The sequence below is a fragment of the Centropristis striata genome, chromosome 2 (genome assembly GCF_030273125.1).
Source record: "Centropristis striata isolate RG_2023a ecotype Rhode Island chromosome 2, C.striata_1.0, whole genome shotgun sequence".
Classification (NCBI taxonomy): Eukaryota; Metazoa; Chordata; class Actinopteri; order Perciformes; family Serranidae; genus Centropristis; species Centropristis striata.
The window spans coordinates 31,872,677-32,016,855 of record NC_081518.1 but is presented as its reverse complement, the minus strand read 5'-3'; the positions used below and the strand labels follow the sequence as shown (position 1 = coordinate 32,016,855).

Here is a 144,179-nt window from a genome sequence, read left to right as displayed (position 1 = left end):
GACACTGTTTCAGTAGCTGAATCAGTTAGCAAGAATACAGATCTTTACTCCCTAGAGGACATTAATCAGTTTCTACATGAAACGTTAAAAAATCTGTCAAGGTAGGTGATTATTTCAGAGACACAGATAAATTTATTAGGTCAGTAGATACACTAGAGGCTGGTAGGATTTGATCTGCTAGACGAAAAGAAACGCTTCCGACTTAAAAAGCACATCACAACATTGAGAAAAGCCACAAAAAGCAGAACTGTCCGAAGAACTAAAAGGTAAGCTAATATGACCATGCATCCCACGGTGTTCTCCTTTTTCGAGTGTTCTCTCCTTGTTTTTTCTTGTCTGCTTCTTCTTCCTGACTTTCCTATGAGGAGCCTTAAAATAGGAACTCTTAATATTAATGGAGGGAGAGACGGGCAAAAAAGGGCTTTAATAGCTGAAGTCTCCACACAAAAAAAAGTTGATGTCCTGTTTTTACAGGAGACACACAGTAGCCCCTCAGATGAGTTGGACTGGCTGTCATGGTGGGAGGGTCCTTGTGTTTTAAGCCATAGTACCAACGTGCAGGGGTGGCTGTGTTGTTTTGTAAAGCTGTTAATATTAAAGTTCTGTCCTTTACTAAAGTGGTGAAGGGACGGCTGCTGTTAGTGAAGGCAGAGATTGACGACTCTGTCTTTTACCTGGTAAACATTTATGCACCAAATTAGGGGAGGGGCAGAGTTGCCTTTTTCTCCCTTCTAAAAAATGAATTTTCCAAGTAATATTAGCTGGTGATTTTAACTGCACTGTTGACTTCACCAAGGACAGAATAGGAGAGGAACCACATTCACTCTAATCTGAAAGCCTAAAAAACATCATCACACATTTAGATCTGGTAGATACATGGAACATCCACAGTCCACACAGTATACATAGGTCAGGGTCAGCAATAATAGGGTAAGTGCAGGCGGACTGGATCATATTTACATTTCAAAAAGTCTCAGCTCCAGAGTAACACACAGCACCATCACTCCAGTTGGATTTACGGATCACCACCTCGTCCTTGGATTTAATAACTTCACCTGCAGAAAGAGTCAAATCATACTGGTCTTTTAACAATAAACTGTTGCAAGACAGTGTTTTCTGTCAAAGTTTTGGTCTCTTCTGGGACCACTGGAAAACCAATAAAGGAGATTTTGGCTCTCTGAAACTGTGGTGGGAAGTTGGCAAGACACAGATTTGTGTGTTTTGTCAGCAATACACCTCCCACTCCACTGCCAGGTTCAAGGCAGCAGTCCAGGAGCTGGAATCCAGCATTCATAACATCAAGGAGGGTTTACACAGGACTTCTTATCCTGCTACTGGTCAGCTACTGCAGGAGAAGAGACTGGAGCTGAGCTCTTTCCTGCAGGATAGAGTCAAGGGTGCTCTGGTAAGATCTCGCTTCCTGCATCTGAAGGATATGGATGCCCCGACTTCTTTTTTCTTCAACCTCGAAAGATCGGTGGCTCAGAGGAAGCATATGACCTGCCTTCAGCTTCCAGGAGGCAGAACAACAACCAGCCTGGGTGAGATGAGGAGCCACGATATGCAGTTTTACGCTGACCTCTTTGGAGCAGGGCAGTGCAACTTGGAGTGTCGTGGGGAGCTGCTCGAGGGGCTTCCTCAGCTCAGCCCGGGAGAGAAAGCCTCTCTCGACGGTGAGCTGACACTGGAGGAGCTCACTGTCGCGGTGAACCAGATGGCATCAGGGCGGGCATAGGGATGGGTACCTTTCACATTTGAATCGATACGGTACCGATACCCGGTACCTGGGAATCGGTACCGGTACTCAACGGTACCAATTTTCGGTACTTTTGCGTAACATATTTATTTCTCAAAATAATAACTTTAAAAAATATATCAAAACAATATAAAATCCAGGATGAGCAGTGCTTTATTGTTGAGTGAACGTGCATTTTGTAACATGAAGGTTGCAGTGTTATCAAAGAATGTAGAGGAGCGCTCTCAGGTGGCACGGAGGAGAAAAAAAAAGTTGCAAGTGCACGTGTGATTTGTTGTGATGACGTCGTAGCTGTGCGGCGCAGCACCAGTCAGACAGTATTGTGGGCATAGCATGATGGAATAAACAAAGTTGAGTCGGGCTGCTCTGTGCACATATCGAGGATGACGCAGGAGTCCGAGGGATTTAATTTCAGCGAGGCAGTTTGGAGTTAAGTGGCAGGTAATATTCCTGAGTTGAAGTGCGGAGTATTAGCGGAGGACCAGAGATGCAGCAGCTAGCTGCTAGCTGCTAATGACTGGTCTACAGATGATTGGAGAGAGCAAACGGAGTAAGGAAGGTCTAATCTGGAGGCAGACGAAGGCCAAGCCCGGGTAGAGACATTGGAGAGATAGTAGCTAGCGGCTAGAAGACCTAGAGCCGGCTGTTGGTCTCTGTTCCGCGGTGGAAGAGGGCAGCAGTTAGCGGCCGCGGTGAGCAGACAGGACCAGACGAGGAGGTAAATACATTTTAAAAAATAGTGCGATCGTCAGCACGCTTGTTAATCAAAGACGTCAAATGAAAACGGGTTGAAATCAATGATCAGTTTAAAGTTAACGCCGTTTAGGTACCGAAACATGGTACCGTTTGATTTTACATGAATCGGTACTCGGTAGTACCGACGGAATTCGGTCGGTACCTATAAAAGTACCGAATTCGGTACCCATCCCTAGGCGGGCACCTGGGATAGATGGTCTCTCTGCGGATTTCTTTCAACGGTTCTGGAAATACATTGGGCCTGACCTGCACGGTGTGTTTTTGGAGTGTTTCAGGTCAGGGTCTCCTGTCAGCGGGCAGTACTTTCCTTGCTGCCCAAGAAAGGAGACCTGGTCTTATTGAAAAACTGGAGGCCAGTAGCTCTACTATGTACAGATTATAAATTGTTATCCAGAGCTCTGTCTAACAGGCTCAAGGACTTTCAGGGAATTATTGTTAATTCCGACCAGAATTATTGCGTGCCGGACAAAACAATAATGGACAATGTTTTCCTCTTGCGTGATGTCATTGATGTGTGTAAATTGTACAATGTTGTGGTGTGGTTTCCCTGGATCAGGAGAAAGCTTTCGACAGGGTTGATCACTCATATTTGTTTGCTGCACTGAGGGCTTTTGGTTTTAGTGATGGTTTTGTGTCTTGGGTTGGTGTTTTGTACAGTGGGGCTCAGTGGATGATAAAGATGGGGGCGGGGCTGAGCCGACCTATCCCTGTGCAGCGAGGGATCAGACAGGGTTGTCCTATTTCAGGACAACTCTATAGTTTAACCATCAAGCCCTTGCTGTGCAGGTTGAGGGGTCGACTCAGTGGCCTCCCATTGCCGGAGTCTCCTGTTTTATATCCTGCTACAACTGTTTGTGCTTATGCAGATGATCTATATGGGAGAGACCGGGCAGTGCCCAGTCTGCCTGAAGGGCTTGAGTGGGGGAGGGAAGGACTCAAAGTGCTCGGAGTCTTTTTGGGCACTGAAAACTTTGAGCTCAAGAATTGGGAGGGAGTGAAGGAGAAAGTGTGTGCTCGGTTGTCTAAATGGAAATGGTTGCTGCCGCAGTTGTCATATAGGGGAAGAGTTCTGGTTTCAAATAACGTAGTCGCCTCGACTCTTTGGCACAAACTTATGGCCCTGACACCACCAACAGGCTTGGTGATCTAGAGAGCCATCCTGGATTTATTTTGATCCTGCAAACACTGGATTCGGGCGGCAGCCCTTTACCTGCCAGTGGCTGAAGGAGGACAGGGCCTGGTCAACATCCAGGCGAAGATCGCTGCTTTTAGACTAAGCACTGCACAGAGACTGCTCTATGACTGTGGCCCAAGCTGGTTCAACACCGCTCGACTGCTGCTGAGGAGAGCTGGCCGTCTTGGGTATTTTAAACAACTTTTCCTTATACAGCAGGACGAAGTGGATCTAACTGGTCTGACACCGTTTTACAGCTCTGTTCTCCAGGCATGGCAGATCTTCCATTTCAGTCGTGCTCCAAATGAGATCCCAGGCATGTGGCTGTTCGAGGAACCTCTGCTCTTCAACCGATTCATCGGGACCCAAACACTGCAGTCTGCTAGCCTGCGTACCAACTTCAGGCTGGCTGGCTGCACCAAACTGGGGCATCTGATGAAGATGACCGCAGCAACCTTGGACGCCCTGAGAGCCAGCAGCAGGATTACCTCATCCAGGCTGATCCATCGTGTGGTGGAGGAGGTCTGTGCTGCTCTGCCACAGTCAGTAAGAGGTTTTTTAAGGAACCAGTCTCTGTGTGAACAGTGGTTTGAGGACAGCAAATACAGTTTCCCCTCCCTGTCTATCACCCCAGCTATGGGGGAGTGGCAGGAGGGTGGAGGTCAGCTACTGTCCTTTAAAACGCTGCAGCTAGACACGTTTCAGGATGCAGGAAAGAAGGCGGTCTACCTAACGTGTGTAAAAAATCCTGAACCTGCGTTCTCTGGCAGGCATGAAAGAGTCGAGGTGGACTGTTTTTTTTGGTCCAGACATTTCTCCGAAAGGCAGCTGGCGGGTCCCTGTACAAGCTGCCTGTTGAAAAGCGGGCAGCAGACCTCCAGTGGAGGGTTGTGCATGGGTCAATAGCTACAAACAGATACAGAGCACACCTTGATCCAGAGCTGGGGGAGGGGTGTATTTTCTGTGCTCAGACTGAGACCCTGGAACATTTATTTGTAAATTGTTGTCGGCTTACAGGATTGTTTGAACTCTTGAAAAACTGGTTTCTGGGTCTTGGTGAGTGTTTTTCTTTTGACTTGTTTGTTTTTGGCCCAAAATACAGTGCCAAGAAAAAGACTGCACACTCTGATGAACTTCTTATCTGCCTCTGCTAAGTTAGCAATCTGGCTAACACGCAGGAACCGGACTCAGGGATCCAGCAGTGTGGACTTAGTGCTGGTTTTTGGGGGACTGGTTAAGGCCAGACTGAGGCTGCAGCACACCTATTACAAAATGATGAACAATGTGCAAGCCTTCAGTCACACGTGGGCTGTGAGGGAGGTTTTATGCTCTGTGGGGGGAGGTGGATAGCTCATTATTAACTTTTGATTTTTGGTCAGTGGAACACACATATGGTTTTGAATCCTAAGTTGTTGTTGTTTTTGTCTTGTTTTGTTTTGTCTTTTTGAGTGATGGCTTAACAGTGATCTGGTTTCTCCTCAAAATGATTTAATAAAGGGACTTTGAAAACCAAACCTCTCCTCTCCTCTCCTCTCTCAGCTTCCCTACCTGTCTCTTTTACTCTCTTTATTCTGGTGTTCTTCCTCTCCTCATACATTTCTCCCCTCAGTTGGGAAAGGATTTGGTCTCACAGACACTCAGCAAGACTATCACTACTCCACCCAGGAGACCACTCATCTCTCCCTTCAACTCCCCCGACCCCTCCCCACTTACCCCCCTCCCTCCCTCTATCCATCCATCTACCCATCTACCCATCCATCGATTGCCACTATTCCTGGACTCCTGTTATCCCACTCCTGGTCCAGCTCGGGTTTCCCTTCCCTTCCCACCACTCAGCTGTGTGTATGTGTGTGTGTGGGTGAGTGTGCACACGCTAACCTCTGTATTTCTCCCTGTCTTTTTGAGTGTCAAATTTGATAAATTATCAAATCTTGCCAGCCATGTTTATCACAAAGACATAAACACTCATTTTCTTTCACTGTAAATGTGAGAATAAGATAACGAACTCAATATGTGATCACTGTTTATATACTCAAATCACATGGTTGCACACACACTCTCACGCACGCACGCACACACACACACACACACACACACACACAGAGAGAGAGAGAGAGAGAGAGAGATGTACTTTCCACTAAATGTGACACAATTCCACACTCATTAGTAGCAACAGGGCTCTTGCTGCCTAGTCACCTCTAAATGGCCTAAGTGGCCCAAGTATTGATAATCTATAAGAAATGGTCAATTCTATGAGAAAAGCTGACTTAATCAATAGCCTGATTACTCCTGTAAGAGGTAAGCTCTCTGCTTATCCATTCATCTATTCATTCACTAACTTCATCGTTCATTTCATTTATATAGATTTTGTTTTTGATGGATAGTTTAGCGGAAGTATTTTTTGTTTTCTTTATGCCTTTTTTAGAGACATATTGGAGAGATGATAGAATGTGAGGAGAGAGAGGGATGGAGCACCCAGAATGAATAAAAAGGTCCTCGACTTGACTGGAACCAGGAGCATTGGGGTCAGCAGTCAGTCCCTTTTGTGCCCGGGGACACAAAATTACTTTTGACATTTTTGACAAGTTTAAAAGTTGAAAGCAACAGCAAAGGTTGATATTACCAATCATTAGTCATCAAAATATTCTAATGGGTCTATGGGTCCCATGTGCAAGCATCACAACACAAAGCATCATCCAAATGAAGTAAAAACAGCCATCATGAAGCTCAACCTCTTTACCATTGAGACCAAAATGATATAGAAAATATATATGTCGACATTTTTATATTGTTGTGATGAAATATATATTGTGATATTGCCAAGCCCTACTATTCCACCAATCATTAGTGTTGTTGTTATTGAAGATTTTAAATCAACAATCAGGCATTCCCATATATAGAAGCAATAAGTTGTTGATTTGCAGAGACAGAGACACAGCTATTCCTCTGTCCTGCTGTCTCTTTTTTTCTTTTTCTTTCTTAATATTGGGTATATTAATGAGGAGTTGCCTCCAATTGTCAGACATCATGTAAATAAATAGAGATGTATAAATCAGTACCCACACTACACAATGACCATCGGTTTAACAGGCAACTCTCAAGTCTCCTTTCTAGGGATGGGTACCGAATTCGGTACTATTATAGGTACCGACCGAATTCCGTCGGCACTACCGAGTACCGATTCATGTCAAATCAAACGGTACCATGTTTCGGTACCTAAACGGCGTTACCTTTAAACTGATCATTGATTTCAACCTGTTTTCATTTGACGTCTCTGATTAACAAGCATGCTGACGATCGCACTATTTTTTTTATTTTTATTTATCTCCTCGTCTGGTCCTGTCTGCTCACCGCGGCCACTCGCCACTAGCTGCTGCCCTCTTCCAACCCGGCGCAGAGACGAACAGCCCGGCTCTAGGCCTGTTAGCCGCTAGCTGCTATCTCTCCAATGTCTCTACCCGGGCTTGGCCTTCGTCTGCCTCCAGATTGGACCTTCCTTACTCCGTTTGCACTCTCCATTCTTCTGTAGACCAGTCATTAACAGCTAGCAGCTAGCTGCTGCATCTCTGGTCCTCCGCTAATACTCCGCTCTTCAACTCAGGAATATTACCTGCCACTTTACTCCAAACTGCCTCGCTGAAATTAAATCCCTCGGACTCCTGCGTCATCCTCGATATGTGCACAGAGCAGCCCGACTCAACTTTGTTTATTCCAACCATGCTATGCCCACAATACTGTCTGACTGGTGCTGCGCAGCACAGCTACGACGTCATCACAACAAATCACACGTGCACTTGCAACCTTTTTTTTTTTTCTCCTCCGTGCACCTGAGAGCGCTCCTCTGCATTCTTTGATAACACTGCAACCTTCATGTTACAAAATGCATGTTCACTCAACAATAAATTACTGCTCATCCTGGATTTTATATTCTTTTGATATATTTTTTAAAGTTATTATTTTGAGAAATAAATATGTTGAATTGAAAAAATTAGATTTTATTATTAAACAAATTAACATTTATTACCACATAAACAAACTCAAAAGTACCGAAAATTGGTACCGTTGAGTACCGGTACCGATTCCCAGGTACCGGGTCTCGGTTCCGTATCGGTTCAAATGTGAAAGGTACCCATCCCTACTCCTTTCCTTCCTCTCTAGGAGTGAATAGAAATCTGTCTGGCAGAGAAGAGGTGGATTGTGCCTCTGTGTGTGTGGACACTAACTGTCATTGCAGGGTTTGATGTCACTGGGTCTAATTGTCTTTCATGTGAACACAAAAGAGAGGTGTTTGGCAAGCACAAGGTAAAGAGAGAGAGGGAGAGAGGACGTAGAGAAAGAAGAGGGTTTAGAAGGGGGCATTTTTGAGGAGGAGGGGAAAGCAAAGAAGCATTTACAAAGAAAACAAATGGATAAATGAATAAAATGAAATTAGTTGTGATCTGTCATTTCAATGTCCCTTTCCTTATTATTAAATTAGCAAGCGACATATGCTGTGAACAGCTTTTTTCCTTATTCAACTCATTCTTTTCTCCTGCTTGTCCTTTCATGTCTGCAGTGGATTTGAGTAGTGTTTAGGCCTTTAAAAAATTAACATTACAGTATACATACTTATTGTATTGTCAGTCTGATGTTAACTCTCACAAAAAAAGTTGAGAAAAATCATATGTGCTAGACACATCAATTTTAACTCTGTATACACTGTGTGCCCTCCTCCCTGTATGTTCGTTTACTACCAGCCCGGCTCTTTACCACACACCGCAACCCACCTACAGCAAGGGGAATTTGTTTAAAATGCCTGATAATTGATGCAGAGCTGAGAACTAAGAGAGAGGCTGCAGCATGAAGCAGAAAGACACAGAAAAAAGCAATTCCCCTATTCCTCTCATTTCACCTATGTGTGCATCTGTGTGTGTGTGCATCTGTGTGTCTGCATTTGGGTTTTGTGTGCAAAGTAACTCTCTGTAGCTATTAAAGTAGGTGACAGCTGTACAGAACACATTATATATGATTTAGCTTCTTTGTTTTTAATGAAACTGAGAGAAATACTGAGAGCTACAAGCGTTCAACCCAGTGTCATGCTATAATGATTTAAAATGCAGTACACAACAATTCTGATAAATATTAATTGATGCAAGACTGTCCTCTCTATTGCAAATCAGAAAGAGTGAATTCTGAAGATCACTGAGATTCACCAAAGGCCCTTTACATCACAAATACATTTTAAACATATCATTAAGGTAATAGTTTAAGACTGCCTGGGTGGTTCAGAAGGAAGCATGGTGTGATTAATGTCAAGAGTTATAATTCATCCCACAATATGATGCATATAGGCCAAATACTACATCACTACAGCACAGACAAGTACAAACTAACAAAAAGGCCATTAATGTTCTGCATATTCTGTGTCATTGGACCAGGTCCTCTGTGTCTGTATTAGTGTCCATGTCTTTGCTCGAGCAGTAGATTGAATGCACTTCCACATACCTCTATGGAAATGAAGTGACACACACACACACACACACACACACACATATACACACAGGGTGGGACAATCAGGTCATTCCAAGGTAAAAGGACTTAGATATTGTGAAATATTCATACTTTAGAGAAACTGTGTGTGTGTGTGTGTGTGTGTGTGTGTGTGTGTGTGTGTGTGTGTCAAGCTCATGACTGCTACAAGCAGTTCTCTTTAATTGAGGTCCTGACGCCTCAAGCAAAATGCTTAGGAGAAAGATAAAAACCTGCACAGTAGTGGGTAAACACACACACACACACACACACACACACACACACACACACACACACACACACAAACACAGACCGACACAACAGTGTTGACCTTAAAAACTAAATAAATAAAAGTTGGTTATCAGGCAGTGAGTACTGATACAGTATGATGCAGGTTTGTTTGTTGAATTATTAATATTATTAATGGGTTAGTTATTTATTATATTTCACATTTAGCAGTGAAGGGATAACAGTGTCACTGTTTTCCGTGATAGAGTTGCAATGGACTGCCTTCTGACTTAAAATGCATAAAAATACTTTAATAAGTACAGTTTTCCTCCTCCTAAATGAAATGCCACTGTCTTGTCTTGCACAAAATTGATGTGATGTACTAATGGATAGTTAATCAGGTTGTTTACACTACATTCACTGCGGTAATAATTTACTCCATGCCAATGTTTAAGGCTTTAAATAAAGCTTACTTTCTATCATATAGTCTTTTGCTGCAAAACAGAGACATTTCCCCCAGTAATAATCATGCAATGAGTGCATGAGGGCTAAAGCATTTGTTCTCAAGCCAAACTGAATTTGGCATGGCGATATATGACACCTCCTTGACATTTCAGCTGTAATTGGACAGCTTACCTCACTGTATTATGACATGTGGCTTGATTAACTGAATCAACTACAGGCAACTGTAACTCAGGAGGGGTGAATGGTTTAGGAGCTGCCAGTGTACTTTCATTTGGCTGTCTACAAATCTCAACAGAGGTCATAGATTACATAAAAAACACTGAGTATATTATCAGCTATGATGTAAATTATCAGTACCTCATTGGTCTTAACATTTATTCTACCTGTTTGTTTGTGTGTGCATGTGCGTGTGTGTGTTTGTGTGTGTAGATAAGCCCACCTCACTAAGAGCACAAGCCTTGTGGTATTTTGTCTATCAGAACTTTAGATATTAAATGATTGACTAAAGATATTATAACACACATTTTTACCTCAAACACATGGCCCACACTTTATGTGTATGTGTGTGTGTGTGTGTGTGTGTGAGAGAGAGAGAGAGAGAGAGAGAGAGAGAGAACGAGAGAGAGAAAGAGAGAGATCTGTGGATAATGGCTGCTAAAAGCCTTTAAAGAAAACATCTATTCTTCTCTTCTAAATATTGGCCTTTGCTAAATTGTTTATTGAAGATAAAGTTTCTGCCTATTTAACACTTTGACTGGTTGCACAGAAAATAAGGCTGCATGAGGCTGAACTAAAGGTGTGCAGTGTCAGGTGGTGTGTGTGTGTGTGTGTCTTTGTGCATGATTGTTTGCCTGTTACTATAAATGTGTGTCTTTGCATTTTTTTTAATTCTTTTTTTAAGTTTTTTTAAGTTGTTTTTTTCCCCCTTTTTTGGCTTTATTCTATAGTAGTAGAGATACACCACTATAGAGTGAAAGGGGTGGGCAGAGGGGAAAACATGCAGGAAAGGCCCGCTGTGAGGCAAGGACTTGCCCTAATGGTATGCCCTCTACTGATGAGCCACTGCGAGGCCCGATAATGTGCATTTTTAAAGCCCTATGTGTGCATTTTGTGTATTTTTTTCATCGGTATATGTGGTGTTTGTGCTCCTTGTGTGTGTGTGTCTCATTAGTGAGTGCTATTATGAGCATAAAGGAGATATACTGTTGATAGTTTATCTGTAATTTACAGTGTTTGTGGTTTCCTGTGTTCCCTGCCCTTTAGCAGCTCTGATAACAGGTTCTCACTACAGCCAGGTGTCTGAACCTTATCAAGATCTGTGTCTCTCTCTCTCCCCTGTTCCCACTCTCTTTCTCTCTCTCTTGCTTGCTCTCTCTCTCTTTCAAAAGCTAATGGATTACACAAGTAAATCTGCAAAGGCATGCACATGCACACATTACCATGCATATTCACTGCATGATGCTAAATACCCCTGAAATGTATTCTTAGCACTTTGCAGAAGCAGTACCTTAACACCTGTATTAAATCCACCATGCTGACTAAATATTAAGACTTTTTTTCATACCAGGGTATGTGCAATATGACATATTCATGTAAAAAAAAAAATTAAAAAGTAAACACTGAGCTACCAGTTATTAAGGACCTAAAAAAATGATTCACTGATTTACAGACATCTTTTTCCATGATATATATATCTATTGTGTAAAGTCTCTTTCGGCCCCATGGCCCATCTAGAAATTTAGCATTCCTTTTGTTTTTCTCAGTTCTCAGTGAAAAAAAACAACTTTCTTGAGGCAAATCGTGAACATAGCTTCTTCCTCTCTTGGCTGGCTGACCTTAATTATTAGACAAAATGGGGCAGAAGCCTTTTATTTTTTACGTTATCCCCACCACTTATAGTAACCATCATTCTCCGCTCAGCTTCCTGTTCCACCAGTAGTGACTGACCTCTGGTGGTTTGTGCTGTGCACTACAGTACATAACCTCAATACATTAATTTGTTAACTCATCCTTAACCGCTTTTCCGCATTAGGAATGCGGCATTGGTTGAGAGGCGGAGTACACCCTGGACAGGTCTCCAGACTATCGCAGGGCTGACATGTAGAGACAGACAATCACGCTCTCATTCACACCTATGGGCAATTTAGAATCACTAATAAACCTAAGTGCATATTTTGGGAGGAAGCTGGAGTACCCAGTGAGAACCCATGCTGACACGGGGAGAACATGGTAACTCCACACAGAAAAGCCAGAGTCGAACCGGCGACCCTCTTGCTGTGAGGCAAGAGTGCTAACCACTACACCAACGTCTAGCCAACCTCAATACAGCATCTCCATATTCATTTAGAGGATTGTCTGTTCTGACAGCATCTGTATTTGGTGGTACTGTAAATCATCCTTTCAGGATTTCAAAATACCTTGGCATACCGCCCAAGCCTACTACCATACACAACATTCATCTTAAGAAAGGCCAAAAGGTACTGTTGCGTCTTTTGAGTCTTGAGATACTTCATCATTCGTTTATCCTCTTTCCTTTTTTCTTAATTTTGTTTCTGTGCATGTGACCTTTGTTCTTTATTTGCCACTCTTAGTCACCTGAAGTAAGTCATTTCTCCCTCTGTCCCTTTTTCTTCTCTTTTATTCTTACTTGGTCCAGCTTTATTGTGGACCAGTTTTCCCAGTCACTTCGTCATCTCTCCCTTACTTCTTCAACTTATATTTGGACATGCAGTAATGATTTGTGAGGCCAATTAAGAGGTATTGTAGTGCTCTAGTCTCAGCAACAAAACAAGAACTCCACGATGGAGAGAGAGAGGGAGGGAGAGAGGTCTCCCCCTCCCTCCCTGCTTTCCACCCACCTTCTAATCCCTTAAAAGCACTTACGAGATTGGCGCTGCCCGCCTGCCTCTGCCTGCCCGTCTACCCGTTGGTTGCCACAGCAGCTGATTGGAGGAATCGAGGCTCCTAATTGGATCATGAGGGTGTGATGCAGGCGACAGCAGCCACATTATGGGAAGCTGACTTTGTGCAGCGTAACCCTGCCAGGATGACCTCTTCCCTGTGTATGCAGGTGTTGAGTGTGTGTGTGTGTGTGTGTGTGTGTGTGTGTGTGTGCGCATGCAGACTGACCTTAATGTGACTAAGAGCCTCCGCTCATCAAGGGGGGCTGGCTGAGGCTGCAGGAGAGGATAGATTGATGAAGAGAGGATAGGAAAGTAGAAGAGAGGAAAAAGGGAAGAGAATTGAGTAAAAAAAAAAGGAGAAAAGAGAGGGAAAGCAGAAAAGAGAATGGGCTGAGAGTAGATGGAGATATTAGCACAGTATTAAGGGCACTGAGCTTTTTTACATTTTTTTCCTTCCTTTCTGACAGTAGGGGGTAAGGTAGGATTGATGACATGATGCAGTGAATTAATCCCCCTGAACTTTGTGCCTGTGCTCTTTGTGTGCGTGAGTGTGTGTGTTGGTGTCTTTCACTTTGGTGCAAAGTGACTGTGTTGTCCGTTACGGTGTAAATTGATAGCGTCACTGCTCTTTGCCGCATTACAGGGAGCGTGGAGCTGTACATTCAGTTTTCTAACTGCATTCTATATCACACCATCATGCACACCTGATCCCACAGACCTGAATGATACTCCAGCAAGGACTATTTCCAAGCATTTTAACTTGAAACCTTGCTGGTGACGCACACACATGCAGACTACTTCTTTTGTATGCTGTCTGTTCAGTTAATTTATTCTATTTTAAAGCACTATTTAAGTTGGTAATGTTATTATTACTTGACTGACTAGTTGTAGCAAGTTTTGGGTATCTTTCATCAAGTTTAATACTGAAGTTTAATACTTTGTAAAGGCAGTCATGCTTGAGCCATTTTTACGGTTCACTGTAAACTTTCGGGGGAAAAAATGTAACATTTCACAATAAAAGACTTGTTATCAGTGAGATAATCAACCATGTTAGGTCCCATAAAGAGTTCTTTAATATACACGTGGTGTGGACCTGCTCAGGAAAAGAGATGACGAAACAAAGAAGTTTCGGCAATAGCACAGTTTATGTCTAAACATTTTTATACAAAGTTAAATTACTAGAAGACTAACATCCACCAATTCTTTTATATGCAAATAAAAGGTATCACATCTTGTCATCACTTTATCACATTTCAATTCAGCCGTCTTTGACAACCGAGCCTCTTCCTTTTGATTTCCTTTGCTGCAAAGGCATACAGCCTGCAAACTATTTTTTCTAAGCCGCTTTAGATGACACCAATAGAGAAAAGGCTTAGTGAAGTTTCCTTTGTTCTCTAATGTGAAGGTTAATGATAATTAGTAAAAACCAAACTGAAATAGATTCCCCAACAGTTGACAAAATCCTGTTGCAGATATGTTGTGTCTATGCTGGTGTGTAGCAACAGTGCCTATCTCTAATCTGTCAGTATGGGAGCTTTGACTCCAATAAGAAGCTCATTTTAGGGCAACAGGGGATGTCCCTGTGAATTTCTGTGTGTGAGGGCATGTATAGAAGTGGGTGTTCAAGTGAGTGAGGATTTGTGAGTGTATCTGACCATGTTGGGAGTATTTCTATGCGTGTGCAGTCATTTGTGTTTGTGAGCAAGTGAGTTTGTTTCTGTGATTTGGTGAGTGTATGTGTGTCTGTGGGGTGTGTCAGTGGAGTGCGGCAGTACAGCAGGGGCGTCTGATCCCTCCACCTTTTAAGAACATCAGAGGGTGTGAAAAGCACTGATTGCCCTAACCGCTCTCATTGGGACTCAAACCCCAGGCTTAGTTGTGCTTGAGCGAGTTTGGAGAGACAAGAGAGGGAGAGAGAGGTGTGTGTGTGTGTGTGTGTGTGTGTGTGTGTGTGTGTGTCTGTGTGTCTGTGTGTCTGTGTGTGAGGAAGAGAGGGAATGGGGAACAGGGGAGAGAGGGTGGGAGTGAATTAGTTTGGAAGTGATGAAGGAGAGGAGAGGAAATCAGGGTTAGCTCGGGAAAGAGTGAGTACACAGCCAAATCTGAGGTGAGAGGGACACGGTAAGAGAATGAGGGATTGGAGGAGAGGGACGAGACTAAAGAAAGTAAGGAGGGAAATAGTTTGGCAACATGCAAGTTAAAGAATTGAAGAGCAGGATATGTTTGACAGACAGAAGTGGATTGTTTGTTACCTCTTTATTTTATTTTGGTCAATTCAAGATCATGGATACTCAAACATGATTGATTTGGAAACATTATGCATTTATTGAAATTCTAAAAAACAAGTCTTTTAAAGGTGGGTTTTCTTGAACTTTGGATATAATTCATCTCAAAAACAAATAAAAACAAATGAATGTAAAAAAAAGAAGAAATAAATAAATACAATTAATAATATATGAATATACATGTATACAAATAAATAAATCATATACAAATTATAGATAAACAAATCAAAATAAAAAGAGAAACTATGTTGTTATTCAAGTAAACTTTCACCACCTACAGAAAACTACTTAACATTTATTCAATATATAACGATAAAAAAATAAAAATAAATTAGACCAAAATAAATTGACTATAGCCCACTGTAACACTCTACTGAAAACTCCTATACATTATACACATTGATAAACTATATTCCACATATTCCAGTCAGTTACTCAGAAAAAGGAAAAAAATAACACAAAAATTAAGAGTGTTACTGTGAAGTACAATAAATGTTTGATCTCAAATATCTTGCTTTCATAGTTGGAATCCAAAATCATAATGAAAAATTTAAAAAAAGATTATTTGCCCAGACCTATTTTATGTTTAAGCTAATTCTTACTTTTTAAGCTACTTTTTAGTCAAATTTGTCGAGGGGTGACCAATCTAAATGCTGATTTGATAACCAAGGTCCAGTCTCGGGTTGGAAAGCCTGGTAAAGTGTCTTTGGGACAGGCACTTATTCCCTGCAGGGTCCAGCATTGTTGCTTTGAGTTTGAACCTTTGCTCTGTTATATCCCTTTACTGTGGCTAAAAACGTCTAGAGCCATAAAAAAGCAACTCAACATACAAATATACACTGAGAGAAAGACCATATATGTTTCTTATGAGGTCTTGTTGGGTAACAGTAACCCTGTATGACAGAGAATCTAGTTCTAATCTAGATGTTTTAGTCGATAAGTAGATGAAAGAGAGCTTTTATAATCATATCGTTCACAGGTTATGTAAACATTTCACTTATCTCTCTCTTTTTTTTACTCCACATTAAAGAACGTGCTCTGAAGTTACGTTCCTCTTTGTGTGCATAAAATGGTGCACGTGTGTGTGTTTGTGTTTGTTGGTGTGCTCAATGTCATTTAGGGGTTAAACGCAGTGTTGACTGTGTAGAGCAGAGTGAAGCACAAGACCTGCCGACTGATATCCACTGACATTCAACACATTAAGCTCTACACACTATCTACACGTGGTAAAAGTGCTGTTTAGTCTCCTCTGCCAGCTGCATAAATATCCAAGCAACAAGCCCTTACCCTAGCTGGAATTTATTTTTCACTGACCTTCACTAGAAAAGCATGTAGTAGAGGAGAATGTGAAAAATAAAAAATGTACCAACGGTGCAGAGGAAAGAAACCTGCACAACAACATGTTTTTATTTATTATTGTGATGAGGATTCATGGAGATCCATTTTGAAACCTACAAAAATGGCATTTGTCATTTAATTTATTGTTCTTATTTATGATGACCTCAACAAAAACTTTAATTTGAGGGCAATAAAGTAAAGTGTTTTGGTCAATCCCTAAATAACACACAGGCTCAACAAAAGTTATTAGAATGTAAGATGAGGTCAGGAGGGAAGGGAAAGGGAAGAAAGCAGAGGGGACAAATCAGGAAGGATGGAGTAAGAATGGACAACTGACAAATTTGGGAGGACTTTTTATTTTTATTCTGTAATTTTAGGTATAAATATTTATGAAGGCTCATCATTCATGTTAAAAGCCTACTGGCAGTGACCGTTTCATGAAACCATAATACCTTTTATAGGATGACAGAGCATTAAAAGGGACAGAACACATCAAAATAAAAAAATAGATATTTTTCCTTTTCACTGCAGTGCTATTTAACAGTCTATATTTTTTTGGGTGTGAGATGCTGAATGTTGGAGAAATGTGATGTAATGAAATGTATGGCACCTGACTAGTGGTGTTCAAAGCACCAAAATTTAAAATATAAAACAACAGTAATGTCTCTTTCTCAGAAATGACAATCTACTGAAGATAATCCACAATCCTTGATGACCAGTTTCATGTAAGAACTATTTTCTTTTTGGTTTTCTCAACACTCAGGAACACACACCAAAATAATCTAAATTGATAAATAGAACTCCAGGTAAGAGGGAGGATATGTATTTTTGGGGTGAGCTGTCACTTAGGGATAGTTAAAAACTCACAAAGGACAAATGAAAACTGTAAAAACGTGAATTGAAAACAAGAAAGAGAAGAACAACAGAGAGAAGAGAACAAGGAGTCTCTCTCTCTGTCTCTCTCTCTCTCTTTCTCTCAAACACACACGTTAAAACATGTACTTACACAAACCTCATACACACTAAAACACACACACACAGCATGGCCCAGTAGATTTATATGGGGCAATGGGGTCTTGGGGGTCAGATATCCAGGGGTAACCAGAGGCCTGACCCCCTAGTATGTTTGGGAGTTCTGGGGCACACATACACACACAAAACCACACACAATATAAAACCAAAATAAAAAATTCTGTTTTAATGTTTTGCTGTTTTTAGGAAACATCTTTTTCCTTAAACATATGAAATAAATGTCAGTGGTGATGTGACCTTTTAATAAAGAAAAGTAGAAGAAAATCAAAATGAAACACATTTGGTGTTAGAAGAACACATACACACACATGCGCACACGCACACACACTCACACACACACACACACAAATACATCAGGGTGGGGGTCAGGTTTGGGGTTAGGCTGCGAGGGTCTCTAATAGGTTCCCCTGACACATGAGGTGTCAACACCGGAGACAGAGATGTCATCACACACACACATTGGCACACGCAACACACACATTCTCATGCACTCACACATGAACTCACTTAAAAACACATACATGGCCACACATATTGTGCCTCTGTATCCAAATATAATTTTAACTGGCAATATTACACAAAAACTGAAATGCATTACATCTATTAGATGCACATGCAAGCCATAATTTATACAAATGAAAGGTGCCCACATACATGCACACAATATCCTCAGTACACACACAAATAAACACAAGCCTTATTAAAATTAAGTGTTGACATTGTAGAGGTTTTCATATTTTAAACACTGTCACTTTCATCCTCCCAATAAGAAGTCCACTCATCTCTTACAAGCGGCACTGTGTATGTTTTCACATCTGTGTTTGTGTCTTTTGCTTCTGTTTGTGCATGAATTTGTGTAATGTGATATTTATGGAGCATTGTTAAAATATGAATGTTTTCAGAATGGGTAGTGTGTAAATAAGACAACATATGCATGGATATGTCCAATGTTTACGTTTTTCAGCATGTGTGTGTCTGTGTCTGTATCTGTGTGTGCACATGTGCGTGTGTGTCGTTATGGATTGCCACGTTGTGGACTTGACAGGATCATAATTACGAGCTGTGATGAAATCTACCAAGTGTTTTCTCCCCGCATGGCTGTGTGTGTGTGTGTGTGTGTGTGTGTGTGTGTGTGTGTGTGCGTGTGCGTGTGTGTAATATTTGTCATCGGTGGCAGCACGCTCCCTGTTAGCACACAGTAACCATGATCACACCTCCATCTTCCACTAATAGGACCACGACAGACTGACGGAGAGCAGAGGAAGATAGATAGATAGATAGATAGATAGATAGATAGATAGATAGATAGATAGATAGATAGATAGATAGATAGATAGATAGATAGACGATGTGGGAATACATGAAAAGAGCAGCTAAATGTGGAAAAAAATAAATATATATTATCATGTTTGTCTATTAAAATTCCCCGTAGGATTTCCCCACAGAGAAACTCTTTCTCTGTAGTTGCCGTTCCTCTGATAATGTATTGCAGTGAGTGAGTGAGATGTCTTAAGTGTGTGTCAGACACGCACCCATTCACCACATAAAGGCTTTTTCCCTCCCTTCATTGGTTTGTGATCCAACCCTACCTGCCACTGTAGTCAAATCAGACAGAGAGCGAGAAAGAGAGAGAGAAGTAGACGAGTATGGAGAAAAAGGGAGAAAGGGAGGACGGTCTGGAGGGGTTAGGAGGGGGGGATGGAGGGCAGAGGAGAGAAGAAGATGGAGGAAAGATGAGAGGAGTCAACAGAGGGGGGTGTGAGTGAGAGAAGGAGAGAGAGACGGGAGGCGCTCAATTTGCCATCACGGGTGCAACGGGGCAGAAAGTATCTAAGAAAGAGGATGAGTGTGTGTGTGAGAGAGAGAAAGAGACGGTGAGTGAATGTTTATGCATTTATGTGTGTGTGCACGAGTGTGCGTGTGTGTCTAACAAGGGAGAAAAGACAACTCATTTGAATGTCAGATACAGGGAAGCGTGGCGTGCAGGGAGGGAGGGATGAGGCGAGGAGGGATGAGAAGAATGAATATGGATTACTGGGATGAAGATTCTATTATTTTCTGCCCGTTTCTCTGATCTCTTTGTTGCAATGCTATAGGCCTCTGTGTGTGTGTGTGTGTGTGTGTGTGTGTGTGTGTGTGTGTGTGTGTGTGTGTGTGTGTGTCTGTGTCTGTGTGTGTGTGTGTGTGTGTGTGTGTCTGTGTCTGTGTGTGTGTGATAGAGAAAGTATGGGTCTGCGACAGAGAGAACGTATTTGTTTATGTGATGTCTGTATCATTTTGTAACAGTGCCTGTGTGTGTGTGTGTGTGTGAAACTGGTTGTTTGACAACATGTGCACAGTCTGTGTCTGTGTCTGTGAGTGTATATAGTGTGTGTGTGTGTGTGTGTGTGTGTGTGCATGTGTGTGTGCGTGTGTGTGTGAGACGGAGTTCTTAAGTTTGGATGAATAAAAAAACTAGAAACCATGAAATAAAGTGTTACTGTAGCTTTTACAGCATCACAGCAGACTTTGCTACCTTTGCCTCTTAACATATGAACACATAATGTACATGCTCACAAACAGGTGCACACACACTCTCTGTATACATACACTTATCAGCACTTGTGATGTCATAATGTAGTATCTATCAAAAAAACCTTGAATTATTTTCTTATTTGTAATGAACATGCAGGGTTTACAACGTCAATTATGGACTCATATCACCAGTGTGCATAATAACAACTGGTTTGGTTTAAGAAGTGCTGGTCCTACAGGGCACAAGACTAACTTTACACTGGGTGCACTGGTGCTCCTTACTGAACATTTAGGAGCACCACTTAAATCAACATGCAATGCAATACATTTTCTGTCTAACCGTATTGCTGATAACTGTGGAAATAAAAAAGTGCTGCTTTATTTAAAAGGATTCCACACTCTTACCAATTCTTTGTCATCACTGAATTCATTTAATTATCTTTTTTAAAGGATAGATTCAGAAAAGGATGAGCATTGACTTATATTTAACAGTAATGTTTCCAGTAGCAAAGTCACTATGTGAACTCCATAATATCTCACTGGCAGCAAATATCAAATGTCATAATCATGACATCACAATAATGAGTGAAAGTTTGAAAGAATGAAGAACACAGACATCAATCGGTGTCGTCAGTCCTCCTCCCTCACAATATTTTTCAAAATTTTAGGATTTGTGGAAAACTAACATAAACAGACTAATGTTGAATCCAGACTTCTTTTGTCTTAGCTTGTTACTGATTCGCTATTAGCTTAACCAGCACACTATAATTATGTTGAACAAAAACTGCTTTTTGACTTCTAACTCAAGTTGTTGTCAACTCCAGTAAAATGTTACCTTCACTTCACCTGTTCACTGTGTCCACCATGGCCTCTGCTCTGCTGTTGATGTCTGCTTGTGTACATGTGTGTATGTATAAACTGAGTGGTCAAAAAATAAATACTGGGCATCTCCGGTGGCACGCTTGGTAGAGCGCATACCGTAGAGGCTCAGTCTTCATGACGGGCGGCCCGGGTTTGGATCCGGCTCAGGAGCCCTTTGCCGCATGCATTCCCCCGTCTCCCCCTTTCACTCTGAATATCTCTCTATCAATTAAGCGATAAAATGCCCCAAAAATATCTTTTTTTAAAATAAATAAACACATACCACACAATGAAACACACACCTGTGTTATCATGTTTGGGAAACCTTTGGATTTAAAAAACAAAACAAAAACAAAGGCATATTTGCAAGTTGCGCTGGGCATTTTAGTTGCACCTTCTGCAATTTTTTCTGATAAAAATCAGACTGATTTATTTATTTAAAACTTTGTTATATTTCCAATGTTTGCATGAAATACAAGACTCTAATTGAAATTGCAACTGCTTTTAAACAGCTAGACACCTGAAATTCCCATTCCTCTGGGAATTAGGTGAAAGAACGCCTATATGCATCTAAATTTGTATCGTTCTCCATCTTTTGGTCACTGATTCCCTCTCTTCCTTTTTATGTTTCATCATAACCTTTTTCTTCTTAACCCCCCTTCTCACCATCCTCGCCTTTCCTATGATGCATATTGCCCTCCTCCCCCACTCTCCACACATTATCAATCTCTCACTTTCTGTCTGTCTCTTGTTCTCTCTTTCCCTCTCTCCAGTTGAGTTGTGAGAAGATGGAGGGGGAGAGCGAGAGAGAGAGAGAGAGAGAGAGAGAGAGAGAGAGAGAGAGATGTGAGTCCCGGCCAATTTGTCCTGACACATAGAGATGCTCAGGTGGGAGAGAGGTGTCAAACAACTGAGAGAGGGAGCGAGAGACGGGTTTGTAGGAAGGGGCAGAGAGAGGATACAAGAAAGAGGGAAGACAAGAACAGGAGGTGGTAGAGGAAGAAACAAGCAGAGGAAAAATATTTTTTTTCTTCTGCAAGTCGATTTGAACCATTAGGGTATTTCAAATATTGACACATAGTCAAGTCAGGTCAAGTGAATTCCATTTATTCTGCCAAAAGTCACAAATTTGTTTCAAATGGCTTGACAATATTTTGATTCACATGAAACGTAATGTCCCTTTGACACTGACACAGCAGCACAAAAGATGAAAAAATGTTAAATTCTACAAAATAAAGGCATGGTGAAAAGAGAATGAAGAAGAAGATGAGACAGGAGAGAAAGAGGGGGGCAGCAATGGTTCCCGGGGTGTCCCCCTGTGATAGTGGCATGTTCCCCTTGTGTCGCAACAAGAGAGAGAGTGGGATCGACAGAGAGAGAGATATCTAATCTTAGAGGGTAAGGGAGCGTGGACTCCCCAGGGCTTGTCGTGCTCAGCACCTTGTTAACCAGACATCTCTCTTTCCATCTCTATTTCCATCTCTCTTTCCACCTTGCTTTCTCTCTCTCTCCCTCTGTCAATGTCTTGTTCTCTCTCTCTCTCTCTCTCTCTCTCTCTCTCTCCCCCCATTTCTTTCTAGCTCTCTGTCCTGCCTGTTAGATAGGCAGGAAGACTTAGGTAGCTTGCCACGATTGTCATTTATCGCCTTATTCCATATCTATCTATCTATCCATCTATCCATCTATCCAGCCATCCATCGTGTCCATTTCCATATAGGGATGCAAGTAGTTAGTGTTTGTCTGTGCATGTCTTAAAAGTGTGCTTATAGTGTGTGTGTGTGTGTGTGTGTGTGTGTGTGTGTGTGTGTGTGTGTGTGTGTGTGTGCTCTGACGTTAGCTGTCAGTCTGTGTTAACTTTGGCTGATGTTCCATTAACCAGAGACAGGAGTTTCCTTAACCTGACAATGCACTGACAACAGGAAAACACACACACACACACACACACACACACACAATCGCAGTAGCAGGATAGTTGCCAGTCTGAAAATCTGTGGAGCAAGTCTGGTTGTCATGTTTTACCAACAACCATGATAACAATAGCTTAGTGTTTTCTCTACTGCATATCAGACATTCAAGTGGCTTGGATTTGAATTGGATTGGATTAAATATTGCCAAACTTGGCACACTGTTAACAGCATAAACCGATGTGAGGACTCAGAGGTCCAGGTGTATGTTGTGCATAATCTGGAACAGTTGGTGTTTTACTGAAGCTTTGTAAATTTTGAACATCCATCTGGTCTGCGTTTAGAACAACAAATTCAAGGTTATGAATGTAGAACTTCCTGTAATACATCTTCAGCTCTGTCTTAGGGGGCATTCACACCTGAGCTGTTTGTTCCATTTAAAATTAACCATCTTGGGGGTTTTCAGATCGTCCTTTTTGGTTTGGTGAATGGTCAAATGAACTCTGGTTGGACCAAAGAACTAAACTCTGGTCTGCCAAAAATTGAGGGTCTCGGTTCGCTTCCAAGTTTACCAGAGTGTATTTGGGCGGAAATTTGAGACTCGACGTCAGGCAGGGTAGTACCAGGCTTGAAAAATGTCTTGTGGTCAGATGTGGTTTAATGATGGCATAAAGGCCCTTCAGATTAATTAGCAACAAAATGATGGCTAATGTATTCAATCACACAGCGGAGCAATGTCACAACTTGCTTTGAAAAAGTGTCAGCTCCATCCCTCACATATTCTGTCCAATAGACGAAGGGCATTTGTTAACAATATTTATGCGCTTGGTAAAGCACGGTGTGGAAGCAAACCACACCAAATGAAAAATGCAGCAATGTTGCAACTTCACCACAGAATTGCACCGAGTCAGATCCGTTTCTTTAAAGTATTTTCTATCTGCATTCAACTTTAGCCAGTGTTTAGTTGTTTAAACATGCAGCATTCATAAAAGCCCCCCTCTTGGTGCATGTGCTCCAGCAGGTCACGCAAGTATCCATTAATAAGAGTGTTGGTGGTTTAAGCCATGCACTATGAGCTGGATCTCAGAAACTTTGTCTGCGTATGTGCCGCTGCATAGGAATATTTCATTCTTAAAAAGTTTGACGACCAATGAGTCTGGCTCATGAACAATTTGTGACGACAGAGTTCCCTGCTGAGGCATCTGTGTGGGACTACAGGATATTATGCTGCATAGTGCTGAGCTTTGAGGTTTCAGGATGCTGTAAAACAATGTGAGAAGCACTTTCTACTCGTTCAGACACTGCCGTAATGAGAAAATACTCTTAATCCAGCTCACACATACACACACACACACCGACACGCGCAGAGGCGTATTTCTGCTGCCGAGTGGTTTCTTGGTGAAAGCATATTGCGAGAGAAGCAGTTTAAGGAGTGGCAATTATAGTTTTGGACAACGTCATTGATTTAAACTCCTGATTAGAGGAAAGGTGACAGAGGTGGTACACACAATGGTGAGTGTAGGGGTGGGGTTGAGGATGGGGGAATGGCACACACACACGCATGTATACACACACACACACACACAGCCCTAGTCTCTCCGTCAGTCATGGGAATGCCTTAGAATGGCAAGGGTCCCCCCCTCATTCTTGCTTTCATGTTTCTCTCTCTCTCTCTCTTTTTCTCGACACACCTGACTGAAATATTGATGTCTCCCAAGCGCTGCTGTTCATGCCTAAGTGGTTGTTTTTGTTTCAAAGAACGGGTGACTGTTTCTCTCTCTCTCTCTCACACACACACACACACACACACACACACACACACACACACAGTACAGCCATAGAAAGAGGTAGGCAGGAGAGGAGGCACATTTACACTTACTTGATTATGCTTATATATAGGATTTAAATGCCCGAATGGTTATCTCTGAAAGTTTGTAAAAACAGCAGCAGGATTATAAATACTGACCAATCTTATCTGTGGCACAATATACCTGCTCTATGATTAAATTTATCACTTCATTGTTGTGTCACATTTTATGATTATCAGGATGTAAGAAAACAAAGTTTGGCATGGCACCTGTAGTTTGCAAAGATGGACTATTTCAAAGGCAAATTTATCATTATTGAATTTTAACACAGGAAAGTTAACTTAAGGATGTTTATAGTCCAACTCTATAATGTATAGAGTTCAAGTTCTCCCAAAAAGTTTTACCTACACAACAAAACTGGTCATTTGACTTTCTAGGGTTGGAAACAAAACAGAATTGTTTGATTTAAATCAGATTTGTTCATTATTATGATTCGACTGTAATGGCAACCACATTAACATGGTCATAAACTGAAAAAAAAAACTTGTATACACAATCACCATTCATATTTATAATATGAATATAATATAATTTAAACTGACAAAAAAAACGGCTTGGCTTGAAAAAGTTCAAATCAACTGAAGGGCACTGTATTTGTATTTGCTCTGGCAGATGAGTCTGGTCACTCTCCCATTCATACAGATTTCCAGGTTTCATAAGATAGCTGATTTCCAGCGCAAATCATGAAACTCAGATCAAACTGTCAAACTAGGCAGTGCTCATCAAGTTTCTGTCACTGCGTTGCCTAATTTTAGTGACTGTTTATCTGTTCTTCAGTACTTGACCCAGCTGCCATGTTTATCCTTCTTGAAGATAGACCAAGAAACACGAATCACATTCTTTATTATCCGATTGGTTCCAGACAAATAAGCATTTGCAAATTAGTTTAGCGATGGCAGGTTATGACAGATGATTGGATACATGCTCTTCAGGGGCAGTCCTATGACTTTCCCTTTGAAAAAATCCATTGGAGCATTTTCTGATTTTGGTGTCCATTGTTTGTCAGAGCTGTCCAGAATCATTAAACCATGCCTGTTTAAAAAATAAATGACTGTGTGAGCACTAGTCTTAGTTATCAAGAGGGACACTTTTTATGCCCAAACATCCACCCTGACCTCATCCTTTAAGAATTATTTCAGCAAAATTATTACATCAGGCTACTTCCACCTTTACTTTTGAGATGACATTAGTTGTTACTGAAAGGGCCACAAGATGTATGTCACTTGTTAGGACAACATTAAAACGTTCCATTTACTTTATAAGGTTGTGTGAATAATTTGAAAAAAGTCCAATAGTGTTGTTTCTCCAGTAAGAACAGTGTTAGTATTGGTTGGCTTGATAGTGTCCATAGGGAGCAACTCTCCAAAATATTAACATGCATACTTATATTGTACCAGAATGTTAACATGGTGTGTTCTATAATTGTTGAATTTTATTTTAGTCCCAGCGGCATTCCTCTGTCTGCACGGCAGGAAAACACATGAACATGTACACACACTTACTCAGAGATGTGCTGCCTCTGTGTTACAGTTTAGCATATCCTATTAATATTAGATGAGAATCATTTGTATCTGAGCGCACCATTGACCTTAGTCTGCGGAGGCATGTAGACTACATGTGTAATATATGTATCAGTACAGTCAAGCCCCACTCTCAGAACTTGTTGTAGTGGATGTTACAGTGTAAACAGACAAGTCCATTTGATTTTTCCCCTTCCAAAATAAAAAAACAACAGTAAGCAACATCATTTCATACAGATTTTGATACAATATACACAATATGAATTAAAACATTTTTTAAAGAAACCTTGTGCTAACGCTGCTGACGTACAAGCATATTAGTGTATTACAATACCAATTTCAGTAGTTAATAATGTGTCCATGTGAAAAAATCCTAATAATGAGTGAGAAAAACAAAGGGCTCAACAATAAGCATTGACTGATCACCTGCAGCAGGTAAAAAGCCACTTCAGGCATGTAAATCTAGCAACCCACTTACCCTATCTAGGAATTAGTAATGAAGAACTAAAAACATTGTTTTTCTGAGGCTGATGATGGAAGTAACTCAGGAGTTATCATCTCTGTTGACAGTTGTACATTTGCAAAACCACTTTGGCCCTCATGAAAATGGCTGCACAGGTAAGACAAAGTTTAGGAGCTAAAGTGCAAGCAAGCTTTTTAGTTATCTCAGAAACAGTAGTCTTTTGGCTGGCATTAGAGAACATGTGTAAAACTCCAACTATCTATTGCGCTGTTTGCTGCAAGTCTAAGACCAACACAGAAAAAATAGATACATTTTAAAGGCATATCAACTTTCTTAAAAACATTTTTTGAGTTTTGAAAAATTGCATACAGCATCACTCTTACATGGCAACTAAGGGGGCTGCCAGCAACCCCCTTTTTTAGATTGAACATGACACTGAACTTAAGTCTTTGTTGTTATTCGATAACTTCCAGTGAATAAAACAGTTGGTATTAGCAAGTAAAATTACCTGCATTAAGTAGATTTCTGACTCTTTGGCCTGGAAGTGGAAAAAAACAAAAAACATTAGTGTTGAACAGTGCAACCACATTATTTGGTTGCGTTTATAGGGTGATTTAGCAGAACAACATGACTGCATCCAGAGTTGATAGTTTTAAGAATATGGTGCCATATGAAAGAAGAAGTAAAACACACCGAAACACACATTTAGCTTTACTGGCTGGGGAACAGATCTTATCAGGACCTTCTTGTATCATCAGCCTGTCCAGGCCACCGTACCGTTGCTGGTGTGGGGCCTCCCCCACTTGGCTTATCTGGTTGCTTGTAAAGAAAAAAAAGGAATTTTAAGCAATTTGTACAATTTATTGTTTTGTACACTAGATAAAAATGTCAGCTTAATGCTTGGTAGTTAATGGAATTACCAGGTTCCACCAGAATATACACTTTCTGTCTGAGACCACTTTCATTGGGAGCCTGATGAAGCCTGTGATATCTGCTGTGTTGCAAGATTCATTTAGGCTGTAGTGTGTTAACCGCTTACTGTGTGTGTGTGTGTGTGTGTGTGTGTGTGTGTGTGTGTGTGTGTGTGTGTGTGTGTGCGTGTGTGTGTGTGTGTGTGCGTGTGTTCGTGTGTATTCAGGCAAAGCTGGGGTCTACAAGCTGATGTCAGATTGTAATTGAGTAACTCTAGTTCGAATGCATCTCCATTAGCTCTCCCTATCAGTGTGAGCTCACTCTGAGCCTGCTCATGAGATCCATAGCCTCTAATCCACCCACTGTTGCCAACGCTAAAGGATTGGCAGGGTGACTCACAATATCATGGCTCAATTCCGACATTGTTACCATTTCTAAACATGTTGGAGTACAGATTAGTCTTTTGAAAAGGTAACTTCTTGTCAATTGTTGACAAAAATACTGTATTTATGCCAACTTAAAAAATGTTGTGCTTTGTTACTTTTGTAAAGGATAATGATGATCTTTTGGCTTGTGTTGTGGATTCACAGTGTTAATCAAAGAGCTCCCGTAAAGTGTGCTTTTATGTATATTGTAATTTGCTGCAATATTATTTGTCACTATCATTTTATGTGGTGTTTAGCATCACTGTTGCTTTTACTCAAGTGTTTAAGCGAGAAACAAATTGCTTCCCTCGCTCTCTCTGTCTCTCTTTCTCTCACTTTCTTACTTTCCTCACATGCCCGTTTGCTCTCTATGGTGTTTGAATGGCAGACATTGTGTTACTGCTGCATCTTTTAATCTGTGCTGTGATTTTATGTTCTTCTGTGTTTGTTGGCAGCAGTCACACCTCTTGGAGGGTTTTTATTCTTATAGATCTTACCAGATATTATGATTAGAAGATCAGAGTCTTGGAGGCAGAGGGCTATGCATATTGTCAATGGAAAACACAATTTCTTCCAGTTATGATAATATTATATAATTTTGTAGAAAAAAAAAATCATGTCTGAGATCTCAAAACATGGCGACGTCACTGAAAAGAATGTTGAGATTTCAGATAAATTCTTAGATACATCCCAAAGTCTTAAAACATGATATCTCTCTGAAGAAAAGTCAGTAATTGAACATTTTAAACTCAATTCTCAAAATTATGATTGCGTAAGACGAGGCTCTACGTTCATAACAGCAGGGTTGTAGACAAAGTGTCCCATCATCCTAGGGAATGTGTTTGGGTCAAATAGAGATCTTCCCAAGGACGCCTTCGTGCTGTTACTAAAGTTACTGCTGTATCTCTGCGAGGAGAGCTAATTAGCAGCCAAAGGACAGCAGAGTCCTACAGAATCTTTTCTAACAAAGCTTACAGCAGGACTGAGAGTTCAGAGAAACTTAATGCTTATAGCAGTGAAAGCAAGTAATCTTTTTGTTTGAGTTATGTATCATTAGAAATGAGAAAAAAATAAATCATGTATAAACTGGAAAATCAAAAATCGTTTTGTCATCATATCATTGCCCTCTGAATCTGAAACAAATTTATTCATGAAGTCACAGTTTTACAAGTACAATTTTATTACAACCGTTGGCTCTGGCCATCAGTCTGATCGGTTATGGTAAATTCTAATAAACACTAGTCTTTCCTTTAAGGATTGTAATTTTTATATACAAAAGTTAATTTTCTCTCAAAAGAGTCCCTGCATAAACCACAGACTGACATCAAAGTGGGACGAAAAGGTTCACTCCTGTTGTGAACGTATGATCCATATGAGATAAGAGTCAGCCTCTGTTTATTCTGTAGTATGGCTGTGTATGTGTGTCTGCGTGTGTGCGTGTGTGTGTGTGTGTGTGTGTGTGTGTGTGTGTGTGTGCAGTGTGTCCTCTATGCCCCTGCATTGTTCCCCACATTGTTTTTCTTCACAAAAAGTCATGGCCTGACAAGGTGCTGCGCGCTGTAAAAATTATGCCTTGTTTATACGTATTTATTTCCCCTTGACAGTTTAATTATTTCTGGCCCCATTGGAGGAAACCACATAAAAAACTCCCCATGTTCATACAGATTCTAATTAGGAATGCTGGGAAATTAAAACAGAGTTGTTTCAAAATGCTGTCATTTTTCCAGGGCCTTGCGTTGGAATTATGTCTCAATCAGCACAAGCGGAAATAATTACTTGTATACCTTCTAACTGCCAACATTTACCAAATGGCAAAGCAATTTACAGCCATCATGGCCCGAGAAGCAATCATTGGGCCAACTATAAATTCACAGGCCGACGGTTTGGAGAGCAACATTGGAAGGAAGGGTTATTGTGGAGAATTAGAGAGAGAGATAAAGGGTAGAGGTCTTTCTTTCCACCTGTGTACCCCCACAGTCCCCTCTGTCCCTTCTTTTCACTTCCCTTTTTTCTTTTCTCTTCATCTCTCTTCCATTCATCTCACCAATCATTCTCACTACTTTACCTCTCTTTCTTATCCAGACCTTCCCACTTATATCTCCATCTTTCAGCTTATTTTACAGTGAAAACACCAACACACACACACACACACACACACACACACTTCTCAAATGGAGGCAGCGCACCGATTAAGTGATTATTTCCACACACACCATTAAACACACTCATTGCAGACACAGACATAGACAAAGGCCCAGATAAAAACATACATGAGCACAGACACTTAAACACCCACACACACTGGCTTTAAAGTAATTACTCACACACGTCATTAGACACAGACACAGATGAAGTGGAGTGTGTTTATGTTCTGTGTGTCTTGCAGTGTGGACTATTGTAGTCCCCTTTACTCTTTGGATGCAATAACATCATCCATCTACTATAACAAATGAACTCAATTTAACCGTCTTACAGCAGAGAGAGTCATATAAGTAGCAACAGGAAAACAGAATACAAGCTTGAGCTTTGAATGAAGATGTTCATATTAATGAAAACAACTGACAGATAAAGAGAGTGGGGCCTTAAATAAATCTATCATTGCTTTTACTGAGCATGTATATAAGTTCTAGAGGAGCTGGTTAGTGAAACTTTGTAGTTTATGGTAATTGTCATGGTCAGTCAGTTTTCGTGTTCAATGCTGTTAGTCAGTTGCTCCGTTGTTTGTGATGTAATAGTTTTGTGGTGAGCTTAAGTGGCGTGGCTGATGTTTGGATGACGAGGCTGTTTTTCCTATAGACTCACTCTCTAAATGGACAGAGAAACCCTCTACATATAGCCAATCAAATTATTTAATATTGTACTGTATTTGCACAGTCATTGTGGACAGCAATGGTTGTAGTTTTTCCCCAGTGAATTTCTTTGGCAAGTTTTATTTTCTTTATTTAAAAAAATGTATATATTTTAACATTTTCGTGGCGAAAGACACCCTGGAGATTGGATGGATTTTTTGCAAAGTTTTTTTCTCTTCCAGAGGCTATAGTGGGCTCAATTTAAAGACAATAGAAAAAATACTGATATCATGTGAAACTAGAAGATATGTCAATGCTGACATTGGTAGAGACAGGGTACACTGTGGACAGGTCACCAGACTATCCCAGGGCCAACAAACATAGAGGCAGACAGCCATTCACGCTCTCTTGCTGTGGGCTAGAGTGCTAACCACTACACGACCGACCATTTTATCCATTCTCCATTTTATTATTTAAAAATAATTCAGCAGCATGTATTGAAAAAATGGTATCAACTCAAAGAATTGCTGCAACAACTTATGGGACATAATAGAGCATGGAAATTAACTTCATAAATCCATACTATAATTCCCTAAACCCTATACACCTTAATATTAATTTTTATAAGAGATTTATGACTAGAACAACCTGACACATAGTGCTGAGCTGCATCTCAAAATTATCATCAGGTTTCCAGCTTCCAGCTGATGTACACTACTTCCATATGAAATCTCTTGTTGACCTGCTAAAATTCTAGACCCCAATTCTCTATAAAGGGGGGCCAAATTCTAAGGGATTAACCTCCCTGCCAAATACATGCAGCTAAGTCTTCCACAAAGTAAGGAAAAACACTGATTAGTGTATCAGTTTATCTTTTCAGCTAGTGTTTTCTACCAGTGTCAAACATAACTGTATAATAGAAGTGGACGTAGCCACTGGGATGTGAAACACTGAACTGAAAACACTATGAAAGACTCAAAGTCGTTGTTAGTAAGCAGTTGTCAAAGATAGCCATACCCTAAAGCATACCATCTTTTCCAATCTATTTTAGTCTTAAAGGGACGATGATTGACAAAATGAACATCATGCTTGAGGTGTACACTAGGGATGGGCATCGATTTTCGAATATTCGAATAGTCATTAAATCATAAAAAATCGAATAGTTCATCATATCTGGAAAAAAAAGTTGTATTACTGGTGCCTTCCGCGTGGGGCAGCATAGCATTTGATGATACACAGTGTGGCGGAGATGCCAAGCTGTAGAAGAAGAAGCAAACCGAGGAGAGGGTGTTTTCCACGGCGGGACAAGGGGTGCTTTCCATGTTCCTTAATTTTCGTCCTCTATCCTCTATCCTCGCTTGAACCGGAAGTCCTTTCGCTAGCCATCTTTATGACTGTTCCAAAGCTCTTATTTGTGCTCGGAGGATAGAGGATAGAGGAGGCATATCGGAGGAGGCACAAGCGATACATGAGAGCATCCTATGCGGAATTCTTTTAGCGGTGGCCCCGCCACCTGACTTATTGAATAGACGCAGCAGCTGATCGGACTGATGTGATACATCGCAACATCGCTGTAGTTTAAAACCGGAGTGAAGACAGATCATAGATTAAACTAAAGTGTATCACCACAAGTTTTACATTTTATTTATATGATTCACCATGTAGTTAAAACATGTTTTATTATGGCTCTGAACAACAAAAACACCACAAACATATTTCTACATTTATAATAAATTAAGAGAAAGATCGCTCTAGAAGCTTTTTTCCTTTTCGTGATCTGTTTTTTACCATACAGATTTACTATGGATATTATTAAAGTTTTAAAAAAAAGAGAAGAGAGTATGAGAGTCTGTCCGTCAGCAAGAAAGACTTTTACATCGTTTGTCATTTTCATCAGTCCCACATGAGGCTGATCATTGCTATAGTGTATGTTTGATCTGAGTGACATCGTTTACATTTTACCTTAATCATCTAACCTAATAAAACATTGGCCGGTGTTCAGTGGACACAATCATGTTCTGGGATACTAAATAATTAATTTATCACCAGGATCGTCTACTACGACGGCCTATTAGGGCCATGAAAAAATAAATAAATAGGGACCCAGGGGAGAGGGGCCCAGCCACCATGGCATGCGTAAAAACACATAACATGAGGTGATGGTACTACATCACCACATTTCATTCCTTTCTGCCCACGGGATGTCTCCTCCATGACTCACTCTGTTTTGGGTGTTTTATCAGAGTGATTGTTTATGAGTGATCCAACTGACGCTCCCCTTCAGCCTGTCGGTACACAGAGCGCTGTCTTTCAGACCCTCCTCTGCTCCTTGTTGACAGTTACAGTGTGTAACGTTAGTCTAAACTTTTTTCACAGCAGCAGGTTTATTTTTCCCCAACTTCATTCCTCACAGGCATTCTCATGTGATGCGTATTTATCACCCATCCTAATATATACAGAAGCAAATAATAATAAATAAATAATATAAAGGCATTCCCGTGCCCCTGAGCTGGACACAGTTCACAGTATAAATACACAATGCAGGTTGTTTTTCATGTGCAAACAGAGAAAATACTTATTATTATTAGTACATGTCTACAACTGTTGAAGTGACTGACAACTGATCCAGCTGTGATCCACTGCCACCGTCATTAGAAACTGACGTTGCTTTACGTGACGCTTCAGAGGGAAGGACGTCTCATGTCTCTTAAATCGTTTCCCCTCTCCTCGCTTTTGTTTCCTTGCGTCTCTCCATGCATCCCCGGTGGGCGGGACTAAGACGCAAGGAAACAACGCAAGTGAGGGACGCAGGGATGCGAAATAAGGAATATGGCATGTATCCAAGTTAGCCCCCCGAGGGATTTACGAGACTCCGGAGGTGACGTATGGTTTTCGCCGTCGTTAACTGTGCACAACGTCAGCAACTGAAAGCAGCATGGCTAATTATGCACTCAGTCTCCGCTGATCATAAACATAGTGATTGTGAATAAACGACATCACTGAGTGTCCGCTGCTTGTTGTAAACAAACAGAGATCGCTAAGTGAACACCTCCTGCAACAGCAGCACATACACACTGTACTGCAACAGAGCTAACTCTAGCTAACTGCCGCTAAAGGCGACTCTTCTTAACAAGCCGGCCTCGGGTCGTTAACGGCTTGTTGAGAAGAGTAAGAAAGTCGCTGGGTTTGTCTCCAGTCGCTTTCTTGAAAAATAGTCAATAAGGGGGTCTGGAAAGTTGCTAAATTTAGCAACAAAGTTGGGAGCACTGCTTCGCCGGTGGGGGGTGGGGTTATTATCGAATATTCGAATATTAATCGATTAGTCCCCCACGATTATCTAATAGTACTTTTGCCTGAAATGCACATCCCTAGTGTACACTATAATTTTCATTTTTGGTAATGAAATTTTCTTGTTACTAATCAGCCAACATATTGGAGTTGTGTTTGCTGAAACATTAATGAAGTGAAATTAACCTTGATCTATTGTTAAACACCATGTTTATAAGTCATGCACACAAACACAACTGGTACAAATCAAATATCCACGCTCACAAGTTTGAAACGGCCAATTGATGTTGAGGTTAGATTTTCCATTTTGTTGTCCTTGAAAATCCTTTTTTTTTTTTTTGTAGGCTTACCTTTCCTCTCAGCCCTTTATTCCCCCCCTCTTCTACCTTTTGCTTTTTAATCCCTTTTCCCCATTCATCTCCTCTGTACGCACTCTCTCTCTTACAGTCTTTATTAGTAGTGGAATTATTCACTTGGCTTGCACCTCAGTTTGAATAAATTGAGTGTTGAACTATTGGAGAGAGGGGCTTTTTTGGCAGGCATACATTTGTGTCTGAGTATGCGTGTGTGTTATATGTGTGTTGCGTTAACAAAGAGACGGCATTGAGAGACGACTAATCCCAGTGGAATAGCCCACTCATGTTCTGTTTGAGAGCAGCGTAATTAAAGGAGCGCACCTCTCCGAAGTCACCTATTTCAATACAAAACACTGCTTTATACAGACACACAGGCAATAAGACACATACCCACACACACACACATTCTCTCTCTCTCTCACACACACACACAGAGCTTTCTTACCCAGGCAAAACTCACTCTGTGTATAATTACATCCCAGTTCTAATTTATCCCTGGGAATATATCAAAACCTGAGGATGAGAAGGAGGGAGGGATGGAGAGAAACAGAGTGTGATGGCAGTACTGAGGATCAGAGGGATCATAAGGTCAAGGGAATGTTAGAAAATAGGGCTGTGATGATGAAATTAATTTTGTGTTTTATTGTATAGATTCTCAAAAACACTACTTTATTTATCTGTCATTGGTCCCCTTCCATTACATCTTCTCTTTATAAATACAGCAATTTCTGCACCACCAACAAAGAGTTAAAACTTCTTGTAATCTTTTCTCCCTGAATTTATGGCATTTACACAGTTTTTTGTTTTGTTTTTTGGTAGGCCACATGTGTTTCCATTTGCCCACACAGTATTTGGCTCCAGCAGAATACATGGACACTGACTGAATGGGAATTATGTCTACACACACACACAGACACACTAACACACATCTACAGTGTTGACATCTATCATGTCTGCCCTGTCTGTCCACGTTTGATGAGGTTACACCCCAGTCCGGCCCAAAGCCTTCCCCTTTTCTCTGTCCCCGCTTGATGAGGTCACTCCTTTCACTCTGTGATGAGGTACGGTCCAGCCAACCTTCAGTCTGACCACTGACAGCATGGTGACCGCAACTGACCCAGCCCCGTATAGCCAGACGAAACTTGGTGATGGGCCCAAACTCACCAAGTGAAAAATATCTTCTATCCTCTTTGGAATCAGTTGAACTTGATGAGTTGTACTAAATAATACATTTTGAACACCTGAGATGGGTCCATGTATGTTTTGGTGATTTTGTGTGAATCTGAAGCCAAATAGTGGGACCACGTGAAAGTTTAGAGGAGGTTAATACTCCCTTTTTGTGAACGCCCAAGGTCACTTTCTCCACCTGACTCTTTTTTCGCACCCTCTTTCTGTCACCTTATTATACACACCTCTCTCTCTCTCTCTCTCTCTCTCTCTCTCTCTCTCTCTCTCTCTCCTTCCCTGTATAGTATCTGTCTATATCTCTTTCTGTCGCACACACTCTGTGTCTTCCTAGCTGTGAATCCTGCCTGACCTTCGTATGGAATAACAAGGCTGTCACATGGCTCTCTGTTCTAAAGAAATCACAACATACATCCCCTAAGATTATAAGTATGTGAGTGCATGTGTGAGTGTGTGTCAGGTCCGTTTTCTATGTGGTTAAATGATAATTATTTTCTAATCTGCATTTTCTGCAACACACCACCGCACCAATTTGTTATGCAGCAATGTATGTTGTGAAATTAGATTTGATTTTGATGTGTGATTGCATAAGCTTTGGTTTGCTATGCATGTGTGTGTGCGCGTGTGTGTGTGCATGTGTGTGTGTAACTTCCATGTACCCTCCTCCAAAGGTTACCCAGACAGAGTTTTGGTGACAGGCTCCAGAAAGCCCCCCTAAACCCAGCAGCTTTTCCCAGCAGCTGGTGTTCTCTCCTTGGCCTTGATCACCATCACTGCTCCTTCCCTCCCTGGAGATGTCTGGGTGGACACACACAGGCTTGCCCACACACATGCACAAATTTCAGTCAGCAAGTATAGTAATGAATGCCATGACATCTCAAAATAATGTTTCCGAGTGTGTGACAGGTTACCTTTATTGATTCATCCAACCATTTTATAGTCTATAACTATCTGACATCTATGCTTTGTGTCGATATAAGCCTACAAGATGTTGATTATTTGACCCAACTGTGCATTTGCTTATTTACCATCTATGCATATGTTCTGCAAAAGCAAAATAAGAAGTCCCAAGCCTCTAAGTTTGTCTTTGTGACTGTTGAAAATGAAAACCTCAGTTTAGCTGCAACAGCTTAGTGAGCATGTGCACATGTGAGCATACAATACATACATTACCTTCACGTGTGCAATGCGTGCCTGACTTATGATGTGTCTGTGTATGTACAGTGTCAGATTTGTGAGGACCAAATGTTCTCACAGTGAGTGTAGATCAAGGCAGCGCTTTTAAAGCCAGGACGTTTTTAGGTGGCACTTCCTTGGTTATTTCTGAACTGGGAATTTTAAGGTTTAGAGTCACATTTAAGGTTATGAATAACTTTAGGTCAAATATTAAGAGAAGGCATTTGAATCATCCCAAACTTCATCAATATTCGTCCAGTTCCCGTTCAAAACATGTCTGTTCCGACCGGGATGATTGTTTGGCTTGCTGTAATGCAGCAAAACTTTGCTTACACCTGGTGTCTCCCCAAGCAATGCTAGAGTATATGTGTTATTTGTTGAGAGCTTTGGGACCAGGTTATTTCCGATAACAACAGCATTTGTTCCGAAAGTTACATTGCTTGAAATGTTTGAGTTTGCAATGTCACATCTGTGGTCTCATTTTCTTCATCTGTTCTTAAATGTAATGTAGCAAGTGTCAGACAGGAAGTGTGCTATTATTATTCTGTCAATTATTTTCTCGTGTAATCGTTTTTTCAATATAATGTCAAAAATAGTTTTAAAAAAATGCTGACATTTTGTCATTTTCAAGAGGTGACGTATTTTTTTTTTATTAATTTAGACAAAACACAACACAAATCACCAATGAACAAACAGAGAAAAACAAGAACAAAACAAAAAACACAACAACAACAAAATCACAAAACCAACCCAAATAAATAAATAAAAGCACAATAATAAACAAGAACCTTAACACATCAAAACTAAAACAATACACAAAAACATACATCAAACATAATTACCACATAAAACACACAGTATATCAGTAAACTTGATAACCTAAGAAAAAATAAATAAAAAAGGGTTAAGTTAAATTAAATGCCAGCCTTCCCCTTCAATAAATCTTTTCCATCTTTCCAAATACCGTCCAACATCACCATTCCTATTAGCAATATAACCTTCCAAAAGAAAATAACGTTTAATAAGCATCCTAAATTGATTAATATTCAAAGAATCTGCATTGACAGCTTTAAAAATAAATCTTTTGCCCAACAAGATAATTAAATTAATAATATAACTGCTTGTCTCTGTAACATCACCTAGTATAACAGAAAATAAATCACATTCAAAACTTAACTTCATTGCAGTACACATCCTCTGAACCTCCCTCCAAAAGACAGAGACAACATGACAATACCAAAAAAGATGTATTGTTGATTCAGGTTCCATTGAACAAAAACGAAGGGGTGACGTATTTAAATGGTATGTTTTATCTGACCCACCATTCGAAAACCCAAAGCTGTTCAGTTTATTGTCATGTACGGCAAAGAAAGACATCAAATTCTCACATTTAAGCAGTATAATTTGAGCATTTGTCTCAAAAATGCGAAAAGGATTTTTTTAATTTTTAAAATAGTTGCCAGTTATTTCTCTGTCGATCGATTCATTGACTAATCTCTGCAGCAATTCAATTGTGTAAAAGTTTATAGGAGGCCGCTCTCAATACACTACGCAGTTTGTATATAACACACTTCTGATAAATATATCCCATAGATCTCAAGAGCTTGCATTCAACATGTCAAGTCCTTGGGCTCAGGAAGACACTCGCCAGGAGTGTAGTTGATCAGATAAACAGATGTTGAGAAAATCAGACGGACGGACATACTTTCAAACACACTTCTGCAATCCAATTTATTTTGGACATGTTTGCATAAATAATTTAAAATGTTGATTTTTTTATTATTATGAATTTATATAAGTTATTGTGTTTTTATATTTAAATTCTTTATTGACGCTAAATCATGCTACTATCTTGGTCTTTCCTTCAGGGACCAATAATGCTTCTTTTGAAAACACTTGAAAATGAAGTCCAAATATTATAATACAACATACTGCACATAGAAACCTGGATGAGCACTCACTCACTCACTCACTCACTCACTCACTCACTCACTGGCTCGCTCACACACATCGTTAAATGAACTGCAGCTAAAGTGAAGTGTTTACCAAATAACACCGTGTGACTGCAAAACCTCTCACTGCTATTACCCCAATTGGACAGTTTGGTGACAGAGATGTCTTTTCAGGTCTCCGCCTCACTTTTTCCTCCCAGCTTTGAGATTCTTGCTATATCGGGTTCTTTCTCCCACACACACACCCTCTCTGCCTCCCTCTTTTCATTCATTTTCTCTCTCTGGGTTCAGTGGGTAGCTGCTGAAGGGCCAGGCAGGGGGGCTGTGGTCAAATTGGCCGTTTCCACACTGTGTTGTGCTGTACCTGCTGGCAGAGCTATCAGATAACTTAGCTCCATCTCTCCTGACCCTGCTGGCAGTGTAAATGTGTTGTGTGTGAGAGGATTGCAGGTTTCTTGATGTAATTCGATCTTGTATATATATTTTTTATTATTGGTATGATTTTTTCCTTTTTTTTAAGGATTTAATCTTGCATTCCACATTGACACATACACACTCATACACTCACAAGGAATAAGTCTGTGTGCTGCAGCTGGCTGTAAACTGACCAGAGTCCATAGCTCCCTCTGTTGGCTAGTGAAGAACTACATTCTCTCCCTCTTCCTCTCTCTGTGTCTTTCTCTCCTGCGTTGGCAGCTCTCTTTCCTTCACTAAAGCAAAGTTCACTATTGTTTATTCTGTTAAATTTCCAAATTGCTTCTTTTAAGCTTTGTTCCAGCTTAATTTGTTGCAAACATAAATTTTAACCCAATTATCATCAAATGTCAATTATTAAAAAAAACACCAGGTGATATTAAATTATCAACACAAAAGTAATTGTTCTGAATGAATACAGTAGCTTTGTGTTCAGTTGTAGCCTTGGTCTAGTGATACGTGTGTGACTGGCACACATGTGTCGATGGGTGGCCTGAGGTCAGCTGCTTAAGTGACCGCCTCCTGAATTTGTTAAAGACTGTTTTGACCAGCTCAGACACACACACACACACACACACACACACACACACACACATAAGCACACATGCTGCCCCGAATGAACTTGCTGTGGCCTATCGAGTGGTGTGATTGATGTCAGTGAGAGTTGCAATGGATAATTCTTCCACAGATGTCAACAGGCTGCCACCACAGGGTCAAAACACACACACACACACACACACACACACACACACACACATACAATCACAGACAAGAGTGAGAGATCAGCAGTGTACAAAGGACAATAGCCTTCACAGAGTAACAGAACTGGGAAGACAGTGCAAACAAGCCATCCATACACACAAACACACACAATTTTCTATAGAATTATCATTGAATAATTGTATTTTACATTTTGACTGTGTCGGTTGTTTTTCCTTACATATTTTATCCACAGTCCAATACAAACCATGACAATGTGATTTCCACAGAGTCCACACGCATATGACCACACAGGGTATTTCCCTGGCTTTTTACTGTGATAGCTTTGTGTTTAAGAGGTTTGTGTGGCAGCCAGGTTTGTCCAGCGAGAGAGAGAAGTGGCCTTAAGGGGTCACTGTCAACATATACACTGGTTGAGAACCAATCAATAGTCAGGGGGGGCAGGGTGGGTGACAATGGGGTCAGACAGGGAGAAGAGGAGGCAGAAACAGAGAAGAAGCTAACATTGTTTCAGGGTTTCTGAAACATTAAAGTCACTTTTTTCTGCAGTATCTATAGATTTTAGAAGATTTATAAGCTTCAGGAACGTATACGTGTTGACAAATTTTAAAGAGCGCAGCTCTGTTTATGATTTTTTGTGTATGGTATAGTGCTTTAGTTTCTCACCATAACAATTCTCCCCTATTTACAGAATAGACAAAAGCTTTTTAAAGCATCTCTCACTGCACATGTGTCGTGAAACCTGACCCTTAGATTTCATTCATATGCTAATTTTTATCAAACACATTGCTGCTTGTACTTAAACTGACTTTCCAACGCAAACTGCATACATGCATAAATTACAACACAATGTCACTGACTATTTTCTAAAGTAAACTGCAACAAAGAAATACGCCTCCATAAACACAATCGGTTCATCACAGACAGACCGTTTAATTTATCTTTGCATAAGTCACATCACTGTGTTTTATTTTTATTGGAATGTGTGAATTTCTATTCACAACTCTACTGCAACTTTAGAGTTAAGAGTCCTCTCATTGTTTCATTTAAAGTAATTATTTATATGGATGTTTTTTATGTATTTTATAATGAAATGCCCAGAAACTGATTTTTTATTTTTCAGTACAAATTATTTTGAGTCAAAACATTAAATCTATGGATCTTAATCTTTCTTCACAGATGTGGAGATTGTAGTTGCTTGTGTTTATATATGTGTGTGTGTGTGTGTGTGTGTGTGTGTGTGTGTTAGAGACAGAGGTTTTGGTAAAGGATTTGTTTGCCCAGTAGTGACGGCAGCATTGATTCACACTCATCTTTGTCGATGCTTATAAGCCCCTGGATACATCATAACTCTGTGTGTTTGTGTGTGTGTGTGTGTGTGTGTGTGTGTGTGTGTGTGTGTGTGGACCTCATAGCATCTGTGTATACATCTCATGTACCTCTGTGCAAAAGGCAAATGTATGTATGCACACAGGCCGTTTCTTTGTCATCTTTGTTGCACCTAAAATTATTTCCCATTTTGGGGATTGGGAATTTTTCTGAAAAACTTAAAAATCAACTCGACATTGCACTGCGTTGGAGTGGATGTATGTGTGTCGCCTGATTTCACTAGAAGTTGGTTTTACTTAAAAACTTAACCTATGTACAGTAAGTGTTGAGTTATTTGCCTTGGTTATGTTGTCTTGGATACATATATCTATAATTTCAGTGCTGCACATTCTCTGGGTCAAAACAATTAGGTAGTAACCATACTCACTGACATGTGTGGAATGTGACAGTGGGAGGGAGAGAGCTCCACACATCAACACCAATGTTAACATGCTTCTGTTATGTTGTCACTTCAGGAGAGAAATGGGGTATTTTAGTAAAATAATAGTAAATGAATGTTCTACTGTCAACCATCAAGGCTAAGGTGTGATCCATTTGACTTGTTTTTGAATGTGCATGTGTGTGTGTGTGTGTGTGTGTGTGTGTGTGAGAGAGAGAGAGAGAGGGAGAGAGAGAGAGAGAGAGAGAGAGGGAGAGAGAGAGAAAAAGAGGTTGCAGTTACTGTTGCACACACACGCATACACACACACATACATCAAAGCAGAGATTGGTTTCAGGAAATGTTTTATTATCTGTTCTCTTCCAAAGCTGCTAATCACAACCACTCTCTTTCATCTTTGCATCCCCCCTTTCCACCCCTCCGATTTCTTTCTATCTCCCTCTCTCCTCCGCACTTCTCTCCCTCTCCTCTATCCCGCATGCACGGGTATTTGAGCGTTGGAAAAGTCGAATAGAAACATTTTTGAAAGAAAGAAAGAGATCTGAGTCTCCCTGTAGGTTCCTCATTTCCCCCTTTTTTTTTAAAGAAAAGACCCTTCCTTCTCTCCCTACGTTCTCCTTCCTCTGTCTCCTCCTCTCTCTGAGGCCAAGGAGCGGCGGGGGGATCATTCTCCTGCAGAATCTTTCTCGCACCGACACATTCCAAGTTGTTGGAATTATTGGAAATAGTGGGAATGTACAACCTGCTGGCGCAGAGACGGCAGGGAGTGCAGCAAAACAGCAAGCAGCAGGGAAAACCTTGTCCCAATCATTCCCAAATCATTCCACAACAAAGGACAAGGGCCACGGAATTGCCATAATCCTGCATTTTACTGCTGAGCTGTGATGGGCTCTGCTGCACTGTGTGTGTGTGTGTGTGTGTTTGCAGTGTGACACATTATTTAGGCTTAGGCTTTAGGGTCAAGCTTACACATTTTCCTTTGATCTTGCAATTCTCTCAATTTGATTAGGTCAATTTAGTCTTCTGCAGCTGAGCTGACACAGATCTGTGATTCCCAGAGAAATGCCTCACAACATGGTACAAATGTTTAGCGGCTGCCTGAAGGACATGTATTTTTTTAAGTGTAAGTTTTACGTTGTTTAAAAACTAAGAAAGACAGTGTTATTTTTTCAACACAGTCTTTTGTGGTACATGATGAGAGAAAAAGAGACCAGTGGAGAGACTTTTGAGAAAGACAGAATTAAGAAAGTTTGGCTGATAAAGGGACAAAGAATGAAAGAAAGAAGGAGAGCGGGATGTCTTGCTTTAAATCTTTGCCTCACCTGTATCTTTCTCCTTTTCCTTCCTCCCTCCCTCTGTCTTCCACTCTATGGCTCTTTGTCTGATCCCTCCCTCTCCACCTGCTCTTCTCCCTCTCTCTCTCCCTCTCCCTCCTCGTCTCCACCCCTGACTCCGCCCTTCCCCGCAGCCATTGGCCGAGCATCCACCAATCGTGGCAGAACCGGGGCCTGAGGGACTGCATATGCAAAGCGCTGCTTAATATTCATGAGCTGCTATCGGGGCTTTAAGTCGTTGATTAGGACAGCGGCACAGCTTTCCGTCCCAACTGCCTGGCTGGCTGGCTGCGTGTGTACCTATAGCCCCCTCTCCCCGGCTCTCACATACTCACAGCGCGCACACACACACACGCTCCCTCACATCTACACACACGCAGAGCCGATCAGTGCAGGCAGCGCAGAGCCTGGTAATTGTATTGCTCCCTCCAAGCGGAAGGAAGGACTGAGAGAGGAAGACCAGAGAAAGAAGAGGAGGAGAGAGGAGAGATATAAAAACTTTGATTTTTTTCAAATTTCTTGTTTTTTCCCTGGAGGAGGTTGACATGACAATGACCCGGTATCGCCGATGGAGTCGGTAGGACATCCATTATCCGAGTGTTTTTTAATGCACTCTGAACAAGAGTAGGTAAATTTTACCTTTTATTCTTATCCTTTTATCCATCATTCAACTTGTCATTGTCTGTCATTGTGTATGAGTGTGTGTGTGTGTGTGTGTGTGAGTGTGTGTGTGAGTGTGCATGTGCTGGTATGCAGCGGAGGTGGCCCGCACCATGTCAAGGTTGTTTCTGCTGTCAGGTAGCACGCGTCCACTGTCTGTGTGTATAAGTGTGTGTTTGTGTGTGGCTGCAGTATCCGGACAGCAGCTCTTACTCAGTGGGTAGAAGAGCAGAATTTCTGTCCCTCCACCTGGGAGCGAGACACCTGCACACACACACACACACACACACACACTCATTAATAACGTATAGAGACACAGTTTCTTCTTTACTTTCTCTGTTTTTAAGACATCGTTTTACTTTGAGTCACACAGGACAAAACATTAACTCAGTCAGAGTACGTCTTCTTGAGTATATGCCCGTGCTTGTGTTTACACTTCTGCATGTGTGTTTTAATGTGTGTGTTCGTTCAAGTAGAGAATGAGAGAGGTAACAGGGCAATGAGGTTACAGGAATAACGTGGAGAGATGGGAGGAAAAGGGCCCATAAGAGAGGAGGAGGGAGGTGAAGGGGGGAGAGCTGCGCTCTTAAATGCCAGAGGAGGTAGAATTTCAGACGGGCAGCTCAGCGTGTGGCCCCGCACAGGAATTAGAGACAGTTACACACACACGCACACACACACACACACACACACACCTCACAAACAAGCAAGTGCCGCTGAGTTGCTCCTTTCGCCAGCGCTTTGCTCTTTTAGGTGAATGTTGAAGACGCTGTTAAAAATGCAGATGAACTGATTGGCGGAACGGACAGCAGTGTGTGTGTGTGTCTGTGTGTCTGTGTGCAAGTACCATGCAAGGTGTTTGATGAAACTGCACAAGCAAACTCAAAAATTAAAGTGTAGTAAATAATCACACTTTGTCCTTTTTCAAACAACACAATGTGAAAGAGTGATTTTTCTGAAGTGATGAGTGTAATTCATTTGGAGGACTGCACTCTCTTTAAAGAGAGCTTGTAGGTATGAAATGATTCTGTCAAATGTACATCCAGTAATTAATGCCAGATTTTATAGTAAATATGTATGGAAGTTAAAATATTTGTATCGGGTATTTTTGTTCTCAGTGGTCATGGCTTTATAGTAAACAAATTAATATCAGTTTCATTAAATCACAGCCTCAGTCAAAGTGTCCTTACGGTACAAAGTCGGAGGTGGAGAACCTAAAGACAGAAACTGAAAGCTCTGACTGAGAATGGATTCAGGATTCTGTGACAAGGATTTTATTTTGTGTTTTCTGAACTTGACATTATTGAGAATTTTAAAGAAAACTGATATTTTTGTATACTTTAAAGCCGTCTCACCTTTTTGTGTGTGTGTGTGTGTGTGTGTGTGTGTGTGTGTGTGTGTGTGTGTTTGTGTGTGTGTGTGTGTGTGTGTGTGTGTGTGTGTTTTTACATGCAGAGACCCTCCTCTCTTTATTCCACTTACTGTGTGTATGTGGAATAGAGGAACATTTTTAAGTAAAAAGGTCAGCTGGTGAAATAATCACTTCTTTATCATTCAACTTCTCTTTCATCATCTTTTGAAGAAACTGATCTGTTTGTTTCAGTTATGATTAGATTTGCAACAATTAACAGGGGTCCTCAGAAGTGTGATTCCCTTTAAATATTTTATATTTTATTGAAACATTAATAATAAACCAAAATAGTTATTTTTTATAATATCAGTGTATTGTCATAAATCTGATTTTGAGGTTTTGATCCAAACAGACTATAGAACGACCTTTCACATTGAGCCTGCTGATTTCCTTTTCTAAAACGACTGGAAATCCAGACCAACGTCTTCATTCAAGAACATTTAGGACTGTGAGGACTGTACACTGTTTCTGATCTGAGTCTGTGCGCTGCTTTTTCAACTGCAAAACAGTCAGGTGTATTTTAACAACCAACAACAATTTAGGCTGAACACATTAAACTCTGGTTTTTAACCTGTGAATTAGACAAGCAGTGAACACTTCTGGCAAGGGTTCGGTGCGAAGTTTATAACATGAGCTCTGTGTTTAGAAATTTAAATTTAATGGCAAAAAAACATACATACTTTCATGTCATGGAATGTGCTGCTTTACCTGCATGTGTTTCTGTAAGTGCATGTAAGATGGGACTGCTCTGACATATTTTTTGAAATCCTCCGGTCCATTCTTGCATCAATCCGTTTTTCCGCTCATTCATCCATCCATCAATTCATCCATCCACCGCTCTCTTTTCTCTGCTCAGGCTTCCCTTCCTTTGCTCTCAGGCACTGATTTTCTGCACTAATTAAAATATTAGGGATAATGATCGTACAGATAATAATAATAATAATAATAATAACAACAAGTACCGCTTAAGCTGTTAACATAATTGCATTCCCCTCATGCCACCATATACATACCATTTGCATATCATTAAGATATATTTCCTACAGTGACTTTAGTGAATTTGGTGGTTTTTGTCAGTGGGTGTGAAGGAGACAGTCGGCACAGCGGCCGAGCTGATCATTCAGTCCAAGGTTTGCAGTGTGAGAAATTTTCTCTACATGTAATTATTTTATTTATGGATATGTGATGTAAATAAATTGTTTGTTATGTGAGTAAATACATAAAATTATTTTTAATCAAATACACTCTGAATGTTTAACAGTTTGGTGCATGTGTGGAAATGCACTGTATTGAAATGTGTCTTTGATAAATAATTTGAATTCATCTCACTAAACTGATGAATGCAAGAAAAAATCTAAACAAAAACATTTTGTTGTTGTGATATTTATTTGCCATTTAAACAGATTTAATTATTATCTGGTTGCACACGATAGCACTAGATATTCACCTTGTAAGTATTGTGTCTCATCTTAGGGTGTAAAGACAGCAATGAAAGCAATGCAACAGATAAATTCAATTGTTTCGGTTGATTTTTAGAGCAATGCAATGAGATATAAAGTAATTCAAAAGATTTGCTCTTGATTTTTTTTTTTTCAGAGTTTCGTGGTGACATCATTCTGATAAATGAATTGAAGAAATCGTGAAACTTGTAGGCCGACCAATCTGCTTACACACTTTAAATAAAACGTAGTTGAAAAGCACAAAGTCTTTAAAAAATGGTAATAATAACATGCCTTTTTTTTGTTTTTTAAGACTGGTGAAGAAAATATCAATATCCATTGAAATAAAGAAAATATTTTTGTTTCTCATCTGAGAAAATGAAGGAAATGCATGTTATTTCTCTGCCTTTTTCGTTTTGTCAGTCTCTCGTGCAGGCTTTTTCTCAGGCCATGAGGGAGAGAAAGCAGTAGAGAGGGAGAGAGAGAGGTAAAGCTGACTGGAGGGAGGGACGGGGGGGGGGGGACCAAAGAGAGATTGCGTAAATTAAAATCCTTTTAATCTCCTTATAAAATCATTTACTTAATTCATCTGTCAAAGCATGTCAATATGTGCCGCACTGATTTGTTGGCTCTGTGTGTGTGTGTGTGTGTGTGTGTGTGTGTGTGTGTGTGTGTGTGTGTGTACGCGCGTCTGTGTCTGTGTACGCATTTGCATCTGTTTGTTGTCATGCATGGGTTCCTTCTTACATTTTGTGTGTGCGGTGTATGAGACCTAGTGGTGGCCTGTATGAGGAGGTCATCTTTTTGTGTGTCTGTTTGCCTGTCCGTCTGCCCCCACAGCATTCGTTGTCTGTCAGTTTTTGCATTTTCTAAGCCTACACACACACGCACACGAACTAACACCCCCAGAAACACATACACACTCGTGCATACGGCGGCCTCCCTCTCATGTGAAGGGTCCGGGCATTCCAGCGGTAATTCAGTCCCGTAAAGAGAGAGAGATGCAATGAGAGGGAGACAGACCGAGCGAGAGGTGGGACGGTGGTAGAGGGAGGTAGGGGGCTAGGGGGGGCTGCTTTTGTCTGACACCAGCACTTAGGGGTTGGCTGGACATACGTGTACGCATGAACGCACACTTGCATGCACACACACGTGCACACAAGTTTGGGTTTTTTTGTGCATTTGCAGCTAAAAAGTAACCAAATTGTGGGGAAAATGCAATTACACATTCATACATGTATGCAGATACTGAAGACACACCATGACACACACATTTGTAAAGCCTTGATGATGTGAATTTCTCTGATTTATGGTCAATCCATCAGTTATGTGTGAGTGTGTGTGGGAGTATGTCATGGGTCAGTGGTGGCCTTTATGTGTTGAAAGAGCAGTAAGAGAGACTGTACCAGCTGTGACACACACACACTGCAATTAGCCATTACACCACTGTGGCGGTAAAGCTGTGTGTGTGTGTGTGTGTGAGTGTGTGTGTGTGTGTGTGTGTGTGTGTGTGTGTGTGTGTGTGTGATTGAATGCCAAAGCGCTGATTGAAAGAAGAGAGAGAGAGTGATATATAGTGAGAGACAACGCCGCTCATCTCTTCTCATCTCTTATCCTTCCCCCCTTCCCTCTCTCCACGACGCTCATCCGCTCATCCCTTGTGTTCCGTCATCCATACATCAAAATGTGCATTTATTTATTATTTTATTATTACTCTTCTCACAATCTATCAAATCATTTACGCATTGAATAGGAATTACTCTTCTGACTGGAACATACTGACTTTTCTGTCTAATTCAAGTCTGCTTTTATGACGTTTATATAGCAATGAAGCTGAGAGAGATGTGGAGGAAAAAGGGGATTTTTGCCACTGTGCGGATTTTGAGCTTTTAGTGTGAAAAGCATGTGGTATTTTCCTTCTCTTGTCGAGTTTTAACATGTCTTTCTACAGACCTGTCAGTTGGATTTCACGGAATATAAAATTTTCTTAATTTCTATCATATTTAGGATTGTTATCGTCTATACTGTGGCTTTAATTTTTTTTGTTTCCAGCTGTTGACTGGGTAAATTATTAAGCTGTGCTTCAGAACAGAAGACCGGTGTATGTATATGTGTGTGTGTGTGTGTGTGTGTGTGTGTGTGTCCATCGTGTCGTGCTCAGGGCCTCTAATGCTGCCTCTCACCCCTAATGGGAGGAGACAGCGGAGACTGGGCCACAATAGAACTGATTTAGATGGAGAGGTGCTGTGTATGTGTGTGTGCGCAGGAGTGTGTGTGCATGACTTAAAGAGGATCGAGAGAATGATGCAGGTTCAAACATCTTGTCTGTCTTTTACACTTTTTCCGTTTCGCTGTTTTTCTCTCCCTCTCTAGTCCTGTGAGTCCGTGGGGACAGCCCTATAGATTGTCTGCTTGGACAGTTCTCGCCCTCTACATGCCCAGGCCGTGTATAGTATGATTAAATTGTCATTGTTTCGACAGTGTGTAAGCGGGGTTCAAAAAGACAAAAGGGGGAAAGATAGAGTAGAGAGGGACATGGATAAAGACTAAGAGAGAGAGAGAGAGAAATGAATGACCATGCCGCCTTGCGACTGACAGTGAAATATTCCTCCTCTCATCCTCCCATCATGCTTCATGTGTGTGCCTGATGGGGAGAGAATGACAGGCCAGCCCACCATCCCACCTCTCTCTTTAGGTTTTTTTTTTTTTTTTAGCCTGCCTCTCTCTGCTTTTTCTTTTTCTGTGTGTGGGTAAATCAAACCTGCGGAGATGCCAACTTTATCCAATGCACGAGACAAATCACAAATATCACGCAAATATAGCCAACATTATTATACATCATCACAACATTTTCTGTATATTCAGATATCCTGGCACTTAACGAAAGCACATATTTTCTGTAAGTAAGTACATTTTTAGTAACAGTTTTCACTGAAGAGCAACACTCAAGGGATTCCTGTGATAAAGGGAAAGAAGAAGATTTCTATTTATTTATTTATTTATTTTATTTTCCTCTACTACCCAAACTTTTAAAGATTGTTTTTCACACACATGTTTTACTGTAGGATATGAAGTATTAAAAATACTTGCAAACCTTTTAAATGCAATACATATTTTACTGAAATAAGGAGCAATAGCAAAACAGCAATTCGCTTAATACTGGTATGCGATTTTATGATGTTTTTTTTGTTTGTTTGTTTCTCTTTCACTCTGTCTGGTGTCGTCACCTTTGTTATATTTGATATATTTGTTTTATTACAAAAACAAACGAGCAAAACTTAATTACTTACTGCAAATTAATTGATACATTATACGTGCCCATTTATGTAAAATGCATAAATAAAAGTTTATCGTATCATTCCCTTTCCGTTGTGATTTTGAGAGAAAGGAATCATCTCTAAAAAAAAAATATGTTAAGAAATCGCAGCAGAATTGTTTTGTAACAACAGAACAAACAGCTCCACAGTGTTCCACTTTCTTTCTCTCACAGTAATTCAGGTCAGTCACATGTCCATACACATTGTTGTGCACATGTGCAACACTGTATCTGTGTGTGACCGTAAAAGAAAAATGGATCTGTGGGTTTTAACTCTGTATCAGTGCAGGTGCGGACTTAAATGACTTCTGTTGTGTTTGTGATATTGTCAAATCTGGCAGCGCATTTCATTTTCATATGTTGATGTAAGTTTAATGAAATATTTTGCATAAGCCTTAGATTTTCCAAAAGCATCCATCTGGTTTTCAATAGGAGCACCACAACGGGCTATTCATGAACAAACTAAATAACATATGTGACAAGATGAAACGGAACAAGCACTTTATATATTTCCATGTGCGAAAATGCCCACAGCGCCGATCTCTGTTTTCAAACCTCTTCAGGTATGTTGTGGCACTTCTTGTCCCCAGTATGTGCGTTCCTTTACGCAGCTGATACGCACTTTTCTTGACCTCCGCAAATTATTCATTTCCCCTTTATCCCGTCTTCCTTCACCATTCAACCCCACACACATACACACTCCTCCTCTCCCTCCCCACACACCCCTCCCTCGTGGAGCTGTCACCTTTCTGCACCCGCTCAGTCCCTATTAAGGCCGACAGCCCATCTGCCGCCTGCCCCGCTAACAGCTCCCGTCGCTAACGCTAAGGCGCACACACATCCACATCCACTCAGACACACAAAGGGGCTGCAACATCGAAGCCCACCTGCCCTGATGCACGTGCAGACACTCGCAGAGAAACACATTTGTATACAAATATGTTTATGCAGTCAGCATTTATGATTATCTACTGATCATTTTAATGTCTCCCAGACACACGCGCTTACACACAAATACATGTCTTCATCAGATTATATTTATGACACAAATTTGTCATTATTATGTTGTCACATTACATGCGGATATTAAATGTGCATTTTTAACAATAATCTGAAAACATTACCAAGAATAACTGCATTATATCCAGCAGTCATATCTCACCACCTTTTACCACCTGGGAGTCCAATTTTTATTGCTGAAATTCAGCAAAGTGAACAGTATAAAAGGCAATAGTTTTTTTTCTGTTTCAATTTACGTTGTCTGTTTTTTTTTAATTGCATTTTGTTGTTAGCAAAAGTGTGTATTTATGCTCGACTTAAGCGGAAAAACTCGACTGGATCTCCGGTTATTTTTACCACCACCTGCAACTTAATGTGTGTCACCTGTGTAACTGGGTTTATTAATGAAAATTACATTTATGCGGATATTTATCGTATATGTGACTGGTAGACACCACAATGCCCTGACTAGAGGGGTAATTAGGTAGGGCAGTTGCAGCCTTGTGTGTGTATGTATGTGTGTGTACGTGTGTGTGTGTGTGTTGTGGCATTTGCTCCCTTCAGGGATAGGTGCGTTTTGCATTAGCAAGAATGGCAACTGTCTCATCAATCACTGCATCACCATGTCTCACGCACACACACACACACACACACACACACTCACACAGGCACAGACACACGTACGTTCACATACACACACACACACACACACACACACACACACACATACTGTGTCATGGTCATTCTGTTCACAGATGGGCCAGCAACACATGAGCGAATCACTGAGCATCAGAAAGACACCCACGATCTCCATACTTTTACACACACACACACACACACACACACACCTTCTCACATCCACAATGTGAGCGTGTGTGAGCTGGTGCCGCTTACATGTAGTGACAGGAGCGTGAAATAGGTCAGGTTGAATCACATAGGTTAATACTCTTCCCCTTTATTTTCTCATTTCACTCTGTATGCATATATAAATATTTAGCACTTTGTTGATGTGTAAGTACGTTTGTGGTTTGAAATGCTTAAAATGAAAGGTTGTATATAAATTAATTAAGTTAGAGATTACTGTTCCAGTACCATACGTTTATTGTACCTTACCTCTTGTAAGTATTCCATTCAGTGCAGGAAATATTCATGTTGATGCGTGATTTACATGATTGTCTACTGATGTTAAGACGCCTTTTAGCCTAAATTTAATCTTTTGGAATGAATAAAGAGATGAAAAAATATCCGTTTACATTGCCATAATGTAATAAAACTGAATTTGTAATCCCCAACAGTTTTAGTGTCTAAGTTAATGCAAGTGGAGATTTCTGCAAAATCAAAAAGCCTTTTAGCTAAAATATTCTAGCTAATGAGAATGCAAAACAAAATAAGTTACTTCACTCTTCCAATGTTAGCTGAATCTCTCCCTTTTTTCTTCTTTTTATTAATCCCTGTTTTACTTTCTTTAATTTGTCCTGTTATGTTGGCCTGTAGAAGGATGCACAATTTACCTTATAGCTTGTGTGTAACTGGAAAGGCAGGGATGGGGATTCAAACCAACTGTATCAAGTTTTCATGGTACTGGGTGAACCTTAGTCAGTACCAGGACACTCCCCCAATAAAAAAAAAAAAAGCAGTATTAAGTGTTGCCTGTCTATATAGCATTGTGACACCGCAACCAAAGCCAATAAGTGTGTGAAGCAGCAGCAGCAAGATATCGATTCCTCCTATTCACCAGAGTGGAACTAAAACCTACATATTACACACCCCGGCCCTCCAACTCTCACTGAGCCAGCCCAGCTCTGTGGATGGAGGGAGAGCCGGCTGTCAGACGACTGATTGGTCTGTCTACCTGTCTGCCTACATGGCCGCTCACTTAAACAGCAACCCACAGTGGGACATCGTCACACACACATACATACACAGTAATGTCTGCGTGGTGTGTGTTTGTGTGGTAAACATGTGTCTATCAGTTTGTGACACATACCAACATCCTGCTCTGTTTACTGATACACGTATGAGACAACACACACACAAACACACACACACACACACACAGGAATGCGGTAATGCCTGGAGAAAAAAAACTGCACTGAAACGGATTATTTTAGTAATTTGCTATTTAGCTGTTACTGTTTTAATTTGTAGATTTATCAGTAACATTTCAAAGTTAAATATAATGATAAGATTATTTTCCCCCTTTTATGCCAATTTTGAAATAACTACGCGTAATTATTTAGAATTATCCGTCATTTAAAAAAACAAACAAACAAATGCTTAAAATGCAAAGCACATCGATGCCTTGAGCGTGGCCAGCAGGCATCTCTCATGCATTATTATACAAGGATCACTTTATTTCCCGTTGTGTTCTGACATCTGTTCCTCAGTCTGAATTTGTGTCTGTATTTTTTATATTTTTGCTTTTTTACCCAGCAGCCATGCTTCATTCTCCCCTGATAGTTTTCTTTAAATGTAGTCCACCCAGACAATTTTATTAGAACCCTGCCTTTTCTCCTCCTCTTTGACGTCAGCTTTATTAAGTGCTGTCCCTTGTTATTTTATTTATTTATTTATTGCAATGGATGATTTTGATTCTGTTGCCCACTGTGACCTTATCACCTAGGCGACAGCTCCTCCCCTGACGACAGTGCTGGGTTTGATTGACAGATAGCGGTCCCTCCTCTGGTGCTTTTACTTTTATATTCCCTGAGTCTGAAAGCCTTTTTGCAAGGCTGAAAGTGGTAAAACTCTTCTGACGTTAACACTGTGCTTCAATTAGCAGCCTGACGCATCCACCACATCTGCGCGTAGACAGATGTGTTTGACAGAAATTTGTCAACACATTCCAGGACAAAAAGTCTCATGTACTGGTTTAAAGTCACAACCCGTCCTCTGTGCGCCTGTCTGTCTGGCTGACAGCTGTTTGTCTGTCTGCTTGTCGGTGCCCTCAGCATGTTGGCCTGCGTGTCAATCTGTCTTTCTACGTGTCTTCGAGCCTGACTGTCCGAGTACCTACCTGTCTCCGTCCTGCCTGTGCTAAGTAGTCGCATAGTAGTATAACTGTTTGCATGTACAGACAAGCAAAAACGGAATGTTGTGGGTGTGTTTATCACATTGTAAGACGTGACATAGTCTCCAATTCATTTCCCTCTCATTACATTTATTTTATAATAATTTGTTTTGTTTTGTTTTTCTTTATATTTCTGGAGGCTTTTTCTTCCCTTGTCCTCTATTTATTTCTGTCCATGGTAATTTTCTCAACTGTTGTAAAAACATTTGACCATTTTCAGACAAACATTTTGAACATTTGTTTTTTATGATTTTTCTGAATGTTTTACATTTAATTAACTTTTTCTTTTTACTTGATGTTAATGCCTGTGTCTCAGCTGTTCTTTCCACGTGTTGTTTCTCTACCTTTTTCTGTAGCACTGGCTGTATTTTCACTTCTCTTTCTCTCTCTTTGTCCCTGCCAACAGAATGAACTTATCGAAGGGGCCATTGGTGAACAGCAGCAGTGACGATAACTCCAAGTCAACCTATAGTAAATGCGGCGCTGGCGCCTGGAGGATGCACCAAAGCTACGATCCACTGGAGGCCAACCACATGAGAGACGCACATGCCCTCTACAACCCCAGGTAAGACGCAATGACGAGCACACCAAAGACACGCTGAAAGAAAGAGAGAATGAAATCCGTAAAAGAAGAAGAACCTATGAACCTGTTAGGCTCAGTTATACACAAAAGCAACACTTGACCTCTATAAACCTCAGATGAAAGAGAAAGAAAAGGCAACCACTTTGAGACATCAAAAGCCAGTGTTTTTAGTGGTGTGTGTGTGTGTGTGTGTGTGTGTGTGTGTATGTGTGTGTGTGTGTGTGTGCGTGTGCGTGTGTGTGCGTGAGACATAGATCTTTCATGAGGGTTACAGATTTGTGTCTTTTCATAATTTTCATTGATTTATTTCCTAATTCCAGGAATTTAGGAATGTAAAAACATGTTAAAACTTATTGAAGTATATTTTACTTTTTCTGCATTCACATTTTTAATAGATCCATACTTAAAGCTTAAGCTTAAGCTGTTCTGCTATTGTGTCACCATGAGCAAAAGGCAAAATCACTATATGGAATAAGCAGATTTACCTGCTAAAAAGTGTAGTCATGAACAAAGCAGATTCATCAGTCTATATTTTAACAGATTTTCTTCCTTATTTTTTCAGTTTTATAAATCCCCCACGAAGAATTTCTAAAATAAGATTCCACATTGTTACAAACTCTAAACCGTAAATGAGTGACAACATCATAGAGAAGGGGTTGTCCATGAAGTCCCCCTCTGTTTTTGGCCTAACACTGCCATGAAACGTAAAACATGACAAACAAAGAGAGGAGAAAAGTGTGAGCTGTGTTTGCCACAAAATAATATATATATATATATATATATATTAAGTATGTACTTGTACTGCTATGCTTTTTTACTTTAGCTGTGGCACTGTTATATTTTTTATAGTATATATGGAATATCACAAGAAAGCGTGATTCCACTTCTGGCTCAAGGACACTTCAGTAGTGCAAATGCGTCTCCGCACAGAGGCTTTAAATCATATCATTCGGTTGAAGGACAGTCACTGTTACCATTACAGTAATCCACCATGCCATCTGCATGTGCAATAAAGCATGAAAAGCTTAAACCAAAGTGAATTTTTACTTTTAAAGTTCTCCAGTGGAAACCAGTTCTAGGTTTGTGTTGTTCGTGGCAGGTGAAACTGAGGGCCGCCTCAGTCCATTTTTAGAACGTGAACTGTAAATATGCTGCTTGTTTCATGTAAAAACACAGCAAATGTGTGAAACATTCAACACAGACAGACTTTCTGTCCCTCCGTATACATCCTCCTTCTCTGCCACTTCCTCTCTCTGTCTTTTGATCATTCCAAGTTTCTCTGGGTAGGAGTTAGAGCCACATGCCCAGGTTGCAAAATTGTAAGTAGCAATTTAAAGAGTATGTAAGTAGTAGTTTAAGTATGTGTTTTGTACATAATGAGCATAATTCAGGCTTGGTGCACATATGTTTACATTCTATTGCATATTTTCCTCATGTGAGATCATTTTGACCACGCTCTGCCAATGATTTCAATTATTATTATTATTTTATTATTTTTTTATTGTTGTATAATTGCTTATTTGAACACTATTGATTTTTATTAGGCTTTGCAGAACCCTGTTTTTTTTTTAGGTGTGTGTGTGTGTGTGTGTGTGTGTGTGTGTGTGTGTGTGTGTGTGTGTGTGTGTGCGTGTGTGCGTGTGTACGCGTGCCCATGTGCACTGTAGACTGGGAAGTCTTAGTCCAATAGGATTTCAGGGTTAGTCTGGGTCAAGCCAATTAGAGGTCTGGCAAACCATTCTCACGCAGCCTCTCAGCCAATCACCAACAGGAGTGTTGCTAGCACAATGCCAGTGTGTGTGTGTATGTGTGTGTGTGTGTTTATGTTGGCAAACAGGGAAGTCTGTTGATGAGAGGTGTAAAGGTTTGCCAGGGGCAAGGGAGTCACGCCATGGTCACAAAAGTCACAAGAATATAGAAACACGCACAATAAGCCTACACTGGAGAACATTATTTGCGCTGCATTTGTTCTACTTTTTTTAGAGATAAATTAAACTACAGCTAATATTGTAATTGCAAATTCAGCAAATTTCAGAATTATCTCAAGACTAACACTGAAATACCGCAATTCAGTAATATATATTGTTATGATCAAAATAAAAGACCTCGTTTTTAATTCCTACAAAACAATATCCTCACATTGCTTTTTCATAGCAGCTACTAATAACATTAACTATGGCTCTGTTGTATTGAATGAATGTATTCATTCATTGTTCTATACTCATGAAAAAAAGGGTATATCCTTTGAAAAACAACAAACAAGGGCATAAAAACTAAAAAGATAATGAGCCTAGTAATTCAGCTACATACATACATACATACATACATACATACATACATACATACATACATACATACATACATACATAACACAAATATATCTATGATAGCACGATATATTTGTGCAGCTCTAATTGTTTCCTACATTTGAAGGAGCATATTTGAAAATACATAGAAATACAAGCCACGCATGCAGATCACACAAACTATCCCTCGCGGATCTATCACCTCCAACTGTGTTGATGGGATTTAGTCACATGATTGACATAAACATCCACATGCACCTTTTGGGAAAAAAAAGAAAACTCTCCAATTTCAATTGTTGTTGTACTACAGAATGTTTTACACTTGACTGAATATTAAGATATTTCAAAATGCATGTAAATTATTAATGATTTTCAACTATGTCTGTCCTTAAATTGTTTGATATTAGAATTAATCTGAAAAACGTATATGTATGACGTATATGCCATGTTTCCTTGAGCTTTCACTCAAAGGAAAACTTTTTTTTGTACTCTGAAGAAATTTCTGATTTGCTTTTTGAGATCTACAGTTTTATTGGACAGCAACAATATTATTCCTCTTTTTATTTAGGCCATCAAACCATGGGAATGTGATTAATGTCAGGCAGCCAGAGTGCGCTGGAATACACACAGACACACACACACACATACACACACACAAACACACTCTCACTGATGTAAACTGAGCCCAATGTAATCATAATGATAAAGCAGATTGCCTTAACACACAGATGGGCCTCCCAACAGCTCTATGTGTGTGTGTGTGTTTGTGCGTGTGTGTGTAAGTGTGGACAACGCTGATTGGATTGCAGATTTATAGAAGAGGATTACTGCTGGAGCAGAGAGAGAGAGAGAGAGCGAAAGAGAGAGAGAGGGTTTCAGACACTCACCTCTCATTAACTTCCACCCCCTTAACCTCAACTCGCCTTATTCATAAGCACACACACACACACACATAGAAACATGCACTGTCAAGATGCAGCACCTCATTTTTCCACGCAAAGTCAAATTGTTGCCAATACATTTATTTTACTGTTGAAAGTATTACAACTGTTGTGATTAGCAATTATGACTTTTTAAGGAAGGCTAAATTTAAAAGCAAGTGAAGGCTGAGTCAGTGGACAGTCACTTTATTACAATGAATTTCCAGTTTGGAAATACAACCAAAATATTTAAATTCCATTTGAGATTCAATATTTAAGCATTTTGTTTTTTAATTATTGCAAGTTCATGAACTGGTGTTACTTTTGTGCATTTACTGGAGGACGTGTAAGCGAAAGACTAACGAAAGGAAAATAAAGAGGAATATGTTGATGAAATGTCCAAATGCACAAAATTGTATCAAGAAACACTGGCATGGACACTGTAGAAAAATTGAAAAAGAATGGTAGACAATCAAAGACTTTATTTAAAACGGACGGAAAGGTGGACAGAAAGAGAGAGAGACAGACAGAGAGGCAGAGACAGTGGGCACTCCAGCAAACCTGATTATGACTGGATGTGAATTAGATTCCCTAACAGATGGTCCAGGAGCAAGGCTGTAAGGTGCATCAGCCAGCAGTGAGGGGAGGGAGAGGGGTAGGAAGGAGGGCAGGAGGAAAGAGAGAGAGGGAGGATCAGACAAGGAGGCAGAGGGGACAAGTGTCAACAGCAGCTGGTGACAAAACAGATCAATTCAATTCCAAAGATGCAATAGCTTTCAAATTGTTACTTTTTACATTTTGGGGATTTAGGAAGGACATTTTAAGACATAATCCACAATATTAATTTTCTACTTTTGACCCACAATACATGTAATGTCATCGTACAATAAAAGTAATAAAGTGGCAATCACAAACCAGTGACCAATCACATAATGTTAAATATCTTCTTCCTTTTCTTAAATAAATAGAATATTGGATGCTGAATTGAATAGTGAGCTTTGAACTCAGCCTGTTTAGGACAATTTTTTCCATTTTTACAGATGCTGTGCATTATTGTACATACTCCAGCTCTGCTCCGCTCTCTCTCTCTCTCTTTCTCTCTCTCTCTCTGTGATGGATAGGTGTAAATCATCACAATCCTGTAGTGACAGCCCAATTTCCCCAAATCTGATCTGCTTAAAGAATGCAGCTTTGACGCTCTACTCGCTCATGTCTCCTCTCCTCTCCTCTCCTCTCCTCTCCTCTCCTCTCCTCTCCTCTCTCACGTTTCTTTTTCTCCTTTATACCACCACTATTTCCCTCATTCTCTCAGATCAAGCACCACTTTACTCTTTCGCGCTCTCTTTCTGTCTCTCCTCTCTTTTGCAGCATTGCGCTCCCTGTTCCCATTCCCTCCTTGTCTGCTTCCCTCCTGCTCCCCTCCCCTCTCTCTCTCTCTCTCTCTCTCTCTCTCTCTCTCTCTCTCTCTCTCTCTCTCTGCCTCCGTCCCATGTCACATTTGAAAGCCCTGTCATATTTACTAGAGTGGAAATCCTCTTTCACCATCTGCTTAATAAAATGTGTTTTTAATCCGATGGGGGATATTTTGTTTTTTTAAAACATTTTTTTTTTATTATACTTCTACGCAATTCCATTTGATACGGCACCTTGCACAGGTCTCTATCTGTCTGAGTATGAGAGAGAGTGTAGGCGAGCTGTACACGAATGGTCGAATGTGCACGTGTGTGTGAATGCATGTGTGTCAGTCACAATGGCAAGTGTTGGTAAGTGTTTGGGAAGGCTGTTGTACCCCTAATGCTTAGCGATAACACTGCTAATCCACACACACACACACACACACACACACACACGGAAAAGGAGACGAACACTAACCTTGATCAATGACCTTTCCTTTATAAAGGTTCCAGCATACAATGTACATCCCTTATACCCCTGCACAAGCATTACCTGCCGACATCATATAAATGTTTCAGCCACAGCATATTTATTGTTCAGAACAAATAAGATATTTGCGCATAATTAGTTCCTTACATATTTTCCTAAAAATGATAATTTCAGATTTGCCATATGCAGTATCTGCTCAAAAAGGTTTACCTAACAAGAGGATGCATTCAATAATTTCATTGATTTCCACTCTTCAGCCTTTCCAGTAAAAGGCTTGAGGTCACTACAAGTACATGGTATGCAATTTAGCCTGACAAGCCCCAAAATAGAACAAAATGAGGCATCTCATTTGCAGTCATGTATGTATTTGATTATCTAGTAAATAAATATAGTTAACTGTATGTGACGTGCAGCGTACTGAATGTAGTTGAGCTGCTTAAGAGGTTTGCAGCACTGTTCTTACAGTAGACAACCAGCCTTACAAATACAATGACACACAGCAGATAAAGGAGACAGAAAGAGAGAGGGGGCAAAGAGGGAGAGACAAAGAGAAAGGTAAGGAGAGAGAGAGACATGGTGACAAAGATAGTGCCTGGCAGCAACACACTTATCAGCTACTGCTCCGCAAGAAAATGACCTAAATCATCAAGATTCCCATCTGAGACACACACACACACACACACACACACAGACACACACACAGGGTTAGCAGTGCACTGCCTTCACGTTTATTCCTGAACAAGCTCAACCTCTTCATATCTTTCCGATTAAATAACTACACCAGCGCAGTCAGACTCTCACATCTAAATCATCCTTTTTACAGACGGGGGAAGACTTTGAGAGGAAAAGGAGTTCCCTTAAAAATTTGGAATATAATCATCCTTTATGAGAAGAGAACAGACCGGGAAAAGACAAGAGAAGAAGATGTAGCAGCATGTGACAATTGAAGACAGATAAAATGTATTGATATCACATGAGTTCCTGAATAGTTTGGAAAGCTCATAATTCTTAATCAATCAGGTCTGGTCGAGCCTGCTGTGTGTGTCCTGTTTCCCACTGTTTATCAATTCACATCTTAGACAATGTGTGTGTATTAACTTTATAAACCCCAGGATGCATCATAACAGCTTCAGCACCACCAGTGTGCCTCTGTAAGTCTTACCCAATTCATTTCACACCTGTGTATGTGTTTGTGCACAGAAAAGGTGTGTGTAGTTCTGTGTTTGTTACATTAAAATTCATACCTAGAAGCAGTAGTAGTGTCTAAACACACACACTGAGGAATATAGACACACACACTCACATTTCCTCTCCTCTACCGGTCTTTACAACCCGACAGCCCATTGGGCAGAATGTGTTTTAGCCATTATCACATTGATTGTATGTAATCAGGGGTTTATTCTGCAGCCAATGAAGTGAATTACAGGTTTCCTGCCCGACTAACACTGTAACAATTGATCTGCTCCCTGGTGTGTGTGTGTGTGTGTGTGTGTGTGTGTGTGTGTGTGTGAGGGGTATAAGGTGGTGTGCATGCACGAAAAAGAGAGGAAAGCAATGATAGAGTGTGTTTGTGTGTGAGAAGCAGAAACGAGCACAGAGAGATTGAGACCCAAAGAGAGCAGGAGAGAGATGGCGAGAGAGAGAGCTCGGTAGGAGGGAGAGTGGTTTAGATTGACTGTCGCTGCGTGAGTTTTTATTTTTTATTTTATTCATTTTTTCCCCTGAAAACAACTATAATCATCGACACACTGTGAGTCTATGGAGCTTAACTCACAGCAACTCACAGATCATTTTCTCTCTGTTTCTCGGCTTTTAAACTCTGCACACATTACACAATGCACAGGTGAAAACACAGATTCAGTAACTACTTACCTAGAAAATGTTGCGCAGAATGACACACACAAAAACGCATGTCTTTTTTGTGTATTTGTTTGTGATTTTCTTTGCTCTGGTCCAATACTTCCGCTCCCACAAATAGAAAACATCAACACCTGTAATCTACTCATTTTGAACATACGTGTGCAACTAACAAGTCAAGTGTGTGTGTGTGTGTGTGTGTGTGTGTGTGTGTACTCCAGCGCATGTATCGAACTAACAAGCTGACAAGCAGTTCAACAACCCTCCACAGATAGGAGCGCGTTGAAAAGGGGTTAGAATAGAGAGAGAAATAGAGCAAAGAGAGCAAAATAAACAGAGGAGTGTGAGGTCTGAAAAAGCAATTCAGTCTATTGATGAAATCGTTCTATTCATTTGACTATGGAAATGTAAATGCATTTTTTTGCTCCTATTCTTTAATTCAATGTATTTTCTTTTTCCGTCTTCCATCCTTCCTTCACTGTCCCTCTCTCCAAAAGCACTGCCGGTATGATCTAGATAGAATTGTGTAAGGTTTTCTCTCTCTCTCTTTTTTTTTTCTCTTTTTGCTTATTGGACTGTGTGTTCTTATCAGCATCGAGAGCACAATGCTTGGTGTGATAGAAAGGTATTAGCCAACCCGTGGTAGCTACATTGTCAGCACTTCTCCCTTCTCTGTCTCTGTTGCTACCATTTCTCTTTCCTCTCTGTTTTTTCTCTCTCCTCTTATTCTTCTCAACCCATTTTAATTGCTTGTTCCATTTGAATTTAGTTTTTAAAAATATTGTTATTAGTATATGCACGGAAGTTTGTCAGGGTGCAGTCTAATACATGTATTTTAAAAGCAGTTTTCAGTGGATAATATTTTGTCACATAATGTTTGCATCTTTGCAGCACATTTCACACTTCACATTTCACTCTTTTAACCTTCTGGCAGGTCTGAAAAGCATGTTTTCTTTAAAAATCACAAAAACTGCATTATTTATGAAAGACAGAACGCCAAAGACAGGCATTGTCATCAGTTTTTCAACTTTAAATCAATGCCGTTTAATCAGATCGTGTTTACCATCAGTAAAAGTAACCAAACACTTTATTCTACATGTCACATTTAAAATCCCCCAAAAGAGTTTACTCCAAACAGATTCTACAAAAACAGTAAATACAGCGATGCTCAGCACCTTGATTGGCTGATACCTATAGCTGTGACAAATGGGCTGAACTGCAGGATGTTTACACAAAGCAGAGAGGAGAGGACAAGAGAAGCTGAAAATAAAATAGTATGGCAAGTGAAGCCATCCTTTTTTTCTAATATTTGTAAGGCTCAGCTGGACTCCGAGTAAAATGTCAGGAGCAGAAGATGCCCTGAAACGGCTTGAGGTTCACAGCATTAATTTACTTCACAAAAAAAAAAGTATATGTTGTTTTTTTTCAATCACATTTTTTTTTTTTGCTTGTTTGACATTTTTTATTTCTAACATTTTAGTCACCAGTGAAATTGCTGAGATCTAGACATTGACAGAAATTTGAGCAGTTATGAACAAACTGAGTGTCATTTAAACCTGTGAACTGGTAGTGAAAGGGGAATGTGGCTGTGTGTTGTAAACCACACTGTTCTCTTCTGTTCTTTAACCTCAGGCGGGACAAAAACAGTTTGGAGTTGTTTGAGGATCAGTTTGTGTTTATGGCTGCCATCTAGCGATGCGCTCGCACAGAGATTGTATATAATAAAAGAGTGCAGCTGCACAGAGAAACTAAAGGAGCACACAGCAAAGAGCTCAGGACACAGAGTGAGGCAGAGAGTAGTTGCTCTAATACGATGATTGTATGTTTGTCCCTGCCAGTTGTCAGGGCGCTGCATCAGCCCACCGCTCTAATGACAGCTTGTCATACTGAAGTGGCCCACCTTCCTTCAAAACACACAGGAAAAAAAAGCTTCTTTTCTTTTTCCTTTCTTTCATTTTTCAACATCATTCTATTCTTCTCTCTCTCCACTTATTTATCTATCTTTCATGAGTCACTGTGCTTTCAAAAAGGGAGAAATGGGGTAAAAAAGAAAGAAATAGGGACAGAGAGAAAGAGAAGATGACAGGGATCGAGCTGGAAATGGAGAAAAGGGAAGGTGGTAATCTTTCTCGTGTGTTTGTGCGTGTGTGTGTGTGTGTGTGTGTGTGTGTGTGTGTGTGTGTGTGTGTGTTCCCTCAGTAAGGGACAGGTAAATAGGCCTGCTGAATATTTGATGTCTGCAGGAACTAAACAGCCACTTTTGTCCCCTTGCTCTGGCTGTTTGTCAAACAGTCTCATATCTACTTGATGTCATAAAATCTGGGTCCGGTCAATTTTATCATCAGCACTAATCCTAAAATAAAAAACCTTTGCTGAATTAGTCTTATAGAGTTACAGTCATCTATATAATTTTGGGTGAAAGTTTCCTGCAGGTAGCTATTGTATATTTTTATTTGTTGTACATGGGAAATTAAAATAATATATATTATCAAAACCATCTGTCAACTCTGCTAATTGAGGAAGTTGCTGTACTAAATTACTCGAAACAAAAGAAATATCGTTTAAAAAAACTTTTTTGTTGAAGTGTTAATATTTAATCTGAGATGGAATAAGAATTGCATACAATTTGTTAAACGTAATTCACGTAATTAAAAAAAAAAAAATCTTTGCTTTCAGTCGTATGACCATGTTACAGTTATGGTGCTCCTCCACTGAAGTGTGTGAAAATGAACAGAATATTAAATGAAATTTAAAACCCTTTTTCTGTAACAGAATTAGGCAAAACAGCTTATTTTCAAAATCTGATTACTGCTCTTCTTTGTGTTTTACTGCAGTCATCTCATAACACGCTGCTCATTTATTGAGCCTCTTATGAAAATCCAAAAAGAAAAGAAACACACTTAAGCTTTTCCCTCTTTATAAAAACCTCTTTAAACACCTAAAAACAAAAAAAGGAGACCCAACCCCTTCCCTCTCTCTCCACACTCATCTGAAGAGCAGACAAGCACAATAAGACTGCTCTTTCAGCACTGAGCCGTCGTTACATAGCGCCATAATTATACTGATAACATACATACATAAATGCATTCAACCTCTCGCTCGGCACAGCGCACTGGCTGTGATTTCTTAATCTTCTTTCCTCTTCTCCCCTCCTCTGCACGCATGTCTTCTTTTTTTATTCCTTTTTATTCCTCCCCCTTCGACCGCCATTATTTTTCATTTATAAGCGGAGAGAGAGAGAGAGCTCATAGAAAAGATGTGAGTGGGAGAAAAAGAGATGATAGAGGAGAGCGAGATGGAGGAATGGAAAAAGAGAAGGAGAGAGAGATAGATGAGAATTTGAGAGAGAGAAAGAGGAAAAAAGCGCCTGAGATCTTTTGGCACTTAAACTCTTTCACTTAATGGTACTCAGAGGGATTGACGGTCGAAGGGAGGGGGCACAAAAGAGCATAAAGAGTGAAAAAGGAGAGATTAAATCATCACCATCACATCATCTACTTAAATGGCTCTACTCTCTTTTTCTGTCACCACTGTATTTTCTCTCCCTCTGCTAGAACACAGGCAGCCCTGTGCGATCCTTCACCGTCCCACCACTCTTTTATATATTTACATTTAATTCTTACTTATTCTAGCACCTTATATATGTTGCTGTCTTTCCTTCTGCATCCCTCCATCGACTCTCTCCATCCCCTATTTCCTTCTTTTTCTTTTTTTCAAACCTTTCTCAGCTTCATTCCAAACTGAAGGCCTACCTTAGCATCAGATAAACGGATTTATAGACACTGGTGAATACCACAAAGCCACGATTAATGGAGTCACCGAATTAGAAGAAGGAGAATTGGTGAAGGGAAAAAAAATATATGATGAAAAGGAGGGGAAAGGCCAAAGTATGGTACATTATAAATGTCATGTCACTTTATGAAAGGAAGAACTGACTCTAAACGAAAGCACTGAATTTCTGGGAAAGGAAGAGGACACATTAAAGCTTATTGAATGCAGCCAACTTCTCTTTCTTTCTTTTTTCTTCTTTCTTCTTTCTATCTTCATTCTGTTTGTCTGACTGCTATGGCTGGCTGTCTTTCTTCCTACCTGTTTTCCAGTCTATATCCATTCCCTATTCCCCCACCCTTCCCTCTCCCAACCAGCTCTCCATTCTCCGTCAAGGCGCTGTCTGTGTTTTATGGGTCCCTGTAGAACAGGGATCTTTTACAGGCCGACTGGACTTTAGAAGCCCCTCGTTTAGCAGCATCCTGCCTTAATTAAAAACCCCTTTTGTGCTTTCTGCCTTTGACAATGAAAAGGGGAGAGAGAAAGGAGGGAGGGCAGGGTTAGAAGGAAAGAGAGTGGTAATGCAAAGAGGAAGAGAAAGAGAGAGTGTGCAGGGGGATAGAGGAAGAGAGAGCGAGAAAGATGGCAGTGAATAGGAAGTGATAGGGAGACAGGCAGATAGATAGTAAGGTAGACAAAGGGAGGGATGGAGAGATACGGACGGAGAGAAGATAGCTGTTAATTACAACTGTCATTAACAAGACACCAATGAGCCTCCTTAGGGAGAGGAAGAAGGAAAAGAGAGAGAGAAAGGAAGATGGAGACAGCAGAGGTATACAGTAGTACTTAAGTATTGATAAGGAGACAGTTTTTTTTTAAAACACACTAACTTCTACTTCTGTCTGCCAGTGTGTGTGTGTGTGTGTGTGTGTGTGTGTGTGTGTGTGTGTGTGTGTCTGTGTGTGTGTGTGTGTGTGTGTGTGTGTGTGTGTGTGTGTGTGTGTCTGTGTGTGTGTGTGTGTGTGTGTGTGTGTGTGTGTGTGTGTGTGTGTGTGTGTGAGAGAGAGAGAGAGCATCATGTATGTGTGAGGCTGTCTTTGGGATGATTGAGCAGCAGAGAGGCTGCTTACTGATTACCTTCATGTAGAACAAGCTGCTATTGACTGGAAAGTGACGGATGACCGTCGGCCCAGAGCGTGTGTATGTGTTTCTGTAAATGTGTGGTGCTATAGATGTTTCTCTGCGATGCTATTTTACACATGGTTTCTCTAATGAACCACAATCTGTTTATTTTTTGTATTTAGGGCTCTTTTATTCCTGTCTCTCTCCCTCCACACATCTGTCTCTATCGTTTCTCTTAAGAAAAGAATAACAAAGTGATGGATGAATTATGTGTGTCCATGTAGGTGTGTCATTTATAGCACTTGCCTGGCTCAGTGAAAAATATAAATCCATCACAGAAAATGACAGTGAGGAAATACAACAACATTACAACAAATGATTGCTGTAATTGGACTTTCAAAAAACTATTTTTCTTCAGCTCTGCCTTTCTTCTAGACCCTTGGTTTCCTCTCTTTTCTTTATCCGTCATTTTTGTGACATTTTACACATGGCGTTTTCTTGTAACACTTTCTTCTTCTATTTGTTCCTGTCTCACTCCATCAGGCTTCTCTGCAGAATGTCCAGTAAGGAGCGCCACCTTGAGTCCAACTGTCAGTCCTCTTATATAAAGACTGAGCCGTCTAGTCCTGCCTCCCTGACTGACAGCCTAAACCATCACTCCCCTGGTGGCTCCAGTGACGCCTCAGGCTCCTATTCATCCACGATGAACGGCCACCCCAACGGCTTAGACTCCCCGAGCCTTTACGGCTCCAATGCAGGGCCCCTGGGTCCCGCTGGCGGCCCTGGATCAAAGCGTTACGAGGACTGTTCGTCAACTATTGGGGAAGATTCACAGATTAAGTGCGAGTACATGTTGAATTCAATGCCCAAGAGGCTGTGTCTGGTGTGCGGGGACATTGCGTCAGGGTACCACTATGGAGTGGCATCCTGTGAGGCCTGTAAGGCCTTCTTCAAGCGCACCATCCAAGGTTGGCTTCTATTTTGACTTTCTTCTTTCTTCTTATCTCTCTATGTTCGCCCATTTACATTTCTGTCTCTGTGTCTGTGTAGATAAATGTTTGTTTAAAACTTAAGGCATTACAATAAGCTGTGATCTTTTCGACCTATTATGCACTTACTTATTTTTCTTATGTTTCAGTGTCCGATTTTTATAATAAACGTGGCACAAAATTTCAAAGAAGGTGGTTAACACAAACGTAATCCTGTGAGCTACCATTTCCGACCATTCTGAACACTCCGTTGCAAACATATAATCTTGGTTTAATGGCATTGGTTTAATATTATAGAGGAATAGAAGCTTTTATTGGTCATTACAGTCATGTACGTACTATTGTGACGGTGGGACAGATGAAAATACTTGCAAGACTGGAAAAAACTGGCCAATCAGAGCAGACTGAGCTCTTTCATGTGACAGGCTCAAAGAGGTGCAGCAGCCATGGGCAGTATGAGAAAAATAAAATATATTTTAAATATTACAGCACCTGTTGTAGTATAAACCCAAAATAAGTAACAATCTGAAAATGAGCATAATAGGTCCCCTTTAAATTCTTCAAATTCACTTTGGAAGATAAATACTTATATTTCTTCCTAATATGCATTTATGAAGCTACAAGAAAGGCCATCAAAACATTAAACCAAAGAACACGTTACAAGGTTAGCTGCAAAGGACACAGAGATATAATGCACACATAGTAACATAACTATTTATATATTTTGTAAATGAAATCCACAGGCACACACAAAATAGATTCTATCACACATACACTTGAGACATTATACTAGATCCAGGACATATGATGAAAGCCCCAGGCCAAATGTGAACCTAGATTTTTATGTGCTACATGTTTCTGCAAAGTTAGCCACCAGGACATCCACCATAGTCTATTTTTCACTCTCCTTTGCCATTTTTCTTTCTGTCATGCATGCACATACAGACAATAGGCATCCAATCAGGTTCATGCATACACACCAACTCCCAGACAGACACCATCAACCTTGACCTCTTCTTCATCAACAGCAGAGAGTAATTTCCAGGTGGTGTTTGCATGCCCAGATCTAGCTGCTTATGCTTTACAGGTAGAGTGTTAGCTATAAGCCTGTTGTCTAGGAGATAACGTAGTGTTAGAGGAAGGTCAGAGGTGATGTCTAGGGGTCAGGAGTTCAGGAGTTCAGGTTAGGGGTTAGAAGAGAGAAGGGGTAGAGCAGTAATCCACATGATGAGAAGAGTAGCAGGAATTAGGCTCAGTAATCCTTTGCTCATCTCTTGTTAGGTCTAGAAGTAGCCCAGGCTCTGCACTGGTATTTAGGCTATTTCCTTTCCAATTTTGTGGACATTCTGTTCATACTTAACTCTCAACTTGATCAACAGTTTGTCCTTCATTCACCCTTGTGAGCATATACATAGAGCAAACCAGCAAGTCAGCCATTTATCTATCCAGTTCAAAGAAACCATTCCAGTTTCACCCAATATACAAAATGTGGAAAATCACCCAATAAATGGTGCATGAAATTTCACAAATATATTGTACAAAATCAACAACTTGATTGATGAATTCAATGCATTTGAACCATTTTTTTTTTACATTTCTTTCAACAGTAAGCACACCTGAGGCAGATAAGTACTAACAATGTTGACAGTTTACTTCTATAACACAACAACAAGGATAAAGCTGCTGATATTCTGTACTTTTTTTGAGGAAAACAATTCCTATGAAGTGACCAAAACCAACGTGTCAATCCATCGTTTAGTTATTTAAAGCTTCCACGTCCTGTCTTTTCAGCCAGCAGCAGGGTTCCCACATCCTAGAAAAAGACCGAAATCAGCTGACCAATTATCCAGCTGTGAAAAACAGGGAATAAGAAAGAAAAAGTCAAATGTCCTGGAAAATGATTTCAACATTCTTCAAAATCTTGCATTAGCTTGGAATGAACTTTGTCCATCAGAGCTCCTCCAAAATGACTTAATTCTTAAAAAAAACAGATAATTTCTTTATTTATTAAAAAGCAAAGAAATGTACTTTGTGGGCTACAAACATTTTCAGCCACTGCTTTGGTGCGCTAGCAAGTATTTACAGCAGCAGGATGATAGAACTAATGGGTTTTTAAGGACAACAATTCGGGTCTCGGACACAGAAGAAAGCTTTAACTAAACAAACAATTGCTGTTAATAGGATCAATTTATTATTGGTTTTAGTCTTTTCATTGGCTTTTATGGTAATAAGAAAAAAAAAAAATAATATCACCAGACTTAACCCATTAAACATAGATCCATAGAGCACTTTAAAGAATGAGAAATCAGGGAAAATTTTATCGTATTTTATATTGGGACCACTATGGTAGTTAACCATTAGCAATTAGCAGTTAGCAAGTGAATAATTCTGTGTCTTTTTTAAAATCTTTTCTTTAATAACTTTAACTAATTAACTAATAGGCCCCATTAGTCAGCAGGACAACTCTCTTGTCAGTCACTATGCCACTGCAATAACCAAGCTACCAGTCACCCAGCCAGCCAGCCGTCATCGATCCATTGAGTCAGTCAGTCCGTCAGTCATATCAGACAGGATTCATCTATCTGCCTATCCATCCATCCAGCTATCTGTCGCTGCTTTCTTTTGCCTCCGATAAGCAGCTTTCCCAGTAAAGCCCTAGAGAGAGGGAGAGAGACAGGGAGATGTGAGGGGGGTGCAAGTCTTACATCCACTAGATGGTCACCACTACCCAGAGATGACCTGTATGTGTTTATTATGGGATGAGATCAGGACACAGTGCAATCCTGACAAAGAGATTGGAACACACACATACAGAGATAAAGAGACACGCACGCACTAACACAAACTCATAGAAGCACATCCACATATACACATGAATAGGCGGCCACATACCTGACCTTGTAATCATGTGTGTATAGATTTAACCCTCAGTTCATCTGTCATGGCTGTAGTGTATAATATTTAACCAATTCCATATGTCTCATTTAATTTGGAGGGCTTGTTAAAGGTTCCATAGGTGAGGATACAGTTACAGATTAAATACCAAGAGCCCAGCAAACATATAGATATGACGCGATGTTGACAGTAGAGCCTCTTCAGAGTATGACCTTGAATAGATTTAAAGCACTGCTCTGGCCCCCCTCTCTCACTGCCTCATTTTCACTGTATTTGTAATCTTCCCTTCTCCTGTAGTGGACATGTTGCAGCTCACGAAGGCCAGAGTTAAAGGTTATTGGTTAAGACTTTGGCAAAGCTAGTCATAGTAATTTTGTCACGAAAGGTTGGAACAAAAAAACAACAGTTTGGTGAGCAAAAGGATGGGAACATTAGGGATATGTTGAAAAGGAGCTGGGGAGGGATTCATAGTTGTTTAAAATTGAGACATTTTCATTCATTACTTGATAGTTAATTTGGCTAAAAACAGCCATTATTTGGCATTATTGATTTACTCAAATATATCAACATAATTAACTGTTCATCAATATTTGTGCTACAGTATTATAGTTAAAACACCAAGCAGTAAAGTGCCACTTAAAGAGAGCTGTTAAGAAAATGTATATGGAAAGCTGCAGCCATTTGTTTCTGTAGCAAAGGCTGGCCAAAGTAGTTGGAGAAAATTTTGACTTTTGGCATTGAATTGCAGCAAGAAAATACTTACAGCCAATCAGTAAACAGAGTCCAGTGATTTGTTGACCTGTGCTGCAAAGAAACACATTAACACACATCCGGCTGCAGAAAAATGTATTGCTGCAAGCCGGACTTCTTGGTGCGTTTTCAGTTGTACTGTTAAAGGCAGAATAGGAGTAGGATTTGTCTGTTAAGGTTTGTAAACACAACATTTAAAGATGTGTTAAAATTACATGGGTGTGTGACCTAAGCCTTTGAATGGTAAGGAAAACCCTGGACACTGCCACACACATCTAATGGGTCATAAGTGATGGCTCTACCTGAGTCTATACATTGTTTTTTAGAAAATCCTACTCATTCTGCCTTTAATGTTTGTTTGGATACAGACTGGGCAGTCTTGGATCCAATGGAACAAATGGGTCATGACATTATCTTTGGCTACCACACAAGCCAAACTCATCCACAGATAGTGTGGGTGTGTTACTCTGTGAGTCTGTGTGTGGGCTTGGGGCTTTGTGCTCATCCATGTAAATGAGCGCAGGTTTATGTGTACGTCTGTGCACATATGCCTGTGTTTATGCACAGTTGTGTGTTACTGTGTGTGTCTTGGCTGGAAAGCAGGGCCAGCCTCAGATGGGCAGCAGCAGACATATTGGTATGTTTCAACCCATTAGCCAATAAAACCGCAGGTAATCACCAAAAAAACACCTCCAGCTGGACAGGGAGGAGAGCATGGGGTGGGAGAGGAGAGGAGAGGAGAGGAGAGGAGAGGAGAGGAGAGGAGAGGAGAGGAGAGGAGAGGAGCAGTTTGGATAAACAACAAGATGAAACAAGGAAAGAGAGAAAGAAGGGAAAGGGGGGAGGAACGACTGGGCACATGGATGTAGGAAGGAATTAGTGTGTGTGTGTGTGTGTGTGTGTGTGTGTGTGTGTGTGTGTGTGTGTGTGTGTGTGTGTGTGTGTCACAGCATGGAGGAAGTGGCTCTGGCAGCTGCTGTTTCTGTGGCGTTCGTCCAGCGACACCTGACAACCTGCATCTATCACTCCCTTATTGAGAGAGAGGGATAAAGCGGAGTGAGGAGGAGGGCAAAGTGTGGGAGAGGGAGGGATAGGGCAATAAAATTGGAAGACGAAGAGAGCAAGCGAGAAGAAGAAAGGTGGATGAGAGCAGAAAAAGATAAAGATTAGAAAGGTGGACAGTGCAGTGAAATTGTAGGTATAAGACATTTAGACAAGGGAGTTTTAGGTAATAGGTAAACAATTTAATATAACCAAATACATATACATAAGCCCAGAAAAGCAAGCAAAATGGGAGGGAGTCTGAACTTATGTCAAGACAACGTCTGAAGAGGTAAAAACTAAGCTCAAAGAGTAGGGCAGGCAAAGACGCACAATGGGTACAATGGTGGTCAATTGTCATGCAGCAGGTGGACATACACACATCTCAAAGGAGATTGAAGGGGATTTGAGGCCCTCATATATCCTGCTCACTCACACCAACACACACATACACACACACATACAAACTCACATGTTATACATAGGAGCCTCCAATAACCTCTCTGCTCTAAGCCCACCTCAGTGCACAATAAGACACATAAAGTCAGAAATAAAGACACAGAGAGAGCTATGACATTCTGATGTAAAACCTTTTTTTCTAATTCCTACCCTATACCCCCCACTCTGAAGCAGGATGACACATAGTCCTGTCACACCTATATATGGGCCTGTAATGTAAGCCTGCTGTTCCTACTCCCTCTCTGAACATACAGTCTGTAATATCAAGTACCTTGAGTGGAGGTATTGCAATTCAAGCTCCACAAATATTGTTATTCCTACAGATTATATGCACTCAGCATCTGTAGATGTAAAACAAAAATGTCAGTGAGAGGTTTAACCCATTTAGCCTACCAGCGTGGCTCTTTACTGCACTTATCCATTTAGCAGCGCTTGCCTGTTTAGCCTCGCACTAACAAGGCCTTTTACTGACCATCCATTAACCCACACAGATTCTGTGTCATTAGCACATTTAGCCTTACTGCTAGCTAAGTGTCCTTCCTAATTGCTGAATTAATCTGCACCTCCTGTATCATCAGCATGTAAAGGTTAGGCGTAAGCTAACTAGTCCCATTAGTACAGTAGTGTCCATTAGATTGTGAGCCCCCTTCCCCTTCAGCATTTAGCATATTTAGCCTTTACTTAAACTAACAAGGCCGATTAATGAGCATCTTGTTACCCATTAAAGATGGTTCGTGCATTTAGCCTTTTCCCAAGCTAACTAGGCCCCTTAATCAGCCCAGTAATGAGAAAACATCCTCTCCACAGCAGCAGTCAATAGTAATCACTGTTTACTCTGTTTCAGAGGGAGATGCATTGGCTTGCTGGGGTACTGTAGTTGTCTGGTGGGCACGGGAGGAAAGAAAACAAAGGGCAATTCTGCAATAGTCCAAACTGTCCTAACAAATCCATAAATGTGCTTTGCTTTGAACTGGGTGGAAACACATTACTAAGTGGAGGAAATGAGCAGAATTGGAGGGAGAGTGGAACTGAAAATGAGAAATAAAAAAACAACAGAATGAAACAGAAAACAACAAAAGCGGAGGAAAACAGGAGGCAGAGAAAATGGTAGGGAATAGATCTCATTTAGACAAAAAGTAAAAGACACAGGACATGATGATATAGAAGTAGGAAGATGTAGAATAAGATTATTAAAATAGAAAAGAAATAGAGAGGCTGAAATTAAAGGTAAAAGTGGTATTAGCCTCGAACCCACTTCAGGTGTTGTTGTTGGTTTTGGCGAGGGTTGTGAAGTTAATAGACTTACACCAGCTAATAATCTTAGCCTCAGCTCTGCATCAGTGCTACTTTGAGTGAACTGCAGCAAGTCACGCAACCTCAGCCGGCTGGTGCCAGGATGCTATACTCACACAACACGCGAACACACAAATGATAACTTTATTAGGTAACAATAAGATACTGATATGTTAGATCATCAGCCTAACATAGATAATACAATATCCATACACACAAACTCAAATCACATCACATTAAATGCTTATGGTGGTCAGTTTAAAAGATTCAGCTCAGTGTTTCCTCTATAATTTGAATAGTCACCATGACACCAAAGGGCTATTCTGAGGTCAAAGGTCAAGACCAAGGTAGCTGGGTCAATTATAAAGGTTGATTGTATTATATATGTGTGTGTCTGTATGTCTATCTACAACCTTTTTTATCTTTCTCAATGTTTAAATCTCAATATAAACATAAACCGTTTTTTTCTGCGTCTTTGTGTCTGAAAGTCTTGTCTTCCCACCTGTCTCCTGAAGTATCCGTCTGAAATGAAACCCTTTTTCTGTTTTCCTTCAACATGTTTACATACAGGCAACATAGAGTACAGCTGTCCCGCCACCAACGAGTGCGAGATCACCAAGAGGAGACGCAAGTCGTGCCAGGCCTGCCGCTTCATGAAGTGTCTGACTGTGGGCATGCTGAGGGAGGGTAAGGGAAAAGGTCTCTTCCTTATCTTTCTCTGTTAACTGTGCTACATGTAGCATTTTAAAGCCTATTATGTATGTTTATTAATTCGGTTAAAAGAGGCCAATGCTGATAAGATTAAGCACTTCTACAAGCCTTAATACAGCATTTTGCATCATGTGCCTCTGTGATCTGCTGGGTTGATTCATGGCTCCCAAAGATACTGTTTTACTAAACAAAACATCAAAAATGGCAAATGATGAAATAACTGTAAACACAAGAATAACCAATGCCTTAAAAACAGGCCAGCCGTCTATTCAAACATTGATTAACAGTAAATGCACCTACAGTGATTTATTGATGATGAACAATGCTACATGTAATACTTCGAACAAACTGTTAATACTCCTTTTGTATACAGTACATTGTAATCTCTTCTATTGGCATTATGTCACCAATTTTAGCCTTTTTGTATCCTCATGTGTTCACAGCTCAGTTTCTCTTTGAAGACTCTTTTGTCCTTTGTCGTATCTAACCATTACTTCACTTCTTCTCTTCTTTCACTGTGTATCTTCACCTTTCACTTCCACATACCATTGGTGGAAGTACTTTTTTTTCCAGCACCTCATATACTTACACACACATTTTGAGATTCTTTCACTTCATAATTGCCTCTGAAATGTAGTGGAGTAGAAGTAGAAAGAGGTATAAAGTTTTAAACACTCAAGCAAAATATCTAAAAAAATAAATTAAAAAAAAGCATTTATTTGATGTCTGTAGTTACTTTGCAGATGGAGATTTTAAAAACCTATAATAAATATACATGTATATATAGTACAATCCATTGTTATACAGTATATTAAACCACTCAACAGTACAAATAATGAATACAAGTAGCTCTATTGCAGCCAGCTACAACATTAAAGTGCATCTTACATGTTGCTGCATCAGTAATAATAATCTTTTATCATTTAATATTTAATGTAACAACTAAAGAGCCCATTTGGCTGCATAGTGAATACATTTTCTTAGTTATACTATCATACCTTTACTTAGGTAAGATTCCGAATGCAGGACTTACACTTCACTTGTTATTTTTCTGTGGTACAAGTACTTTTTTTTAAATAAAAGATCTTACTACTTCTTCCACTACAGCCTCATACACAAGTTTCATTCAATAGTTTCTTGTGCACACACAACGTAGCACATCCTTGTCTTACCGTAATGAGATAAACATAGAACATTATAGGATAATTGCAACACTCACAGCAGCAGTTGTTCAGTGGTAGAGAAAGGTTAAAAAAAAACAAAAAAACAAGAGATATTATCTGCCCCCACACCACTTTGATTAAATACACTCACTCTCTCATTTTCACACTCCCTTGTTGCCTCTGCCTCTTTCTCTCCCTCTTGTCTGCCCACCTTTGACCTTTCTACTCCCACTGCACTTCCAACGATGAAAAGAGGGAGAGGAGTGGCAAGGGATGAAGAGGAGGGCTGATGGAGAGAGAGAGAGAGAGGGAGAGGAATAGAGGGAGGGGGAAGGTGGGAGAAAGCTTGGAGGAGGGAGGGAGAAGCGATTGATTTATAGGAGCAGAGGAGAGGGACCAGGGGAGGATGAGAGGCAGGGGGAGGATGGTTGAATGAAGCAGAAAGTGTGCGAGAGAGAGAAAGGAGAAGAGAGGAGGGTCAAGGTTGTAATTGATGGGAGACCTGGCCTACGCCCCCTTCCTTACAGTGGTCAGGGAGCGTGCCTCTGCCGACGCCTACCAGCCCTCCCTCCATCCATTCCTGTCTTCTACTCTCCCTCCAATGCTCCCACTCAGTATGTGTTTCTGTTCCATTCTCTTCTTCACTCGCTGCTCTCTCCATCCTGTTGGCACCGTGACTCTCATCCGTACCAGCAGCTTCTCACCCACTCACACATTATTATGTGAAACTATAGTTTTAGGTAGACAGTTGAAAGAAAAAACAAAAACCTGACAAGCTGTCATATTATATAATATTTAAAGGGTGTACAACTGCATATGCCTGATGTCACATTTCCCACCATGATTAGAATAAAAATATTTTAAAAAAACATATGGTAGGGCTGTCACACTATCAGACATACACAACATAATGTTATTGTGATATCTATAGAGAATTAGGAGAAAAATATGCTTAAGAATGCTTATTTTCATCTTAACTTTGTTTTTTGTGCATTTTGTCTCTTTTTTGGCAAGTGCATGCAGGGAGGTGGTTCATAGCAACATTCCTAATATATAGCATGAGCTAACCCTAAAAAAAACAAAAACATATTTTTGACTAAAACATCAGTAAATCCCTGTCTCCGTCTTCAAAATATTCTATCTTCCCATTTTGCAAACAAAATGCCTTTAAAGGTAAGGTAACATTAAGAAAACTTCAGAGCTTCGTACAGTTAAACTCCAACAAATGTATAAACATAACTGCTTCCAACAATCCCAGTCTTACTTCACTGCAAAGGCATGTTCATCTCTCTCTCTCTCTCTCCTCTCTCTCTTTCTCTCTCTCTCTCTCTCTCTCTCTCTCTCTCTCTCTCTCTCTCTCTCTCTCTTTCTCTCTCTCTGTGTCTCTCTCTCTGTCTCTCGCGCGCACACACACATACCTACACACACCCCAACAAGCTGCTGTCGTAGCGTTTGTTCTCCCAGTTGATCTGACATAGGCAAAACCCATGTCTCATCTCCTGTTTTGTCTTACGTATGAGTGTGTGGTCACAAAAACCCACACACATGTGTAAGTGCATGTATTATTGGCAGCTCCAACAGTCTCACATCACCCCTGTCGATGGAATCCAAATAGAGCCATCACCTGCAAGAAAAATGTTTTTAGCGATTTTCTCTTTTAACACATTTTTGCAGAGATTTTGATTAGCAGTAAGTGAACATGACAGGTAAACATGCTATTGATTTTAACCCACAAAGCCAATAAGAGAGCAGAATGATGCTGCCTTTTGTTGCGGCTGTTCCCCTGCTCCACACACATATATCATGCAAACACATGCACACACACACACACACCTAGGCCTACATATATATACATCAACATGACAGACCACAGCCACCTCATTTGTTGTGCTGAGTGTGAATTTAATACAGGGGGTCCCGCTCTACATATGAATAAGGGTCATTTGGAAAATTGATACATCCATTTTCTTATATTTTCTCATTTTCACTCTTTTTGAACAGGGAAAGATCAATAACTACAAAAAGGAGCTAAATGTATCCCTTCACTGTTGCTTTATTCTACTAGATGTATTTGTTTATAATATATGATTCATTGTCATTATTAAAGAACTAGTGCATGCTTTTGAATTTTTATTCTAAAATAGAAACCCCTAACTTACCCATTACAATGCAGTGTCACTGGAAAGGACCCAACTGAACTGAAACATTACCCATATAGAAAAAATAAAAGAAAAAAAGACTGTATTTCTAAAAAGTAAAAGAAGAAAATATTTTAAGTTACCCATTTAGTGACTTAACATATCAAATGTTATATCAATATCACATGTTTAATCACATTTTACACTTGTCTATAATAATATGCATCTGTGTAAAGAGCATTGTACAGAACAACAAAGGCTTGTTATACAACCTGGTTAAACCATGTATTACTCACAGCTAACAAACCTTTGCACACTCAACATTTAAGAGCATTGCCTACTTTGCTTCATGCAGCCCTTCCGAATGTACGCATCGTTGCATCTGAATTGCACAGATGATAATGGTAAGTGGCTAAATCAGTTAGCTTCAGAGCTAACTGTGCTTGTCAGAGGCTAGCTCACGGGAGAAAGGTGAAGATAAAGTGGTAAGGATGGAGTGGGAGTGGGGTGAAGTGTGTGTGTGTGTGTGTGTGTGTGTGTGTGTGTGTGTGTGTGGGTAGCTGTAGTTTACCCCTTAGGGCAAGATCTGCCTCAAATTAGCTTTGTCGCCCTGGGAGACAGAGAGGGTGAGATGAAGACCAAGTGAGGCAGCAAGGGTGTGTGTGTGTGTGTGTTTGTGTGTGTGTGTGTGAGAGAGAGCGAGAGACAGAAAGAGAGGGGAGAACAAGAGGCCAGAGGGTCAGTAAACCAACTCAGAGTGGAGCATTTTCTTTACATGTTCTCTTAAACACACACCTGATCATGTGAATACACACACACACACACACACACACACACACACACACACACAACTCTGTCATAGTGGAATATAGGAGGAGAGGAGAGGAGAGGAGTAAACGAGCAGGGGGTAAACTGAAGGAAGGAATGAACATGGGGCATCTACCCACCAATATGTAGCAGCTAATTTCTGGAGCAAGGCAATTAAAAGGCCTGACTATATTATGAGAACTTCCCCTCTGGCAATGGCTGTCTGTCCATTTTTAATGAGGTCATAATGATGCGTCAGCTGAAGACCGAAAGGTCACCGGGGCGGGGCCTAAATCTGCCTAGAGAAAGGGGAGGAGTGAGAGAACAAGGGAATTACTGCAGGTAAAAGATTTGATAAAAACAATGTAACAGGAGAAGGTTGACAGCATGTATGCTTACATTAGAAAATGCATTTTATTTAATTTATTTGGCAGGGTAAAAAACAACAAGCAATCATCGTACTACTGGAGCTGTCATTGTTATGTCTATTTGTACAGAACTGGCAAGGCAAGACAGACGTAATGCATTCAGATTCAGCAGTAATGCGTACAATTGTGATGAACAGAATACAAAACACAGATCAGACGTTTGAACATGAAAGGCTTTGGCAGAGGCACACAGACCAGGAGCCAGCAGTATTCAGTATGCATGTACATTGTACATATGGTCATATTGACAGATTTGCTCAGTTACAACGTAGCAGCTTTGATGATGGCCCGTCTGATGAATCGTGGTTAAACAGACAGAATGTGTTGAATCCACCACCAAAGCCTCCATCTCTATATTGTCATAAATGGCCAGCTGGATTCAGATGGTAGACGACTGGAGAGACAAGTCCGCCGACTGCAAATATAAACCTTGGCACACTGCCCCACACACACACACACACAAGCTAACAGCTCGTGCCAACTTTGGCCGTGCTCCCCATGGCCTCTAAGACCTAATGAGTGAGATCGGGTGGAAGGCCCCAGTCTGTGTTAGTGCTGGTGTGAGTGCCGGTGCTTGTGTGTGTGTTTGGTGTGTATATACAGCTGGCAGTGTGCGTCATAACTCTCTTCATAACTCAACAGTCCTGACTGCTGCTTCCCAATCTCATCGCTGCACACACACAATCACACACACCCCAATCAAGATGACTGGTCGACACATGTTCACATACAAAACACACAAAGACAATTTGTCTCTCATAAAGGACACATTGATCTAAAATAGATGATTGGTAAATGAATAGTGCAGGAGGAGAATACAGGAAGGGAGGAAAGAATGAAAGTAGAGGATGACTAGAGGAGGAGGGAGCGGGTGATGGGGAGAGCAGAGGATGGGGGAGCGCCAGACAACTGGTGGCGTCTGGTGTTCCCCCATGGGAAACTTGTAGCTAAATCTGGCCCTGTAGCGTCTGTCCTGAGTGAGTGTTTGTGTGTGTGACTGGCATCTGGTTGCATCCCAGCTAGAGAGGAGCGATAATGGAAATACTGTGATGAGAGATCTGTCTAAGTGGTCCGCTCTCTTTCACATTCACTTCTGTTTGTCTGGAGAGGAGAGGAGATGTGGCAGGAAGACTGTTCAGGAATAGACCTTTATTGAACAGAAGATTTCAACAAAACGGAACTGTTCCTCAAAAAAACCTCTAATGCGTCATAAACATAACTAGGATTGGCAGTCGCAGAGCTCTCCATGTTTTCATCTGTTCCTTGGATGGGCCCATTTTCCAAGCTGGGAGGTCGTTATTCCTACTTTGGTCTGAGCTTAAAGCCGTCATAGAGAAAAAACATGAGCATTAGAGCATAATGTGTATTTTATTTTGCTCTGAGAATTAAAAATCACATTAATAACTTGTTTCCAGTATTTGAAATATGATCGGGGAAACTTTTTCCCATTATTCTGTCACATAAAAGCAGCACAAATGCCTCATCTGGCAATGTCAACGAACATGAAAATTAATTTATGTATCCGCCCCACAGATTTTTTTCCAAGAATAAACTAATACTGGGCAACTTGTCTTATTTTTAGTGTCATCAAATGTCAGCAACATTTAATTTAAACAATCTAAGAAAGAAATCTGAGTCGCAAATATTAAATGAATGACCTAATTTCAGAACTTCTGGATGTGCAATAGTCACATAAATGTATCATTGTAAACACAGCTTTAAAAAAAGGACCATTAATGTTGAAAAGGCATATTTTTTTGTACCTCACATGGTCTCACAAACATGCCCATATTCTCGGAAACACACACACATATTCACACACCAGTGGCAGCCACCTGCCCACTGCCTCAGGCAGTGCTTTTCTGATCTGTTCTGGTCTAAACAAACGTCACTGCATGACACTACACACACTTTCCTCTTAACCTTCCCCCCACCCCTCCCTCATGCTCGCTTTATTTTTCTTTCTTTTTTCAAGCTGTCCTGTGCCCATTTTTAAAATTCGAGCATATAAAATCTTACAAGGTGACAAAATAATAATCTTGGACCTAATATGGATCTGAACCAACCAGTTCGACCAACAAATAATCTGTATTCCTGTAACGGCATATGCACATATTTTTAGTGTTTCTTCCTCATGTTATTTCTACTTCCTTCTCACATGCAGACATTTCATAGACACACACATGCACACATTAGGTTTAAATGGGTCTGTTGTCTTACCCAATCTACTCGGCCATCAGTTGTTAAACCCACAAAGGAAAAGCCTTTATGTTATTACATCAACACTGGGGTTTCACACGCACTCACACAAATACACACACACACACACAGAAACATAAGGTGATAACCTGGTCTAAGGTGGAAGAGAGACTTCAACCCTGTTACAACTTCAATTACCATAAAACTACTCTCTCTTTCTCTCTCTCTCTCTCTCTCTCTCTGCCTCTTTAAATGCTCTCTTCCTCTCATGCTCTCCGTCATCCTTCTTTCTCTTTGCTGTGATCAACAGAAATCAATAATTTTATTTGTCTTCCTACTCCTCTCTCCACTCCATCCCTCACTCCCGTTCTTGCCCTCTTTCATCCTTTCATTCTCTTATCATATCATTGACCATCTGAAATCAATCCATTTTGTGTCTTTCTCTCATCTTTCCTCTTCTCCGCTCTCTTCTACCTTTCTCTTTCCATGCTTGCTGGTTCTCTCTTCAAAAGCACTTAGGTGTCAAAGGCATTTCACTCGCAATCCCTCAACTGTTCAAACACACACACACACACACACACACACACACACAGAGTGACGCCAGTGCAGTGTAAAATCTATGCTGATGTGATCAGTGAAGATCGCACTATTGACAGACAGCAATATTCCCACGATAGGAAAGATTCGCCTTCATCACTGTCACTGTGTGTGTGTGTGTGTGTGTGTGTGTGTGTGTGTGTGTGTGTGTGTGTGTGTGTCAAAGTTCAGTTCACACAGATTAAAAGGAACTAGTTCATATTTATAGTTCACAATTATTAATTTTGAAGACTGCTTCAAACGTTGCTTTGCTAGTAACAGTGTTACGGATTAACAAGTGACTGTGTTAACTGGTGACTTTCGGACAAATTAAATGATTGGTTTTCCAGTCGCAATAGCCATAAGCCATACTGGTGTTTTGTGCAAGATTTTTTCCAAGTTGATATACGTTTCCCCCAAACTTAATCTGATCCAAACCATATCCCTAACCCTAACCCCCACACAGGGGGGTGCTATGGGAAACATCCTTTTACAACCTTGATTCCCCAAAAATTGGGACATTGTGTAAAATAAATTAATAACAGAATGCATCAAATTGCGGTTGTTCATCGGTATGAACAATAGCAGTAGTATCGCATTCTGTTTTATATAGTATAAAACAATGGCGCAATCTTTTTGAAATTAGGATTTTAATATTGATTTGATTTGGTCGGGGAACAGACTTGGACACTGCACTAGCATTCTGAGTGCCATAAATTCTTGTTTGCGGTAGATAAAGTGCGTGAGCATCATTAGCTGTTGAGAGTTAGTTAGTTGCAAACAAATATGTTCAGGTCACCATTCACCAAAAACACAAGCACATTATTTTATAAATTCAGATTTCACTCCGCACTATGTTACAAAAAAGATGGGGGCAAATAATGATTTGTGTGTGTGTGTGTGTGTGTGTGTGTGTGTGCAGCAGCAGTAGGAGCAGTAGACTGAGTAGAGGTGTACTGTAAGTTGACATAATAATTAAAGCGTATAATTAAGGCGTATAACCTCTGTGGATTCTGTCTTTCCTTTCATGGTACTTTCCCTTTCTCTCATTATTCTATTCCTATCTCATTTCCTTTTATTAGCCTTAACTTCATCCCTCCTTTTCTCTCTTATTTCATTTCATTTTCTTCTCATTCTCCTTTCTTCTTTTGTTTACTAGCCCATCCATTACTTACCCCTCCTTTTCTCCTCTTATTTCACAACCTGTGCTCTACCCCTCGCTCCTCCGTTCCCTTTTTTTCAACACTTTCTTTTTACCATAATCTTCCATTATTGCTTTTTATCATTTTTTATCTAAATTTTATTTCTTTTTATCTCGCCTTTTTATTCCATTTCTTACCCATTCCCTGTTCAATTATTCTGTTCTTCCTTTGCCTTTCCTTTTCCACTTTACATTTTTTAACCCTCATCCTTAGGTTTTTCTCCCCGGACCCTTTTCCTCTCTTCTGCTTTCCTTTCCTCTCCTCTCCTCTCCTCTCCTCTCCTCTCCTCTCCTCTCCTCTCCTCTCCTCTCCTCTCCTCTCCTCTCCTCTCCTCTCCTCTCTTGCTCATTCTTTATGACTTGAAGGCTCATTTGTTAAGAGGAGGTAGAGCACTCTCACTCTCCCCCTAGCCTCCTCCTGTCTCTTTTTTGTGGGCTTTGGAAATATAATTTTCAATTTTTAATTTGATTCATTTAGATTTGATCATTAATCAGTGCTGAGAGAGAGTTAATTTGGTGGAAAATAGATGAGGTAGTTAGAGAGGGCTCTTTATAAAGTGAGCTCAGCACACTACTGGGTCTTTTAGGTATAAGGAAAAGAGAAAGTGAAAAATTGAGAGTCTGGATGTGAGTTTGTGTGCAATGGGGAACAGTGTGCATGCAATAGACAGTAATATGAAAGAAAGTATGTTTCGTATGACTACAAACCCTTTGTTTAGTCTTTTATTCTGTCTGGCCTCCCCTACCTTCTCTGTCTCTGCTTTCTTTCTGTCCCCCTCTCCTCCTCTGACCAACCACTGACCCAAGGAGTGACTGAGCAAGCTGCTTGTCGGGGCTTACCCAAACACAACATGGGGGTGTGGGTAGGAGAAACATAGACTTTGTGTGAAAGTGTGTGTGTGAGAGTGGGTTTGTACCCCCTGGTGTTAAGAGTTTCTTGACCGTTTGCTGACACTGTCCCCCCCACTGTACCTGGACAGTCAGCCCTTCTGTCTACCTATTTTGGTCTTGCGCGCACACACTCACACACACAGATGCATGTCATGTTCAGTTCACTGGGCTGACTGCTGCCTTGGCTGGTTAGAGCTTTCTAAATGACTACATTTCCATAGAAATAATGTGTACACTCATGCCACTGTAAGATGGTCGGAATAAAAGCGGCCACCAAAATGTGCACTTGTACAAAACACAATAAAACAGGGAAGCACATGCACTTACAAGCACTTACAAATGCCGACGAATGCACAAACATGCTCCCTGACTTTTTTTTTCCTTTGCTGCCAATAGGAAGTCTTTCTTATAAATCTCTTAGGTGTGTTGTCTTGGTCATGGTCAGCACATTTTTCAGAGGATTTAAATCTCTGTGTGTTAGCAAATCTCTCTCTTCCTCTCTCACCCTATTTGCCCCCTCCTCTCCCTCTTTTTCCTTTTCTTACTATGCATTTAAATCCTTAGCATTTTTAAATGCACTGTGCATCCAATCCCCTTTCAAATCAGTGTATAAGCTCTATACAGGAATTGTGATATTGTTTTAAAACATTTAAACTATTTTCCTTAGACAAGTGATTTTCAACTTACATCCCTTGAGCTGGCGGCCTGACAACCATTTTCCAAGTCACAATGGCAATAAATTGATTCACAATTGGAATCATTTTACTTTAGATGTAAATAAGGTGTGTGTGTGTGTGTGTGTGTGTGTGTGTGTGTGTGTGTGCGTGCGTGCGTGCGTGCGTGCGTGCGTGCGTGCGTGCGTGCGTGCGTGCGTGCGTGTGTGTGTAAAAAGAAGCACAATAAAAATAAAAGGTGGCACCTGGCCAAGGCAAGTTGAGTATCCCTTCCTTAGACCATGTGTTGATCAAGGTTCTGTAAAAGATATCCATCTCTGTTGAGCATCATATTATTTCTGAATGGAATAATAAAACAAACAATGTAAAACACTTTTGGATTCCTCTCCTCTTCTCTCCTCTCCTCTCCTCTCCTCCTCCAGGGTACATGACACCTCTGTCTTCCTTATCCATCTTTAAGTGGTAACCACGGTAACATCCAATCCCCTGAGAGATAGGCCTAATTAAATTAGGACTCCTTTGTGTCAATTAATTAACGAGACAGAGAGAGAGAGAGACAGCCACGGAGAGACAGAGATTGGGCAAGATTCAGGAAAATAGTAAGTCAGAAAGCCAAAGAGACATCATGGCAGAGAGAGAGAAGGAGAGAGAGAAGCCCTTTACTCAAATGGTGTCTCTATAAATTTGTCTTGTTGTAGAATAAAAGAGGCAAGCGATTTTAGCAAGCTTGACAATAACATAAAAGTGCCTGCATGCATAACAGACACACACACACGTATGCACTGCAGAAACAGTACAGCTATCACCGCTTTATTACCAGACATCAAATGTAATCTTCTTCCAGTTCATTTTCATTCTCTCTTTCTATATTCTGTTGATATATTCCTTTACATTCCCTGTGTTCTTGTCTTGTTAACTAGCCAACTGAGTTCAATGGTCTGAGTGTAATGCACAGTTTATTGTTACACTTACACCTCTCTGTGATTTGTTACAGGTGTTCGTCTTGACAGGGTTCGTGGTGGGAGACAGAAGTATAAACGCCGGATAGATGCAGACAACAGTCCATACCTGAACCCACAGCTGGCTCTGCCTCCCAAGAAGCCATGTAAGAATACACAAACACACACACATAAACTGAAAATACGTAACAGCCCTTTTATTCTCTGAGGTTGAACAATGGTTTTTCGAGGAAAGAAAGAACAAACATTTAAGTTGATCAGATATCAGTTGTACAATGGAAGTATCTTTCCTTCAGTTCATATCCTAATGGAGACAGTTGGACAAAAATTAAACACAGACACACACACACACACACACACACACACACACACACACACACACACACATAAACGGACACAGGGTAGTGAGAAGCCCATCTGTTTGGGACCAAGTTTATCTCCCTGTCTGTGCTGCTACCAGTTTGGGGTCATAACATTTTATATGTGTAATATTTCACTATAAAGGTATTCATTTAGCTCCGGCTGGATTGGCTGCATTTTTTTAAAGAATAAAACCATCGCCAAAGCCTGATGATTGAAAAATTAACAAGGGAGAGAGTGTGTGAGAGTGACAGAGAGATAGGTGGAGACAAAGAGAGAGGGAGAGCCTAAATGTGAAGGTTTCTCAGAGAGGGAGAGAGAAGAGGGGAGGAGAGAGAGAGAGAGACGAAGAGAGAGAGAAAGGGAGGGAGGGGGAACAGCCAGAACCCTAATCCGGATTAAATCCAATCTGGCAACCACATCAAACTAGAGTTAGCTCTTTAGCTAAGCGTCTGCTCGCACACATGACACACACACATACACACACACACATGCAGTGCAGATTGAGCAGTGTTTAGCAGCTTGGTCCCCAAAGCCCATTTTGCTTAAAGCTGGAGCATATTCTGCTTTAGGCCAATATGCTGAATGGCTGCACGACAGCTTACCAGGACTTCTGCACTACTAATCATGGAAATGATGGGATAATATGAGTGTGTATACTCTATGTGTGTGTGTTTATAATGTATGTGTTTGCATACACAGAGCATGTGTGTGTTCCCGCTAACTGAATGTCTTCAGTGGCGGGATATATACCAGTTTCCTTTAAACAGGTTTAGTTATACTGAATTCCTATTTTCATCAACATTTATCAAATTTTTCAACTGGAGTAATTTAATTGAATCACCAGTAAACACTCATAGGCATAGTTAATTTCCATGTATATATCTTCTTAATGTATGAACCCAAATGTCTCTTTGACCTAAAAACAAAAACTATATAGACGTTGATATAGACTTCCTGGATATCTCTTGTTCTTTTTCTCTCTCACACAGTCAATACATACACAAAAAAATCTTTCTGTCCCTCTGTCCCTCTCTCAGATACACGCACACAGCCTATCTATCTGTAGCCCAATCCCTAGCCTCAGCGTCCCCATTGATTGTGTGAGAACAGAACAATAGCCCAGGGTTTGGAAATGGGCTTCCATTGATTCTAATTAGGGAAACATTAAATAAGATTTACCCACAGATACTGCACTGTGACTGGGATTGCTTTGGCTCAAACAACCCCGGAGCTGGAGCTAGAGGGAAGAGGATGGCAAGAATATATCTCTATGTACAAGCGTGTGTGTATGTGTGTGAAACAGAATTGGGGGGTGGACAGTGTTAGATCAATACACAACTCATCCCCCCAACTCTGTTGCGCTCCCTCTTGCTGTTTATCTCTATCTAGCTGTCGCTCTCTCCCTTCTTCCTGTCTGTCTTCTACAATCTGTCCGTGCCTCTATTTCTACCTGTCTGTCTTCTCCCATTTTTCCTTTGCTTATCTCCCTCTCTCTTTTCCTCTATCCCTCGCTCCTCTCTTGCTATTCTATCCTCTGTTTTTATTCCCATGCTTGATTAGTCAGTGGATTAATTTGGAAGCAGGGTATCAGTCTGTTACTAATGGGCCATAGAGATCTCATCACCACATGTCACCATTACCAGCTGAGCTGTTTGGCTTTCAGTATTATCTTTCCCTTCTGTATGTATCAGCGCAGCTTCTTAAGGCACTGATACAAAAGACAACCTGAATCACCAGCAGTAATCGCTTTTAATCGCACCTTGAGGCATCTCCTAAACTGGAAACATTTCAATAATTTTTTGTCATCTATAGTCCTGCCAATTTAGTGTAATCAAATCAATTATGTATTGCTTGATTGTTGGAAAATTCCACAGGACATTGCAAGGCTTTATAGCATGCATCCTCTTATTTGATCTTGTTTCCATCACATATTTTTGATAAAAAGTAGCATAATAACTGCCACCTCACAGTACACTGCAAACAGACTATAATGTATTATATTGCAACCCTGATTCCAAAGAAGTTAATACACTGTGAATATAAAACACAACATAAAACACAAATAATAAAATTGTTTATATTTACAAAACAAAGGTTTATCAGTTTGAACATTAACTTCTTAAAACACACCTGTCCGGGTAGGTTTAGGGGTAGGGAAAGGGTGAGAATTATGCTCATCCTGACTATTTTTTACAAAATATGAATCTCACTCTGAGTAAATGTTGTTGTTTAAAAAAACAAAAAAATAGAGAGAGATCTTTTCTTTTTAGCTTGTGCTTTATTTTAAAGACAAACGGTTATGTTTCTGCTTAGATATAAAACTATGAACATATTGTTGTATCTTATTTTTGTTGCAATTGTATATTCTTTAAATTAATAATAAAAGGAAATCATAACCATAAAAATACCCTTGAATATTGCAATATTATTTAAAAGGTTTAATCACATTTCAAGATCTGTCAGAATGCCAAACAAGTTTAACATTCTTCCAGTATTCATGTTTGTATACAATGCACACACATATATATAATGTATAAAATGCTGTATGTGTTATATCTAATTATGGAGAGTACTGAAATGTATTTTGTGTTGATTTGATGCAACTTGTCTCTGTTTCTTTCCCCTGATTTAATGCTCATGTCAGCTACTTCCTTTTACTACATGTGTAAATACATGTTATCTAGCAAGCCATGTTATAAGGCACTTTGCATATGACCTTTCACATTTTTGCACCGGATTGGTGTGGAACAGCTTGAGCCTAATACGGCAAAAATTCACCATCTCTCTGTTTCTGTGTCTTTCTCCTTGTCTGGTGGTCATGTCAGTTGCCTTTGGCTGCCTTGCAGATAACAAAATCGTCTCTCATCTGCTGGTGGCCGAGCCAGAGAAAATTTACGCCATGCCTGACCCAACAGTACCAGACAGCGACATCAAGGCCCTGACTACACTGTGTGACCTGGCGGACAGAGAGCTGGTGGTCAACATCGGCTGGGCCAAACATATCCCAGGTAGGAAAAAGAAAAACTGCTGAACCCTGACTTTCACCTTGAACCTAACCTGACTCCATGTTGTGAAAGGATCATACACACATGCCTCCATACATATATATATTTTTTTTTCAATTCCAGGGTGGAGGAGATTTCATGCACACACCCACACACATATACAGGATAGACACACACATGCTGTGTGATCTGGCACAGTACAAGGTTGGAATCAGCTGCTCCAGATGCAGTTCAGACACACTTACATACACACCAGTACACCCGATGCTAAGGCCTGACCTTTCACCCTAATCCTCACCCTACTCAGACGTTCTGAACTGTTGACTCCTGAGTAACCAAATGCCTTCACTGGTATCACATCTTTACAGACGCACACATACACACACACACACACACACACACACATTTTCTGACCTTTTGAACCAAACAGTCCAATCCCCTTACATTTAACATGTGTATGTGTTTGGGTGTGTTTGTGAGTCACTGGTCTATATATAGAACAAAGCCCTTCGAATCCACACCTTTACCCTACAGGTCAACTATGTACTCGTATTAAAAGTGAAAAAATATAATTTGTTTTCTTTTGTTTGATTTTTTTGTTCGGTTTTGTCGTATGAAAGACAGCATATATATTTGGACACAGAACAAGCTTTGAGGTAATTGTTGTTTGAAGTTATGAGCACTAACTTATATTGTTGTGCGTTAATCTTAATATAGGATTTAAAACAACATGGTTGAGAGTTTTAAATAGCAGGGTATGTAAGTCAAACAGAAAGGTTTACAAAGATAAAGTACAATAGAAATGTCACATTCTGTTGATAAAGCAGCAAATAGATTTTAATATATATATATAGTAGAATGTGATGTATTTTTTTGGTCTATTGTGGACGTGTCACTCCACAGGTCCATCACCAAAACAGAAGAATATAATCTCATTAAACACTCTCCCTTGTTTGACATAATGACCGGATACACAAATGAGCCAAAAATCAGAAAACAAGAGAGGAAAAGAACAAGAATGATGATGATGAATGTATCTGACAATGGAAGCTACAGAGAGATTGAGAGAGATGAAAATTATAATCTGGTTTTGGTTTTAGTGAGAGAGCCTGCTGTGACAGCAGAGAGGAGGGAAGAGCAGTGTCTCAGATTAACACAGATTAGCACAAAGATTAGCCCCATTGTCAACTGGAAATATGGTTATGGAATAGAATAGAATTACCCCCTGTCGCCACTGCTCAAATAGTATAGGGGGCTGTGAGAGAAAAGGGGGAAGCACCAGATTAGAGGCATAAATACGACTCAGTCATGCTGCGTAAATCTATAACAATAAAGTCAATGGCATTGGATAACAGGGTCTCCAAATTATATATAATATATCTTATCAATAAATGTGAAAATAACAGAGAGAAAGAGGGAAAAAAGAGATGAAGAGAGAGAGAGAGGGATGGGAATATACATTGCTTCTTGTTAGTGTATTGATCCATATGCTGCTATATGGACAGTAAGCAGACACATTTATTGATCCGTATACCAAGTATAGCCCTTAGAATATTTATTTTTCTCTTTCAAAATAACATATACCCTCATTCCAATACTATCTCCTTTCCTGTAATTTCCCTGTCCTGCGTTTTCCTCTTTTTTGCTTTCTCTTAATCTATTTATCTCTCCTTGTCTCTCTGCCCATATCTCTGGGATACACCTATACGGTGTATATGTATATATAACGTATACACAAGAAGAACTAAAACACACACACAAGCACACACACACACACACACATACGTATACACACACTAACATACACATGATGTATAGTTAATGTGTTGTTTTGCATTTGACTTGCCTTTTTCTTTGCTCACTACTTTTACAAGCGAATGAACTGAGTTAGCCAGGTTATGTGCTGGGCTGAGTGTGTGAGTGTGTGTGTGTGTGCGTGTGTGTGTATGTGTGTGTGCAGCTTTTTGTGTGGAGGGAGCGGAGCGCAACGATTGCTTGGCGTAGGAAAGAAGATGGCGTGATTAGATGAACGAGAAAGGCAATCCACTGCTCACAGCGAAAGATAGAACTCTTCATCTTCCAAGTGTCTGTCTGTGTGTGTGTGTGTGTGTGTGTGTGTGTGTGTGTGTGTGTGTGTTTGTGTGTGTGTGTGTGTGTGTGTGTGTGTGTGCTGTGAACACCTTATGAAATCCTCATTGTTTACAACACTGAACACTGATCTAATACTCTCTCTCTCTCTCTCTCTCTCTCTCTCTCTCTCTCTCTCTCTCGCTCACACACACACACACACACGCACACACGCATACATGTACACACAGAAAGTGATCTACTGTTCACTCAGGGTGAAAAGGGTTGTCAGAAAGAAATACGCCACCTCAACATTCTTTATCAGACTCCTACACTACACACACACACACACACACATTCACACACACACACACACACACAGCAAAGAATAAAGTGTCTACAATGACTTAAGTCTTGAATAGAATAGAAAAGAATAGACTTGTTAACCTTTTTGCAGCCGTCTTGTTTCACATCTTGTCAAGTGTGTGTGTGTGCGTGTGTGTCTCTGTGTGTGTGTGTGTGTGTGTGTGTGTGTGTGTGTGTGTGTGTGTGGCGTGCAGGGTGTACATACGAGCACACACATGCACACGTCCCTACTCGCCATGGTACAGTAATTTTTTTAATCAAATTGATGGAGAGAGACAGAGAAACAAAGAGAAAAAAGACAGAGGCAGAGAGAGGAGAGGTGAAGCCAATTTATGCTTCATGATATGGCTGCGCAGCGCTGCATACACACACACACACGCACACACAGGCTGCTAACAGTGGTAACAACGTGTCAAGGCGAGCGCCAGGCAGCTAATTTGAAGTCATTAGATGTCTGCCGTACTGGCAACAATTTGTTACGCTCACACACGCACAAACACACACACAAAAACACGCCGCATACACACACTGAGTTAAGAGCCGTCTGCGGATAGCGAGGAGGCTAAATTGTAAACTAATTTAAACATCACTCAGCGTTAGAGAGGCTGCCTGCAAGACAGGCCCCCGGATAACAAGGCTAGGGTGCGTGTGTGTGATTCTGTGTGTGTGTGTGTGTGTGTGTGTGTGTGTGTGTGTGTGTGTGTGTGTGTGTGTGTGTGTGTTGCTAGTCATGTTTGACACACAGACTCGCCCAACCTTAGAGACTTGTGACAGTGCACACACGCACGCACGCACACACACACACACACACACACACACACGTATACACACATATCTCTTTGATTGGGTCTTTTATTCTAAAGCTGTGTGTGTATGTATGTGTGCACGCTCATTTCCATACTGATATGGCCTATATGCAAACATTTGATATGTCATTAGGAGAGGAAAATGAGGTTTCAGACCCAGTGTGTGTCTCCTGTTGTCCCACAAGGAACGGAACATTATCACATACATGCACCTCACACATGCGTGTGTGTGTGTGTGTGTGTGTGTGTGTCAAAGGCAGAGATGAAATGCTTGCAAACACATAAACATAGACAAGTATTAGAAGTCTTTTTGCTGATTCAAATGAGTGGCCCCACACATATTCACGCATATTAGAATATATGAGCAGGATACTGTCACTCTCAGGAAGCTGTGGGTTTGGGGAAATATTGCAGGAGTTATTATTCAGAGGGCGTGAAAGGCTTTGGCGTCCAATAATATGGATTAGTGAGGAGAAGATCTCATTTTAATAGCTCTCATAGACACAACTCCAGTTGCATATTAGGCTGCATGTCATAGTTGTGTGTGTGTGTGTGTGTGTGTGTGTGCGTGCGTGCATGCATGTTGAAGGAGGAATGAGGAACGGCCAGGTGAGAGGAAGAGGCAAATATTTAAACAGGAGCGAATGAGAGAGTGAATTAAAAGAAAGAAAGGCCATTCAAAATGAGCCATTTATCTGTCTGTAGAATTAGTTTTTTCATCCTCTCTTTTCTGTTCTCTTACTCCCCCCCCCCTCTCTCCCTCTCCCTCTCTCCATAATAACTAAATGACTACAGGGCAGTCATGCCAGCAGCTCTTATCTAGACTCGCGGACACAAAAGAGAAAGACAGACAGGCGAGCACTTGACTTGACGAAAGAGCAAGGAACGAACAAATGAATGAATCAACGAACGAGCCAGAACCTATAACACAGTCTATTTTACCAGAACCAGGGGCCTTGCCATTAGTGTTTTTTTTTTTTTTTACAACCCCCCCCCCCCCTTTCTTTCCTTATTCAAGGAAGAAATTGCTCTCGGGCCGCCCCCCACTTCCCCTCTACTATTCTCTTGCTTCCCTATCTCCTCTTACTTGCTCTTTCTTTTTTTACAGTCTTTCTCCCTCTCTTTCTTTCGTTCCCTTTTCAATTTTGACACTCAGGATAAGCAGACTATGTGTCGGCGGTAACGCAGTATGATTGAGCTGTAAAAACGGGGGAATGGAGGTGGAGGGGGGTTGCTGTCTGTCTATTCATTTTATCAGCCTTTATGGAGATATGGGAGAAGGGGTTTGGGTGATGGTGGTGGTGGTGGTGATGGGATAGTAGGTGATGAGGGAAGTCCTCTTGCCTCATGTGCTTCTCTCTTCTATCTTTCTGTCTTCTTTAGTCATTTATTGGCCTTTCTTCCTCTTACTCCTTTTATACGATTCGGGGGGTGAACATGGATGTTGAAATATCCCATGGTGATGCTGAAAACATGAATTAGAATTAAGCAGAATTCTAAACTGAAGAGGAGGATTAAATCAGAACATACAAGGCCGAGGTGACAGAAAAAAAGTGTTGGAAATGGGAAGAGAATGGAAAGCAGGGAGGTCACATACATTACCTCAGTATAACCTGGATACTCCCAAAGAGCCTTTAACACAATACTATTCTGACCCTATGGCTAAATACTCCCACCTCCTGAACCTCTCATGTGACCTCCCTCTTTCTCCCTCTCTGCTTCTCTCTCTGTCTTGCTCTCCCCCCTTTTTCCTCCCTCTCTCTGACCTGACCTCCCACCCTCTCTCTCCATGGTATCCTTAACCTCTTCATTATCAAGTCAACCTCATCTCTCAACCCCTATCCCCCTCCAGCGCCTCCCACCCCACCCCTCTTCACCCAATCGCCCAGCCAGCCATTGTCATCGTCTTTCTCTTCAGTGTCATCCAGTGCCAAAATAGTACCCTTATTTAGCAGTTGTCTTGGATATATTATATGTATATTTTGGTAAAATATGCCACTTCAAATGTTGTTTTTGTATGCATTTCATTACATAGACCTATATATGACATACATTTCCACAGTTTGTTCATTACAAACGTTTTATGTAGTAATTGATACAAATTGTAAACAAATCGCATCATCATATCGCATATATACTACAATAAAAACAACTTAAAATATGATATCTGTCGGCCTACAGATTAAATCTCTACAGACAGTGGACAAGTAATTGGTGTTTATTGAGTCCAAGTTCATCTCTAGATTTTGAAATGGTCTGATTGACTGCTCATCGAACAGAATGGCTTCTTTTTTTTAACATCGTCACAGCACGCTGAGTGAGCAAAGCCATCTTTAATCCTCTGCTGTTGTTCTTCTGCACTCTTTCTCCTTTGGTCATGTTATAAATAGTTTTCACTTAGAGATGTAGTCAACCAGTCGAGCACGTGGTCATTCAGACTGTCAGACGGTCCGTCAGTTAGTTAGCCTATCAGTCAGTCAAGTAACTACACAGCCAGTCAATCAGCCAGAAAGACACCCAGTCAGTCAGCAAATATTGATTAATAGAAGTGTCCTGCTCCTTTTAGCAAATCAAATGTTGAGTCTCAGCAGCCAAGGGGAACGTCTGCACACACACACACACACACACACACACACACACACACACACACACACACGTATACACATGCATACACACACCCTCCACTATGAAAGTGCAGCTCTCTAAATTAACACTGACACACATTACAACATTTCACAATGAGCTCCAAGAGATGCAGAAAAGCACCCTGCGTTTGTGTGTGTGTGTATGAGTGTGTGTGTGTGTGTGTGTGTGTGTGTGTGTGTGTGTGTGTGTGTGTGTGTGTGTGTATGATAGACGAATGTAAAAGCTGAGACTAGTGATGATGTCACTCTCTGGCCCTCTGTGTTAAGGCTGGTGTTGTCATCAATCAGCAAAGAGGTTGCTGGGCTTTAGGTCATAGAGTGGTAAATCAGAAGAGCAACATCTCTTCTCCAGCACCACTCACACAAACAAACACACACTTTATTCTTTTCCAATTGTGGAATCAATGAGTTTTAACGGCATGAAACTTCTGTCCTTATTTCTTTCCTCCCTCTGTCACCTCCACTGTACTTCCCCCAACCTCATCTTCCAGACTGTCTGTCCCCCTCAGTGCCTTGGCAATAAAACGGCTGGTCGAGGTTCACATGTGCATCTCATGAAGACACATGCACGGAAATACACATGGACACACATAAACGCACAAGCAGATTTGCCCCCATTCTGTCGGCTAAGGCTAGTTCACCTTGACAGTCACAGCATGCTGGGTGCCTTCTTAACACACAAACACAACATGCAAACATACAGTACATTCACATAGACAGGCACATTCAGCCCAGTGTAAGGAGATAAAAAACACATTAATATGAGTCTTTATATATAACAAGCAAAGGTGAAAGGTTTAAACAATGTTTTTAGAAGTTTAGAAAATGTTTGTGAATTGCAGAGTAATTTCAGAGATGTTTGCATCTATTATATATATATATAATGTTGTATGTCCAAGCAAACATGTTAGTCAGGAAATTGTATGTATGCAGCCCCATTATGGGTCAGCTACAAAAAGGAGAGCCTGCGCAAACTTCAGGTAGCATACAATGACTGTCTGAGGATACTACTGAAAAAGCCCAGGAGTAGCAGTGCTAGTAAGCTCTTTTGTGACTCAGGGCTCAGCACTTTACAGGCTCTCTTGAGGAACCTGATGTTTAAATTTATGTCTCGACTTGATGAGTCACAAAACTGTATTATAATGATGCTCACAAGTCCAAAGTGCAGCTCGGTCAGGTATCAATCATATCTGTGGAAACATTGGCATGGGTGCCTTTTAAAACTCTCATGAATAGGAGTATGTCTGAATGTGTTTATGTATCTGTTGTTTTTTTTTTTGTATGTTGTATGTCTTGCTATTGGGCCTAGAGCCTGTAATAAAGTTTATAATAATATTGTCTCATAAATTATCACATGATATTAATTGAAGCGTAAATTAAAATTGCTTTTGAGTTGTCTAGTTGTACGTGTTAAGCTCAATCATTCTTTAGACGGATAATGTAGGGAAATAAATAAGAAATGGTGACAATGAACATTTTATTATCACAAAAATGTGCATAATTAATAAGGTTTTATTAGTAACAAACTCCTCCCAGTCGGTTCAGGAAACATAACTGACAGCCCTCTGTCTCTTTGAAGTGATATAACTGACTCCGCATTTTCCAGATTCGAATGAGATTCAACTCAATAATAGGATTTTTATAAGTATCTGATTTAGATTTTAAATCAGAATTTGTTTTAGTTCATTGCTTTAGTCAATTTTGTTTCTTTTGTGCTCTCTAGTACGTATCTTCATGTTTGTTTCCAGTCGCTGTTGATTTTCTCTGAGCTCTGTTGGCCGTGTTTGATTTCCATTTCTGCTCATCCCTGAGCTACATAACACATTTAGAGGTTGATGTCTTCAAGTATTTGTGTGTGTGTGTGTGTGTGTGTGTGTGTGTGTGTGTGTGTGTGTGTGTGTGTGTTTGTCTGTTTCATTGTCCACATCCGTGCAAAAGAGACATCTTATTTTCTGGTGTCCCACCGCCATGGTTTCCTCTTGCAGCCCATACAAACAAACACTCCTGTTTGCAGATGAAAACAAATATTGATGAAATCAAATTAGGAAAAGAATATTTGATATCTGAGCTTAATGTTTGGATTAAGTTGGGCTTTCTTTATTGGATTAAGCCTGTGAGTATTGGAAGCATGTCATCAATATGAGAAAACAGAGGAGGGAAAACATTTTCCTTTTTCAGTGCATTGCTTTTCTTCTGTCTTATCTACTTTAATTTACTTACATTTTTTATTTTTCTCCCTTTGTTGGGTCATTTTAAGGATTATGGTTATAATAAGGTCTAATAGTTTTTATTTATTTAATTAATAAGATCTGTTTTTGATGTAAGTAATAAAGAGGAATAGTTAAGCCTTAAAAATCAACAATGGGTTGAGTGAAATTACCTACAAAACAATGTTATATGAGTTGATTTAACTAAATAGAACACGTTTTGTGAAAATGAATATAATATAAGTGACGGAGAGTCTAGATGAGTGTGGTGGCATGGTTATACTTTAAAATATTAAGACTATCAAAATAGTAACATAATAATATACAGTTCCTATCTACATTACAATAAATACACAGATAAACATTATATATAAGCATGAATGGCCTCAGCTCTGCCAGACACATTCTAGTAATGTGTCTGTGGAATATCTGCAAAACATCTGCTTATTCTCTGTTTGTTGTGATGTTGTTTTTGTGAAAGAAGTTCTTTGTGCTGAATTTGATGTTTTGATGAAAACACACACGCACACGCACACACACACACACACACACACACACACACAAATGCACCTACATATTCAGTCTGAGGGCACGTTCAGTCTGTGTTGACTCTCTTGTCTGTCCGATGCTCTGTGTTTGTTTTGTCATCACCAAGTTGACAGGGTTTCCATGACGATGTGCCTACGATGACACACACAGCTTTAGGTGTCTGCTTTAAAAACACACACACACATTGTTTTATACACACACACACACACACACTGGTATTACCTCTATCAGGTCACAACTTGCTGGTGACAAAAACCTCGCTTTTAAAGTCAAGCAACCTGACACATCATACATCACACACACACACACACACACACATACACACGTAAACTCAACTTGCGTCACACATGGTACCAGCTGCCTCTGCCGCTGTATCCACGTGTCACACCATATCAGACCTGAATTGAAAATGAAAATAGAAAACAAAGAAGAAGTTACTTGAAGATCAGCCCATGCTAGTGGAGTGGTGTGCATAAAAAAAATATGATCAACAACAGTAACAGTGAATGAAATACCTTTATATTACGAGTGACACTGATTTTAAAAGTGGTGTCTGATGAAAATCTGTTGTTTTTTTCTGCTCAGGCTCAGATTACAGCCTCTGATTAAAAGTAATTTTAATAATTTTGATTCTAATCTCTAAAAAAATGAAGTCATGAAAGGCATTCAGTGGGTGGATGTTCAAGTAAAAGTGTGAAAAAAACACAAATATTGAAGTCATGAGATTTGCGCTCAGCAGCCCATTGCTGTTTTTCTTATTAGTTTGATTACATTAGCAAATCAAATTCATTTGTCTATCAGCCTTTGAGACACAGCCTGCAATCTGAGTACACTGACTAATCTGCATCAAATAATGTCTGTCACACACACAAACACACACCAGAGACAAGCCGCATACATAAGCACGCACACAAGCGCATACATCATACACGCACACGTGAACGCACAAAAGTACAAAGTAGCACTAATACACAGTGAATGTGCACGAATGCACACAAAACACAGACGTGCACAGTTTTATAATATGTGACATCAGACGAGCAGTAACAAATAAATCAGCACACCATCTGAGCCCATCATCATCTAAGTCATCACTTGCAAACAGTCAGCTTTTACTACTTTCAATTTGCTTTTGTGTGTGTGTGTGTGTGTGTGTGTGTGTGTGTGTGTGTGTGTGTGTGTGTGTGTGTGTGTGTGTGCGCCTGAAAAAGAGAGAGAGATGATGTGATGTGATATGATATGATATGCTGGCGGGGCATAAAGATAGATGATCATAATTACGCACAGGCCAAACTCCATTTCAAATCATCATCATCCTATTCTATCTGTTGGGGCACACATGTACACACACACACACACACACACACACACCAAAAGCAATATAAAGAGTTCACACACATACAGGGATTCACAGACACCCCCCACTCACACACCTATGCATGTAGCAAATCTAGTGGAAGGAGGGACAGGCTTGTCATGGGATCACATTATTTCTGTCGGTTCATGCAAAGTTCACAGATGGGCATGAAATAGTTATTCTCTCTCTCTCTCTCTCTCTCTCTCTTTCCATATCCACTCTCTTTCTACTTGTCTAGCTACCTTTCCTCACTCTTTCGGTCTCTATCTTCCCTTTTCCTTTATCTATATATGCTCTCTTTTTCTTAAGCACTCTGCTAAGTCTCTCTGTTTCCTGCTACTATTGCCTTCCCTCTTTCTTTCATCTTTCGTCCATTTCTTCTTTTTGTTTACTCCTCTCTCCCCTATTGTTTTACTCTCTCTCTCTCTCTCTCTCTCTCTCTCTCTCTCTCTCTCTCTCTCTCTGCTCCTCCTGCTCTCTCTTCCACATTCCTCCTTTCTTCTACCTCACTCTCTCTCTCTCTCTCTCTCTCTCTCTCTCTCTCTCTCTCTCTCTCTCTCTCTCTCTCTCGCTCTCTCTCTCTCTGTCCCCCATCCTCCACCCATCATTCTTAAATAACAGTCCAGATTCATCCTTTCCATCAGGGAATAAGCAGGTGGGAAAATAGGATTGGAGCGTGTCTGTCACCAGCTGGGGACGACTTATGGTCTGTGCACACAACACACACAGAGGTAAATTATATATATATATATATATAATAGGTATAAACACACATGGGTCAGGTACACCTCATACATGTACACAAGAAAACACCTGCAGATAGGGATAGAGTTTGGGACTGCCTGTGTGTCACCCAGCAGTGGTGGAAGGCAGATTAAATAACTATATGTTGAATAGTTTTATTAATTCTAACATTGCATTAGCATGGTTGTTTTTTCAAGGTACAATGAGTGTAAGAAAAGATTGATACACTTTAGTATCAGAATATTATCTTTTGTGATGTTAGTATTGCTTTTGATTTTTAATTAACATTTAACATGCAAACATTTTTAGCAGACAGATTGTTCAAGCCTAAGATATTTATAGCCTGCATGATTGCATATAAAGCTAAGATGTGACTGAGAGCAAACAGACACATTCATAGCTAACTAAGTCTATAAATAATAACACAATACATACCTTTGCTTTGTGTTCAGTGTAAACACAATTTCATGAGAGCTTTTCCTCCAACACTGAAACTCTGACAGGAATGTTGTATGATCAAAAGTATAACCACCACCTCCCCAAGGCAATAGGCCTTTCTTACAGCAGACTTTTTCACTTACTGTGTTACTGCTACACTGCCACACTCTTCATACTTGTCTGTTTGCTTCCAGTTCCAATCGACTATGTTTTTTTTTTCTTTTACTTCTTGTTTCTGAGGTTGGTTTTTCAAGAATGAACATTGTGTAGTGTGCATGTGTTTGCACACAGTACTTCATCCTTATACAAGTGTGTCATTTCCACCTGCTATGTGGTGGAGGACCATGTCTGTGGTCTCAGTGCCTCACTGTGCATTCATACGCACACACAAAACACACACACACACGGCAGTAATAATGTGTGTATTTTTGTGTCTATTTAATCTTGATGGGATGTTTCATCTGCAGGCTGCTATCACAGCTGGCTGCCTTATTGTCTGGGTCAGACCAATGGGTATATGTGTGTGAGCGTGTGTGTGTGTGTGTGTGTGTGTGTGTGTGTGCGTGTTCTTCTCTGTTTGTGTTTTCGCCTGTATACATTTTCAGGGAGTGCTTCCCTATTTGTGTCATGCATGCATATGTACATAACTGCAACTGAGCGAACACATTTCTCTTTGATATATCTAAACACTATATAGCTACATGAACAAAACGTACATTTGCAAGTGTGTGTATTGTGCATGTGAGTGTGCTGTCCGTCAAGCCACACACACAGCCGTACCAAACCATTGGCTTGGTTGCTGATGATGACATATGAGTTCCTGGCCTTGGTAATGGCTGTTAAATCTCATAATTACACGCTTCTTTATTGCAATGCATAATGACCCCGCAGCACTATTGGACAATTAATTAAGATTTTCAGCCCAGGCTTTTTCAGGCCCAGATGAGGAGGTGGAATGAGGTCTAATGTTCGTGTCTTCGAGCTAGGACATTAAGGCATGATGCTGTAGGAGAGAAGGCTGTCTCTCTGTGCACATTCGTTTTCATCTCTGTCTTTCTTTCAGTCTGTGTCTGTCTCCCTCATTCTCTCTGTTCTCTCTCTCCTTATTGCTCCACTGTTGAGCCCTTCCTATCCATGCTTGTCCTGGATGATGATATTGGAGACCATATCTCTAATCTGTGAATGGTAAATTAATCCCTGTGGAGTTTCTGCAGTCCTCCCTCTATGGAAAGCTACGGAGGATTAGGAAGATAGAATCAACACAGGCTCATAATCTCATATACAGACACCAGGCTTGGACAGGGACCATTGGGTTTTGTTTTAAAGCCACAATCAGCAAGTTTCTATTAAAAAAAAAATGAATGTAATCATCACTGGCAACAAAATGTCTCCTGCCCATTGGTTTAGTTTAAAGGGGGGGCCCATTTGCAGATGCTTGGACTGACTTTTCAGTAGAATATGTTATGGCGGGATATTGTTCTGAAAAGGTAATCCACCAAGAGATCAATAGACTGTCACAGCCCAGTTAATTGAACAAGCTGGGAAAATGAAATCATCACAAACAAGATAAATAGATATAGATAGATAGATAGATAGATAGATAGATAGATAGATAGATAGATAGAGAGAGAGAGAGATAGATAGATAGATAGATAGATAGATAGATAGATAGATAGATAGATAGATAGATAGATAGATAGATAGATAGATAGATAGATAGATAGATAGATAGAGACAGAGAGAGAGAGAGAGAGAGAGACAGGGAGAGAGACAGAGAGAGAGTATTACTGGTGGGATGTGCTGCATGGTGTTACCAATTGACACTGACTGTAAAATTTTAGTAACTTTGCTGCTGATGGCCTTAGAGGGACTCATTGTGTCTCATGGAGTCTCTGCAGACATGAGGTGACTTTCCCTGCAGTATGCATTTTGATGTTTGGTCCAATCAGTGCCTGAGTGTGTTTTATAACGACATTTTTGAGTCAGCGGCAAAACATCATCAAAGCAGAACAGGTCCAGCTGTCTTTCGCCAAGTCAGATTTTTTTACCGACACGACAGGTATACAAACATTCACATTATGTTTTACATTTTGTGTGTGTGTGTGTGTGTGTGTGTGTGCGCGCGAGTGTGTGTGAGAGAGAGAGAGTCAGAGAGAGAGAGAGAGAGACAGGCAGACAGAGAGGGTTGGTGTGTAAGCTTCTCAGTTTTGTGTACACATGGTTAATTCCCCTGACAGATTTGTGCACACATGCTCATACACACACACACACACACACACACACAGTGGTCATTCCTGCCTGCATCAGCATTGTATTGAAGGAGGGAGAGGATGAAGAGTGAAAGGATGAGAGGAAGATTGATTGAGTGAAAGAAAAGGTAAAGAAAAAAAAGGAAAGTATGGCAAATGATGCTGGAAAACAGAAATTGTGTAAAAGTTTTTCACGTTTATTTCAGAGTATAGTCACTTGAGCAGCACTCTTGACTCTATATAGAGACAAGAAGACATGTCCCCAGTGTAGCTAGCTGTGGCACATGCCCACACACACACACTCACTCACTCACACACACACACTACTTGACATGGCCCTGGCGGAGCTAGAAGTGGGTAATTAAAATGTAAATATTGATATTTTATTATTTGAAATGCCTCCACTGCAATGCTCTTAATGTCACTCCATCTGTCGTCTCCACAGAGGCATGGGGTTGCCCTCGACGACCGTCTGCCCCCACCCAAGCAACCCCGCCACGGCTACAGCTATAACACTCGACACATATCTCCGCTTTGCCGCGTCTCCATTTTGGCTCTAATTAAGTGTTAAATACTAGCACCCACAACCACAGAGGCAGCACACTGCACACATGTACACACAGAGAATACCGCACACGACCCTCCTCTCCACCTCCGTCTCTCGCCCCCTGACTCTCTCTTTCACGCACACACATAGACACACACGCAGAGCACTCATCCCCACTACAGCAATGGGAAGATTTTAAGTGTTAATCTTGCAGTGCTGCTGATGGTGTCTAATGTATGCAATTAACAGTCAGCCAGGGCTGAGGGTTTGGTAATTAGCTTGCTGTTCACACTGATTAGAGGCTACTGCAACCCTATGACTGCTCTGCTCTCCCTGAGGCCGCACAGAGAAAAACGGGGGGATATTGTGAAAGGAGAGGGGGAGGGTGGAAGGGGAAAGAAATGGAAAAAGGATATTTTAGCCAACAAAGTGTGTGTGTGTGTGTGTGTGTGTGTGTGTGTGTGTGTGTGTGTGTGTGTGTGTGTGTGTGTGCTTCTCTGTTTGTGTTTTCGCCTGTATACATTTTCAGGGAGTGCTTCCCTATTTGTGTCATGCATGCATATGTACATAACTACAACTGAGCGAACACATTTCTCTTTGATATATCTAAACACTATATAGCTACATGAACAAAACGTATCATATCAACGTAATATATGTATCAGAAAAGTGACTGAATACATGTATTTATACAAAAATATTGTCTATTGTTCATTTACAGTCTATGCAACTAACACGCTGACACAGTAGAGTCAAACAGGCAATTCTTTTTTTCAGTTAACCAAAACCATCGTTAACACCAAATCACCAAAATAAAATAAATAATCCTAAGATGTTTTCAACAAGACTGTTGAGGATTTCAAAATTCATACAACAATAAGAACTGGTCATGTCACAATTTGAGCAAATATTTTTCTTAACATGTTTCAAGATGCTTCCAGTAATCATTTTTTCCACAAGAACGTTCAATGGTCTCATTGAAAATGTTTAAAATGCATGTACTTTATCTTACTTGTGTAATCATCTGGAATTTAATTTGGCTTTCACCTTTAAAAACTAGATGTAAATTCACCAAATCTGTTAGTACAGGTCTTAAAGGGAGATTTGATGTGAGCACAGAGAAACACTCCCCCTTTAGCAGGATAAAACACAAATAGTATCAAACTGTACATATATCATTTTGCACAGTGAATGTCAAACATCCAAGTCAAGGAACAATAATCAAAAACTTAAATTTTCAGTGGCATTATACTTTAAATGTTTTGGGGTTTTTTTGTCTTTTGCAGAAAAAGTAGCATGACTTTAACTGTTGTGTTCGTTTCACTTAAGCAAAATAATTCACCTACACACACATTAAAAAAAACGTACCAAAAACATGACCGAATATTTGTAATAACAAACAACAGCAATAAAACAACAACACCTGAAGATGAAAACTTCATTATTTAATCATTACAATTATATAATTATTTTGTTGTAGAAGAATAAGATAAACTTGCAGCATGGACACACACATTTACATGCAGAAAAAATTTGGAATTCATAGGAGGATTGAGGCAAAAAGGGGGATAGAAATAGACAGATAGAATGTTGTTCTATTCTGTTCATCTCTTCACACACACACACACACACACACACACACACACACACTACACATTTTGATACACTAAAGGATTTTGATAGAGCAACTCGACTTTTCTGCCAAGGAAGGATACAACTTAATTTGTGATTTGCACTTTGATATAATATTAACTCCACTTGACACATGATGGTTTTTATAATCTCACTATACACATGGATGTGCATGTGTGTGTAAGTGGGTGTGTGCCCTCTGTGTGAGTGTGAGTGTGTCTTTAAGCCCCTCTAAATTAACTGGTTCTCTGGGTAGATTTGTTTCCATTTCGTTGCGCATCTCTGTGTAATTGGGTCAGCTGGTGGATGTGTGTGCATGTGTGTGTGTGCGACAGCATTTGCTAGCATGCTTGTCGTGTGTGTATATCTTGTGTGTGTTGTTTCAGCTTGGCCAAAGCCATCACAGGGGGTCCGTGTTCATTTGGGCCGGCGTCTGGCCGTATGGTACAAAACAGTTTGAAATGTGCACACACACTCACACAAATACACACTCAAAAAGCATCGCAAGGGAGCACTTGCATTGCACAGCATGCAACAATGTGCACACTAACACAAATTTAAACACAAACACGTACAGAAAGTGGTGAGCTTTGGAGCCATGTAACATGCGGTGCATTCAGAGCAAACACACACACACACACACACACACACACACACATACATGCAGGGCAGTGATGTGCTGGTAACTGTTGGACACTTCACGTGTCCTAATGCAATCTCTATCTCAGTGGGCCAGAAGACTTAAATCTGTCCCCTGCAGAACACAATACTTGTACATGCTGCACATAGACAATCCACTATTCTGCTCACACCTGCAATGAGCAGCTGCATGATCATAAAACAGTTTACATCACGGTTCTTAATCCCTTTTTTAAAATACAAAAAAAAGTACACTATATCATTCCACTACATTTCAGAGGGCAGTGACTATTATTAGATTCTGTGCAGAGAAGAAAATCTGGACTCCACCATGTGCTTTTTACTCCAGGCCAGGATGCCTCTCTCACTGTACACATCTATTTTTCCAAACTGTTCTGCTGTATTGTGTTACATTTCTATGACAATGTGTTAAGCTTTTACAACTTGAAGACCGATAAGTATTTCTAAGTCTGTGAGTCTTTGCTGTTAAATTGTTGAGACAGACTGAGAAGTTTGCTGTTAAATATGTCCCGGGGCCATGATCAAATAGGACAGAGCACAGTGTCGCTGGTAACAAAGCAAGCAGGTACTCAGAGAGTGCAAGGCCCACCACAAGTGTGCAGATGGGCCACCATATGTATTTTGTAATATTGTACAACCTACTTGTATTCAGATAGTCAGCTTTACACACAGTTGAAATATATAAAATTATATCAAGGATTTATTGACATATTTGGATCAATTCAACTTAATTGATCATCTACAGTCAAAATCCAAAAACACTAAAAGCAGACCAACTTTTTTTGAGACAACTTTTGGGACTTGTGTTTTGGGTTTGTACAAGATCATTCAACATTATTTTTCTCCTTTTGTCTCTGAAACATCCTTCTTTAAGACCACTCTGATTGATCAGTGTTTCTGTGCTCTCTACATGTCTGCACCATCATTGCGGGCACTGTAACGGCGCTTTCTACCAGTATATAGTATAGCTGTGAGATCACAGCCTCATAGAAGTCCTGACGCCATGTTTAAGGCACAGTTTCTGAATATGGGCTGTGTGCATTTCTGCGTGGATGAAGCGTTTTGATACTTTCACAGTACTGTGACGAGATACACTTAATGAAAGACAGACTGCCCAAGTGCCAATGGCCTCTCCAGCCCATGCCACAGTTTCACACTGGGGGTTAAGTTGGTAGTTGGCTCATTTTGATCAAATATGATCCAGCAGTACTGAGCTGACCTGCTTCTCTGCTGGCTGCACGCTGGCCATGAACAGTATACACACGCTCTCTTCCGTGTCTTTTTGAGCTGTCACAGAATTATATTGAGCTGATACAACAATCAAATACTCAGAGGTATTTATTATTCACTCTGAATTTAACGTTTGCAAAAATGGCTTTTTGTTTCAGATAGGCTTGTTGCTACCGTAGGTACCCAGAAATAAATGAAAATGTATTCAACTAATAAAAACTCTTAAGGGCCAGTTGTCCTGTTTTACCCTGCAGTGACAGAAAGACTAGTCATGTGTTAATAACTGAGACCAGATCAGCATTGCAACCAGTTTTCACACCTGTCACTTTGATCCACATACACACACACAGACACACACAAACACACAAAATGGCCTTCTTTGATGCATCAGTTATTGCAGATGCAAGGCACTATCATACAAACACACATAGACTCACTTGCACATACTTCACACACACACACACACACACACACAGACACACACACACACACATGCACATGCACATGTACTCATAAGCATCACAATCAGTTCTCACTGGTTCCCATTTGCCCTGTAACCACAAGAAAACAAATATAGCCCTCCTGGATATATGTGTTGGTGTGTGTCTGTGCAGCAACTGGGGCGTGAGAGAGGGCTATCCTGTGTGTGTGTCTGTATGTTTGTGTGTGTGTGCGTGTGCCAGACTGTTGTGCGGTCTCGGGTGTAAACGTGCAGTCAGGACTCATTTGGCAGACAAACAGGCCGCAGGGTGGCTGGGGAATCGACGTGTGTGTGTGTGTGTGTGTGTGTGTGTGTGTGTGTGTGTGTGTGTGTGTGTGTGTGTGTGTGTGTCTTTGTCTTTATGTGTGTGTCTGATAGAGCAAAGGGAAGAGAAAAAAGAAAGAGAGCGCGAGAGCAAGCAGTAGAGGTTAAGTCTGCATGACTGCACTGCAGCCTCTTTCTGTCAGACCAATGTATGGCATACACACACACATACCTGCACACACCACACGCTCCCGCTCTCCGTACCTGCAAGGATACAAGTGTGTTCTAATATTTAAGCTGACACAGCCAAACAAAAGCACACACAACCAAATACATAGTTTGGGCCATTAACTTGACCTCACACAGCCTTTACCTAATCCCAATCATTATGTGCACACTTGTGTGAAGTAAAAACAAAGTAAACATCCAACCCTGTCTCCCTAAAATTAACTTTATACAGTGCTAAATGGTGGAAAGTGGTAGTAGTAAATGTAGACACCCCAGGAAGTGTTACGGTCTTACACAGAAGATGTAGAGCTCATACCAAACACATAATTTTATATCCAACTAGAATGGCTCTATGAGACCTCAGACCTCCGCCAAGACCAATGGTGCATTCAAGTGCACGTCGGATGTTCCCATTTACCAAGTGGCAAGGTTGTTCTTCCAACCTCAGTGTGGTCATGCACGTCCATGGACCCTACACAGAAGATGTGTTGTCCAACACGTTAATAGCTGTTTGAAATAATATCGGGAACTCTTGTTTCTGATTATTCCGACACCACATGAATGCAGCACAAATGTCTGTTAATCTTGCAATGTTAACGAAAGTGAAAGATACTTCATGCATCAGCTCCGTGAAGTTTCATAGAAATCGGGCCAATGATTTTTTTAGTCATCCTGACAAAGGATGACTAAAAACAGACAAAGAGACAAACCAAACCTTTAACAGAACCTCCTTGGTGGAGGTAATATTAATGGTTTCCAGGAAACACATGGCTTTACATGCAGGTCGCATCCTATAGCAATTTTCTCTTCTTTAAAGTTTATATTAATATGTTTAATCAAAGCTTTGAGCTTTATTTTCATCATACATTACTGTACATTCCACTCAGTTAACATCACCACAGTAAACACAGGCGACATCCACACATACACAAACACACTCCCACACGTAGTATGAGATGCCTTATCAACAATGGACAGAAAGGAAATGTAATTAGAGCCAAATAGGGAACCTTCTTTTGTCAAGTAAAATCACAGGTATGAAAGAAAGGTCTCCACCCCTCCCACCACCAACACCTATCCCCCTTTTACTTTCTTCTCTCCTCCATCTCACTATTTCTGCTGCTCTCTCTCTCTCTCTCTCTCCCCTCTCTCTCTCTCTCTCTCTCTCTCTTCATCAATACCTCGCTCTCTCCATCATCAGCACTAAATTCCCATTGATGTTTCTTTTCTTCTGCTGTATCGATCGCTTCATGAGAAGGAGGGGAGGAAGGGAAGAAGGGAGAGATGGCGTTATCTGTTAATTAATTTGTCCTGAAGCTGGCCGCCTATTAATCAGACAGATAAGAGGCATTGGATGGCTGAACAGCGCAGACAGGCTGGTGGAGAGGGGAGGGGAGTGGGTCGGGAAGGCTCACATACACACACACACACAAACACATGGAAATACACACTGACATGCAGAGACTCACAGAAACATATGTATGGGAATGTATGCATACACAAAAAATAAACATGCTGATAAAACAACAGGCCAGCTCACTTGCATTATAACTATCTATATTATATAATTAAGTACACAATAGCATGCACAGTCGTTCACACACCACACTTACCCACACACACACACAACCTCACACAGATACACACAAACCACATCCTGATAAAAATCATTGATGTACCTCAATAAGAAAAGAAGCACTTTCAGCTCAATAAATTAATCACACAGGTTTTAATTATTTGTGTTTCCTTTGCGTGTGTGTGCAATTGTGTGTAATTAGGGAGATATTTGTTGATGTATGAGAAAAGTGCAAACCATATTATTTACATACAGCTAGTCTTGTTTTGGATTGCATTTAAAAATTTCAACCTTGCCAAAGACACTGCAATGAGAGTAGATTTTGGCGAACCAGGAAATTCATAGGATAATGTGAAATATAATATATATAGACCAATGGCTTGTTAGCTAGCTTGTCTGCCAACTTAGCAGTAGTCTCAGAGTGGCAGGGCGTGACCCATTGCTGCCTCAATTTTTGTAACCCTTGTAGCATGAAAGCATGGAAGACTTAGCAAGTTAGCTAGGAAACAACCCAGATGAAAATTAGTCAAATGTAATTATGCTAACGTTAATGCACAATGGGACGCACAATGTTATTTCCAGAGGATCTTTGTTTAACTCGTTTTCAGTAACCAGTGTAGCATTAGCATTGCGGAATCAGAAAGCCAGCTAACTTGCCAGTCATTCGCTACATGTAGGAAAAAACACAAAGTGAACCCTGCGTGCTGCTAAGTGCTGCCACACACACACACACACACACACACACACACACACACGGACAAGTTAAAACACACAACCAGAGACACCATTAAATGATATTAACCCCTCACTCATGTCCCCTTCTCTTCACTTGACCCCAGGGTTTACACAGATTCAATAAGTGTGTGTATTAATTTTAGCAGTGTCCACGCTTATTTCCTCTGCCCACGATGAGTGGTGAAGTCCTGAGGACCCCCTAAAGACATCTGTCTGTGTGAATGAGATGTGTGTGTACGTGTGGGTGTGTGCACGAAGACCCCCTTAAGAAATTCACCTCTAATCCCTTCTGATGATTTCATTAAGTAGAAGAAGACACTGCCAGTTGGCAACAGTACTGCTCCCTTCACTGTGCCATGTGTGTGTGTATTAATCATACACATTTGGATTCATTCCAGTGTGTTCATACGCAGTTATGTCTATGCATATGTTGTACTGTATGTGCGTGCGCAGCAACGTCTATCTACTGTATGTACTCTATGTGTGTGTGTGAGTGTGTATTTGAGATGTTAACAGTTGCAGATAGAATGAATTAGAGAACATTACAAACCACAATAGCCTGCAACCTGGACATAATGAGACGCCTGCCATTACCCATCAACACACTGTGAGATAAGAGCCCCTAATGCACATGAACACACACACAAACACTCACACACTCTCACACACACCTAACATCTCAAGAGGAGGCACATGGCAGCAGATGTTGTTGAGGAAATATCTTCCTTCTCATCTGCCTGCTTCTCGTGGCAGGATGCACTTCGCAAACACACACACACATAAACACACTGGAGGGCTGTGGTGAGGTCTGACAGGTGTGTTCACATGGGCCACTGTCTTTGCCTTTCCTATAAAGGCTTGCACACACACCAAAACACACTCATAGGCAGACAGGCAGGTGTGAATGGACAGGTGTGTGAGGAGAGGACAGCTGTGAGGAAAGGTGTGAGTGGGCAGGTGTTCCATTAAAGAGGTAGACAGGCCGAAAGAGAAAGACAGAGAGGGAGAGACAACAAGCGAGAGTCTGTTGCACTTAAGTAGCAATGTAATCGAAAAATATTAATAGTTTGAACATTTTTGAAGATTAAATTTGTAGAGAAAAAGAGACATTCAGAACAGAAAGTAAAAGTGCAGACAAAATGCAGCAAGAAAAACGACCCAAACAGACAAGACATGCAGACTGAAATGTATCAAGATGGGAAGAAAGAAGGTGAAGCCAGAATCAGACACACAGATGGTCAGTCGTAGATAGACACTGACAGATAAAAAGCCATGGATTGCGATTGGAGAGACAGACAGATATAGACGTAGGCAAATAGAAAGACATGGATTGACACCGGAGAAAGCAGGAGTTTTGAGGCCATAGCAGCAATTAGTGTGTGTGTTTGAGTGGTGCAGCAGCGATGGCCAGCATTGATCCATGGAGGCTGTGTCAGAGGGAGATAAGGCCTGCCTTTCCCCAGAGAACAGCCCTGGGCACAGGGGAGAGAGGGAGAGAAGGAGGTTGAAGGGGAGGAGGAGGACTCTGGTCAACTGGATGGATGGAGGCTGGGCAAGGAGGGAAGGGAGGAAAGCCAATCTTGACCCTCTCACTTGCTTCAAAACAAGCTTTATTTTCTCCTTTTCATTCCCTTTGCTCCTCCTTGGTTTTTACTTTACCAGTGTGACTGTTTAATTGACTGTGGTTTGGGTTTGTTTTATCTAAGTGGATTTGTACAAGGTACTTATCCATAGTCAGTGTATTACCATGTAGATGGTGGCCAGCACACCCCAGTTTGGAGAAGGAGGCAGGAGTACCAGCTAAGCAATGTACCCATGTGGATGGGGGCAGCAGGACAATGGAGTAGTACCTCATAGTACCCCACTTTAATAAATCCAAACTATCTGTTTGAGGACTCACTGACTGTTTTGTAGTTAAACACTTAAATTAACATCTCTTGCTTTTATTCTCCGTCTCAATCGTCCCCAGGTTTCTCTACGCTGTCTTTGGCGGACCAGATGAGTCTACTGCAGAGTGCATGGATGGAGATCTTGATCCTACGTGTTGTGTATCGCTCACTGTCCTTTGAAGACAAGGTAAGCACCTTTCTCTTTATGTTTGCTTCTTGTTCTAATGAAATACATAAACATTCATGTTTATTTGCAACCTCACCACCTCTCTCTCTCTCTCTCTCTTTAGTTGGTGTACGCTGAAGACTACATAATGGACGAGGACCAGTCGAAGCTAGCTGGACTTCTGGACCTGAACAATGCCATCCTTCAGCTGGTCAAGAAATACAAGACTATGAAGCTAGAGAAGGAGGAATTTGTTGCTCTTAAGGCCATCGCTTTGGCTAACTCAGGTTTGAAATTCTTCAATTTGTATTTGTGTGTGTGTTTCTCAGTATGTGACTGGTAGAGAAAGAGTTAATCCTAGGAATCCCCAGTCCCATGGGACTCATTTAAAGTGAACCATCAAAGGACTGATTTCAATACTCCACACTCAAACACATACACACACACACACACACACACACACACACACAACTGCGACACATGACGCATACTTTTATACACAGTTATTTTTTAACAGCACCTTCAGTTGTCAAAGCTCCACCTTTCACTGTTAAAGTCATACACATTTGTCTCATTATGCTCTTAATAGTTAAACATACCTAAAGCTATTTTACACATGCAAACACACACGTCTTCAACTCGAAGCCCATATCCCACCCCCAAACAAAGTGGCGATCCCTTTTACAATTAGCATAGTCGTCTCTTCAGATGCCTGTTAAATAAGCTGAAATCATTAGAACCCAAAGTCTGTCGATAAAGCCCCCTCTCTGATGTGTCCAGCTGCATCGACAGCTGACTGACACACGCACACACACTCACACTCACACACACACACACACACACACCTTCTTCCTCCCATGACCCGTCTTTTGAACTTTGTCTTGGAAGCCGGCCAGCTCTTCAGTACTCTTTAATTACAAGGGGGGAGCTGTCAATACAATGTGTTTAAATGGGAGAGCTTTGAATGGAGAAGGAGGGGGCTTTTGTTCTGATTCTGCTGCCACCATCAACACACATGCACATACACAAACACGTTCTTTTTTCAAATATGCCAATTTCATATCTCTGACACATATATAAACACATGCACAAACATATAGCATTAGTGTGTACTTTAATGTGAGCCACGGACAACTGTTTGCTCTCTCACATGCAGCACATACTGTCATGTACATGCAGAAAATATTGACATGTTGTTTTCCTGTGGGCTATGTGACAATCAATCTCTTGGCTCAGCCTGTGTGTGTGTGTGTGTGTGTGTGTGGGTCTATAAATGTTGCTGACTGAAAGTTGAGAAAGCTGGCTGGTTTTGCTGGCTGGACAACAGTGTTGATAATCATGAGGGTTATGATGACTTAATAGGCAAACAGGTGTTACATTGCCTCTGAGATTCCTAGTGGCGTTCATAGGTCTGACAGAAAAGAGCAGTTTTAATTTTAAAGGTAATGTACAATGTACTTTTCCAAAAAAGACTTATAATAAAAGCTTATTGGATTCAAATTGTATATCCTTTATCGATTAATCTGGCAATCCCTTTTTTTATATTAGAGATATATATTTTGCAAAGATGTAAAATAGAGAAAAAAACAGCAACTCTTCACATTTGGCAAGCTTATCAAGATGGTTGCCAATTAGTTTTCTGTCGATAGAGTAATTGATAAATCAAGTGGTTATTTAAGCTCTACATCAAGCTCTCTGGTTATTTCTGAGCAAGTGGTGGTGGTGTTGTATTGGTCTGCATTATAATAAATGCTGTTTCCAATGTTTTGTCCACCCACGTTAACACACACACACACACACACACACACACACACACACATACACACACATATAATGCAGCTGCCCAGTTAAGCAATTTTTTTTACTAAATCACAATATGGCAAATTTTGTGTAAAAGTTTTCTCAGCCTACAAATTGTATTCTGCAGACTTCACACCTATTTAATCTATCTTGCAATGAAAATCAGAACATGCAAAAAAATCCTTCCAACATTGTGACTCATATCTTAATTGCAATATGAGTCAAAGTAACCACAATTAGATATTTTTTATTTTAATTGTGCAGCCCTAACATATATTGTCTAATGTGTCTGACACTGCTGCCCTATCGTGTCTTGTTATTTTCTGCTGTTTTACTAATATTAAGTGAAATGTTAGGAATATCTTAATATCAGGATACTTACAACAAGAGGCTGAAGCCAGAGTAAATGTCAAACTAGAGTATGTATTTAATTCTGCAGTTGGAACTTGCACATTGGTAACTCATTCTGAACCCTGATAAAATCTGGAGCGTAGTTATCCATCTAAAGCTCCCCTCTTTGTCGAAGAAAACTCACATTTGAAATAGTCATTCTTTTAACTGATTGAAATCGAAAGAGCTGATGCCCGAATAAGAACTTTGCATCATTGCCCAGACTCTCTAACTGCTCTTCAAGACAACAGAATGCTAGCATTAGCATTTTGAAGGGCACTGACACTAATTAATTCACAGAATGCTAATCGTCTGCATTAATGAAGCCAAGCCTTAAGAAATGTTAGCAAACGTGCCCCACATGTAAAGACAGCTAAACTAGCCATGGGAAACAAGAGGCACGTGTGTCTGTGTGCGTTGTGTGTGTGTGTCTGTGCATTCATTTATGTGCGTGTGTTCATTGTGAGTTCTGTGTTAACATGTGTGTTTTAACAGCCTTATGCGCTCATGCTCATTAACGTCTGCTGTTTTACTTGTGAGTGTACTGCAGGTCAGAGCACATGTCTACCAGCTTAAATACTAAACACACAGTGTTAATAAAAAAGCTTTATGAAACTCATTAAGCTTTGTTTTAACTTATGGGCCTTATAGGCTCTGCTTTAAGTAACCACTCATTAGAAAATCCAAGAATAATGAGGAGAAAGGGATGGTCTTTTAATTGCGACCAACAGTAATTCACTAATTTGTACAATTAGCATGTGTTTATTAGGTGTTTGTTTCGCTTTGCAATATACAGTGTGCAAATTTATATTATCTCTTTATTAAACATACAATATAAAGGGACAGCTAATAAAATTTGGCCTGAAAATGTTTAAAAAAAGAAATAAAGAAAAAAGTGAGTCATACTGACAAAATACAAATCTGCATAACAAAAGTTTATATTGTATGTAGATTATATTTTATGTTCTCTTTGTATGAACACAAATGTTAATACCTCATTAACTTCATGAATATCAGTTCACCCTCCTGCTGCTTTTTCACTAAGTATCACCCAGCAGCAAAGTATAAAAGAAAACCCAGACAAGTGGACCACCCACTCGGATTTAAACTGGCAAAACAGCAGAAAAATTGAGAACAGATAGAAGCTGATTTTTTCTATTGATCCCTATAGAATCCAACACACTGGCTGGTCTGGTGCTGCATACTGATACATGCATTACACTCTATAGATCCAACACTTTGTGTTTGATTGTGTTTGTGCACATGTTGGAGTGCAATTCCATGTGTGTTTGGCTGTGTTCACACATTTTATGTTGAACTTATTTTATGTCCACTGGATAATTTTTATGACTCACTTCCATTAAATGTAGAAATGTATGTTTGTGCAAGTTCATGTGCATATAAGTTTGTGTAAAAAGCACATAGCATTGTTTTAAGATGTCTACATCCACTCATAAGTGCCATCCCCTCTGAAGATCTAGCTTGTATGTGTGTAAGTGTGTGTGTTGGGGTGTGGTGGCCTATCAATAGTTGCCTTGTGATTATTATTTAACATGCATGTAGTCATTGATCGGAGGCATTGATCGGAGGTTGGGAGCTAAAGGCCAGCTCACATTAAGACTTTGCCTCCCTAAGGGGCAATATGGAGCATTATTATTGAGGGACATTCTCAGCCTTTACTGCCACATATTCTGAGACGCACCTTACATGCCAGCTCAAAGAGAGATTACACATGTGTGCAGCCAAATGCTTATGCACACACACACACACACACACACACGCACACACACAGATTCTCAGGTGTTCCTGCATCTCTCCATCATTCTACAAGTCTCTTTTTCTCCTCCCACTCGTCTGTTTGTGAGTCCATTCATCACACCCACAGATGTGACTCTAAAGACAGAGAAAAGAGCAGTCGCTGATTTTAAAGCCTTGTTCCTGGATTTAGTTTAGATCAATGAAAAGTCTATGTTATTGAGCAAAGTTAAAAATTGACTCAAACTTATTTGTAATGTAATAAATTGAGCCTTGTTTGGATTTAGGATTGAACTTTTAGCACCTCTCCACTTTGCGGCACTGAGTAATGACACAGCAGAGAGAGGGGGCACAGTTACAGAAACACACACTGTTGTAAACATCATCTGAAAGAGTTGTTTCAGCTTTCTGCACAACTTCATATCATGGCTGTCTTTAAGAGTTTACTGCACACTAAGATGCTGATGCATATTTTAAATGCATTTAATAAATTGAACAACAAATCAGTTGAAGCATAACCCCTTATTTTCCTTTTATTGATGTGTTCCATATACATTTCATGTTCGGGCAATAGTAAAAATGTCACATCAGAAATGTTTTGTTCACATTTTAATATTTCAGTTACTTGTCTTCCTACCTTATGCAGACTCCATGCACATTGAAGACGTGGATGCAGTGCAGAAGCTCCAGGATGTGCTCCATGAGGCCCTGCAGGACTACGAGGCTTCCCAGCACCAGGAGGACCCCCGTCGGGCAGGCAAGCTGCTAATGACCCTCCCCCTGCTCCGCCAGACCTCCACCAAGGCTGTGCAGCACTTCTACAGCATCAAGCAGGACGGCAAAGTCCCAATGCACAAACTCTTCCTGGAGCTGCTGGAAGCCAAGGTCTGAGGACGGGGGAGAAAAAGATGGAAGGACAGCTAGACGCCAGTCTGAATCTCACTTTGAATGACCTCTTGCTCTTTTACACGCACACACTCTTACACACACCCACACAAACAGAGAAAAACGTCCCTGAAGTACGTCTGCTGACACCCCCCAATGAATAAACCAGTATCCTGAACCTCTTACCTGAACCCCTGAACCTCCACCGTCTTTGCTAAAAGGGTGCTCACTTGACCTTTTGCTTTGGGGAAGATGCTGACAGACTGACAGGACCCCATATTAACAAGGGAAGAAGAAATTTCCTTTTAAAACTATTAACAATCACACAACAGTTACCACAGTGGCTCCGAACATTGAAAGATGGCAAGACTCGTACACATTTAATAACAATTAAGATGTTGTTAAAGACAAACACTTAAATGAGGACACATTTAAAAAGAAACTGAAGACTCTTCATTTTAGTTCTGAGAGACTGTAAGACTGCACTCGTGTCTCCTTTTCCCGCCCTATTTCCCACCAACAGAGTTTTTTAAGTGTTCAAGAAGAAAACGAGTGGAGGCGAAGAAAAAAAAGAACACTAAAGAAGTATTAACGACGTTTATTGTCAAAGTACATGTACAATGAAATTTGAATGGATGGACAGAAAGAAAAAGAAGAGATTTGCCCTGCCAAAGAATGGAGCTCATCCATTCAGAGGATGCCAGCAAACTTTACTGTCATAACCCAAAACTGTCTCTGGTTTGATCTTACCGGTGGCTTTCAATGCTGGGCCTAAACACTGCTGCTGGTTTTCTGTTCCACCAGTTACTTCATATGTTTCTGGTTATTATGAAAACCAGCAGGAGCCAGGACCAGGATTGGAAATCACTGCTGTAAACACTTTCTGGTTCTCCCTAAATTCACTTCCTGGTTTCCCATGACTCCCAACTACAACTTTACTATCTGTTGAGGACCAGTGGCCTCCCAGACCTGTCAGTATAACCATAGATTTAGTGTTTGCACACTTGACATGGCTGAAAATGTTTCCAAATATTCCAACCACTCGAAGTTTGATTAAATGACAGAGTTTGTTAGTATTAATTAACGAAATAAGACTTCATCTTTACTGTCAGGAATTAATTCCTGCTTGACCAGCTGGTAGATCAGTCCACATTCTCTGTGTTTATACTTGTGTTTGGACATCTGTTTGAAACCTTTTCAGCCGCTCGGTGGCCCAGGTTTGTAGCTCTCCACAAACAAGTCCGTAGAGGTTTCAGTCTGTCAATGTGCCATTAAGAATAGTCCAGCCTGTGCTCATTACCCAAACTCCAAAAAACTCCAAAAAATGATTACTTCAGTACTCCCCTCCTTGCTCCGTCGCACTCACAACTTCCAGCTCATCTCTTGCGTCAGCACAGAGGTATTTCTGTGATTCATTCAGGGAGTGATGGAGACGCTTCAGTCACTCAATGCAATACAAACCAGAAGGAAAGGTGTGCTGACAAAACTGACTGAAGAACAACTGTCGTTGCTTTCAAACTCCTTATTTTTCTCTTTATTTCGATCTTGAAAATAATCTTAGCGATGATACCAGTATTAGGGTTGTAAATAACTTGTCATCCTGTATATGACATATAACACGGCTTTGTTTTTTTGTTATTAATATTGTCTTCTTAAAACTGAATCAATCAATATGTCTTTCCTTTTTTCTATCAGCTTGACCACTTTCAGCAGCTATCATATATATATAAATATAACAAGTAATAATGTATTAACAAATCAGCGTTTATCTTAGAAAACTCTGAGCAATAGTGGTTTTTAAAGGAAGGGGTTTGTGCATATGGACTAAGTCTGCAATATTAACATAACGTGCCAGTCTTAAATTTGGGAGCGAGAGGATGAGGATTTGAGGAGAGTTTGTAGCTTCTCTTTTTCTCTGTGTAACTTGCCATAAGCTATTAGATAACAGTCAATATTTCCTTTGTTAGAGAAAGTTATACAGGAATAAATACGGACCAGAAATGTGCGGATAAGATGTTAGTGCTGTAGTGTGAAGACGTAACACTCAGCTAAAAAATAATATATCCAACATCCAGTTTGCAATTTAAACACACTTCTGATGTTTGCACCTTTATTGTGACAGGCTCCTTTTTTGCTGTCGCTTTTAATCTGATTAAAACGAGACAGTTCTTTGTTTAAAATCAGATGTTCAGTCATACACAGTTTTTGTCCTGAAGACGTACGTTTCTTCAGCCGCGTGTCCAAGTGCCGGGACCATCAGAATAACCTAATTCTGGGCAAAACATCATATGAATATAAAATCATGACACTGACAGTTTCCTGTTAGCTCACTATTCCACTACTTGTTGTTGGACACTTCATTTGAAAATTTTAAAGGACATGTTTATGTGTTTTTTAATAGTGAAAACCATCAATTCTACCAAATAAAGTCTAATTTAACTAAATAAATAATAGGTAGCTCTCTGAATAAATTCTGCAGGGCAGGGATACTCATTTTTTTAATGATAATTTAGGGGCCTCCATCTGATTGTGGACCACACAGAAGTCATAGAATTTGTGATTGGTCTCATAATGGAATTTAGCATTATATATTAGTTAAAAACCAGATTTACCTGTTTGCAAATGAGGCAGATCACTTCTATGCAACCAGTAGCTTTTTCTACAGTTGTCAATCTAACCTGACGGACTGGGGCTTCCAATATAATGCAATGTATTACATGTTACATTCGGGGGGGCATTGGCCTGCAGGCCACACTTTGAGCAATTATAGTATTGTATAGTGGAATATATTTCAGACACTGCTAATTTTCGTAAATTTTTTCCTGAGCTTGTCTACTAGTTGTTGTTGTTGCACTAAAAAACAACACCACTACCTGTAAGTGGAATCACAGAAGCCTCAACAAGTAGCATTTTTGAAAATCTAAATTAAACGACATTACAATAAATAATTAAACCCACACAGTGGTAAATTTTTTATAGTGATTTCCAGACATTTCTTAAAGCCAAAGTCAAAAGTTTCCTGTTAAATTTAAGTGCAGTCTGTTTCCAAGAAATGGAGAGCCGAGCTTACAGAAAGCTGTCAGACTTTTTACGGTCAAATATGGAAACATTGATTTCATGGTTACAGTAAGATTGAACACAGCTTTAACACGTGAAGACAGTCGAGGGATTTTTTTAATATCATTGTTTATGTCATTTCTAAAGCCGATAAGAATGCCAAAACGTGTAATGTAGAAGACGGTGCAATCTAATATAAAATGGCAACTTGTCACAGCCGAGGAGTGCTGCAGTTTAAGTGTAGTTGATGTTAGTCTCTAACATCACATGCTCTGTATCAAACATCAGTATTATTAGTAAGGGGTATTTTCTCAGCCTTCTTAAACATTGTATATTGTAAATTACAGATTATAATTCTAACATAAGACATTTTATTGGAAACAAAATCGAGAAAAAAAAAGAAAAAAATGTAGTTCAGCCTCGATGTGTGTTTCATGTTTGTTGTTTTTTCTATCAAGAAAAAACCCTGTTTGTTCAGTTTTATCTGTTTTTTGTTTTTAAGTCTTTCTGTTTGATCCTTTCCTCCTCTGTTGAGTCCTCTAAGGCGTTGCTGTGTACTTTTTCTTGTGGTGATTCCCGTTCTTGTGCCGTGTGCTTCTTCTTTAGACAACACAGAGTAGAGTAGAGGCCATGTTGTCTATCTGTTGGATCAGTCCGCTGGGGGTCTGCGCACCGGATTCTCTCTCAATGAACCGAACCAGATATAAGCCTCTTCTTCTAGAAACTTAACTAGACCACCAAGATCAAATTACAGTATTCATCTTTACCAAACTATACATAAATAATGAAATATTTAGTATCTAAATGAAGAAACACCATACAAGTATTTAAAAAGGGATCATTTGTGTAACTTTTCCTGTAGAATTAACAATATACTGTATATCTTTAGGTTTAAATAACGATGAAATGAAAAGGACATTTGAGTAATTCAGAACTGTAGGTGACTCTTTTTTGATAAACTCGCTGTACATAACTGCCTTCCATACAGCTCGGCTCAGTCATCTTTACTGTTTCAGCAGTCAAAAAGAGAAAATATGAAGACGAAAACTTTTTCCCCCATTGTTGAGTCCTGTTTTCTGCTCATTTCCAGGAAGATATCTTGTTTTACAACAAAAAGTAAAAATTGATTGCACAGTTATTTGTGGGTTGATGGGAAATGTTAAAGAAAAAGCTCGACATGTTGAGTTTGCACTTGCTCTTTTCTTGCACTCATTATTACATTGTGGGACATGTTTCTGCTTTGGCCCCAGAATTAAGAACTCAAAGTCTACTTTAATGAACACATCACTATACTCATTGTATACACATTTATAGATTCTGCACTACAGCTACTATCAATTCAAAGATCTTAGGACTCATTAAACATTAGTATATAATGTTTTAGTGAGGAAAATATACATACAAATTATTTCACAGGCAAATCCCTGACTGAGTTTAATGTCCTGTTTTGATTAAAACAGTCTCATTGTTAGAAAGGTGGTATTTCTTATCATCCACTGTACATTAATCTACAAACAATTTGTGAAAGAAAGGTGCTCTTTTATTACTCACTATTGTTTCTATTCTGTTCCTGTTTTGATTTATTTGTCAGTTGTCAAACCAATCCTGCGTACTTCTGAGCAACTCCACACGATGAAAGATGTTACATGTCTCCCTGAGGTGTTTAAGGCTGGGCTGGATTTGGTTAAAATGAAACTACTTAAATGTATTAATTAGCAAATACTGATATGTAGTCATATGTTTCTTAATGCATTTAAATATGAAATTATTAATGAATTGAAATTATGTTCATGACAAGAAATGGTTCACCGTGTGCCACTTTGTTTTGCCAGTAAAAAAGAATAAATCTACCAGCTAAAGTCAGGAGGGAGATTGTGTGATTCTTTCGGAGGTTTTCATATAACTTACTGCCCATAGCCAAGATGATAATTTCATTTATGAGACAAAAGGTTGTTTTCTTTTGTTGTTAAAAAGCAATATTTTGATGACTGTGCAATGACGAGACAAGAGTTGCACTTGTTCATGTTTTGTGTTATTTACTGTAAAAATCATATAAATGACAACAAACCAAACTGGTATTTTCTATGAGGATCGTTGGAAGAAGGACTGTCGGGTTTTTGCTGAGCCATCGATAGAAAGAGTTTGACCTGGGGAAACTTTGGGCACCATGTTATCACCCTCATCGGGGATCTTAGATCCATTAGCTGCGAATACTCTGTGTAGCAATAGTTTAGCTGGAACAGAAGGACGAAGTTATTTAGGCATATAGGGACAAAGCAGGATTGTCCATCTACCATGGCTGCCCCTGAAATCTGCTAAGGCCAAACTGTGTCTATCTACAGCTCTACAGTGTTTTAGTCATTTAGTTGTATTTAACCCCCAAATTTAACTGCCACTTGTGCTGCAGATAACCCTGCAGTCTGAATTTGCAAATGTGAAGAAAATATTTAAGGGAGAGAGAACGATGACACATTTGGATACAAATGATATTTAAAGAATCAAAAGACCCTGGCACGGTGGAGAAGAGTTGTGTACGAGAGAAGACCCTGTAGTGTTATTAAAAACATGTCTGTAGATTTTAGATGTGCTTCACATCAGTAAATGATAAAAAGAAAAAAAAAGAAACAATAACCTGTATATTTTTGTGACGTGTATCATACAAGTGTGCTCCAACAATAATGTCCATTTGTGTAAATGTATTTATTTCACATTGTATATATTGTTCAATGCAAAAAGAGAGACCTATGATTCTGTAACTTAAACTACTATGGGTTGAAACATTACATGTGTTACTCCAGACTATGCCTTTCAGGATTATTACAGTAGAGCAATATCAATTAAAACCAGGCTTCCAGTTTTGACACCTGTCTTTTGTCTCTGATTTATGCACACATTTCTTTGGTGGTACCCAACAATAAGCTCATAATTTACGAGATAGTTCACAGAGCATGCATGGTAGTTTCCAGCCGTGCTGTACTTCGCAAGATTATGTTTACACCGCATCCAGACAGACAACAGTCCTGAAAAAACGCCGCCCCATTTATTTGAATGAGGTCAGGCGAGCGGTGCAGCAGAGGTGACAGCATAGAGGGCTCCGGTAAGCAAGACAAAGCTACTTTTACAGCATCACCCAGCACAGCATGCTAACATGACTTTTTAACTCTGATGTTGTATTTCTGCTCTGTTCTTGATGATGGCCACAGTGAAAGATAAAACCATCAGAGCTGTAAAATGCACTTTCACTTGGCGGGAGTCTGGTCTTAAAAACCATAGATCTGTTATTCAAACTAGACTTCCTGGATCCTGTTCATGTCCAAACCGTACACATATCCAGTTCATTACATATAAAGGTGTGGTCAGGACCACTCGGCATCACTTTTACACAGTCGCTCATGAAGATGTGTATAAAACATTTTTTACCTCTTTCCATGAAATGATTGTGACAATGTGATTTATTCTTGACAGATAAAGTGTACATCTTCTCAAAACTTTATTAATCAATCTCTTTCAAACATATCACAATGAAAATGAAACCACAATTAACAGAGGTTTGTGTCATTGTGAAAACAAAATTATTGCAACTTCATGTGCCCTCTGCGTCAAACTATGACTCTCCGCTTCAGTCTTTAAACATGTGTCATGTAAATTAAGTTATTTGGCCTGAGTTAAGTAGTCAACATAAATAAGTCAATGTTGACTTTTGATTTCATACAAAACACAAACAGTCTCCTGGGTGAAAGTGAGAAAGTGTTTGTTTGACCCATCCACCACCAGATCCACCTCACTAGATGGACTTTATCGCTCTTTATACCTAATTTGCTTTGAACATCTAATATTACTGTGGATGGGTTAACACCAGCACAGCTTGTTGGGTTGCTTTAACACAGCTGCACCAGTCTGCCTGCCCACTAGATTTTATTTTGTGGTATAAAATATGTTAGTGTTATCCGAAGCACACCTGGTTGAAAATGTCTCTCTGAAACAATCACACTAGTGGACAGTTGTCAGGGGTAGGGTACCATTTCTTTTTTGTTAATTTATCAAGAGAATTCAAACATGGACTTAAAGCTCAGCTATACTGTAACAATGTTTTTTACCTGTCACCATTTTAAGTGAAGTAAAAGGGAACAGTTAGGAATGAATGGAAAGAGTGAGAGGAAGGGGAAGAGAGTGAGAGGATGGGCGGAGGAAGAAGTGAAAACAGCTTGCTCCAGTGGGTGGCTAACTACTGTCCACTCTGAGTGGCCAGATCTCCTGCTCTTGCCAAAGGCACTAAACACACAAACACTATTGATGTATAAGATTGAAAAGAAGAGATTTCACAAATGACTAGAAAACAAATCAACAAATATGATTTGGGAACTGTTGTTTTCTTTAATAATTGGCGTCTCCTTTTCTTTTCTACCTCCTGATTGCTTGACATCCCTCTTTTTTGACTTTATTCTTTCTTTACTCTTTCTTGCTCTGTCAAGTTCACATACATCCCTATTCCCTCTCTCTCTCTGCCCCTCTCCTTCTCTCTCTCTCTCCCCCCTAATAGCCAGCAGCAGTAAATGGGATGCAGAGGCCAGATATTTAATGTAGCAGAGAGCCGTGAAGAAGCCTTTTTCTAACAGAGGAAGCCCTGACCCGCAGGCAAATATTTTTCAACCAGATGACATAAGAAGATATTAGCGGAAAGAGAGCAAGATTTTTATTCCTTTTTTTACCTTCTCTCTTCATGCATTTCCTCTCTCACTCACTCTCTCTCTCTCTCTCTCTTTTCTGTTTGGGTTGCTGCCTGGTCACCCGGCTCTCTTCACATACGTTTCATTTTACTTGCTCGCCTTTTGGAGTTCATTTATTTTATTTTATCTTTGATTCATTATTATGATACGATAAAAGCTACTTGAGCATTTCAGCTGCTGAGGGGCTCTTATCGTTAACCTTGTGGAACGCATGTAAGAGCGGGCTCCACACGCCGCATCGCTAATGGCCAACTTAACTCCTCTCTTCTCCTCCTCCACCTTCTGGCTTCATCTACATCTCTCCTTCTATCTCTGTCTGTTTCTGAGCATCTTTCATACCTTAATCTTGCTCCTCTGCTATCTCATCTTTTCTCCCATAAGCCCCTCATACTATATTTATTTTATTCAATTTCACCCAATTCAGTTTTCAAATTGGTTATATTTCTTTTGTATGCAAGAAAATAAATCTCAGCACAGGTTTAATCTACTCTTCTTATTCTACTCTACTCAGCACAACTAACAAATGAATGGCACAGCTTTTTGCACTAGAAAGCGGATATAACCCCGATCTGTCATTGTTGATCATTGTGAAGAGCTGAGTATTTCACTGGTTTAAACGTCAGCTGTCTAATAAGGCATTTTTAAGTCACCATAGGTAATTCACCCACAGCAGATAATATTTTGGGGGTCCCACAGGGTTAATTTTTCGGCACCATTTCATTCTCCATTTACATGCATAAAGTTTCACTGTTATGCCAATGACACACAGTTATAGCTCCCCATAACATCTAATGGCACCATTAGTCTGGACAGCCGTAGAGGCTGCCTCGCAGAAATTAAGAGTTGAACGCCACCAATACTTCCACAACTTAATGAATCCAAAGCCAAAGCATCAGTGGCGTTTCTAGACCAATTTTACTGTGGGGGCCAAGGAGGGGCCAGTGTTTAGTCAGAGGGGCACATTAAAAATCGTCAAAAATTATATTTAAGCATTCAAAACCTTTATTTTAGCTAAAAGTCTCATATTTGGAAGAACTACATTGATTGAAACACTGAGACTTACCAACATTAACAGTTATTTTTGTGCGACAATGACATTTCTCATTTTTGTGCACAATTACTTTTTTTTCATTTTGAAAGTGCAGTACAGTGAGAATGATCTTTATATTTAGCTTTTATTAAAAACTATTAAACTATTATACAATGTACACATTATGGGTTCCTTTTGTGTACAATGAGATATTGTTTGAACAAAAAATAGATAAGAATTGTTCCGTCGTTCATTGTTATAAATTGATCATTTTATTATGAATTTGACACAGGGGCCACAGCAGGGGCCAAGGGCTTCTTCACAGGGGCAGTGGCCCCTGTAGGCCCCTGTGTAGAACCACCACTGCAAAGCATTAGATCAGTTTTTATTCAAATAACTGAATTACAATAATTAACTATAAGAACTTTTAAAGACCATTAACAAGGGAGGAATACAATGTGCATTTGAGTTTGTCGCAGTTGACAAAGAGAAGCCATCGTGGCATCCAGTCTGCTGCTAGTTTGCAAAGCACCGTGTCAGCACTGGAGAATGATGTGGTTGCACTGATTCTCATTCTGCTAAACGGGGGAAAAAAACATGTAACATGCAAAACATTTCTTTAAACCATTCACATTATCTTTGGCGGTGCTAACCCTGGATGCAGTGATGAAGCCCCTGTGAAATAAATAGTGGAGATGGCATCGTGGCTGTTTTGTTTTTCTTTGTTGTTGTTTTTTTTGTTGTTGTTGTTTTTTTTAAACAAAAGCCAATGTGGCCGCTTTTTATTCTTTTGGGAAGATCTTCAGAAATCTGTGGGTTTTTTAATGTGAAACCTAAAATAATTCACTTACACAAACTGATATTGTTTTCAGAGCAGTTCTAAGTGGGTTTGAAAGAAGGTCTGGATGTGATTTTCTCCTCCTAATACAGTGCCAAACAGTGTCAGTCTCCAAGGGTGAGCATATCTGTTTTAGGCGCTGTGACCTGTAAAGTGCTAATGTGTGGCAGCTTCACACTAATGGTGTTTCAAAGGCCTGTTTTGGGGCTATTTAACCCCCCTTGTGTGTGTATTTATAAATGTATATATATTTATATCAAAGTGTGAGTGTGTGTGTGTGTGTTTTTGTGTGTGTGGGTGGCTGTGTGTTCATTTTGGCATTTGTGATTTATAATTTTACAATTTTGTGGGGTCCACATGTGGCTGCATGGAAGGACTATTTGTATGTGTCTAAATTTCTATACGCCTGTGTGTTTGTGTGTGTGTGTGTGTGTGTGTGTGTGTGTGTGTGTGTGTGTTGTCCCCATATCCCCTTGTATCAGTGGTAGGGTTCCCTTGGGTTTCACAGGCCGAGTGACATGGACTCACGGTGGTAATGGCCTTTCACAGCATCTAGCTCCCCTGACACGCACAAACACACACACACACACACACAAACACACACACAAACACACACACTAAAACACAGATAAGGAGAGTGATACACACAGTGCACAAATACAGGCACAGATCGAGAAAAGTCAACAATAAATACTATACATATATATATATATATACACACACAAAATATAGATAAAACACAGTAACATAAATGTTGTGAATCCAAACCACTCTAATGACTTACATTTTTTCAAAATCACTATCTGGTCTTTTTTCTTTTGTCCGTCCTGTGCTTTGTTTTTTATTAAGGCAGCATATAATATCCAAAAAGAAAGAAAGAGTACAAAAGCATAACCAGCAGAACAGAGGGACTGATCACACGTCACTCTCCTTGTTTTTCTTTGTCCCGTCATTACATTTCTTTCTTCTCTCCTTGTCCTGTGCTCTCCACTGACCCTCTCTCCATCAAATCTCATATGGCCTACTTAGCTTGCTAACTAACAGAACACTCTGCTGGTAATTTATGGCCCCTCGTTTGTGCAAACCTTCAATGATTTACTTGTTCCATGTTCTCTCCCCTCTTTCACTCTTTGTCTCTTTATCTCTTTATACACTTTGTCTTTTTCTAATTTATTCTTTGATCTTTCCTTCATTCTTTTTTGCCATTCCCCTTTTTAAAAATCTTATTCGCCATAACTATAAATCACCTTGTGTTCGCTTGCCTCACTTCTATCTCTCGCCTCTTTCCATTTCTCCAACATCCCATCCTCTTGTGTCATCCAATTCTCCATCCTTTCCCCTCTCTTTTCCCATTCCCTCTATCTCGCGGGGTGTAAAGTGGCTTAGGTGGCTGCGCGTGTCTGAGCTGCATGTGCAAGCTATAAGAGGGTCAGCTGTCTATTTGCACTTTTAACGTCTTAACTCTATACGATGGGCCATTTATTCTCACTCTCTCCTCTCTCTTTCCCTCTCTCTCTCCCCCTTCCCGTCCTCTTTCTGTGTCTATTGCTCTCTATCTCTCTCTGAGGACAGTAAATGTTTTAACTCTCCATTCTATGGGCCATTCATTAAGTTAGTGTACTTTAATAAATAGTCTGATGTGTCACTGGCCAGTGAATTAGTGGCACTTAAAATCACCCACTAGTGGCCAATAGATAGCTGGAAGGTTTGATATGCAGCGGCCACTTTTCCTCACCAAACCAATTAGAGCCTACCAGAGCCAATGCATGTTAATAACACCTGGTCAGTGTTTAAACCACAAACAATTCTACTTACCCATGTTTACTCTGCTTACAGTTTGTCGAGAGAAAGGAGAAAGTTCTGCATTTTGTTAATACTACTTGATTTAAATTTCACAATAGTATTATACCTGTGACTCATTCACATTTTACACCACCCAATCATATACTAGATTACCTTATGGTTAACATTATTAAATAAAGTTTATTTAGAAACAAAGAAAAGTCTTGATTATTCACTATCGCTTCAGTTTTGAGATTAAACTAATATTTAAAATTTCTATGACTTAAGAGAGACTAAATTCGGTGTCCAACACTCACCAATGATTCCCAAACCTTAAAGGGTAAGTTCAAAAAATAAAAACATATTTTTCTTTTTACTCATGGAGCTATTTATTAATCTTGATTTGCCAAATGGAAATATCTGGTGTAGAGCAGTGATGTCTTGTTCGCGAATTAATTCTTCAAAAGAACGACGCACGTGGGAGAACGAACTGTACTAAATCACTTCCTGAAAAGTTTTGTTCTTTTCTCAACTTTAGGTGAACTTCTGTCCCGTCTAGTGTGTCTCTCTCTAGACTGTAAGTGCCAAGAAACGTGAAGACAGAGTTGCTCAAGCACTCCCCCCACTTCTTCTGCTTCTTCTTCTTCTTCTTCTTTCTTTTTGTTCTTTCTTCTGTTTGTGTTTTACCGGCGGTTGGAAACCAGTGTAATAGGTGAACTACTGCCACCTTCTGTACTGGAGCTCCCTCTCACCCTCTCAAACGAACTGCCATTCCATTCCAGGCATGGTCATTCAGCAGAGGTGTCAAGTAACAAAGTACAAATACAAAATATTTGTTACTTTACTTAAGTAGAAATTTTGGGAATCTATACTTTACCTGTAATTCTTTTTCGGCTTACTTTTTACTTCTACTCCTTACATTTTCAAGCAATTATCTGTACATTCTACTTCGTACATTTTAAAAATAGCCTCGTTACTCCCATTTCATTTCGGCATGTTTTCATTACGGATTTTCATCATTCAAAAAACACACACACAAAAACCCCTATCCAGATATATATCTCCATCCAGATAGAGTGATTGTGGTTGGATGAAAAGAATAAACATATACCATTCTGACACCCTATTGGTTTGAACCATCCATCGTACCTGCACATGACACGCATCACACTCCAGCCAGGGAAGCAGACGTATGTAGCCTAGCACCAAGATGTCCCTGGTAGAGACAAGGCATTGAACGTGACAGTCGCTCATTTTTTGTCTTTTGTCAAACATTCCCGCCACACATTGTATTTCTCACGCATGAAAATGTATTGTGTGACGTCCACCAAGTTACACCGTTAGTTATGCAGTGGAACATGTAGCAAGATGCTATGAGCATCGTAGAACTCAACGGGAGCTTGACATGCCCCGGTCAATAAGATCAACTACTCATCAGCCAATCCAAAAATAACATACCGCTACACACGATCCAATTAGAAAAGAGCATTGTTGTATCCAGGTAAATATCCGACACAACCCCCCTGGACACAATCTCACCAGGACATACTCTGTTGCCCTCACAGATTCCTGCAGCTAAACTTGGATGTACATTTACATTTCAGTAAAGGCTAACATGATAACATGCCTCTGAAGTTTGACTTTTTGCACCGTTATAATACTTTTTTTTTTTTTTTTATTGAAAGTGACAGATAGAAAGGGGGAGACAGAGAGGAGGACATGTGGCAAAGGGAGCTCAGGCCGGATTCGAACGCGGCTCCGCCACAGCAAGGACTCAGCCTTAATGGTAAGCGCTCTACCAGTGTGAGCCACCGGGACGCCCCTCCGTTCTACCGTTTCACCCATCTATACTTCTACTTGAGTAATGAATGTGAATACTTTTGACACCTCTGTCAGTCAGTGTGTTTAGTGTACTGAAGCTACTAGTAAAGTGAACGGGAGCCCTGATTGGCTCTCTGCCACAGCACCCATCAGTCAGTTCACTGAACATACTAGTACAGTGAACAGGAGCTCTGTAAGAGTCACTGTCGCTCAAGCTCACCCCCTCTCTCCCTCTCTTATGTCTCGGAATAGGAAGGACTGCCAGCTATTGTATTTAATAATTAATTGTTGCAAAAATATGATTGTTATAGGAGATTTTTATCCAACTCAATTCTCAGCTCATTGGATTATTCACATATGGCCGTTCTCAGTTCACTTATCGATCACAACTGAACGCTGGGCCGTGTTTCGGTTCAGAGAGTACCGATATGCAGTCATAGCTCCAGTTAAGCACTGGATGATTCTGTGAACGAATCTTATGTACTTATCTTTTTAAAGAATAGATTCTAGTGTTTTAGTACACTGAAAAGAACTAGAGTTGTCACCCTTCTCTGAATATAATGAAACAACATGGCACTTGGGTTGGGTAACTCAAAGTGCAAAATAATGCACTGAATCATCCACAGACCTTGTTGTGAACAGTTTCATGTAGGGAATTTTCTTTCTGGTTAATGTCCTCACTCCTGTATCTTTAAATGGTGAGCCAAATGGTTTAAATATGTGTTTTTAAACCATTTGGCTGCGGTGATGTAAAATTCCAGGGTGATTCCAAGGAGGGTACAAAGAGTGGTACTCTGCACTTACGAAGTACGCAGATTTCAGCAGGTGAGTTGTTCCAAATTTTTTTTGGCATTTTTGCTGCTTTATTAGATAGTCACAGATAGAAAGGGGGAGACAGAGGGGAAGACATGCGGCAAAGGGGCCTCGGGCTGGATTCGAACCCGGATCCGCCGCAGCAAGGACTCAGCCTTAATGGTAAGCGCTCTACCAGTGTGAGCCACCAGGGCCCGTGTTGTTCCAAATCTAATACTCCGTCGTGCACTTACCGGAAATTACGCTTGCGACAGCGACCGCGGCTCGTCACCCGCGAAAAACTTCCCGCTTTGAACGGCGAAAAAATTACCCTTTGTGTTGTTTAATCTTTACTTCTACAATCCGGCAATATGGCTCCATTAACGCGGCAAAGGTGGAGAATGCGCCAGCGGCGTCAGCAACGTACTCCTCCTGATGCTCCGCTGTTGTTTCGGCCGCCGTTACAAACATTTTTTTCGAGCTGAGCGGCTCTGCCTGGCTCCAACTCTTCCGCTACGTAGACAAGATGGTGGCCGTTGAGTGCGTATAGTGTACATCGTTCCACGTTTTGACCGTTATGAGGGCAACATCCGGGTCCTTTAGGTACACTTCTTTTCGCCGCGATCGGAATCGGAACACCCTGTGTACTCAAACTAAGTATAGTAAGTACGGGAAGTATGGTCTCAATTGGCAAAATCTGTTCTGCACTGACCAAAAGGCTCAGTAGGTGGCACCTTGTCTGACACCTTGGTCCTGTCAGACTGAGCACAACCAATAAGTTGACACCATCACTTTATTACAAACACCATCTGCTGTAACCCTGCAACATGACTTCTCTTAACGCCGGTAACATCTCCTCTTTGTACCCTAGCTGGATGATAACACTGTGACATCACTGCTAAATATGGGTGTGTTGACTTTGTGCAACAGACACATTTCTGACCACCAAACTTTCAACCAGAGGTGACATTGAAACACTGCCTGAAATGAAGTTATTTTTAAACCAGATCTTTAGTTCCCTCATCTTAACATTAACCATACCTTAACACTAACCACCAGGATGGTCTGACAGACTGTTTCTTTTTAAAATACAAAGAACGCTGTTTGAATAAAAACTGCAAGCATTTCGGCCTGCCACACAGAGCATTTACCGTATTAGATTATTACCATATACGGTAACTGTTTCCGTTTCTAGGGCCAGTATGTCCTGAGAGTGCATCTTACAGTGCTATCAAATATGCAAAGGAGAGAGGAGGAGCCAGAATGTGAAAAGAGAAGTAATGTTCAAAAATATTTTAGGGTGTGTGTCATGGTTGTGCACTAGCAGAGCGCATACCACTATCACTGAGTCCTTGTCAAAGCAGACCCAGGTTCAAATTTGGCCCAAGGTCCCTTTGCTGTATGTCTTCCCCTCTATCTCCCCCTAACATTCTCTCACGATCCAGGGAAAACACAGGAAATGTGTTACATTTTTAAATATATTGGTATGTTGATTTACTGAAAAATGTTTTGCTTAAAAGAAAGCATATGTTCTAAAAGCATAAAATCTTATGAATAGGACAGTTTAATACATTTTTTCAGCTCGAAGTTGTAAAAACGTAACATTCAACTTATAAGTGAATGCATATGCAAAATTGCTGATGGCAAAGTGTTGACTTTAAGCCAGTGAGTATATCTTCAAAGTAATTTCTTAGTCTCTGTTTCTCATTCTGCCCTCTCATGGTCAGAAATCAATCAGTGCAGCAGTAAGTTTTACAGCCAACAGAACTTTCAGTGTGTCATTCCATACTACACTTCTTGCTTATATGCAGCCAGTGATGTGCAATTTATTTGTGACCCTTCTGAAGAAATAAATAAACAAATTCTGTGCATTTAGTAGGTTGATTCCCATGAGTGAATCTAAGTGATAATAGTTGCAAAAGTGCCCCAAGCTAATAATAAAGCCTTGACAGGGGAAAGGTGATTGGCAGAGACAAAGTGTGTGTGTGAGAGACTGGATGATTTTGTGTATGTGCATTGTCAAGAGAGGCAGGAGGTTAATTCAATCCTATAGAAACGCAGCATGGAGGGGATTGGACAGCACAGCCCTGAGGGTGTCACTGGCCTCAACCCCAATAGGGGGCAGAAAGTACACGCACACACATACACACACAATATGGACCCTGTGACTTAAGGGTATAAAATCTGAAAAGCCTCGGAAAAGCCAAATTGTTTTTATATCTAGTTTCTGGTGCATTTCATTTAGAGCCAAGGAGGATAAATGATGAACGTGGATTTAATATATATATCTATTTATAGAAAATGCTGCATAAAACAAGGACAAGAAAGAAGAGGACATTCAGAGCAGTGACGGAGGACGGTAAGAGGGATTGAGGGCATGGGGAGGGGAGAAGGGAATAGAGTGAATGAAGGAAAGAATGAGTGGTGCCTGTGGAGAGCGGGATGTGTGGGAGAGGTGCATGAGTGGAGGACAGAAGTGACCAAAATAGAGTATAGACAGCAGGATGACGCAAGTGGTAGAGGAAAATGGAAGAGATAGCCTAAATAAACCTTACACCAGCACAGCAGAGTACATTTTCAGTCAGAACAGCATAGTTGCCAACTAAGCATGTTGCTGTTGTGTCTCTGAGATTTGGTGTATATGCATATTTGATACACGCTACCAGGGACGTGCACAAGGCCGGGCTTAAGATTCCTAAACAACAGCCCATATGCCTTTTTTGGCTGAGATGCTCCTCTGGAGGAAAATGGTTTCATTTTTGTTGTGGTTGCATAAACACGAGTAGAGCACATTTGTTACAAAAAAAACTTAAAATAAAGATACACAAAGCAATGCCCTAAGCTCCCTGTCATGTGACACTGTAGCATTCAAACTTAGAATTGTTCCCATTGGGGGCTCTGTCTTTTTTTTTCTTTTCTTTTTTTTTTTACAATGCACAGTTGCTTCACATGAGGCAATATTGCCTTATATGATACTATCACATGAAGCAATCTTAGCTAGCTGCTATCACTTATGACCATTATGTTAAGTGTGCGTTTATGATTGCTAAAAATTATTAAAAAAAACATTTTACAAGATATTCATTTACTCAAGCCATATCTGACTGCTAAGGAATCTGATGAGGTTTTATTCACTGTACCTATGAAAATCTACCTCATATTAGTCTGACTCACCGGAAATACACTGTTGGGATAAACCTGCATATTGGGAGCATATTTCTGCAAGCAAAATCATCATAATAGATAGCAGAAGGGGAGGAGAGACCCTTCCGCTATTTCCGCAATCGATTTTGCAAGGGGATTGTCGCCACATCCTGGGCTTAGCACCACCTGATTGTGATTGGTTAAATGAAATTCAAACAAGCTAGAGTGGTTTTTTGGTTCTCCAAAATGAAAATGAGGTCAGCCAGACCTTTCTCCAGCACTGGAACCCTTATCTCAGGTAATCTACTTTTTTGCAGCAAAGTCATTTAAAAAACATTATGTATATTATATATGAACTTATGTTGTTGGTGTTTTTTCAAAGTATACTTATTGAAATTTTGCTGATTTTCTACAAAACGAACAAAAACAGCATCCTCTGCAAAAGATTAAAAAAAATAGTTTTAAAAAAACTAACATTAAATAATAGCAAAAAAAGCAAATATTTATATAATATATAATCTATGTTGTTGTCATTTGAAAGTACATTGTGTAGGTTATGATGACTACAAGTGCAATGGAGAAACACCAACAAGGTCATGCATGTGCCAGCATGTATGAAGGTTTTTTAGACCTCAGTGGTAATGCAATACATATCGTTGCAAAACACTGAATGTAAACAAAACTTTAGTTTATTTACAAGAAAACTCAATAATGTACCTTTGACCTATACACACATATGCACATAGTTACTGGAAATACATACACATACACATGTGTGAACACACACTGATAAAAATCCAAAACCAATGATGAGTTTGAACTCACCACAATGCTATTATTCACAAGATAAAATTGTTCATGTTCGTGTGTGTGCATGTGTCTGTGTGCATGTGCATGTGTGTGCACGTGTATGTGTGTAACATTTCCATACGGACAACCTAATATTGTATTTTGCTAAAAAACACACAGCCCAACCATCAATTTATTCCACTTTTCCTAATCAGCAGCGAGGCCAAGGATGTCTCCATACATATTCATGCTGCTCTGGAGACTCAGAGAGACGATACATTTACAGCCCACATTTACCATATTACCCTTAATGTTATTAGACCAGCAAACACAATTTAGCCAAATATAAGTCATACATAAGTAATTTAGAAAATGAGACAATATTAATTGTGCGATCGTCATCCGGTTTTAATCCCGTTTGTGTGATAGCACTTCAATCTCTGGAATTGAATGTGCCTGGCTGAATAAATTAGTACAATCAATGTATGACTGGATCTCTGTCATGTGGACGCACTCTGTGCAAATCTATGCAAATGTCTTATGAGGAGAGGATAAGAGAAACTCTTCTTGTCTAACAAAGCTCTTGATGATCATAGCCTATCTGACACAGTGGTGTGATGTCATTTTCTCCCAGAGAAAAGAAAGAAGTAAAAAAAGGAAAATATGGCGACGGATGCAAAAAGAAAGGGTTACAAACTCTTTCCTGGGTAAAATATCATGCTATGTATTTTTATGTTTGCGCATGTATGTATAGTCCGATATTCTCTGTCCCTTACAAGTTTTTCTGCATTGAAAACACATTATAATTTTGTTTTGCAGTGAAGAAAGCCAGGTAACTCACAGGTCTGCCATGTTGACTGTATTTTTCAAATGTATATGGAGATAAGCTTATGAACTTGAGTATTTTGCAAATATTTCTGATCAAGTTCATATTATTCTTTCTCCAATTCACACTCCTTTCTCTCCCTCCCTCTTTCACTTTCTCCATTTTTTCCTTCTCCACCCGTTTCCTCCCTACCTCTATCCTAGCCCCTAGCCACCTCCCCTCTCCTCCTCACCCCTCCCTTTGCTCCTCTCTGCCTGGTATTGATTAGAAGGCGAACCTCTAATCTCCTTAAGGTCATTAGGAACACTTAATTAAAACCTAGTTAGAATGCCTTTGTTCAACCAAAGCAAATTGCAGCTGTTCAAACGCGATTAGTATGATAACGTAAAAACTTGTCGGCAGGGAAAAATATAAGAGAGGCTCTTTTTTTGGTTGGAATGTTTACACAATTTAAATGCAGAGCGCTTAAGCACACAGTGGATGTCCAAACTGCTGTACACTTGAGCTGGTGCTTCTGCTGTGTGTTTGTGTGTTTGTGTGTGTGTGTGTGTGTGTGTGTGTGTGTGTGTGTGTGTGTATGTGTGTTGATGGGATTGTTTATTGCTCGTGGATGTTCTGCTTTATGAAACTAAAGATTAATGCCTGTAACTGGCTTAAATGACAGAGATTTGCCTAAAATGTGTTGTTTTATACTTCAGGAGTAAAACAAAGAAAGAGGGAGATAAAAAAGGCCACGTCAAGTATATAAGATGGAGAAGATTTGATGGTTTTCTCTTGGTGACATGTTCACATGATCAGTATTACACACCTTCACTTCTGTTAAAAAAGAGAATAAATTATTCCAATCAACTTCGTAGTTTGGTTACTGATTATTAGAATGGAGAGACAGATGAGTGTTTATGTACATTATATATGTTTTCTTTTATTGGATTTGATGATTTCAATCTTCATTGTAACATCTCAAATACTCAAATATTCACATACACAGGCAAATTCACTTATAAATAGAAATATATGTGTGTGTGTGTATGTGTATATATATACATATATATACACACACTACATCCCCTTAAATGATCAACCATGTATCATAGGGGATTCACAGCGGCTATAACACACATAGTTTGGTCATTTTTACATACAGGGCTTCATCACAGACGTGTACTGTAATTAGTAATTTGTGGTTAATTGTTACCAATGCCCTATTAATAACACACATAGCAGTGTATCCCTGGTGACTGCCATTAATTTGCTGACAGGGAAAGACACCTTGCCAGCTCATTTGCCTCTCATTCTGGCATTCCTGCAAAGCAAAGGGCCTCCTATGAAATGTGTGTGTGTGTGTGTGTGTGTGTGTGTCTTTGTGTGTGTCTTTGACAGCTTTTATTCATGCATTTTGAAACATTATATGTGTTTGTGTCATTTCTTGTCAGTTTTCTCCTTCTTTTTGCTTTTATGCCAATTTCTTTCCCTATGGTTTTGTGGGTTAAGAGGGTTCTTGTTGATGTTAATTCAAATAAGTGTCAATGTTCGTCCGGGCAGGGTACACCATGGACAGGTTGCCAAACTTGCATGACAGATACATAGAGACGGACAGCCATTCACACTCCAAACTCCACAGAGCTGCAAACCGGATTCGAACCTGTGACCCTCTTGCTGTGAGATGAGAGTGCCAATAGAACAGAACCATGTTTAATACAATTAGTAACCTCCTTCTGCTTTTCCTATATGAGAGGTCTAAATATGTGCTGTGAAAAAGGCCTTTTCAATAGATTAAATAAATTATTCTTATTTACAATGCATAATATCAAACGTGCAGTCCGTGGCCTAGAGGTTAGGAATCAGGCTTGTAGTTCAAATCCCAGGACTGACAGGGTAAAGACTGAAGTGCCCTTGCGCAAGGCAGCTAACCCCACCACTGCTCCCCAGTTGCAGAAATGTCAGTCAATCAGTGTGTGTGTGTGAGTGTGTGTGTGTGTGTTCTTGTTCACGTTTTTACCAACAGAGTGAGGACATTTTTGCAAAGTGAGGACATTTCAGCCGGTCCTCACTTCTTTAAAGACTTTTTTGAGATTTCAGACTTTGTTTAATGGTTAAGGTTACAATTAAGTTTATGTTAGGGTTAGGGTTGGGCATTTAGATGTGATGGTGAAATATACATATATCCTAACTCTCTGAAGGAAGCAAGGGTGAATCCTCTCCTAAAGAAATCCACCCTCGACCCATCCTTAGTGGACAACTACAGACCCGTCTCTCTCCTGCCGTTCCTCTCCAAAACTCTGGAACGAGCTATCTTCAACCAACTATCCTGCTATCTTCACGGGCACAACCTCCTTGACCCTCACCAGTCTGGTTTTAAGAAGGGCCACTCAACAGAGACTGCCCTTCTCGCTGTGACTGAACAGCTTCACAAGGCGAAGGCGGCCTCTCTCTCATCTGTGGTGGTTCTACTGGACCTTTCTGCAGCTTTTGACACTGTGGATCACCAGATCCTCATCTCCACCCTTCACCACCTTGGAGTATCTGGCTCTGCCCTCTCTCTGCTCAAATCCTATCTCAAGGACCGCACCTTCCGTGTAACTTGGAGGGGTTCTGTGTCAGAACCCTGTCTACTCACCACCGGGGTCCCTCAAGGCTCGGTCCTTGGTCTGCTCCTCTTCTCGATATACACCAACTCCCTTGGCTCCCTCATCCACTCGCATGGCTTCTCCTATCATAGCTATGCCGACGACACCCAGCTAATCTTCTCATTTCCCCAGTCTGAAACACAGGCAGCAGCACGTATCTCTGCATGTCTGACCGACATCTCCCAGTGGATGTCCTCGCACCACCTCAAACTCAACCTGGGAAAGACTGAGCTACTCTACCTCCCAGGGAAGGGCTCTCCCACCACTGACCTCCACATCACTGTCCAGGACACAGTGTTTGCCTCCACAGAAACCGCCAAAAACCTTGGCGTAACTCGTACGCTTCAAGACTCTAGCTCTGGCGTACTCTGCTGCTAACGGTTCAGGTCCTACTTACATCCAGGACCTTGTCAAACTCTACACCCCTGCCCGTCCTCTCCGCTCTGCATCAGCCAAACAGCTGGCGACTCCAACCCTGCGTGGGTCAACTTGCCTCAAAACCTCCTCCAGACTTTTCTCTGTCCTGGCTCCCAAATGGTGGAACGAGCTCCCCACCGACATCAGGACCTCAGACAGCCTGTACATCTTCCGCCGCAGGCTGAAGACCTATCTCTTCCAACAATACCTCGGTTAAGTCATGGTCACCTAACAGATATAATAAAAAAAAAAAAAAAAAAAACTCTTACTCTTTTCTCTTCTTTTCTTCCTTAACATATAGCACTCTTTTAGCAATGACAGTTAGCTCTTAAAGTTATGTACTTACTTGATTCCTATGGTCTATGTCTAGTACCATCAGGTTGAATACACTTATTGTAAGTCGCTTTGGACAAAAGCGTCTGCTAAATGACATGTAATGTAATGTAATGTAATATACAAATGAGAGTTTAAAAAAAAATTAACGATAAAATGATTAACTGAAACTGTATTGTGTGATTACAAAACTAACTAAAACTTACTAATAGTGAAAATGTATTTTGTTTTCGTCTTTGTCAACTTTTTTCATACATAATGAAAATGGATAAGGCAAAGAAAATAAAGGCAAAATTTACTGTGACCTCTTTTAATCTCCCACCCAACAAATACCCCATTACAAAAAACTAAAACTAAAACTAATAAAAACTAAACTAATACTAGCAAATCACTCTAAAAACGTATTAAAACTAACTGAATTTGAACCCACAAAAACCACAACGAAATTAAAACTAAAACTGATGAAAAATTCAAAACTATTATAACCTTGCTAGGGAATTCACTATTCCAATGAGGGCCCTCACAAAGATAGAAGTACAAGAATGTGTGTGTGTGTGTGTGTGTGTGTGTGCGCGCAAAACTGAATGTTAATCTAAATCTTAATCTTATAGAGTACATTATCTGTTAACTGTAGCTGTATAAAATTATAGAATAACCATTTGGGGGTGAATTGTTAATGTCAATTGTAGAAGTACTACGAATCCATTGTCTTGAATTTATTTATTTCTCCACACTTTTCTGTTCGTATCTTCATACCAATGTCATAATGCATTGCTCCCCTATTAAGGTAAATAAGTAAATCTGGCGGATAGTCCATTAAATAGTTTCCTACGTACACTCTCCTCTGTGGCTGGAGCTGATCACCGTTGCCTAGCGACGGCAGTAGCGTTCCTCTCTGAGAGCCTCTTGTCTGAAGCCCAGACGCTCCCCCGGAGGTGGGGGGTAAAGCATTACTACCAGGCAGGGGGTAATTAGGCTTTTTAAATCGCATATTAATGTCACAGACAATCTTCAGTATTCTTAAACAGATGCAAAACGGATATGCCGCACTGTTTGTTCTCACGCTGCCCCCAGGGCTCTTAAGTTTCCGTTACCTGGCTCTCATCACTGTAACGCCGTCTCATCGTTACTTTGCGCCCCAATATCCTGCCGCCTTTGCGCGCTGCTGGCCAGATGGCAGCTCGCCGTAATCTCCTTAGCACCGCGTACCGCATGTTGTGAATGAGAGAGGTACGACAGAGAGAAAAAACACACAAGCTGTACTGTCATTCAGGTTTTCTGTCGAAGTGTGGGCTTCAACGACGGACAAAATAACTGAAGTCATGTTTGGAGAGGACTATTTCTTCTACTGGAGCGGCGTCTGCTATCGCTGACAGACAGGTGTGTGGAGAAATAGCTACAGGTAGTTAGCTTGTTTAGTTCGACTCGTGCCAGAGCAACAAGTTGAATGTTTGTTGACGCTGCACTTGTGATGGAGGTAGAGATGTGTGCAGGGAGTACGCAACGACAGGTAACCAAGAGGAGCCACCCCATATTTACGCATGTAGCAATATCTGCATAGATTTACAAATTTTATACGGCATGTATAGCACCCGTTATCAGATACACTGTGAGCTTTCCTATTTTCTAACACACTGTAGCAAAGAGGGTCTAAGTAATACAACTCTAGAGATGACTGCACTGCTACTGGCCTCTTTTTGTGTGTCAAAATGTGAAATTGAAGCTGATAATAAGTATTGTAATGAAGAGAGCTTTGGCCTAAGCCTCAATTTCCAACAAACTTATGTGAAAACCCGTTCAGTTGGATAAAAACCTGGGGGCCAGATGCCAGAGGAAAAAAGGGCATGTTTAATTCAATGGAAAATGAAGAAAAGGGGAAAGCAATGTAGCAGTATCAGTTGAGCTGTGCCTCCATCAAGCTGTACATGATAGTGTAGGCTTTGGCTAGGGAATAGCCTGCATGGCATTTCACTCTCCTCAGATTTGTCTCATGTTGGATTTTGGTCTGACCACGTCTCTCTTTCCTTCTCTCCTTCTCTCTTTTCCCTTTCTAGATTGTGAAATCCTACCTATCATGTGAAGGCTTTGGTTGTGGTTTGTGTGTAGGGGTGTGTGTGTGAGGGACAGAGACAGCGTAACAGAGAGCTAAGCTTCGTAGCCTCACCCTAGGGGCACTGGCCTGTAAAAAATGTCCCTGTAACCCTGGAACCATGAAACCATGACAGTCATCACTTATTCAAGCGCTGCTGGAAGGCTTCTGAAAGAAATCCAGGTTCTTGAACATCCCTATGGCCCCAGGAATGTTGCAGAACCCCTGTCTGAGATTCGGAAACCTAGGACCATGCAGGACCTTTTGGAGAACCCGATTCTAGAATCTTGTGGGGTCAAAGGCCAGAATCAGATGAAACGGAGAGACGATAAGGGAGGAGCGAAGAAGGAGAAGGCAAAAAGGAAGAGTCAAACATGGAGCAGAGGAGTCAGCAGAGAGAGGATGGAGGCAGGAAGGACAGGGGAGCAGTTTAACTTAAGGAATAAATGCAACAAAGAAGTTAGAAAAAATGTAAGAAGTTGTGGAAAATGTGTGGAAGTAAAGGACAAGAGCAAGGCAGATGCGTCTGGGTTTTCTGTGATTCTGTCAGCAGAAGAAACTGAAGGTGGAATCAAGAAAAAGGAGAAAAGCATGGGGGGAAGTAAAATGTGGCCTGTTTTTCCTTGGCCATTTCACCTGAAAGACATCACTGAAAGAGGGACAAACATAATGAAAGCGATGAGGTGGCACCATATCTTCCTCCTGCTCTTCAGCCTGTGTCCAAAACCTGCTTCATCACAGGTAAAAGTGGCTTTCAAAAGACATTGTAATTTGTGATTCAAAAACTAGAATAGTCATTGTTAACATATTTGAATTATTTTAAATTTATCAGATGGGCCTTTTTCACAGCGAGATTTAGACCTCTTCTTATCTGAAGAAACTATATGAAATTCAACAAGTGTTAATTGATAATATTTTTTATTTAACACCTGCTGTGATACATTTCGAACTTACTGTGTACATGCAGTATGTGTAATATTAGACCTATCTCTACAGCGTCGTGTGGAGCAAGGTCCAAATTTCTAAAATGCCATTGTAGATCATAATTATATTAAATATTTCCGGAGGAAGTTGTCACAAGTATTGATACTTTTTTTTCTTTTTTTAAAAAAATTATACAATATTTACATTCAATACTATTGAAAATACCTTCCTAAAATACGTGCCTACGATGTTTTTGTCGCCATAGTATTAGAAGAGGTATTGGGTCTGTTTTTTTTCATACTAGTATTTTAACAAAGTATAAAATTCTGGTATTGTGACAACCTTATTGAATAGAATGATACTAATTGTGAATCTTTCTTCATTCTCAGGGAAATTTCCCACGAATGGAGAACATCGCTGCCTTTAAACCTGTGTCCACCTCTCCGGCTCGTTCCACCTGTGGGGTTCCAGAGCGGAGCAGCTACTGTCAGTCAGCATCCTCACAGAGTGAGCTGCTGACATGTTATCAGGCGTTCTGTGTTCAGGAGTGTCCCTATAGATCCTCCACACCTCCGTATGCCCCCCTACTACTGCCTGCACACAGGTAAGTAGTTTAAATTAGTAGTAATAGTAATGATTTTAAGGTATATTTTTTTGACATTTGACCTTTCAGTCCATGGAAAATAACAAACAGAAGGGTACTTTTTGAGAGAAAATATTTACACATGTAAATGTTATTCCAACAGGGGTACCTGTGTAACTGAAGACAGTAACGACACTCGTCCTGGGGTTCAGTCAGAGACTGGAACCACTCTTGGTTTAGAGGGGGTGTCTGGTGGATCCAGTAGTGTGCTCTTTCGGCCAGTCCAGGATGGATGTCTGGTCTCTCCTCCGTCACAGAAACTAGGACCATTGGGTTCCCTCACTCTGGCATTGTGGATAAAACCAAGCTCTCCTGGAGAGATGTGAGTTCAATATTTGTATATTCTAAAAAATGAAAATGATCTGTTAGGTGCATCATTGGAGATTGGAGGTTATATATGTTTTAAGCTGTGGTTGTTTGAGGAATTACCTACAGTAGATGGCTTGGCATCAAATTGGAGAAGTAGGGAGGAGTACTGCCTGATACAGAAGCAAAAACCGCTAATTACTGGAACATATTCACAACCTAAAAAAGTCAATATCACTAAAAATGAACGCTCTATTTAGAATATTTTCTTTGCTGGAACTTGCAGTTATGTGAAGTTGATGTGGGAGGAACTGTAGCTGTTCTCTATGCTCTCGTCAACGTGACCAGACTCCATTGACGAAAACAGTAGTTGTCGATCAAGTAGTTTATTTGTGTTATTGTGTGACTTTGGTATTTTAGTTTGGATTCACCAAAGTTATACAACACAAACAAAATTAACTTAAGAATGACAGTTCATGCTGAAACAAAAAACTTGAAAAAAAAATGGAAAAATCATACATTGTTAAAAGTAAAAGGTTTTCAGATATCCTTTTTTTTTCTTTAACTCATCACAACATGTGAATCATTATTAACATGACACAACAAGAAATGTTTAGAAAATTATATATCAGCCAGTAATACATAGTGTAGATAACTGATGGATTCTGATCTTTGTGAAAAAGGCACACCATACCCAGCAGTTTCATTTGGCAAAGCTAATTGCTAAAAGAGCAATAATGACATCCTGTTACATCTACAGTAGCAAGCTTTGTTCAGAAGGTAAAGGGAGAGGTGAAGAAACTGACAGCTCACGCTCACGAGTTCTTGTAGAAAATCTACTTCATGGGAGAAGCTGGAAGTGTGAGAATAAATAATGTAGTGATACAGATAAAAACATGTTTCAAGTTGTTATGGGTATAATGAGGATTTCCAACACTTATTCAAACCAGAGTAGTCCAACATTATCCTGTGCTACTGATGTAATAAAGCACCCTGCTGAAAACACTCGCTGCTGTGATGTATATGTCAAATGTCTGATCTGATATGAAATCTAATATGATTTTCAAACATTGAAAGTACATTGAAGTGGAAGCTCTGTGATATTGATCTAATAACAAGGAACAATCAGGTCAGGTCAGTATCGGTATCAGGAAATGTTGGCCAACAACTGCCTGTCATGTCCGTCCTACTTAGACATGCTGTGTGTGAGAGACAGGGGATGAGAGTGTGCTGGTATGTTGCAGGCAGTGCTGGATGGTGCAGAGTTACACCCACTCAGATCAGCTTGCAGTCACACACGCACAAAGCAAAAGCACACACAATAAGAGATCAGTTGGCTTTACTTGGCAACCCCATCTCCTCCTCCAGCATAAAGCAACACTTAAAGGAGATTGCTTGAACAACATGGGATGCCTTGTAACTAAGCTAAAAATAGGCTAAACATGCATGACGTCTTGGTTTCTATTTGCAGACTGAGTATATGTTTGAAAAACAGTACTCCACCCATTTCACTTGTGGAGTCCTATTACATTGTTGG

At 40.3% G+C, this 144,179-nt stretch overlaps 2 protein-coding genes across 4 annotated transcripts in view; both read left to right on the top strand.

Moving 5' to 3' along the window:
• The first annotated feature begins 43,307 nt into the window (after positions 1-43,307).
• On the top strand, positions 43,308-122,415 carry esrrga (estrogen-related receptor gamma a). Of its 3 annotated transcripts, none has more exons than XM_059350423.1 (9): positions 43,308-43,578; positions 54,256-54,414; positions 66,833-67,257; positions 74,287-74,403; positions 85,499-85,609; positions 88,673-88,834; positions 111,582-111,688; positions 111,792-111,954; positions 116,259-122,415. In XM_059350423.1, the coding sequence occupies exons 1-9, from the start codon at positions 43,523-43,525 to the stop codon at positions 116,501-116,503; spliced, it is 1,545 nt and encodes a 514-aa protein (XP_059206406.1). In that variant the 5' UTR covers positions 43,308-43,522; the 3' UTR covers positions 116,504-122,415. The 3 variants fall into 3 exon arrangements, with proteins under 3 accessions (XP_059206406.1, XP_059206399.1, XP_059206414.1); XM_059350416.1 differs by having other exon boundaries at positions 43,309-43,578; positions 88,652-88,834; XM_059350431.1 differs by having other exon boundaries at positions 43,309-43,582; positions 88,652-88,834.
• Positions 122,416-140,083: 17,668 nt separating this feature from the next.
• The window catches only part of ush2a (Usher syndrome 2A (autosomal recessive, mild)), a 271,031-nt gene continuing 266,935 nt past the window's right edge, over positions 140,084-144,179 (top strand). Inside the window, exons 1-4 of the mRNA XM_059348990.1 lie at positions 140,084-140,190; positions 140,735-141,510; positions 142,083-142,297; positions 142,440-142,658. Coding sequence (XP_059204973.1) covers positions 140,899-141,510; positions 142,083-142,297; positions 142,440-142,658 — 1,046 coding nt within the window. The 5' untranslated portion in view covers positions 140,084-140,190; positions 140,735-140,898. The remainder of the gene's footprint in view (positions 140,191-140,734; positions 141,511-142,082; positions 142,298-142,439; positions 142,659-144,179) is intronic.

Coding starts and splice junctions, on each gene's coding strand:
- esrrga (XM_059350416.1), top strand. CDS start 43,523: ATGGAGTCGGTAGGACATCCATTATCCGAGTGTTTTTTAATGCACTCT. Junction 67,258..74,286: donor CTTCAAGCGCACCATCCAAG/GTTGGCTTCTAT, acceptor GTTTACATACAG/GCAACATAGAGTACAGCTGT. Junction 111,689..111,791: donor CACTGTCCTTTGAAGACAAG/GTAAGCACCTTT, acceptor CTCTCTCTTTAG/TTGGTGTACGCTGAAGACTA.